The following is a 144,179-nucleotide window of genomic DNA, read 5'->3' on the forward strand; positions in this document are numbered from 1 at the left end:
TTATCCTCTATTTCTATCTCATGTTTGAAACTTTGGTGTGTTATAAGGTTGGGTTGTAAAATAAATATGGTCAACTAAGTGTAATTCCTAAAGTCAGTATTATATTACTAGCTCCTTTAAGAGAACAGGTTTTCCCCTAATTTGGGTTTTCCCTTACTCAAATTTTGAATTTAATCCAACCACCAAGACAATTACTTTCTCCTCTGAAACGAAAGTTCCAGTGGTATTTTCCAGCAGAAAAGATTTTGAAGAAGATGGCCTCCACAACGATCACTCTGATCCACTTTTTGCAATTCTCACCTCCAAGCCAACAGCTCCCTAATCAAACGCTTTCACCTTCCCCCAAAACCTATCCCTCCTCCTGGTTAATGGTTAATGGTTTTGCCACTTACCCATTCACAAAGCTACAATCTTAAACTCAGCAACCGTTAAATTACTAAGGCAAAGCAAGGCATATTATATAGATCAGGATTTTTCAACCTCAGCACTACTAGGTTTGGGGCAGGATGATTCTCTGTTGTGGGGTCTGTCCTGTGCACTGTAGGGTGTTTAGCAGCATCCCTGGCCTCTATTCACTAGATGCCAGTAGCCCCACCTACCACCCCCTTCTAGGCTTCACGATAAAAAGTGTCTCCAGGCATTGCCAAATGCCTGCTGGAGGCAAAATCAACTCCATTTGAGAACCGCTGACATGGATTATCTCTATTCCTCACACTACCCCAAAAGGTAAGTGTTGTACTTTATTCCACATCATCTGGAAGTGGAAACTGGGCCTTTGAGGAATTAAAAGACTTGTCCTCAGTCATGTGGCTACTATGTGGCAGAGCTGGGTTTCAAAGCACTGTAAAAACTGTCTCCCCTTCTCTCTGGGCCTCTGGTGGTCAGATCTTCCTTGCATCTAGTCTTTTATGTACCTATGTTAATCTTTTATTTGGAAAGTCTTCATTTTGCCCCTTGCTTTCTATTTCCCATGCTATTGTTTTAGCTCAGCCCTGTATTTCTTACCTAGATTATAATAACCAGGTTTTTAATTTATCTCCCACATTTTAGTCTCTTCATTTTTCAATCTCCCTCTCACATTGCTAGCAGAGCTAGCTTTCTCAAACAGATATTATTACACAACTGCCCTATTGAAAAACCTTCTGTGCCTTCCACATTGCCTACAGTAGCAGTACTCTCAAAAGGTGGTCCTGGGACCAGCAGCATCAGTATCACCTGGAAACTTGTTAGAAATGCAAATCCTTGGGTCCCACCCCAGACTACTGAATCAGAAACTGGAAAGTTAGGGCCCAGAAGTCTGTTTCAACACACCCTCCAGGTGGTTCTGATGCCTGCTGAAGTTTGAGAACATCTGACCTACTTGATAGAGTTCTAATGCTGTAGAGTGGCCTAGAAACCCTGACTTTTTCCCCTACCAAGTCTGTTGCCACTACCTTCTCCCTTCCTGTCCTACCCCACGCACTGCCCACCCTTCAATTTCATTCTTCCATTAGCTAACAAACATGTGTTTGTCTTTCTGGTCTAAGCACTGATAATAGAAGCAGGACAATCCAGCTCCTAAGTGGCTCGCTGACCAGAGGCAGGGGTGCTCCAGCCATACCACCCCATCTGGAGTTAGGTACACACCTTGTCAATTTTTTCTTTCTTTTTTTTTTTTTTTGGTGAGGAAGATTAGCCCTGAGCTAACATCTGTTGCCAATCCTCCTCTTTTTGCTGAGAAAGATTGGCCCTGGGCTAACATCCGTGCCCATTCTTCCTCTACTCTATATGTGGGACGTCTGCCACAGCATGGCTTGATAAGCTGTGTGTAGGTGCCCGCCTGGGATCTGAACCTGCCAACCCCAGGCCACCAAAGTGGAGGCACAAACTTAACCACTACACCACGGGGCCTGCCCCAACACACCTTGTCATTTTAAGCCACAAGTCTGTGCCATTGAGTCTGCTTCTTCTTCGTGAACTCCTATGTGTTTCATGGCTCATTCTCAAATGTCCTTTTTTCCTTGAATTACTCACAGGGCTAATCCTAGTTTCCCTGAGCATCCGCTAGCCTTACACATCCTCTGTTATTTCACTTATCCGTGGTGGCATTAGAGTTTACCTGTCTCCTAGAATACAGCTTATGTGAGGCAAGAGCCTTCTCTCATCTTTGTATAGCCAGCATTATGACAGTGGTGATCAACTCAGCACACATCAGAATCATCCGGGAGCTTCTGAATATACATGGATGTCAAGACTCACTCCCACGCCTACAGATACAGAATCTTGCAAATCCACATTCACACTATAGTTGAATCATTGCACACCGTCTTGCACAGAGCAGGTATTTAATCAATATTTCTTGAATGTACTTAGCAAGGCTGCCTGGAGGATCTTCTCTGCCTACCCCTTAGCTTGCTTCTCCAGTTTCACTTTTCTTTTGCTTTTAATTTCACTTTCCATTTCCTTTAACTTGAAAGTATTTGCACAACCAAACTGTTCATTTCTGATAAAAGGCAAAATTTTGTTTAGATGATTTTAATTATTGACCTCATCTCTGGCGTCTGAATATATTTTATATATTGTGAATATATTGTTCACAGTATCAAATATCCAGCAGTAACCTCACATTAGGGTCACCTGTTAAACAGTCCGTAAAGTATCTTTCTGGATTCCACTCACCTTGCGGCTACTCGCTCACAAGGTGTCCGTGGCTGATCATAGTTATCTTGATTATCCTCTAAGGTGGTTGGGAGACCTTAAACCGACTCACCTGCAGCCCCACAAGCCGGCTCAACTTCCCGGGCGGGGCGGGCGCTGCTACCTGCGCTAAGGTCAGAGGGCGCCTGAGTGGAACTGAAGGGGGAAGTTCCCCGGGCGGTCTCAGCCTGCCACTGGGAGCGAGAAATCGAAACTCAGCTGTTGAAACCGCTGCCCCTGCTCTTCGGAATCGCATCTCGAGACTCGCTCAGCGTCCCAGCCCGCATCCCTCCTGCAGCGGCGGCGGCCCGGGATCCGGGGCTCTGAACCATGTACACCCGCAGTAGGGTGGTGGGCTCTGGACAGGGCGCCTCCGCCGCCTCCCGCCCGGCCCGGGCCCCCCCGGAGTGGCGCCAGGAGCAGGACTCCTCGCAAGGCCACAGGCAGGGGTTGGAGGCGTCCCCTGAGGGCCCTTCGCGGGAGAGCCGGGAGCACGCGAGCCAGAGCTTGTAAGTATTTCACAACCTGCCTTGGGGGCCGGAGCTCAGGCCCCAGATATTCTCACAGGCTCCTTCTTGATCACTGGAGTTTGAAACCACAGGGGCCCAATGACAGGGTTTTTGAGAGAAAGAAGGCTCCTTTGCCTAAACAAAAGCACACTTACAAATTGAGTTTGCCAGTCTGCGGTCCTTTACTAAATATCTGAGTGCCCATTACTTTCATGACCACCGCTTTCCTGAATCTGGTGACTGGCTACGGAATTGAAAGATATGGGTGTATAGAAACTGCCTGGGCCTCTTCGTAATTTTCTAGGTATCTCCAGAACTCATACTCTAACTGGTGTGAAGATAATGTTTTCCTTCCTGGTTTAAAAAAATTGGTGCCCTAAATGGCATCTTCACATCTACTGCGGGGGAAAGGGAAGGGGAAAGGGAAACGTGGTAAGGCGTAGATGCAAATACTGCCTCTAGGAACAGCTTGCATCCCAGCAAAACTCCCAGATCAGCTAGCCTCTGAGGACCAGAGGGGTGGGACTGAGCGAGTGAGGAGTGAGAGACTGAATGTTTCTTGTTGCTGGAGTTGATAAGTGCACTACACAGAACAGAGAGGCAGCATTTATTCTTGGTCTTTGGTTCAGGGACTGCAGTTAGTATCCCAGAAATATTTATTATGCAAAGTGTCAGTGATCTTCTCTTTCCGCCCTACAGAATGAGCTGCTTTAACTCAACAGTATGGTTTGTACAGACATTACTGCTTTTGAAGTGCTGCCTCTGTGAATTGCAACTGTCCAAATGGTTTTATTTTTGGTTCCCCCGTTTCATCAACTTCTAGTCACATGAAAGACAAATGCTGGTTGCTAAGGAACAATATATAAACTTATGACCAATAAACAGATTTTCTTTCTTCCCTTAACTTTAGAAAGAATTCTTAAGTACCAGATTTTTAATATTATTCAGCTTAGGGTTACCCTTAGATGGAGTGGATGATCTGGGAGATTTCAATTAGAGATTGCTGCATTTCTGTCCTCAGAATAAGAGGTATCTTGGCACAATAGAAGCTCATTAATTTCAAGTAACCTACGTCTCCGTAAGCTGTAGCATTTAATGTAACAGGTCATGGACATATAGTTTCATGTTGATGGTAAACACCATCTACGTGCCTTTTTTTCTATTAGAAAGTATCTACTTAGATATAATCATTTATTTGAAAGCTCATATCATCTCATTAACATTAGCACTTGCATCCATCTGTTTTCTTTTTGATGGTAAATTACCTCAGAATCTTTCTGGACCACACTGCTTAGAAAGGGCTGTTTTCTAATCAATTATCCAGGTCTCCGTACCTGAAGACCTCACTGCATACTATTTTGTGATTTCTAAGATTTGCCAATAGATCATTAGAGAATACATGGGCGAGTTCAGTTGTCTTTCACAGAACTCTTCTTCTTTTTTTTTTCATGTAACCCAGTTGCAATAAGCAGAGTGTTATAAGATACATTCCCTTTTCAGATGTTTAACGTCTAAGATCCTGTTTGGACTACTCTAGATTCTACTTACATCTCCATTAGTCACTCACTCACATCTACTGTTTATTCTCACTTGTCTCCTTTAATGGAAGTGGGAAACCGAGGAACATTTTACTTGAATGGCAAGTAACATCTCAGTAAAATAAACAACCCAAAAAAAAGCCATTAAGAAGATTTTATTATTATTACTTTTTTTGGAGAGAAAGTAGAAGCACTTTCTGTTGGAAAATTTTAAAAAAAGGAAGGATAAAGTTAAGTGCCTAATAGTGAAGCTTCATTTATTCACTCTCAATTTGAGCTTATTTATATGATAAAGTGTTGAAATTTGACTGTTTTGTGTGCATCTTTCCACTTATTCATTAGGGAAGCCCCAGGGCGGGCATAGGAGCATGGGCTTTGATGCCAGGCAGACTGGAGTTCGAGTTCTGATTCTGCCGTTACTTGTGCTCTGAACTTCAGCAAGGCGCTTTGTTGCTTTATGCCTCAGTTTCCTCATTACTTAGAGTGAGATAATACCAACCTCTCAGGGTTATTTTTTTAGTATATGTATGTGCTTGTGTGCGTGCATAAAACAGAACTTCATGACTGGCAGAAAGCAAACATCCAGGAAATGTTGGGTACTGATATCCTTGAATTCATTTAACAAATGTTTCTTGACCAAGTGCTGCCCTGAAGTGGAGTGTTTGTGCCTTGTGAAAACACACTGATCTAAAGCATGCACTTACATATAAATAAAGAGATTTTAAGGCAATCTCTTAAAATGGTTCCTGAAGACCTGTAATAGACTCTAAGGCAAGGCTGAGTTCTTGACTATATTTGGATTTAAGTAATTACAAGTATTTACTAATTCATATTGGCTTTCCCAATTATTTATATATAGGTTGAAGGAGAAAAAAGCTCACACAAACTTAGAATCTAAAGTAATCCTTTACCCTCCTCTTTCAATATTTTGCTTGTTTGTAAACATCTTACACTCACTTACATTGTCTCCAGATAAATATAAGACTAAGGCGTGGGTTTTCCTGGAAGGGATTTTTACCTCACTTTACCCAGTTCTGGGCAATAGGCTGTTGCCTGTGATAGCAATACAGGGTTCACTTCATTCAGATACTTGTCTATAACTGGCAGTAGTCCTTTAGCTTGATGCTGTTTGAAGGAAATAAAAAGATATTCTGAAAATGAACCCATAATATGGAATTTTACTATGCAGTTAACTTTAGCGTAATTTATGTAGAAACTCAGTTTACCTTAACATATTTGTGGCCTGGTTTATACTGTGAGAACTGTAGAGACTTAAAGATGAGCAATAATAATAGCAAGTGCTTAGGTAGTGCTTAATATGTGAAAGTGCATTATGTATATTAACTCTTTCAATCCTCACAACAATCCTATAATAAGAGAGGCTCTCTAGCTCTGGATATTTAATTAAAAATATAGGAACAAATGACTACTACAGTCATGTGCCACATAACAACATTTTGATCAACAATGGACCGCACATACGACGGTGGTCCCATAAGATTAGTACCAGATAGTCTAGATGTGTAGTAGGCTATACCACCTAGGTTTGTGTAAGTATACTCTCTGATGTTCACACAACGACGAAATCACCTAACACTGCATTTCTCAGAACGTATCCCTGTCGTTAAGCAAAGCATGACTTGTACTCAACAAAAGACAAAGCCTTATGAAGCTTATATTCTAATTGATGGAGTAGATATTATCAAATAATTGCATGAATAACTCTTTATATGCTCTATAAGAGAAAGCTAGGGCATGAGCTAGTCTTGGGAGCAGGAAAGGTGTTCCCAAGAGGTGATGTTTGAGCTGCAGTCCACAGGATAATTAGGAGTTGTGTGGGGTTTTTTTTCCCTGACAAATACATCGTTCCAATGCCAACTGACTACACTTCAATTCACTTCTGACACTAACTGCTCAGAGTTAGCACAGACGCCGCAAGTTAAGGGCTCAGTCCCACAAGTCTGCCCCCACTTTAGGAGCAAGCCATGAATGGGATCCCCAGGCTACCCACGTTTCTGCCCAGCTGACTACAAAATTGCGAGTTCCTACAACTTTCCCCACCCCTAGGTTTGATAATTCGCTAGAATGACTCACAGAACTAGTGGGAACCACACTTACAATTGCAGTTTTATTATAAAGAATACAACTCAAGAACAGCCGAATGGAAGAGAGACAGAAGGCAAGATATGGGGGTGTTGCATGGAGCTTCCATACCCTCTGTGGGTGGGTCACCCTCCCAACATCTTGATGTGTTCACCAATCTGGAAGCTCCCCAAACCTTGTTGTTCAAGAATTTTTATTTAGGCTTCATTACCTAGGCATAATTTATTAAATTATTGGCTTTTAGTGATTGAACTCAATCTCCAGGCCCTCTCTCGCCCCCAGAGGTTGGGGGTGGAGTGGATCGGAAGGTTCTAACCCTCTAATCACATGGTGGGTTTTTCTGGTATATAGCTCCATCCTGAGGCTATCTAGAAGCCCCCACCAGGAGTCATCTCATTAGCATATTATCATACTCTTATTACTTGGATTTCCAAGGATTTTAGGAGCTCTGTACCGGGAACCAGAGACAAAAACTAAATGTTTTTATTATACCACAGAAGTTTAAGTAGCCTCTGTGGCAACCAGGGAAGCTTCTATTCATACCTCCTTCGAAAGAACTTACTGTGGGGAGCATAGTCAGCTGCCAGCCTCAGCTGCCACCCTGTTGGATCCATTACACCCTTTGCTCTGAGAGCATACTTATTCTGCACTCTCCCAGCCAGTGTCTGAGCATTCCAGGGTACTAGTGCCAGCCCATTCCTGGCCTGTGAGGGACTCCTTTATTGGGTAACATTTGCCAGATGACTCCCCTTTGACCTATCTGAGATTTTCTCAGAACTGCATGGCAGTCTGAGGATCTTCCTACTCAATCCTCCTTCCCTTTCTCTTTTCATGGGTATCAGACCTGCTCATGTTCTCAAGGCTTTCCCTGCCTACTCCTGCTCACTCACCTTTTGTTATTCACAGACATTCCTCCCAATAAATCTCTTGCCTGTCTAATCCCATCTTGATGTCTGCTTCTCAGAGGATCCAAACTGACACAGCCTTTAAGATACACCACACTTCTGAGCACAACAGCTTAGACACTATGTCTGTTGGAGTGCTGTATATGTGAACTGGGGAAACCCACTCCTTTTTCTTATTTCCTCCCTTGGGGCTCAGGGGACATTCCCTAGTTTCCTTATTCTAACTTTGATACTTTTCCCAGCTTGCTGTACTCTGGGGAAATAACCCTGGTACCTGATACTTTCCCTTCCCTTCATTCTCAAACTCTCAAGGGAGAGTGAAGGGAGAATAAAGGATGGCTTGGTAAGACCACTTATTAATGGCCAATCCCTGATTTTTCTCTTTTCCCGTTAAAGAGCACTATGTTACATTAGTATTAAACATTTTATAAATGTAAGATGGGATATAAGGTGAGATATATGATAACATAGCCGTTAAGTTATAATATTCAATTTTTATAAACATCAATATTTAATAATTGTTATATATTCTGAATCCTGAAGTATAATTTCTTATGTCTAAAACAGACGATCAAAAACATTTTAAGTCATTCTTGACTCACCTCATTTGAATCTGAACTAGCCACATAAAATATTCTTAAATTAAGTGCAAGTTTTTACAAACTATAAGAGCCCATAAGAACTGCTTTCACTATTTTTTCTTCACTGCAATGCCCCAGATTTCTCTTCTGTCTCTTCGTATGACTGTGAGAAAATAAGCTTTTGCCTGTATTTTTTTTTTTAATTTTTTTTTTTAAAGTTTATTTATTTATTTATCCCCCCAAAGCCCCAGTAGATAGTTGTACGTCATAGTTGCACACCCTTCTAGTTGCTGTATGTGGGACTCGGCCTCAGCATGGCTGGAGAAGTGGTGCGTCGGTGCGCGCCTGGGATCCGAACCCAGGCCGCCAGCATCAGAGCGCGTGCACTTAACCGCTAAGCCACGGGGCCGACCCAGTTTTTGCCTGTAGATGTTAAATGACAGGAAAGTATCAGGATATTTCTCCTCCCTGGAGATGGAGAGCTGAATAATGCCAAAGTTCCTTTTAGTGCGATGAAATAATAGTACATGAGAAGAGAAAATCTATGATTGATTCTAATGAGTAATCTTCTTGATGGCTCCATATAGATGGCTATTCATTAGGGGACTATTTAACACTCTCTAGGCGAAAGGCTCATAAGGGTTCAGAAAGTTTGTAAAACAACAGGTAGTGTTTAACTCTTAATGATAATTATATAGCTCAATGAGCTAGGTAGGTATCTCAATGATTACCAGATTCTACTACCAAACTAATTAGTAGTGCTCTGCCTATCTGACTTATTTTTTTTTTGTGAGGAAGATCAGCCCTGAGCTAACATCTGTCGCCAGTCCTCCTCTTTTTGCTGAGGAAGATTGGCCCTGAGCTAACATCTGTGCCCATCTTCCTCTGCTTTATGTGGGACGTCGCCACAGCATGACTTGACAAACGGTGTGTCGGTGCATGCCTGGGATCCAAACCTGTGAACCCCGGGCCGCTGAAGCGGAGCACGTGCACTTAACTACTATGCCACCGGGCTGGCCCCATCTGACTTATTTTTGAAATGAGAAATGTGACAAAGCATTGCAGTACTATGGCAGCACAAAGTAAATTAGTTGTGACCTAGAATAATTAAACTGGGTACCCCAAGAGAGTAAAACCAAAATAACAATCAACACCTCAAACTCTTAATCATGTGCTGGACCTTGCGCTACGCATGTCATATAATTCATTTTTCTCTTCTCAAAAAACACTTTGCCACTTTACAGTTGAAGAAACTGAGAGATTAAATGATTTCCCAAGGTCTCATGGCTGTTTTTAGTCATAGAACCAGCACTCAAACTGTTACCGAACCAAAATGCGTCTGCTTCTTGGTGAGTTGCAATCAGAGCCGGTGCCAGAAGTAGTTGTCACACATTTGCCAAATAAGGAGCCCATGGGGAAATCATTCCACAAAGCCATGGCTCCCCGAGCACGGGACAGCAGGGGCCTTTTATTTTGGATGGGGAAACGAATATTCAAAAGGGAGAGGTGGGTATCACTTGCACAGGCTCTGTTGGAGAACATGCTTCCACGTACATCGCGTGTTATGGTAATAAGGCCTAAGTTCGTCCTGGGGTGGAGATCTTAGCATTAAAAACGGCAAAGGTCATCTCTTGGGCACTTTTAGGCCCGTCTCCGCAGGCGTTGCTCTTGCGGTGGGGTTTGGTTTGGTTCAGGGTGGTTGGTGATTGCATCTCTTAACATAACAAAAAAGAAAAAACAATTTGGAGGAATAGTTAAATGCTTCCGAAACCTCCCTTGAGTTCCTCGGGGCAATTAGTCGGTGACAAAACCTGAGTCTGTCTACCAAAGTCTGAATTCTGAACATGATGTGGAGCAGGAGGAGCGAGTGACAGTGCAGCTAGCTAATTTCCTATCAATTGTCCTATTTTTGTTACCAGACCCATACCCAGGTTCTTTACCCGCCACACACGAGGGGCCAAACAAAACTGGAACGCCAGGCTTATGGCAAGGAAAGTTTTTATTTTGGGTGATGTCAGCCGGGAGATGAGAGCTCTCAAATTTGTCCTGTCTCCCAGAAGGATGGGAGGCAAGGGGTTTTAAAGGTTGTGAGGAATGCAGCTGCTTGTAGGGAGGGGGAGCCTGTGGCCTTGCTGGTCAGCACTTTCCCATCAGCCTGCATTTGGCCTTGTGAGGCTGCTGGCAGGGAGGAGGATGGTGAGATAAGGGAATCGCAGGTGGGTGTCCTTCAACCATCTCTGTGGTGGATGGTGGATTCTGGCCCCAGGAAGCCAAGGAGTTGAGGTCTGAGAAGCTTTAGCTTCTTGATATCAGTGTCCCTGTAACAAACTTCAAGAACTGGTAATTAGCCAAAACTTCAGTGTGAGCCCAGCTTGAGGCCCCCTGGGCTTTTAACAATTTGTAACTTGCATCTGCCTTGTGAAGTTCAGGGATACAAAGGTTTAAAAAATCAATATTTACATATGAATGTAATTTAGAGAAGCAGGGTAAGATGATGAGTGCTTTTGGTTTTAACCTCATATATGCTGGGTTTAATGTAGGGGAACTGATATCAGGGCCGGCATCAATTTCACATCAAGAAGATAGAAATTCTATAGGCTAACGAGCATGGTACTATAGACACAGTAATGTGACATTTATTTAAAGCTTTAAAATGGTTTGGATAGAGAAGTAGTTTGAAAGAGCAAAGTTTCTGTGGGGATCCTCTTTTCTCTGTTGCTTTTCAGAAATGACAGCTTGGTGGGCTTGCATTAGAGCAATTATCTCACTGTCACTGTTTCTGAGCATCCTGAACAACATACTGTCTTCCAGTGATTTTTCAGACTTCTGACCATAGCCTAGAGTAAGCAATTCATTTGACATTCATGACCTAGAACATGTGTGGGTGTGTATGAGTTTATATATAACTGAAAAAAATTTCATGGAACAGTTCTCACTCTTACTATGTGTAATGCACTCTGACACTTTCTATTCTTGTTCATTAAAAAGAAATCCATTAAATTGATTTCATGACCTATTAGTGGGTTACCACCTACAGTGTGAAAATCATAGTTCTATGCGTGGCAGAAGAGATTGTTGGAGTGGATGGCAAGAAAAGACATTTTGGATTGATTAGGTCAAATTTACCTTCCTGTTTATACAGGAGGGTAGAAATTATGGTCCTGTTTAGAATGAATTTCCACCTTTTCTGCACTAGATTCCACTCCTCTGTATGATATGCATTTGCAGTCTGCCAAGTCTCGGGGAGCAATCATTTTTGTTCAAATACAATATTAAAAATGAGTGGGCATTTCTCAAAGTCTTTGACAGCTGAAACAGTGAAACAATAAATCAACAGGCTGATGAAAGCTTGAGAACACATAATACCTATAATAATCAGTAGAAGCATAGCAGAAAAGAGAAAAAAAGAGACTTAGTTCAATTACACAGTAAGGTTACTTACTTCAAAGTCAGCAGAGTGCTGTAAGGTTATACGTATTGTTAAGGTTAATTGCATCTATTCAGAATGTATTTGAATCTGAAACAAAAGCTTAACAGGAAAGAAAAAATCATCAAAGGGAGAAGACTGCATTTGAAGGGTTTGTTCCATATCAGAGAATCAGCCAATGATGATGGTTCCTTTGTTCTGTAATGTTTGTAGTTCCCCGCACCCCCAAATATGAACACTTAAAAGGCAATCCATTAAGGTCCTGTAGAAAAACTGAAGACATTTACCATCATTAAAACTCGAGGGCTAGTATTGCCCAGTGTTTGTTTTACTATGGAACTAATGAGAGCAGAAATCCTGTGCTACTGAATCTTGTAAGAAAATCTGAGTCCCTGCTTTAAGAAATCTAGATTTTAAATATTTTCTCATTTAAAAATCTTTGGAATATTTTTCCGTTATTGTAAAGGTAAAGTCACATCTGCTTGTTACAAAAACTCAAACATTACAAATATAATCTAGAAAGTAAAAGTCCCCTGCAATCCCGATTCTTAGAAATAAGTGCTTCAAACAATTTGATATAAAGACATCTTTATTTTTAATTTTTTTTTTCCCCCGAAAGCCCCAGCAGATGGTTGTATATCATAGTTGCACATCCTTCTAGTTGCTGTATGTGGGACGCGGCCTCAGCATGGCTGGAGAAGTGGTGCGTCAGTGTGCACCCGGGATCCGAACTTGGGCCTCCAGTAGCAGAGCGCGTGCACTTAACCACTAAGCCACGGGGCCGGCCCAAGACATCTTTATTTTTAAAGTGTAGGTTGTGCTCTTTGAGTCTTTATGCCAAGTACAAAGCCTTAGAGCTATTATGCCCTTTGATTTCTACTGCCAATGGAAGGTGACAGGCAGGAGAAGATATGTTCTTTTTCTAATCTCTATTTTAAAATGTGATTGCTCTCTGTCATATAGACAGATACTTTTTTTCACGTTGGTTTATTATTTAGTTGTACAAGGAAACAACATTTGTTTTAACAATGGAATCTTGGGTAATATCTCCTGTGTAGTACTCTTTCCAAAAATGTTTAACCTGAATATCCAATCATGAGGAAATCATCATTTCCTCAAATCCAGATTGTGAGGCATTCTATAAATTCTATAATACAGTTTACCCAGTGTATTAGTCCGGATTCTCCAGAGAAACAGAACCAACAGATTTTATTTATTTATTTATTTTTTTAAAGATTTTATTTATTTATTTATTTTCCCCCCAAAGCCCCAGTGGATAGTTGTATGTCATAGCCGCACATCCTTCCAGTTGCTGTACGTGGGACGCGGCCTCAGCATGACCGGAGAAGCAGCGTGTTGGTGCGCGCCCGGGATCCGAACCCCGGGCCGCCAGCAGCGGAGCGCGAGCACTTAACCACTAAGCCACGGGGCCGGCCCATTATAGATTTTATATATATATAGAGAGAGATTTATTATAAGGTATTGGCTCACATGATTATGGACTCAGAGAAGTCCCATGGTCTGTCATCTGCAAGCTGGAGACCCAGGAAAGCCAGTGTATAGTTTGAAGTCTTGAAAGCTAGAGAGCCCGTGGTTTAGATTCCACTCTGAGTCTGAAGGCCTGAGAACCAGGAGCGCTGAGGGCAGGAGAAGATTGATGTCTAAGCTCAACAGTCAGGCAGAGAGTGGTTTCAACCTTCCTCTGCGTTTTTGTTCTATTGAGGCCCTCAGTGGATTGGATGATGCTTACCCACATTAGGGAGGGCCATCTGCTTTACTCATTCCATTGATTCAAGTGCTGTTGTCTTCCAGAAACACCTTCACAGACACACCCAGACATAATGTTTAACCAGATATCTGTGCTTCCCATAGCCCAGTCAAGTTGACACATAAAACTAACCATCACACCTGGATTTTTCAAAAGTGTCAGTCATGAAAGGAAGAAAAAAGTCAATGAAACTGTCCTAGAACAGGAGTCTACAGAGACATAGCAGACAACAGGAGTGTATAATCCATGACTGGATCCAGGGTGAGGTGGGGGATAGGGAAGAATATTAAAAGAACGGGAACAGTTTGGAAATTTGAATATAGACTGAATATTATATTAATATTAATTTCCTTGAGTGTGATAGTTATTATGTTTAATTTCCTTGGGTGTGACAGTTATTATGTTTAAGTAAGAGAATGTCTTTGTTCCTGGGAAATAACATGTTGAAGTATTTAGGGGTGATGTGTCATGACTTTGCTGCTTACTTTCATCTCGTTCAGGTAAAATAAAGGAAAGGAGAGAGAGAAAAAGCAAATATGGCAAAACATTAACAACTGGTAAATATAGGTAAATAATATATGGGTTTTCATTCTACGAATATTTTAATTTTGCTTGTAGGCTTAAAATTGAAGATAAAAAGTTGGTAAAAAGTAATTTTAGATAATATCCTAAAGTTCATTGTGCCTCTCCCTTTTTTCCTTTATTCTTTTGGAATCTGCAGAAGTTAAAAGGAGGTTTGTCATGAAGCTGTATACTTAAGATTTGTGCAGTTTACTCTAGATATATTATACTTCATAAATAATTTAAGGGAAAAACTAGGGCTCAGAACCATGCTGTCTTTTATAGGAGAAGACTATTTACTAAGCTTTGATGAGATATTTATCAATACCACTTTGTTTCATGCGGTGGTCCTTATTACTCCTGGGACACAGGATAAAGAAAAAACCAGGATATAGGTGTTAGAGGGAAATGTCAGAACCAGGGATATAAAAAGACAATCAGAAAAACTAAATTACATATATAGTGGAAGAAATACAGCAAAAGGATTCAGTCACAGCATGAAAAAGGAGCTGTACTGGTGATTCAGGGCTAGTTCTATTACACATAGTAAAATAAGTGTCATATTATATATATGTTATATATAATTATGATAATTATAATTACACATAATAAAATAGATATCCCCAAATAGATGTCTTGAGCATTGATGGCTTTGTTTGTTTCTCTCCTGTAAAATAAGTCCGAAGGTGGGTAGTCTAGGGCTGATATAGTACAAATAATAGGCAACATAATAGAACATTTACTTCCTAGCATTGTTCTAAGTGCTTATCTATACTCTAAGAGGTAGATGTTGTTATCCTCATTTTATAGGTGAAAAAATAGAAAAACTAAGTAATTTCCTTGAAGTTGTAGTTAGGAAGTAACAGAACTAGGGTTCAAAGCTAAGCAGTTTGGCAAAAGATTACCACTAATGTGGTGGTTTTATAGTCACAGGGCACCAGATTGCTTCTTTCTGCTCTGCCATTTCTTTTTTTTTTTTATATAATTTTATTTATTTATTTATTTCCCCCAAAGCCCCAGTAGATAGTTGTATTTCATAGCTGCACATCCTTCTAGTTGCTGTATGTGGGATGTGGCCTCAGCATGGCCAGAGAAGCGGTGCGTCGGTGCGCGCCCGGGATCCGAACCCGGGCCGCCAGTAGCGGAGTGCGCGCACTTAACCGCTAAGCCACCTCTGCCATTTCTGATGCGTGTCTTCCATATTCAAGTTGCCTAATTGACCAAGATAGCTGCTTGAGCACTAGCTACCACTTCAGCCTTCCAGGAAAAAGGCAACAGAAAAGCTTTTCCTGTCTGTCTCCATCTAAAGGAGCTTTCCTAGAAATCCTTCTCAGTGACTTCCACTCATATCTCAATTTCCCAAACTTAATTACGTGGTCATACCTAGCTATAAAGAAGGTTGGGGACTATAGTCTTTTAATCGGGCACACTGTCAACCTGAATAATATAGGAATGCTATTCATAAGGAGGAGGTGAGAATGAATAACTAGATAGGACCAACATCTCCTCTAGTTTAAGAGTTGAGAAAAGTCAAGTGTAAGGGCAGAAATTAATCATATGATCAAACTGTCTTTGGGATTTTGGAAATGCAAATGGGATATCTAAGGAAGAAAAATTTACATGTCGTCCACATTGCTGTTCCAAGTATTGATTTTAGAGGACTATTAGTGTTTCTTCTGGATAGTGTTCTGTGCAAAGCTTTATTTTTTATACTTTATACATCCTGCAGGATTGTTTATAATAGTGAACAATTGAAACAACTATATGCTTGAGTTGGTTATATTCTGATGTGTCCATGTCATGAAATACTATGTAGCCATTTAATAATAAGCTTGTTATATGGATAATTGGGAAAACCACTTACAAGTGAAAGCAGGATATAAAATCGAACTTAAGATATCATTGCAACTGTGTAATAATATGTACAGAATACAGATTGGATTGCAGTTCACTCAAATAAAACTGTAGTTGAGATCTCTGAGGGTTGGGATTATGAGTGACTTTTAAATGTTTTAAAAATAATTTTCTGAATTTTCTTTTATAAGCATATATTTTTTCATAATCAGAAATAAAAGATGAATTTCATTTTTAAATTCTATTCATATTTAAATTCATTTTAAAATTTAATTTGATTAAAAAATTCTATGCAGAGATTTAGATATAAATCCCTTATGTCTTGCATTTCTGGTTTTATCCTTTAAGTTATAGATAACTCTGAGGAGCAATGCTTAAGACATGTGGACATAATCAGATATTAATCTATTAATAATAATAATAAAATATATAGCCCATTTGATAAATAAGTGGTTTTTGTGCAAATGCCAATTTTGGTGTCTGTAAGCCATTCTTAAAAAGATTGTTAATCCTAAATATTCTCTTGTTGGAAAAGACAGTCCTGCTTGGGCCTCTAGCACTCTTATATGTCTTGCTGGGTGTGCCAAGACTACACACCTAACCACCCTTTAACCTGGACTATTTCTCAGGGTTGTTATGTAGCTGGGAACATTGAGAGATGAGGTACACTCTCTCCAGGACAAAGACCAGGCTTTCTTACTACCTGCTATAAAAATGGTGGATTCCCCAAGCTCAGTGTTCCTCGGCTGTGACGCAAACACACTGTGTGTGCAGCATCCATCATTTTGCCACCATAAGACTTGGGGCCAGAGAGAACAGACATAAATATGCTGATGCTTAGCTGCTTAGCTGTGTCATAAGTAATAAAGTTCTTTGTCTCTGACTCAAGAGTCTCATATCTTTTGCCAGCATCCATGAAACAGTAACTGGTAACTGTTAGGCTAAGGTTAGCTTGCAAGTAGGGTCAAATTAAATGCCAGACCTGACATCTCTATGTTCTGAAAATATGAATTTCTTATAGTTATTTTACTGAGGAAGCAATTTTATTCGTTTTGTAAGTATACCTACCAGTTGGTCCCCATTTCTACTCCCATCGTTGGTTTTTGGCCTCTTAAAGATGGTGAGTCTCGAGCCAGCGCTGATGGCCTAGTAGTTAAAGTTTGGCACTCTTACCACTTCGGCAGCTTGGGCTCATTTCCCAGTCGTGGAACCACACTGTCTGTCTGTCAGTTGCCATGCTGTGGTGGCAGCTCACAAAGAAGAACTAGAAGGAGTTACAACTAGAATAGACAACCGTGCACTGGGGCTTTGGGAAGGAAAAAAAAAAAAAGGCAGAAGATTGGCAACAGATGTTAGCTCAGGGCAAATCTTTCCCTGCAAAAAAAGAGAAAAAAAATGAATTAATCTTAAAAAAAAAAAAACCAAGATGGTGGGTCTCTATAGTATTGTATTTTGCATGTATTCTTTGTATCTTTAGAGTGAATCCTTCTTGCTTTCTTTTTTCATAGCTTTATGTGTGTGTGTTTTTTATGTGAAGAAGTATGACATTGCTCAGGTCTACCCTCTATGGTTGTGCAGTTGGTAACTGCACAAACTTGCTTGGCTAAGGTGGTAATTTGGAGCTGAAATATACACCAAACCATGTGCCCTGGAAGAAGAGGCACTTTTTCTAATTTGCATAAATTTACCATGTCTCACTAGGTCATGGCCCTGCATGGAGATCCTGGGATGGATGGATGTGTGTGTGTGTACCTCTTTTACTTTCCATAAAGGCATCCTATGAACAAAAGCCTTGATGACCTGATCTCTTATTTATCTTTTCCTTCTGGGTCTGTTCAGCCCTGTAGGTAACTGTTCAGCCCTCTACCGGAAGCTGTGAATTACAGAACTAATCAGCTTTACGTCAGTCTCTTGGTGTGAAGACGATGTCTTGGGCTCTGCAGGTTCCGAGCCCAAAGAGAATTTAGGAGCCCTTCCGCACCAGAGATGTGAAGTGCTGGGTCAGGGTTGGTGTAACAGGCTTAGGGGTCAAGGAGGATTTACTCAGCCTGACCTTGTCATTTTTTGTCTTTCTTGGGAATATGGTCTGTTTATAAAAGAACTTTTAGAAACCTAAATGCCTCAAAAGTTTTGACTCATGTTGGCTAAAAACAATAAGCTTTGGATTTCTACATTGAAGATCGTATAACAAAAACCAACGTGGAAAGCCATATCTAGACAATAAATCTCTATCCAGTGCCTTTGATTAACCAAAAATCCTTTTTTTCAATCCCACCCAAGGGTAACATTTTCTTGAACATGAAAACCTCAAACCAATTTTTTGTAGGACAGTAGACTTGATGTGTCTACTGTTCTTCTTGAAATGTTTGTAATTTAATCTTCTACCTCTTTCTGAATTTTTGCTCTTGACTATGTTTCTTTTTCAGTCAAACTAGTGTTGTTCCTAATTAGAAATTTAAATTACATCAGCTGCAGTTTGTACACACTAGGGGATATATTCATGTAATACTTTTAGCTAGCCAAGATATTTTTCATAACTTCGATATAACGTTTTTTCAGAGTGCTTATTGATGAGACCTTATAAAAATTGTGCAAGAATATACACAAGAGAAGCAGTTGTGTAGCTCAGGAGAGAGCTCACAAGGAAAATATTTCTTAAATATATTTTTATTTTCTTTATTTTTTTGAGGGGGTGCAGAAAAACATTTTTCTCTTTCTCTTGTGCGATTCTTTCATATGTTCTCTCTTAGTCTGTCTCACTGATATGTGCTGTTGGAAGGTGAAAATAATCTTACACATCGAGATATTTCATTAAATTTCAATGAGGTAATTAAGGAAACTCATTTTCCAAGATATACATTTATTTCAGTAGCTTGAATGTTGCTTAATGAGGAAATGACCAGAATACTAAATAAAGGTAGGTTGGGCTCGTCTAGATCAGCAGCTTTGCGAGTCAGACTGTTGAAAGGGAAGACATGGAGGTTAAAACAGCAGAGGCCCTTGCTGTGGGTGGAAACAAATTGGCTGAAAACATGAATAAGTTATACTTGTTATTCATGTCAAGGAAAAGCTAAGAGAGAAGGGACGAATGTTTGTATCTACCAAGGCAGTATGCTCTGCCACATGATATTAAAAAATGAAAAACAGGTCCTTAGACTTAAGCTCCTTTTCCTATAGCAAGTAAGAGGAATAGAAGCTCAATTACTTGGCAATGCTTTCTTCATTTAGCATTTTCAGCCAATAAAATATTGGCTGAATGGTTACTCAGGAATTCTCTAACATAAAACTTTTATTACTGGGACCACTGTCGTTCAGCCTGGGCTTATGTTTAAATGCTTTCAATTAAAAGCCTCTGATTTCAAGTCTAGATAATTCTTTCCCTGGTTTCATGGTCCTGTACTGTGTCTAGGTACCCGTAGGCTACACACATTGACCATAAATCGACCACAGTCCTATTCCTAAGACTAAAGATTTTAGTAAGATGTTGTCATGGGCCGGCCCTGTGGCTTAGCGGTTAAGTGCTTGAGCTCCGCTGCTGGCGTCCCGGGTTCGGATCCCTGGCCTGCACTGACGCACCGCTTTTCTGGCCATGCTGAGGCCGTGTCCCACATACAGCAACTAGAAGGATGTGCAGCTATGACATACAACTATCTACTGGGGCTTTGGGGGAAAAATAAATAAATAATTAAATTAAAAAAAAAAAAAGATGTTGTCAGACTTAAATTTAATCAGGTTAGATACTGTAGAATAAAATCCTTTACAAACTGGTTTTTCTTTCCAAACCTTTTCCAAAATTTTCATAAGAGAGACCCGTGGAACTTGGAAAATTCTCTATGAAGCTGCCCTTAGCAAAGTCCTCGTGAAGAAGCACTTTTTGCCATTTCAGATCCTATCCTTTAAGCCTCAAAATGCTATTCTTCTTCTCTGAAGTGTTCTACCCCTCTAGGGTCCCTGTGACTCTCCTCCACCTTGGATCTCTGACTACTTACATCATCCCACTTGGACATTTGTTTGGACATCCATATGGTGTGCTTTGGTGGTTTCATCAATTGTTCCTAACTAAAATATAAGCTCCTTTAAAGTGTCTGTTTTTTGGTATCTCCCCTCATTCTTCATAAGCCCCTAAGACAAGTCCATAGTAGGTGCTCAGTTAAGTAGGTTATTTTGTTTGGAAATCTATCAAGAGACTAAAGTTAAGGACAGTCATATTTTATGCTTTCTACACTGAGCTGAAAAGTTAGCTGCAGACATCCACTGGTCTACGTCAAAAGTCCTGGGTTTGAGTCCCAGCATCGTTGCTTAATTAACCATGTGATCTTTGGCACGTGATTTACCCTCTGTGTCTTTATCAATGATTTATTAATCCCTAAATTTCATTTTAGTCCAGATGTTTTAAGACAGCTTGATTCATCTATAGCAGTGGTTCTCAAAGTGTGGTCCCCAGATCAAGAAGGTTAGCATCGCTTGGGAACTTGTTAAAAATGCAAGTTATCAAACTACACCCCAGACTTACTGCATCAGAAACTCTGCACTTTAACAAACCTTCCACGTGATTCTGATGCCTGCTAAAGTTTGAGAACTACTGATCTGCAGTGTAGTCAAATCTCTGGTATGGTGAGAAGCTCGGTCTCACAGTGTTAGTGGACATTAAAGATTGTACAGTCATTTCATGGTTGGCATTTAAATCTAGTATCTCAGTGTTTCATCTTTAAGGCTGTCCAGAATGGCTCACTATTGCATCATATTTAAATTTGCAGGTGCTACCCACAGAATTGCAGCTCTCAACCTCCTATAAAGTACTGGCAATTGAGGAATGAAAAATCTTTCTTAGGGTGAACAAAGAAAATGCAATGGACAGCGGATTAATTTTCAGCGGCAGCCTCCTAATTTTGTATTCATCGTGTTGTACGCATGCTAGGCTACACCAGCAACATCTGCTGATGTACATTAGGTAATTGGGCATCCAGCAGTCCCATTTGCATGCAAAGGTGGTTGCACACCTCCCATTCACAAGTCTAAAATTAAAGCCCAGTTTGAAGCTGGCTGAAGGCTCGCTGCTAGGAAAATAACGAGATAAGGAAGAAATGGCTTCTGTTAATCAGCACTTTTGGCCTCTACTGTTCAATCTTTGCTAATTTGTCCTTTGAAATTGTGCATTCCATGTTGAAGAGAGAAACTTATAAGAGTATCTGGGTTTTTTTTAAAAAAACCTACATTTATAAGCTGATTGTGTTTATCCATAGCATTTCCCCTGAAACTGTGCCCCCATGTATGCTGAGGTCTGTTGCTTTTGCTCTATGAAGTATTCATGCTCTTGTAGGACCACATGCATCATGTCAAAGAAGAGCCACCCCCAGCACAGACTCACAGACTGTGTCTGTGGCATCATTTCCTTTCAACTTAGCCCACATTCATCAACAGCTACTTTGTGCCAGGCACTGTGCCAGAGGTGGGTATATGCAGATCAAGCACAGTTTCTGCCCTCAAAATCTCACAATATTTTAATAGCTTCTTGGTATCTGTGTTGAAGATTTTTGCTTATGTGAAGTTTTCCCTGGTCCCTCGTGAATTGAGAAGACTCCTTGCTTCTCTGAGCTCCTGATTATGCTCAACCCGTGTCCCCAGGAGAATGAGGGACCCAGTGGATCCATGCCTGGAAAAGTCAAAGCCCGAAAGCACAAGACTGTGGTCAATTGGCTACTCAGATGGGTCATCAAGAGGAGGTTGATGCATTGCAAATGGCTTGGATTCCCCGTTAGTGGGAACAAAGAATGCATGAGTGTTTACTGTACTCTCAACGTGGGTCACACGGAAGAGAATGCCAATTTAAAGCCTTTTCAAAAGGACTTTCCCACGAGCGCCACCTAGAGGAACAATGGCTCCCTACAAAGACAGTCAGCCAAGAGCCAACTGTGAAGCTGTCGCTTGTCACTCTTCATTAACTGCTTTCTGTTTCCATATTTGGCCATGTGCATTTATTTTACTTTGACAATTAGATTGTAAGCTCCTGGAACAGACCTGGGTCTTAAGATTATCTTCCACAGTACCTATTTGATGGTGATGATCATAAACACAGTATATTAGCAGGAAGAATGTCTGATGGTTTATAGGCATTAGTAGTTTCTCGTGATAATAAGCAATTTTTTTCTCTTCATTCTAGGAGAGGTGCATACACTGTGATATCACCAAATGAAAACCGAAGAAATCAGATACGAAGGAGTACGTATATTTATTCATTTAACACTTAGAATGCTTCTCATTTTCTTATAGAATACAGTTGGTCTGCTTTGGTCTGCAGTATTTTTATTTTCTGATATGTGTAGACTCATTAGATCTTATCAAGTTTTTTTCTTTTTTAACTTTAGCAGTTTTAATTATACCTTTTAAAATTATTGAATTGTTAATGCTTTTCAATTTGTTTCTTTGTGTTAATAGCAGAACTCATAGCATGATTGTAAATCTCAGATTTCTGTTGGGCTTAAACAATTTCACACCTATTGCCAATAGAACTATCTGGTTCCTGTAAAGTTAGGTTCACTGAATATATTTTTACAAGACTATGAATTCTTTTGAAATAGACAAGTTATATACGAAATAGATCATGGAAGAATTTGTTCCTTTCTTGATCTGTCCTATCACTTTTTTTTGTTAGGAAGATCAGCCCTGTGCTAACATCTGCCAATCCTCCTCTTTTTATGCTGAGGAAGACTGGCCCTGGGCTAACATCCATGCCCATCTTCCTCCACTTTATATGGGATGCCGCCACAGCATGGCTTGCCAAGTGGTGCGTCGGTGCGCGCCCAGGATCCGAACCGGTGAGCCCCGGGCCGCCGCAGCGGAGTGCGTGCACTTAACCGCTTGCGCCACCGGGCTGGCCCCTGTCCTATACCTTCTTAATGGAATTTTTCTTTAGCCTCTGTGCTCCTGTAGTTTTGTAACTATCAGAGTCTACCCTCAGCTGTTTTTGTGTACTTCAGCTTCCTTTTCTAGATTATACCCTCTTTGAGGGCAGGGACCACATCTTGCTCATTTTTGTGCTCCTTGCACCTAGTGGGTAGATAATACGTTTGATTGAAGTTGTACGGTAAAATAAATGCTGCCATTTAAAGTTACAACATTATACTTTAGAGTTGGAAGGAGAACTAAAGTTCATTTAGTTCACAAAGAAGTTATGAGGCTTGTTTCCGAAGTCAAGCTGTGAGGCTAGCACTGAGATTCTCTGCTCTCCTTTATTAGATCACTGGTAGGAAATTTAATTTTGTGACTAATGATGGACATGAGGCAGGAAAGCACCTCTGTAAAGGGTCTCCACCAGACAGGTAGCCCCCTGGGTGGTATAACTGGGTCAGTGCAGAATAAGACAGTCACAGCTATGTGGACAGAGTGACTATGGACACTGCTGGCAGTTGACCAAGAGAATCTCAAAGATTCTGGCATCTTACAAGCTTTTGATTTAAATACTTAACAGGAATTTAAGCCTCAGTGTGGTATGGATTTTTGAGATGTTTCAGAAGGTTTTTTTTTTCTCTAATAATTAAAAAATATTATAAGTGGACATTTTGAATAATGTCTGATGGGAGGATAAGGGCATGCAGCGTCAGAACAGAACTAGTGTCTCTCTGGCGCCCCCTGCTGTCACTCAGAGTGTATATTTGGGGAATGAACACGCCTCCATAGGGAGCTAGCTCTGCCTAGTGGTCCCAAGTGCTGGGAACCAGAGCCGGGGCTGCCCCACTCTTGGCACAGAGCCTTCACTCCCTGTAGTTGCAGTAAAAGCTTGGGGAACATTTACAATAAAGTGAATATGGGCATTAGAATTCTCTGGGGATATATGTTTACCTGTGTGAAAAGTTCTTATTAACATGAATATTCTTGTTTTGCACACATTCTGTATAGGAAACTTCTAAAATTAATTTGATATAGAGTTTTAAGAATGCCAGAATGGGAGGTAAAACTAACCTCCTTTATGTTAGTAGAAGTTCAGTTAGAAGTTAGTTAGTAGTTAGTAGTAGTAGAAGAAGTTAGTAGAAGTTAGTAGAAGTTGTTTTTTAAATTTGAAACTTCTCTGCAGATTCTTGGTGAGAAAGTGACTCAGGGGTGGGTCCAGGGTGACCCCAAGGGGTTAGGACTTAATGGTGTCTTCCTTTCCTAGATACCTTGTCCACTCATGCTCGCATGTAGTTAATTGCCCTCTTATGGTGGTTTCTTATGCTTTCAAGGGACCAATTTCCTTTGCACATTCTAATAATTGATGGTTTGAAATTTCTCACCTGGCTTAGTTGCTAAGCAAGAGCTGGACAACCTGGAGAAGTGGAAGGAGCAACACAGAGCTAAGCCAGTTAACCTGGAGCCAAGGCGGCTAGGTAAGCCAGCAAACCAGCTGTCTGAATGGGGGAGGACAGGGCCACCCATGGATCCTGTTAGCACCTTGCACATGCCTGTCTTTGAATGTACAGTATAGGCGATTGGGTTGCTGTGCTGCTTGGAATGGAATTCATTTAAAGTCAAGACACTTAAATATACAGTTGTAGTGTTGTTTCTGATTTTCTGCAAGTCACAAATGTATGATGCCACAGTTATGTGGGAATAAAGTGATGGCTTAATTGCCGAATAATTTAGAGCCTCTTAGGTGATCAGCTCTGAAGAAAACTTTCCTGGGGTGCTGCATGTGCCCTGTCATAGCACTCATCAGGATGGGAGTACATGCTGTCACAAGCATATTAATCATGGCAGCTCAATGCTAATGGGAAAACAATGAATGAAGAGTCAATTCCAAAACTAAGACGAGAGTGAGCTGGGGACCCAGTGGTGGGTTTAAAGAGAAACATCACCTGTGTTTTCATTCTACCGATAGAGACCTCTGGGCTTCTGGAGCATCTGCTGCCAGTGTGATGAATTGTCTGGGCTGCCTTTGCCCCAGATTTGAATCATTTAACAGGGATGCCACCTAAAGGGAATCATGCACGGCCTTTCTTCTCTTTTCTCTTCCAGCAGTAGCTGAGAACTTAAAGGGCTGGATACACAGTTCCTATAGATTTAGTTAATGCAAATGTGTTAGAGTCAGAGACACTTACTGTCACTAAAACAATTGTTTTAAAGAAGTATTTTTTCCAGGATATAGGTAAAAATAAGCTAATTTGGAAATCGTTTAATGAGAGAAAGTAATAGTATTATCACCATCATCCCGCTGTATTTCATGATAGGAGTTAATCTCAAGTGTCACCTTTATGGGGAATAAGCCACATTTGAGGAGTACAACCAGGAAACAGCTTTGTCCTTCCTAACCGGCCTCCTCAAACCAGCTACAAGACTAGTTTTTTCCATGCTCTTTGGATGAAATTAGATCTTATTGGTTTTTCTCAAATCATAAAGTTGTCCAGCTAATTCTAGGCATAAATCAGTGTCATTGCAGTAATTAATGTTCAGTCCTAGGTACTCGTCAAAACTCTCTTACTAATGGAGATGAAAGCATCTTCCCTGCTCTAGCCCAGGCCTATTTTGGGTAGAAAGCTAGCAAAGGAAATGGGCATAGCTGAATTTTTCTCTGTTGTCTCCTCTGTCCCCAGAGGACATAAGAGAGGTAAGGGTCTATGGTGCACTGCCCCTGGTTTCTTCAAGTCTTTGTGTATGCTACTGTGCATTCTCCCCTCTGGGGTTTGTTGAGTTCTTCAGAGTCCCTTCTTGCCTGCCATCCATCTTTCACCTGGATTTCCCTGGTAGAGATGACATACTTTCCTGCTAGTAGTGCTTGGCTTCCCTGTTGGCTCTTGGCAGGTAGACTATCTTTAGGGCTCCATGTTCCTCTAGGTGGCCCGCGTGGGCAAGTCCTTTTAAGATGGCTTTAGACCGGCATTCTCCTTCATGACAACCCATATTGGGAGTATAGAACACACTTGTGCATCCTTTCTTGCCACGAACTCTGGGAATACAGGCCATTTGCCATGCAGCCACCTCTTCTTGATGACCCATCTGAGTAGCCAACTGATGGTAGCCATGTGCCTTGAGACTCTGACTTTTCTAGGCAAAGTCCTACTCTACTAGATCCTTTGGTCTCCTGGGGACACAGATTGAGCTCTCAATGATTTTCATTAAACCTTTCTTGCTCTTCTTGATTTGATGATACCTCCTACTCCAAACACCCACACAGGGGAGATGGAATTCACAAAGACATCTTTCCTCTCATTTCTACCTCTCTTTGACCTATCAACCTCTCATAGGCTGAAGGCAGTTGCTAGTTAAGGTTCCCCAAATTGGTTTTCAGTTACCCCTTGCAGTTCCTGCAAGGTACCTGAGCCAGGTACCTCACTTTGGAATTTGGAGCACTTGGTGCCTCTTGTCTTGGGGCCTAAGCCAAAATTATGAGCAGGAGTCTCATTGCAACTTTCTGTTATATTACAAATCTAGGAAAGGTCAAGATATGTGTGTGGGAAGAGACTGGGGGAGGGGTGGTGGTTAGAAAAGAAAATTCTAGGGGCTGGCCCTGTGGCGTAGTGGTTAAGTGCATGCGCTCTGCTGCTGGTGGCCCGGGTTTGGATCCTGGGTGCGCACCGAGGCACCGCTTGTCAGGCCATCCTGTGGCGGCCTCCCACATAAAGTGGAGGAAGATAGGCACAGATGTTAGCCCAGGGCCAGTCTTCCTCAGCAAAAAGAGGAGGATTGGCATGATGTTAGCTCAGGGCTGATCTTCCTCACACACACAAAAAATAAAATAAAAAAGAAAAGAAAATTCTAGAATGTATTAAACTTTGAGATGAGTTTTGAACAAAACTTGCAAATGCTTAGACATCTGACTTTCTCTATTTCTTCTGTCTCCACTCCTCCCCTATTCCTCTCCCCTGTAAAATATTAGAATGGTTCTAGGAGACATTGAAAGTGGCTGTAGCATTAGATAAAACCTTCAGTAGCCCTCACTATTTCTTTCCCATTTCACCATCCTCCACAATGGAGACTGAAGGACCCAAACCAAACAGGCCTTATATATCTTTTGGGACTTAGAAAAGAAGTCTCTAAGGTGTCTTTATCAGTTCAATTATAAAAACTACAGTGAATGCAAATTGTTTTAATGCATCTTCTGTGAGAGTGAATCTTTCAGAGAACTGGCACTTTTAGTGATCAGAGCACCAGAGAATTATTTCTAAGGAATCTTTATAATACATACACCAAGCTTGCATAAACACTGAGAAATCCTTGATCAGCAATTCTTAGATGATTGTCAAACTTGGAAGGATTTCTGACCTCAAATTGTTTTAGTTTAAGAGAAAGCAGGCAAATAACCTAACATCCATATTTTTCTCTTGACTACCTAAAGAAGGAACAATAAATAGTATAGATTGACAATCAATTTCCAACTGGAATATTCCCATTGTACTTTTAAAAACTGGGTTATAAAAACTGCATACTTGTCTAGTGGCAAGACCCCCAAGGGTTTCCTGAGCTTTGTTACTTGATTATAGGGCAATAGAGTCAGAAGAAGGAAACATCATTGATTCTTGGAATGGAAACATCATTGATTGTCGTCTTTATTAGGTTAAGGAATGGTCATACTCAAGCAGCAGGAATATTCTAGAACTTCCAAGACAGGCACTATTTCTTATTATTTAGCATGGGCCTTCAGGTATGATTTTAATCTAAGTGAAAACTCTAATACCTACACGACTGAAAAACCTTAGTAGCATTGTCCTCTTCTTTTAGGAATACGGCCTTGGCTTTCTGTCCAGCTCTGTTTCCCCTTGAAGCAATTACCATTCTTTAATGTCTTATTAAGAAAACTGGTTGTGTCTTTATTTCCAGGGGTATGAAAATGTTAAAGAAACTCATGGTGTGGACTTATCATGTATTAATTAGTCTTTGATGGCTGACATTTCAGCTTAATATTCATGTTTCACCTTCATGACTTTTTTTCCCTTAGGTGGAAGCCAATCAGAGGCTGAAGTCAGACAGAAACAACAACTCCAACTGATACAATCTAAATACCAGCAAAAGGTCAGAATCCAACTCTTTTAGTTTAATTTTGGCAAGGAATTTGAGTACTAGCACTTTCAGCTAACTGAAATAACACAGTGACTTTACCAAAAGCAAGAAACCTTGAAACCAATTGCAATAGGAAACTCTCAAAATCAAAGAAATCAGAAAGTGAGAAGTGAAGAGATAAATATCTATAATTCTTATCCAAGCCATATGTCGGTCATCAAGACCCTTGATTAAGGGATTTTTTTTTTTCTAGTTTAAGTTAACCTCTACTATGTTTTGAATGTTTTGGTTCCAAGAACACAGATTTGTTTACCCCGTGCCAGTTGTGAAAATAGTACAAAAAAAGATTTAAGATACTAGTGATTTTTTTTTTTTTTTTTTTTTTACAATGAACTCTATGAGTTTTGTAATCAGAAAAAATTATCTGCCCTTTTTCCTCCACAACCCGGTGTGGGGGCTGTGGGAAGACAGAGACAGAGACCAAGAAGAAACACAGAAATTTTGTAGGCAGGAGATGGAGCCTGACCATTCTCTGTGATCTCAGTAGCCTGAAGTACCAACCTGTAATCATGGCGAGGTATAGCACAAACAATACTGTAATTTGCCTTTCATCATAATTTTGTGTTCCGGAGGTTCAGACTGAAAAATAGTAACTGGTTTCTGTTGTCTATAATCTCAATACAATTTAGCTAAAAAGAGAAGAATCTGTAAGAATCAAGAAGGAAGCTGAAGAAGCTGCCATCCAAAAAATGAAGGCAATTCAGAGAGAGAAGGTAAGATGGTGGAGACGATGATTCACTAACATTTACTGAGGGCTTACTATGTGCCAGGTTCTCTTCCAGACAGTGTCCATATATTAACTCACTGAATCTTCACAACAACCCTATTAAGTATATATTATTCTTATTACCCAGTTTGCAAATGAGGAAACTGATACAGAGAAGGTGGATAACTTGCCCAAGGGCTCACAGCGGTAAATAGAAGAAGTAGGATTTGAATCCAGGCTGACTGGCCTCAGAGCTCGAGTTCTTAGTCACCACACTGTCTCTTCTCCCAGGCGAGTAATCAAAGTAGTCGCTGTATATTTGGCCAGAAGGCAAAGCAATTAGTAACCACAGCCATCAGGGATACACCGCCATATTTATATCCAAATATTGAATTTTCCAAGGTGAGTGTGAAATAGGTGAACATACTTCTCTTACTGATAAAAGAAAAAACATGCATTTGCATTTCATTGTTAGTGATATGATCTATTTTAATCCTCAAAGTGATGTTTTTAGTTTTGATACTCGTTCTGGGGCTTGGGGAAAGAAATCTCTTGAAAATGCTCATCTGCTAGAGAAGAAGGAAGGATACAGTGTTGTTCTACCCCTGTCTCCCTCTCCGTCCTCCCATTCCCCACAAAGTCCTAAGCTGTAATAGGTTTTAAGTGTTGGAGGTTTGGGGCAAGGGGTTGACTCATGATACTGACTACCGAGTATGACACCTACTGCATGTGTAAGTCATGGAAATGCATTCCTATTCCTGCTGTCTGTATCTCTCTCTCCCTCATTCCTTTTCTTTTAAAGATTGAGTATTGGTCAAAATTTAAACCTAGTTACCAAGCAATAGATCTTTTTTCCAGTTAGAGTTAATGAAGTCAAAAGCTGATGGCTTAGGGAACACCCAAGAGTATGAGTCTTTTTGTTCCCCTGAAGAGCTCTCTGCCTGGCTGGGGAGCAGACTAAGTCTTTCTTGGAAGGTGTCCTGTTGTGTTGTGTGAGCTTGGGCAGACCCCTCCCCATCTCTGCACTATTCCTATAAAATGATTCTACAAGCCCCACCTCCTCTTCTCCCAAGGCCAGGAGCATCTAAAGAGGTAGAGGTGCTGCATCTGTAGAGATGTAGGCTCTGGGGGTGGCAGTAAGACTGCTTTTATACATGAGGAACTGTAATGAAATGCTGGAGGTATTAAAAAAAGAGTATAGGAACTTTGTTTACAAAGTTTGCTTACAAACGGATTCAGCAGTCCGTTTCCAATTGATCAGCTATTACACCTTCATTGAAAAGATTTTTTATTACAGTAAGTGCTTTTTAACCTGTCTTTCTCTCTTTCTGCTTCTCTATTCCCCACTCTTCTATTTTTCTTCTCACTCCCCACCATCCTCATTTTCTCCTTCAAACACTTTAGTTTTATGTTGGTAGAGGAGGTGTCCCCTTTACGTACGTAGCATGTAGTCTGTCTGCATTTCAGGTGGAACTAAGAAAATCATCAAATCGCCACCAAGAACTGAATTAAGAGGCTTACAGATCCTGAAGAATTATTGCATTGCAATCTCTTATCCTAAAAGTCATTTATTAGTTGTCACTTAATATCCATAAATTGGCTGGCTTGTGGGTCATTTATAGCTCATTTCTTCATGGGTCAAATAACATGTACTTTTCAGAAATGTTAGTGGCTGAAATGGTTTTCTTTAACATTGAGTAAAAGCGTTTTCCCCTTTCCAAGTTATACCATAACACTAGAAGTATAGCAGTCATTAACTACAAAAATCTTAATTGGGTTGGCTTTTCTAATGTGATAACTGTAATGATTATTGGTATAATTTGCCTGAAAGTGAGAGATTGGGGGAGAGAGTTGATATGTAGATTCTTCCCATTCAAAATGTGGGTCTTGAACCAGCAGCATTGGCTTCACTTGTTAGAAATGCAGAATCTGGAGCCCCGCCTTAGACCTTCTGAACCAGAATCTGTGTTTTAACAAGCCCCCCAGGTGATTTTTTTGCACATAAAAGTTTGGGGAACCTGAATGTAAATTACGTTCAAGAGAAGGAGCAGTCCACCCTGGTCCTTCCACAGGCTTGATATCGCTGGCTAATTGGCCTGCACTGCCACCGTGACCTAGCTATTTCTGTTGTATATAAATCTGTGGCTTTTCATGCTAAATGTAAGCCTATGTAGTCGCTTGTGTCAGATAAAAGAAAAATGGACATTAGCCATCTAGAAATGGCATACTTCATGTTGCCAGTGTGAAAATGGCCAAGGAAAGCAGTAATGGCTGTGCTTATGGAGCACTTACTCTTTAAAATGCACAGCAAACACACACAGGGATGCCAGCTTGCAAAATACTGCTCTCCTCCCCAGGCAGATGGCTGCTGTCCAGGAACTCTGAGCCAAGTAGGATCCAAGCAGCCTATTGCCACCCAAGAGCCTCTAGCTTGGCCTCTGGTCTTAACCCCCTTGCCCTCCAGTTTTCCCTCTCCTGGGAGGGGTCACCAGGGAACACTGAGTCTCATTCTGATTGGTCACCTGTGATCTGTGTAATATTGAGTGCGGGGAGAGTAAACTGTATTCCCCGCTAGCACATGGGAGTGTTCTTTGATCCTTAATAAGCACAAGGGTGTGAAAGGCAGCCACCTCTAGCATCTGGTCGTGTCAGTGGTGTCCAGGAAGGGTTAATCCTATGGGTATAGGGAAAATTCAGAGAAAGTACTGGGATGCTTCACTCAGACTTGCATTCCCTATACTAGAATATGTTGATGCGATATATTCTTCCAGGGGTGTACTGGAGCCTCCTCTTACAGCCCCATAAGAGTGGCTTGTTCAATTTTCAGGATTTTTGTGAGCTAGTTGACTTCATGTTGGTAACCTGAAACCAGTCAATGTGGGAGTATTTTCACCATGGAAATCAGTAAATGCTGCAAATCAGCCTCCCCTCCTCCTCCTGGCTGGAGCTGGTTGTTAAGTTTATCAGCACACCGCTGTTTAGCCCTAAATGAACGAGGTCCTCTCTCACCCACTCTTACCACCTACAATTCAAAGCCAAGCCTCAGAGAGCTAAGAGGGCAAAGATTTTGTGAAGTTTCTGGCATATTGTGTGTCTGATACTTATTGATTTTTTTTTTTTTTTTTTTGTGAGGAGATCAGCCCTGTGCTAACATCTGCCAATCCTCCTCTTTTTTTGCTGAGGAAGGCTGGCCCTGGGCTAACATCCATGCCCATCTTCCTTCACTTTATATGGGACGTTGCCACAGCATGGCCTGCCAAGCAGTGCATTGGTACATGCCCGGGATCCGAACTGGCGCATCCTGGGCTGCCGCAGCGGAGCGCGCACACTTAACCGCTTGTGCCACCAGGCTGGCCCCTGATACTTATTGATTTAAAAATAGATTATAATTCATGTAGCAGGCAGAATAATGCCTCGCCCTCTTCTCCCACCTTCTAGTCCCCAGAATCGAGGAATATGTTTTGTTACAGGGCAGAGGGAATTACATTTGCAAGTGGAATTAAGATTGCTAATCAATTTACCTTCAAATTGGGAGAGTTTCTTGCGTTATCCAGGTGGCCCAGTGTAATCACAAAGGTCCTTCAGTTGAAAGAGGGAGGCAGAAGATTGAGAGCATGAGGAGATGGTAGAAGAGAAAGATTCAGCCTTCCATTGCTGGCTTTGAAGATGGAGGAAGGGGCCATTAGCCAAGGAATGTGGGAGGCTCTAGAAGCTAAAAAGACAAGGAAACAGAAGGAGCCTCCCTGGAGCCTCCAGAAGGAAAGCAGCCCAGCTGACCCCTTGATTTTTAACCCAGTGAAACCCATTTTGGACTTCTGACCTCCAGAACTGTAAGATTATTAATAAATTTTTGTTATTTTAAGCCACTAAGTTTGTGGTAATTTGTTACAGCAATAGGAAATTAATACAACTCGTGTGGTTTTATAATGATATAACAATTTCCCTTCCTGGAAATCTATAAAGCAGAGAAAATATCTCTAAAATATTAGACCATCAGAGTGAAAGAAAGTCATTAAAAAAAAAAAAAAAAGGCAGCATACCAGATGCAAGTACTTTCTTTGCCACTGGATCTTGTAGCATAAGTAGACAAGTTTTCATAAATCCTCACAGCAAGACTTTTGCCCAAATTTAGTGCCTTAGGAGTAACCCTCCACCATCCTTTTCCATCATAATCACATTGATGAATTAAGTCATAATTTTATATTTCCAGGCTTTCATAATACCCACAAACTTAAAAAATGAAAATCTTCCAATTCCATGTCAAAGACCCTCCGTATCTCCTGGATTCATCTTATTCTGCCTGTGATCTACTTAGGTTTGAAATAATATTATACAGTGCTATATAGTTTACAAATGTTTTAATTCTCCCAACTCTTGGGGTATCATAACCTCAGAAAGGGCAGGAAACCAGCTAGAGATCTGAGTGGCATCCAAAGACTTTCCTTGCTCTTTCCACTAAACCATAAAGTCATGAAGCTGATAGAGTTATCTGGAGCCCTGGAGGTCACTCTGTTTTGTGTAGATGCTGAGAAGCATCTTTAGTTAGTTTTAATGCTATATTGCAAAGCAGGAACTAACCAGTAGAAAATAAGCTATGCATGTTAGGCGCAGAGATGCATACCTACATATTTTTAAGGAATCACATTTGTTACTTATTTCTGGGAAATAGGTAGTAGCAAGGGCTAACGATTTAAGAACAATTTTAGGGGTAAAACTCAACATTGAGGAAATTATTTCTTTTTTCTTTTTTTTGAAAAATTGCCCCTCAAGGCAGCATTCTCTATAATTTTATTTATTTTTATTTTTCCCCCGCAAAGCCCCAGTAGATAGCTGTATGTCATAGTTGCACATCCTTCTAGTTGCTGTATGTGGGACGCGGCCTCAGCATGGCCGGAGAAGTGGTGCGTCGGTGCGCACCCGGGATCCGAACCCGGGCCGCCAGCAGTGGAGCGCACACGCTTAACCACTAAGCCACGGGGCTGGCCGGAGGAAATTATTTCAATATTGTTTTTATAAACTAGGAAAAATTTCCATTTCTGAAAACTTTCGAGGAACACCAGTATTTCTCAGAAATATCCTACATCATGCATTTGTTTGTGGATGAATTGCTGTGGTCATTAAGCCTCCAGTTGTTGAAATGCAGTAGGATCCCGTTAATTAATCCCATAATGTTGGGATGTGAATGAGATCTCTGAAATGCAGATGTAGTAGTGAGAGTGTAGGCTGTTAGCTTCTCTATGTTTCACTCTCCTTGCCTGTAAAATGAGTGTAATAATAATATAATGATGGGACTGGTAGGCTTAAAGGATTCAATACGTGCAAAGCCCTTAGTATAATGCCTAGCACTTAGTAAGCACTCATATAATAAGGGTGCCCTAAGCTAATGAATTATAAATGTAAGGAAACACATTAACACTCTTTCATTTGACTCTGTTATATCAACCTCTTGTGTGGAAGGCAGAGAGAGGATTATTCTTATTTTATACATTGAGGGATTGGTTCAATTATTTCATTTCCACTAAACCCACATGAATGAAATTGCTGGAGAAAAAAGACACACATGGCTTTTTTTTTTGCCACACCAGATTTCTGGGCTTCCTCTGCAGTGGGTCTTCAACAATGCCCAATGCCTGGCATTTTCCTTTGCAGTCGAGGCCCATCTCTAGTTACCAAGATCTTTCCTCCCTTCACATTCTTCCTATCCTCGTCTTTCATTCTCAGCATATGATCTCATCTCTCACCTTCTAGGAAAGAAAGGCCATTAGGCCCTAAGTATCTTTATTTTTCTGTTTCCTTACTCTTCCTTTGTGGTTCCTACCCCCATCCCATCACAGGAGGAATAAGAAAGTGCTTTTCCTTGTTGCTACGATGGATTCTTCCACCTGTGTTCACCATCTCTTCTTCCCCTCATCTCCTCAGGAACCTTCTGCTCCATCAGTTGTCTCCTTTTCTCCTGTTACTTTCTTATTTTTTTTTTCCCCTCTCTGGATATAATCATACTCAAATCTCTCATCTTAAAAACAAAGTGCCTCTCTCTATTCTGGTTTGCTTTCAAGTCCTCCATCCCAAACATCATGGCTCAACTCCTTGAAGCCTCTACCACATTTGGTGTCCACATGCTGGTCTGTGGACTGACTCTTTAGCATTCACCTGAACCAAAGAACCTGTTTTAAAGAATGTTCCCCAGGTTATGCTGAGCTCAGCTGGCTTAGGAACATACCTTCTTTGAGTCCTTACCTTTACTTGTTCCTTGGTGGGCTGAGTTTGACTTCTGCCTCTAGTGCTTCACTGATAGTGATCTAGCTAAGATTCCCAATGGGGCTCTTAATTGGAAAACCCAATGGAGACTCTTTAATTCCTAATTTATTTAAACTATTTGTAATGTTATAACTCTTAAGTACTCTGTCCTTCAAGTTCCACCCCTCTGGATTTCCTCTGGATCCTTTTCCTCCACTTGATTTTTCTACTAATGATGTTCCCTCAAGTCCCATCCATTGGTCTTCTCTAATATCCCTATGTCTATGCCATCCTATCCTTAAGTAAAAGCCCTCATGTTTCCACATTTAAGGGTTTAGTTATTGCTTGTGCTGGTGATTTCTAAAGTCCATATCCCATATCTCCAGGCCAGACCATATTCCTGAATCCCAGAACCATATACAGTCGTGTGCTGCCTAATGATGTTTCAGTCAATCATGGACTGCATATATGATGGTGGTCCCATGAGATTAGTACTGTATAGCTTAGGTGGGTAATAGGTTGTACTGTCTAGATTTGTGTGAGTGTACTCTATGATGTTCGCACAATGACGAAATCCCTAACGACGTGTTTCTCAGAATGTATCTCCGTCGTTAAACAGGACTATTTTACCGTATGCTTTATTTCTCTAGATGTTCCAGAAGTATATCTCAAATGCAGTAAGTTCACAACTGAACTCATATATTCTTTCTGATGCTCTTAAATGATAGTCATCTTGTATTCTTCTCTCTTTTCTTACTCATCTTATATAGATACAGTCATACCTCCTGTTGTTTTTTTCCTCCTATTATTTCTGTCTCCTACATTTTTCCTGATTTGTCTTTTCCTCTCTGTCCTTTGGGACTCATAATTTATGGGCTGGATTACTGGGAGACCACTCCATTGGTTTTTGTGTTTGTGGTCCTTTCTGCAGTTTACCCTCCATGTTGCTCTGAGAGTGAGATGCTTGCTATTCTGCTTAAAATAATATTATGGCTCATCATTGCCTTTAATGAAGTCCACACTCCTTTACTTGGCATATAAATTCCTTTATAATCGCCTCTTTCTACTTCCTCAACCTTGTCTTTCACCCATCTCACTACAAACAGCTTTCAGTTTGTCCATGAGCTTCTTGGGGTTCCTTGAACTGGCATATTCTCTTGTGCCTTTGTATGATGAATATATTGTAAGTTATGGGAATGCCCTTTGCCCCGCTAAGGCCACTACTAACCCATTATTACCTTTGTGCAAATTAGAAATGATTCTCCATCCGGGCAGTCAGTTCGGTGGGTGCTCAGATTGGTGATAGATGGTACCTTTATAGAAATAGAAAAAGATACCTCCATTGCACTGAAGCCCCCCATGCTGGGATGCAAGGCTTGGCGAACCAAAAGCTGGCTCTATTTTAGCCTTTCCAACCCCGTCTTTCAGCCCCCTTGGGCAGTGAGCAACCAGAACAATGGAGTGCAGTAGCCCTAGCTCCCATCACCTTCTGGAAAACTCTTGCTTGTTTAAGTTTGGTCTCTACCTAGAATTTCTACCTCTCCTTAGATCCATAGTTCTCATCCTTTTATCTTATCATCAGCCTTCTGGGGAATCTGAAGAAAGCTCTGAGCCCACTCTCCATAAAAACGAGCATACACACAGCTCATCTATGAACCCGAGATTAGAAACCACATTCTGAGTATTATTCAACCTCTGAGCAACTGTGCCTAGGTTGGGGTCTGCAACTTAGTAGGCATTGAACGAATGTTTACGGAACTGTTGAGATCATTTCCTGACTACCCACTTCTGTGCATTTTCTATGTGTTCATATTACATTATTTGCAAACCTCTACCTCTAACATATTTTACATAGTACCATCATTGCTTTCTTGTCTGTTTCCAGCTAGCCTCAAAAATTTTCCAGAGTAGGCACTGCTCTGTTCATAGCTCTATTCTCAGCATCTAACATAGTAGCAAGCATATCATAGACATTTGATAGATGTTTGTTGAATAAATGAGATTTAGTGATGTTAAATGATTTATGGTCACTCAGTCAGTGTTGGTGGCCCTAAAGCTGATTCCATATTTTTTTCTTCTGATTCTTAGATATTTTACATGCTGCATTTGTATATATATATGTGTAAGTACGTTTGGGTGAATCCTTAGCTCGCTGTTAAATGGAAAGAAATAAACAGTCTGACTATATCCATATATTTGGATTAATATACTAAAACACATACCTACACTGGTGGGTATTGAATACAATTTCTCAAGTACTCCTATATTTTGAAAAATACTTCTCTATCAACTTCTGAGGGATAAACAGGCCTTTGTTGGATAGAATTTAGCTACTGTGTAACTGTTTCTGTGAGTTAGGTTCAATGATTATCTATTAGTGAAGAGATTAAAACCAGTCTAATTTCTGACCTTGTTAAAGGAACACAGCCTTGGTCTCTAGATGCTTGTGTGGTGTTCTCACTATTCTCAAAGTAGCATTCTTAATACTAGTTTAATCAATACTTATTGCTTGCTTGCTGTCTTTTATCCTTTTTGTTTTTAATCCTCAGAGAGGTTGGGAGCTCATGACAACTGACCAGTTTGGTCTCATGAGTCAGGATTTTTTTCTAGATTGGGATCATGTTTATTTGGTTTTACAGTTCTCTATTAGTTTGCTTCCTAGACCTGTGTTTCATTAATAATCCAATTGCTTTGTCTTGTAGTTGATTCCCTTTGATTGTAGTAAATTTCCTTTGTTTTTTCTGAAACTGAAGTCATCCATTTTACCTTTCAAAATGGAACTAGTAAGTAGTTCTGTGTGAATGAAGACTTTCATGGATATGAACAATATGAATAATTTTTTCTCCTCTTTGAAAGATGGAGCCAAACTCATCTCAGGGTTTGGAAGTGATGATTTCTATTATTCCTTATTCACAGGTCTTCCTGGTAGGCAAATCCAGTTCTTTTTATTAAAGCAGACCCAGCTACTTGCTGTCTCCTTTGGATTCATTTAAAACTTCAAGTCTCTCCTGTGTTGTAGAGCTTGTTTCAACTCCCCATTAAATTTGTTGTCTAGGAATTTTTCTTGTTTTTCATAGGCAAGTTTAAAAAAAAAATGACAGTTGTGTCATAGTGAAAAAAAAGCAAGTGTTCCTGGGTTATTGAAGCTGGATTAAAATATGCCAGAGCCATGGTGACAGTAATATCAAATATGAAGTTCTTTGTTTCTAGACTCTCCAGACAACTAATTAAAAAAAAGAGAGAGAACTCTTTTCTGTTCAAGTGGATGGCTTTCTTATGACATTTGCTGTTCAGTCTCTCAGCGGCTTTAACTATCTGATTCCAAGTCAGAGGGAGTTGGGATGGCTTATTGAAAATCTTTTCCTGAATGCTTTAGTGGAATGTGAGCGTATATATAAATTTTGTATGAACTATTTAACCATTTATTATAATTTTAATTTAACATACTTGGTGTGGAAATTTCATGTTTCCCTTAGAACATTGTGAAAACATTGCTTAAAATATAAACGTTGTTGTCTTTTGAACTAGAGAATAAAAATGTGAAATACTGATTCTGTGATTGTACCAATCAAATTGGGAGAGGGAAGCCATGGAAAGATCTTGGGCTTCTGGCTTTCAGTGTAGTGCCCAGGGTTGTGAGAGGGACACCATCTTGGAAGTCCTGGTAGGTACCCTATTGAACTATTGAGGCCACTTGAGCCTAAGGATTTTGGACCTTAGGTAACTTTAACATCATGATTCTGCTTAAAGCTTTCCTAATAGATTACATTTTGTTATTTATAATTTCAGAGCAATAAACTAGAGGAGAAAAAAAGACTTCAAGAAAACCTCAGAAGAGAAGCATTTAGAGAGCATCAGCAATAGTAAGTTTATGTTTTCAGAACTTTGTACATTTATTGGCTTATTGTTCACTCTGTGCGTTCTAGGTGACGGTAACTTTTCAAAACATCTGGTATTGAATTATTGACTGTTATATTAATTATGTAATTGAACTCTGTCATTATGTAAGTGAGGTTCTAAGGTTGGAGATATCTATACTCACCAAAGTATTCTTTAGTCGTCAATTGATTAGAAATAATACTAATAAATTTGAGGAATCCCCCATCATAAATAACGTGGAGAGCTTGATTCTTTGGTGATTCAGAGTACTTCTGATTATGTTAACTTCCCAAACACCAATATAAGGACGAGGGCATTGGAAAAGAAGTACCCAAGCAGAATATAAACTAGGGATTTATCTAATGTCTAATGGACTGTGGGATATTACACACTTGTATTTTTATAGACAAGAATTGAGAAATTATTTAGCAATTATTAGCAAAACTCTCAACTGTGGTCATGTACTAAGATACTTTTTCCAGTATGATTTGTGAATAACAGCAGCTGATAGGTATAGGGCAACTGTTATGTCCTTTATAGTATAGATAATCTACTCTGTTATACTGGCTTTAAAGATAAGCTTGTGTCCTAGCTCTAAGTAGCTGGGTTACCTGTGCACTGCTTAAAACAACAGATAAAACCAAAGAACCATATTTCTGGCCTTAGGTTAATTCCAAATGTGGTAGAATTAAAACCAAGCAGATCTGGATTCAGAATCCTAGCTCCATTCCCCACCTGTGACCTTGGACAAACTACTAAACCTCTTTGAACCCCCAGTTTTTTTTTTTTTTAATGTGGATGATAATATCTCTCCCATAGGCCATTTGTAAGGATTAAATAAAATATCTTATATATGTGGCATAAAAGTGACTGAATTTTATGGGGACTTGAAATGAAACTTCCTGCAAAGATCCTTGTTGAATGGAATCATGCAACTTTTATTTTGCAGAGACCTAATAGAGATTTCTGGTCCCACCAGAACTAGTAATTAACCTCTCACTTTCATATGGATTGTTCTCTGATTGCCTCCTCTTCTCTTTTCCCATTGTTGTACCTCATTTGCAGAATTTAATGTTATTTTGATGTTTGGCATATGTGACACCCGAAAGCATGTTCCTCCTCTAGGTACAGCATCCTCTGTTTTTCTTCTTCCACTGAAATTATCCTGCCTCTATCATAAGCAGCTCCGTCTTGCTTTAAGACTCAGAAGTATGAATGGAAAAGAAGTTTCTCAGCGCTTCTCTTTGGCCCTTAGCAAGTTAGGTACTTGGCCTCTGCTACCCAAGCCCGGAAATGGGTGGGAGATGGAATGGGGTTGGGTGGAAGTGCTAATGAGTGACATTATCTTCTTTAAGTTAAAATAGGCATTACTCTCATTTTAGTCATAGAATCCATAGCCTCTCTTTCCCCATTCTTCTTTTTTTTTTTTAAAGATTTTTATTTTATTTATTTTTTTCCCCCCAAAGCCCCAGTAGATAGTTGTATGTCATAGCTGCACATCCTTCTAGTTGCTGTATGTGGGACGCAGCCTCAGCATGGCCGGAGAAGCGGTGCGTCGGTGCGCGCCCGGGATCCAAACCCTGGGCTGCCAGCAGCGGAGCGCACGCACTTAACCGCTAAGCCACCGGGCTGGCCCTCCCCATTCTTCTTCAAAGGCAGGCATGGGAGTGAGGGAGCTGGTGGGGAGCTAAAGAGCAGGAGACACTGGCTGCCTTAAAGAGAGATGACAGGAAGAAGGCAATAGATTAAGATTGTTAAAGTATTATTGCCTTCCCCTTCATGTGTAGAGAATGGATGAGAGTTTACTTCTAGGCCAACCAGAGAAGTTGAAGGAGATAGGGGATGCATGGCGACATTAGTAGTCTAGAATCACAATAGGAACAAATGTGGCACCCTAGCTTTACACTGGAAAAGGAAAGACTTGCTTACCAATGAGAGGTCTTAGGTACAGGACTGGGAAGTTGAAGGAGTCCATTCTCTGGAGAGTTTTAAACATGATAAGGTGAAGAATGAGTGATTTTTAGAGTTTTAAGGGATGTGGGAGCTTGTGTCATCAAACCTCCTTTTTTTCATAGTCTTCCAGCTTCTTGAGTTTGTGTTTTACTAAATACTAGAGATCAATCACCCTTTTTCTGTAAGAAAAAAAAGAATTTTACCCTCAGCCACCTCTTACACTATCACTGGAGCTGAATTCAATTACATGCACATTTCACTCTTGCTCTTTCTTCTGCTTATCGTGAAAGTCACTTAACCAGGAAAAAGAGAAGTTGGCTAAAAATGAGAAGTATCTCAAATTGATTTTTAAAGCCTATTGAGAAACACAAGAAGTAGTATATGTGTGAGTTTTTTTTTAAAGAATATTTTATTTTGAACTACTTTTAAAGTTAAAAGGCCAGTAGCAATAGCTCATGAAATGAATGACCATTATATAGCTTGAAATATTAAAGAGACTTAGAAAAGATGGATCATCTGTATAACAAGCCTTTTTCATATCTTCTTAGAATTAGTTTATGGTGGAAAAATTGTCTAGGAGAGCTGTTAGAATTTTAACAGCACAAAGATTTCACCGGACCAACCAGGCTGTTCCCCATCTTCCCCCACCCCCAAATTAGATTCTCCTAAAGCTGTCAAACTAAGGAACACAAAATAGAAACACAAGTAAGAAATTCTTTCTAACTAGTCAATACCTCATGTCCTTGCTAGTTTCAGCATGCTGTGATGTGTGGTTCAAATAGCCAACCAGGAATGGTGTGTTTTTTTCTGTAGAGAAGGGCAATCTTGGACTTGAGCAGACTGTAAATCCAAGTTGCTGGAGAAGAAGCTCATGATAGCATCCTGGGGCACCACCGTGAGAATCTTAATGTGCTCTTTCTTAACACCTTGTCCCTGACTTCGTTCATTTGCTTCTGATTATTTTTAGTGTTGTCAATTATTTAGCTAACAGGCAGAAAACTAGGCTTTTATTGACATCCAAAGGGGACTCTCCTGTGTGTAATAATGAAGGCAGTTTATTGAATGCCTGTGAGGTTGCTTTCTAATTGTACGCATTAATCTGCTCCTGCAAGCTGGCTGAAAATACACAAGCAGATTGCACATGCAGATGGAGCACACAGGATGGTTTTTATGAAAAGACCTCTGGAATGTACTCCTGCAGTACTGTCTTTTCCTTAAAAATCGAATGACTGTGACTATTTCAATTGGCGGCTGAGAGCAGATCAGATTAATGGTGCATTAAGTCTGCTGCTCTGGCTGGGGACAGACTCAAATTTCACAATTTAGAGTGAGTTCTAGGATTCTTGAGCATGGAAGCAAAGGGTAGAAAGAGGCATCTAACTTTGACATATTTTTCACCATTATTTTTACTCCTTTGTAATTTTTTACTACTTATAAAAGTCAAATATGATATTTTTTAGGATGGCCTTTCCTATTAGTCAATATTATTGGTAGATTGAGGATTTGAAGTAGTAGTTAATAAACCTTTGGTTATGTGTGTTCTATAATCAAACAGAGGATGTTGTGATTAAGGTTATTTAAAACACTGGGCAAAATCTCAGCATTTTAAAATTTAAATGATAATTTTGAGGCTTATTGTTGTCTTTCTAATGGTGTGGTTCTTAGATACATATAGAGACATGTTTGAGCCTGTATAACTAATGGTGGGGGCTAGGTAGGGTATGCGTGGGGCAATCAGATCCATTTTGTATGAAGGTATTAGGAAAAACAATGTTTTTTTAAGGATGTACTGGAGAGATAACAATGGGATATATTTTAAACATTTAAAATTTTAATTCATATCTAATAACCATCTAATGCAATAGATTATACATTTGTATAGTTTTTAAAAAATACAAACTACTTGGCTCTTTTAAATGAAATAAACAAAGTAATAAGCTGCTGTATTATTGAGAACCTGTGGAGCGTCAGGGGTATTAGGCATATAATATACTTTTTTTTTTTTTTTGAGGAAGACCAGCCCTGAGCTAACATTCGTTGCCTATCCTCCTCTTTTTTGCTGAGGAAGACTGGCCCTGGGCTACTATCTGTGCCCATCTTCCTCTACGTTATATGGGACGCCACTACAGCATGGCTTGACAAGCAGTGCGTCGGTGCACACCTGGGATCCGAACCTGCAAACCCCGGGCTGCTGAAGCAGAGCACATGCACTTAACTGCTGCGCCACCAGGCTGGCCCCATAATATACATTTTTTTCATTTAATTTTCAGATTAACGCTATTAGCGATATATCATCCTCATTTAACAAGTTGAGGGGTGCATAATTTAAACTGCCCAAAGTCACAGAGACAGTAAGCCATGCAGCCAAATCTTGGTCTTGAGATTTGAGGAGTTAGGGAAAATAGGTAGTTTAGAGGCATGGGGTACTTTGCAGGTCAGGAATATCTGGCTAGGGTGCAGGTGATAAGCACTGTAACGACATGGGGTACCAGTGCAGAAGACTATAGGGTAGGTCAGCTCAGAGAGGAAGACTTGGGCAAAATTGACTTCTGTTTCTTCCAACTGAGATCTAAATTTTGCCTAGAGTAGGCAAAAGAAAAACTGAAGAAGTATGTCTGCTCTCTCTGATTTTCATCATATATGAATGACATCTTCTTCCTAGGCCCAACACTGGGTTAGTACCACAATTAAACTTACTGTAGGGTAGATGCTTTTGTGACCTTTCCTGGCTGTACTCTACTCCTAGGTACAGTTTCCAGTATTGTTTCTAGGGGAGAAGGGGCTCAGTTCTTAAAACCCCAGTTGGAAAAGCTCTTGGAACCAAGCCCATTCCAAAACAGGACCTTCCTATCCCCAAACTGCTGAGTATCACCCGGAGCTCAGCCTATCGATTGTAATGTTGGGAAGTTTTCTTCATTTCTGCCGTTGGAACCATGCGTCTCTTTTATTTCCATTTGAATAATAGTGTGATTAGTTCTTAGGAGGCACATCTTCATCTGTTTTAGTTTCTTAGAGCTGAGGATTCAGGCAGGTCTGCTGAATATGCACACTTAGGCCCCAAGTTTGCCTTCTAACATGCTCACAAAACTTCTAATGCCCTTCATGGGAGCTTCCAAAAGACACTTAAGGGCTGAGTTGATCCCTTATCCATATGGTAGGCTTAAATCCAACCTCACATTTTATAATCTGAGTAAGGTGAATCAAAAGTCATCCTAGTCATAACTTTCTATCTTATGCTAATGAAGTGAACTTGTAGATACAAAATCCCATATCTGTTTTGTTCAGACTAAGACTGAACAGTTTATGAGAAATCTGGTCTGAGACAATCCCTGCCTACTGAATGTTCAATCATGTTGATGGTTAAGACCATATCAAAATTTCCACCTATTATCAATTCTCCCTGCAGCCGTCCTAGAATATGTTAACTCATTTTCATCCCACTACTAACACCTTCGTATAGGTATTTATCACATGACTTTCATTATGGCTTCTGTCTCCTTGTCATCTCCTGGACTACATATTACATTCTGTAATATAGATTATGCATTTGTCAAATTTTCCTTTTATTTAGGAAATAAAAACAAAAATTAACAGATCAAGTGAACCCAAAACTTCATAAGGAGTAAAGGATTTGAATAATGATGTAGCATGATTATGTAGACATAGTTATAAAATGTTGTACTTGGTATATGAAAATACATATTCTTTATAAATACTAACTTGACTACCACAAAATTGGTCATTAATTTTTGGACTAAGGCCTCCAAAACTCTCAGTAAATTCCAAAAAACTCCAAACTCCTAGAAAGCCACTGTCTTTGAGAAAAATATAATAAAATTAGGAATTAAGCAATAAGAGATTTTAAAGTCTATCTACTTAAAAAATTTAAAAAATTACCTTTTTAAATGACTATTGGGGAAAAATTGAAACTAAAATTGAAATTACAAATTACTTTGGGGTAAAAGAATAAAAATTTTAAAGTATCCCATGTTAAAATCTATGGAATGTGGCTACAAAATTATTTAGAAAATGTAGAGTCTTAAAGGGCATTTAGGAAAAAAGGAAATAAAAGGACTAAGTGTTTTAGTAAGTAAGATAAGATTATAATCATAAAATAAATACAAATAAATAGGAAGGAATAAATAAAGAAAAAAATTAAAAAAATAATGAAGTAGAAAAGAAAAATTTATGTGTATAAATTAAACCAAAAGTTAGATTTTTTTTTTTAAATTCTAGTAAAATAGACAAACTTCTGACTTGTCTGAGTAAAGAATAAAGAAGAAATCCAAAGACAAGAAAGGAAGTATAACCAAAGTTCTGGAAGAGAAAAATACTATGTCCTACTTCTACCTATTAAATTAGGATGTCTGTATAAAAAATTATTTCCTAGGAAAATATATGCTACTAGACATGAAACTTGAATGGAATGAAAAATGTAAATGGAAAAGAAAATAGAGTTTGGTCTTAAAGACACTAGGCCTAGTCGTGTTTTTTCAGTGAGTTCTGCTAAATGTTCAAGGAAAGTGATATGTTTTGTTTGAAAAAGGAAAAAGAAGTTAACTTTCCCAGGAAAATCTGGAACAAGATGACAAGAGTGCTTGCTATTACTGACACTGATTTTTAGGTAGCCAATTAGAGACAGTTTCTATTTCTAACAAAGAAATAAATGACTAAATATCAGAAAGGAAGAGATAAGTGCCTCTGTCTGTCTAAAACATCCCAAGGGAATGAACTAAAAAATTATCAGAACCATTACAAATAGTTCAACTAACAACTAATATGAATGAATCTAAAATCAATATGCAAACATTTGTCTTTCCTATACACTATCAAGAGCTCATCAGAAAATATAATAGAAAGAAAAGTCCCATGTATAGTAACTGTCATACTGTAAAACGGGGGGGGGGGTGTAAGTTTAATAAGTCAACTTATATAAAAAAATACCTAAAAGAATATGAAAATAAATTAGACTGCTATTTAGTAAAAAAGGAAAAAAAATCAATATTGTAAAGATAATTCCCTTCTTACAAATATATAGATTAAACAGGACCCTTTGTGAAATTTGATAAGCCAATTTTAGAGAAAATTATTAAAAAAAAAATAGGCAAATTTGAACATGAAAAATTGAAGGTACATGGGAGAGACTTGTACTGGATATCATATATACAATGTAAAGTTTGATAGTAACAACAAAATGTTATTGTCATTGTAATAAATAGGTATGTTGAATGATATAGTGTCTACAAATAGACTCATGAGTATGAGTATTTAGGTCTTTAGTTATTGAAAAAAGTATACTTCAAATTAGTGTCAAAAGGACAACTTGACAAATTGTATTGAGTCAACACAATTAGAATGTGATGAAGAATGTTTTTATAATTTTGAGGGTAGAAAGTCCTTTCTAAGCCTTGTATATAAAACTCAGAAGCCATTAGGAAAAATACAGATTTGTCTACAGAAAAAATTTGATAGATGACACAGTGAACAATGTTGCAAGTAAGTGATAGCCTAGGGAACAGTATTGGCCTCAGAAGTAATGGACAAAGGCTTAATTTCACAAAGAACTCTTACAAATTAATAAGAAAAAGACAACTCTAGAAAAATTGACAAAGGACTTGAATAAGCAGTTGAAAGAGAAGAAATATAAATCAATAAAAATATTCAGTCTCGCTAATGATCAGAGAAACACAAATAAAAATTTTATTTATTACACTGGCAAAAATATAAATGTATTGATAATATCTATTGTTAGGAAAGGTGCTTTCAGTTATTAATTCAACAATGAGGACCTGATATGTGTCAGGTACTACACTAGGTTACTAGGTTCTTGGTATATATTGTGAATAGAGCAAATATGGCTCTGTGGCCAAATGTGGGAATTCAGATAATAAACAAAATGACAAAAAGAATTTTATAGAATAACAGACTGTCATAATTCCCATGAGGGAAAATAGTGGTAGAGATATAGTGATCTCTACCAGTGGTCAACAATAATGGGTCTGGGAGGGGAGAATCTCCTTAGCATGATAGGGAAGACTTGACTCTCTGAGAACATGGCATTTGAATTGTAGACAGAAGGATGAGATGGAACCAACCATGTTGAGAACTGGGGAAGAGAGTGCTAGGCTGTGGGACCCCCACGCTGAGAAGAAGTGGGTATATTTGGGTTGAAGTGAAAAGAGGAGATCACGAAGTTGACAAGATAGGCAGGAGCCAGAGAGATCATACAGGCATGGCACAGAGTCTGGGTTTTATTTAAGCCACAAGGGAGAAACTTCAGAAGCTTCTTATTTTTCTTTTTAAAGAAATGACTACTCTGCTTGCTGTGTTGAGGATAGATTTGAGGAGGCAAGAATGGAAATGAAGAAGCTGGTAAAAACATTACTGCAACAGTTGAGGTAGGAGTTGGCTCAGATTAGGGTAATGTCAATGCAGAGAAGAGTACATATGTGTTGTATAGAAAATCAATAAGACTTGTTGATGTTGGAGATGAGGAAGAAGGAAGAATCAAGGATGACTCCCAAGTTTCTGTATTGGATGTATAGTGGTGCCATGTGCTGAGATGGAGGGACTATTAGGAGAGGACCAAGGTTTGGGAAGAAAAATATCAAAAGTTTAATTTTAAACATGCTAAGTTTGAGATGCCTGGGAGATACCAAATGGGCAGCTGTACATGTGAATTTGGTGCTTGGATGAGAAGGTAGGTGGAAGATAACAATTTAGAAATTGTTAGTATATAAATATAAAGCCATGAAAATGAATAAAATCACTTAAGAAGAAATTGTGGATTTAAGAAGAGTGCCCAGGACCAAACCCAGAGGAGTTCTATCAATTAGAGTTTAGGTAGATATGAAAAAGCAGCTGAGAGGTAGGGTAAATGAAGAGTGAGGTGTCGTGGAAATCAAGACAGGTGTGTTTCCAAAGGAGAGAGGAATCATTTCTCCATGACTGCTTAAAGGTCAAATGAGAGGAGGACCAGTGGCTATGGCTATAAGGAAGTCATTTGTGATCTTGACAGGAATAATTTGCTTATGATGGTGGGGATGGCCTGACTGGAATGGATTTGGGAGTAAAGGCAGATATGGAAATAGAGATGGCATTTATCAACAACTCTTTTGAGTAATTTGAGAAGGTGAGCAGTGAAATGAGGAAGTAACTGGATGAGGCTGTGGAATCAAGGGAGAGTTTTCTTAAATTTATCATGCCTGTATACTGATAGAAATTATCCAGTAGAGGAGAGAGAGGCTGATGGACAGAAAGGGGGTGACAGAAGAAATAAAGTCCTTGAAAAAATAAATGTGGATACGTTCCTGAGCATATATAATCAATAGATTAGGTAATAATTAAAAAGAGAGTTCTTCCCCTATTATAATTGGGAAGGACTTTTTAATTTTTTTAAGGAGGATGGGTGCAGATATAGGGAGACTTGAAGACTTGGTGTTGGGGAAGATGAAAGACTTTCCTTATGATTTCTCTATTCTCACTTAAGTATGAGGAGATTGTCAGCTGAGGGTAAGGTATGGAGTGGGTTAAATAAGAGATTGAGAAGAATTCTTAAGTGAAATGGAGTAGAATTACTAGGTGAAGCTGGAGTTCATAAATATCATGTGAAGCCAATCTACCCCACTACTCCTCCACCTCCCTCATACCTACCATCCCAAAACACCTGATTTGTTATTTTTCTGTAAGTTTGATTCAGTTGCTCTGATGCAGACCCACAGACGGCAGACAGTTAACTTTATCTGGGTTTAGGTTTTTTCAGGCAAATACGATGGAGGGAGAGAGAGGAAGGGAGTATTGAAGGCATTTAAAAAAGAAAGATTGTAAGAATGGACTATGGGATCTAAGCTGTAGAATAAATAAAGATAGGTGGGAGTTGATGGTAAGAAAGAGGAGGAAACATTGGTTTGGAAATCACAAAGAGACTGGAAAATTGTTGTAATGAAGGTGTTTGTGCAAAGAACATGGAATGATAGAAAGTTCTGTCCAAGAGTGGGATTTGTTATTTGATATTTTGGAGGGCAGATATTTGTTCATGACAACAAAGTCTAAGGTATGACTCTAGAAGTGTGGCTGAGGCAGAATGAAGAGCTATTGGAGATGAGGAAGTCAATAAACAGAGCCTGGGGGCTGGAAGCTGGGGAGGCGATGTAGGACATCCATGATGATGACAGTAGTCAAGATAGAGAGGAAGGCTGATTGTAAACGAATGAGAGATGATTGACCAGAAGGCTGGAGGATAACAGTAGCAAAGAGGGGAAGAGGATGGTATATACTGATGTTGTGAATGCTACAGGAATAGACTTTTTTTTTTTTATCGGAAGTGATGAGGGGACAAGTAATGGTCTGGACGTAGCGTGGGGAGCAAAGAGGATGCCTGTTCCACCCCTCGGCACTGAGGAATATGTGGTGTGAGAAGTAAGATAGCTCCATTTAGGGAACTCAGGGAAGCACTGTCCTTAAGAGATATAGTCTTGGTTTCAGATAATGCAGAGAGGTGAGAGATTGTTTTTTTCCTCTCCCTTTTGAAATAATTATCGTCTTAGAAAAATGTTGCAAAAATAGTATAGAGTTTTCCAGTAAACTCTTCACCTAGCTTCCCCTAATGTTAATATCTTATATAACCATAGTATGATTATCAAAACCAGGAAATTAATATTAATACACTACAAACTACAGACTTTATTAGCACTTCAGCCATTTCTCTCCAATGTCCTTTTTCTATTTCAGGATGCAAGTCAGGACTGCATAATGCATTTTAGTGGTCATGACTCCTTAGTCCCCTTTAATCTGTCACACTACCTCACTTTTTCCTTATCTTTCATGATCTTGATACTTTCAGTGGGTACTGGTTAGTTACTTTGTAGAATGTCCCTCAGTTTAGGTTTGTCTGATATTTTCTCATGATTAGACTGAGGTTATAATTTTCAGTAAGAATACTAAGAAGTGATGCTGAGGGTACACGATGTTGATATCCTTATTACTGGTGATGTTAACTTTGATCATTTGGTTAAGGTGGTTGCCATGTAAAGTTACTGTTTTTTTCCCTTTATAATTGGGGGAGATACTTTAAGACTATTCTAATATCCTGTTATGCTCAAACTTTTCCCCACTCATTTTAGCATCCATAAGGTCTTGCCTGCAACAATTTTTACCTTGGTGTTTGCCTAATAGTGATTTTGTGTTTGAGGAAGATTTTCTGAAATGAGGTTAAAGCTCTAGAATTGTTGGCTCTTCAGATATCTAGAGTTTGCTGCCAGTGTGGAAGAATTTGGAAGGGCAGATGAGGTGTGTGGGCTACAGAGTGGGGGATGTACAGAGTGGTATGGGACTGAGAGACTGAGTGATGATGGGTGAGTGGGGCACTTGGAGGTGACTGAGATAAATAGAAATGTGTGAGGCAGTATGGGATTAGTACTTAGAGGATGTAGACTGTGATTCTGAAGTGCCACTTTCATATTGTTAACTTTTGGAGAGAATATAAATTTGTATTGAGCAGCTTGGCACTATCAAGCATGGTTTAAACATGCATATATATTTATAAATATACATGCAAGAAAATAATTCTACTTGTAGATATATATCCTAGAAAAATACTCATACATGTGCACAAAGATGTGTATAGTGGAATATTCACTGTAAAAAATATAAGTATCCATGAGTAGGAGTGGTTAAATGTGTTTTATCTGCATTATAGAATGCTATCCAGCTGCCCAAGGAATAAGATAGCTATAGAAATATGGAGAAATCTCAAGAATATTGTTAAATGAAAAAAGCAATTTTCAAAACAAAATATTGTGGTATCCCACTTATGAAAAAAATCTCTGTTAGGGTATGAAAGGCTATGGTAAAAAAAAAAAACCAAAACATAATCTAAGTAGCTTAAAGAGCAAGAAGTTTATATTTTTCTTCTGGAATGGTCCAAGAATAGTGTTTGAGTCAGCAGACTAGCTCTCCTCCCCAGGCATTAAGTGACTCAAACCAAGTGTGGCTCTACCATCTTTAGCAAGTGACTTCCAAATTCACTTTAGGTGCCACCATCAGACAGAAGGAGGAAAGAGCATTAAGAATCACATGTGGGGCCGGCGCCGTGGCTTAGTGGTTAAGTGCGCGCGCTCTGCTACTGGCGGCCCAAGTTCGGATCCCGGGTGCGCACCGACGCACCGCTTCTCTGGCCATGCTGAGGCCGCGTCCCACATACAGCAACTAGAAGGATGTGCAGCTATGACATACAACTATCTACTGGGGCTTTGGGGGGAAAAAAAGGAGGAGGATTGGCAATAGATGTTAGATCAGAGCCGCTCTTCCTCAGCAAAGAGAGGAGGATTAGCATGGATGTTAGCTCAGGGCTGATCTTCCACACACACACACACACACACACACACACACACACACAAATAAATAAATAATAAAAAAGAATCACGTGTGGAGTTATTGATGTGTGTTGCTTCAGGCCTGGTTCATACTTTGGCTTACACTCCATTAGCCAGGACTTTGATATGTGGCACATATAATTGCAAGGGAGGCTGGGAAATGTAGTCTAGCTGTGTGTCCAGGAAGTTGAGAAACACATTTTGGAGAACAGCTGGCAGTTTCTGCCTTACCTTAGTTATCCCTGCCCCCAATTCAAAGTAAACCACTGTTCATAATCCTAAATAGATATTCACCAGTTAATAGAAGACAGTCTGGAATAATACATACCTGACAAGTCATGGTGTTTGCCTCTTGGGAAAGGAGTAAGGTTGAGAGGATTGTTAAGCAGGATTTTTACTTTTTATTCTTTATACTTTTATTTCTATTTTCTGACTGAATTATATTCATGTATTACTTTTGTAATTAAAAAATTAAACCATTATGGGCCAGCCCCGTGGCTTAGCGGTTAAGTGCACGCGCTCCGCTACTGGTGGCCCGGGTTCGGATCCCGGGCGCGCACCCAGGCACTGCTTCTCCGGCCATGCTGAGGCCGCGTCCCACATATAGCAACTAGAAGGATGTGCAACTATGACATACAACTATCTCCTGGGGCTTGGGGGGAAAAATAAATTAAAAAAAAAATTTAAACCATTAAAGATGAGTTAAACAAGGGGAAAGAATTTCTTAAAGTGCTTGGGATAGTTTGATTAAGTGCAAAACTTAGCTCTCCCGATGTTACTACCTCACATTCATGTTTTGTTTCAGACTTCTCATTCTTGTGATCTTTTAAGTGGAATTTGTATATCTATCTCAGTACATTTTCTCTCACCGTGTTACATAAATAGGCTCCGTGAGTGCTTATAGGTGTATGAATGTCTTTTGTTCACACCCCCTTATATGAAAATGACTTAGGCAAAATAATATGTTTAGTTTGTTCTGTGACCCATATTGCTAAGCACAAAGCAGAGACTGAGGAAATATTTATTGCCTGCATGAATGTATGCGTGAATGTAAGAATAATTACTTGCTCACTCAAACCTCTTCGTAGCGAAGTTCAGGTTTGTGAAGCTATTGTGAAACACAGGAAGAATGTATTGTTAGATAGTACTTATACAGAAGCTTCCTAAGATGCACTGAGGTTTTGTTTCCAAATGTGTTATATAACATGAATTATTCATAAGTCAGAATCATGTGGACCTATGATAATTATGCATATTACATATCCATCTGCACTACTGTAGTAGTTCTCAACATCATCAGGGGTGCTTTTAAGAAACAGATTCCTGGATCCCACACCAGATATGCTGAATTAGAAAGTCCAAGTCTTGAGTCTAGTCATTTCTAAGAAGCACCACAGATGATTCTCATGGTGCCAGCCCCACACAGGTCTTCCGACTGGCAATTTGGAAATTGTTTTATGGAACGCAGAATGGCCTCTGCCAAGCCTTTCCATAGTAAACCCCACCACAGTGTGTGTGCTTTTTTTCTCTTTTCATTTGAGAAACATTTCAAACTCACATAAAATATGTATAAACCATTAAGGTCACACTGTTAAGATTTTTGGTCACATCTGGTTCATTTTTAAAAAGAAATTAAAGTCACAGGGACAGACAAAGTGTTATCTTTTTACTCACATCCCTTCTCCCTCCACTTTCCCTAGCAGTAACCACTGTCCTGGTGTGTAACACTTGTCAATGCCCTTCAGCCAAAGACAGCTGGGGACACACCTGTAGTTGAGCAAGTTGGGTTTATTACTAGTTGCAGCAAAGGAAAACACACACCATGGGAAACAGTGGGGTCTTTCGTAGGAGAGTGTTAGAACCGATTAGGATTTGGACTTTGGTTGGGTCATTTGGGAGGGGTCTAAGGAAGCAGGAGATTGCTCTGGTCAGAATGTGGGGACAATTCTATGATTGGGTATCTCAATAGATCTTACCTATAGGGAGGACAGACCAGAATGAGTATGAAGCTATAATTGGTAAAGCAATAGCTGTCATTCATTTAATGAGATGGGGATGTTTGGTAATTTGTGGGTGCCTTTATGTGAAGTGGGTGTTCTGCGGGACAATTTATGTCCAACAGCAGAACAATATAGCTTAGCTGTTAAGTGTCGGATTAATTCATAATAACATCAAGGTCTAGATGTGAGTGTCAGAGCAGTTCCTGGATGTCATGGGCTGCTTCTTTCTCATCATGCACAGTTTTCTAATTTTAGTGCATATATGTGAATCCACACAAAGTACAGACTGCTGTTTTGTGTCTTTTAGATATATTTATCACTGTGTCATACTTCTTACCACTTGTTTTTTTCCACTGGATACTGTTTTTTGAGATTTAACTATATTGATTCTTGAGATAGATCTAGTTCATTCCCTTCTTCCCTTCCATCCTCCCTTCCTTGTTCTTTTCTTTCCTCTTCCTCTTCTCTTTCTCCCTCTATCTTCCTTCTCTCTCCACTTCTAGGACTCTTAAAATGGTGCTGGATTAAACGTCCCTGTTCAGGTCTCTTTAGATACCTACGCAAGAGTTTCTCTAGAGTAGGCACCCAGACATTATGCACATATTCAACTCTACAAACTATTGTCAAATTACTCTCTGAAGTGGTAACACCAATGTGCCCTCCCATCAGCAGTTTATAAGAGGGTCACTTTTGCAAGTCACCCTCCCCAGCTTATGGCAAGGTTATCATACTTAATTTTTTTGCCAGTCTGACAGGTGTGAAATGGTATCTTGTTTTAATTTGCATGTCCCCAATTATTAGTGAGATTGAGCATCTTTTCTCATGGATATTGCTCATGAGGAGCAGTCAAGTGTAGTAGCTAAAAGCGTGGACTCTGCAGCCAGGCTGCCAGGGTCTGATCCTGGTTTTGACATTTGCTAGCTTTATGATCTTGAGCAACTAACTTCAATAAGTTGCAGTTTATAATAGTACCCTCACAGTGTTGTCCTGAAGTTAATATATGTAATGTATCTGGTTACAACAGGGCTTGATGCATAATAAGCACTATATAAGTTATTGTTGTTTTTCTTATTCTTTTTATTATTGTTATTAATTGGGTTTCTTCCTCTGTGAAATGCTTGTTTCTCCCTTTTGTGCAATTTTCTACTGGGCTGTCTTTTTCTAATTGATTTATTAGAGTTATTTATATATTTTTCACACTAATCCTTTTATTGTTTTTTCATTGGTTATAACTATTTTCTGTGGGTTGTCTTTTCATCTTATTTGTAGTGTCTCACCATTGCTTTTCATATATCAACACAAATATATAGTTATAAAATACCAAAATAATACACTTGAGTGTTTCATGTAAATATGAAATACGATATACCCTCTGTCTCCTAGATGTGCACAAACCAGCACAGCAGCTATTTCGGAACCCCCTCTTCAATACTAGAATCCAACCTTGCTTGCTTTTTCTTTCTTTTTGTGAATATCAAGGATATATAATGAAGAAATATACAAGCCTGAACAGGTAGAAACAAAATCAAAATCATCTGGTCACAATCAAGTGGTCTTTGGGGCCACATTTGACCTGAAGAGGTTTTTTTTTTTTTTTTTGCTAGAACAGTGTTGGCCCACAGTGTTTCAAATACTTTTGAATTAGTTGCCAAGCTATTTCACATTAAAAATGTTCAGCATTTTGGTATACCTATAAAAACTAGGACATCTGGCAGCGCTGGCCTGTGTCCCCATGGAGAGCGATTTCCTGGAGCTGAGTGGCAGCTGACCCCTTTACACAGAAGATCACTCTCTAGTTTGTCAAAATCCTCACTCCTCTCACTGGTCTCTTCTGCATCTATTTGAGCGGCAGTTGTCATTTATCCGTGGGTCCAAGCTCCTGTTGCCCTCACTCTAGGCCCACTTCAGTCATCTACATGACCTGCCTGGACCCGGCAGTCATTTGAGTTTGTATGTTAGCTAACAGGAGGTGAGAGAAGGTAAAACTGCCCCATTCACTCCCACCAGACAAAAAGTACCAGGGAGAGGTTTGTAACTGGTAGTTTTTCCGTGAGGGTACCTTCCTAATTATGACTGTTTAGCTTTAAAATCAGTAGCAGAACATCTTTGTTAGAGTGTTCTTCTGTGCCTCGTCGTGGTTCAGAGTTGGCAGATGTGGGTAACCAGGTAGAGAGAGGGGCTTTAGCACCTTGTAGCCCTGGGGTGTGATGAGTGGTAGGTGCCTGACTCACAAGCTCCTGCAGGTCTAAGTTAACCTTTGCTTAACTGATTCTTTCTTGAACATTAAAATCCCTAGTTGTCTTTTCTAACTATCAAAATAAAAAAGAAAGCCTTGGGGCTGGTGTGGTGGCGTAGTGGTTGGGCTTGTGTGCTCGGCTTCGGAGGCCTGGGGTTCACAGGTTGGGATCCCAGGAGCAGACTGATGCACCACTTGTGAAGCCGTGGTGTGGCGGCGTCCCATATAAAGTAGAGGAAGGTGGGCACAGATGTCAGCCCAGGGCCAGTCTTCCTCAGCAAAAAGAGGAGGATTGGCAATGGATGTTAGCTCAGGGCTAATCTTCCTCACACACCCACAAAAAAAGCCTTATAGGAATTATCTTTTGCAATTCTGGGCTATTCAAATGAACCTTCAGACACGTATTTCACTCTCTGTAGCCTTTCCTATATTTTTTGTCCTTTCAAAAAGGTCAAATTTTGTTTTATTGATGAATCTCCATTAACAGATTTCAAATATTCCAACATATCACAATATAACAAGCCGCATCCCTTTCCTTCTCTGACTTGCTCATAATGAAGTTTCTCTTCCCAAACCCCTACCCATACTCAACCTAGACAAGATCCTAGTGGTACTGGGATAAATGAGTACTAGTTTTTATACTCTGGCCTGGGTCGCTCCTAGACAGGAAGATGCCTCAAGGGTGAATAGGCTCTTCCCCTTTCCCACCTTCTATTCCCGACTAAGGTTCTGAAATAGCTAAGATGCCTAGCTGTATCCTTGAGAATTCTTTTTTCTACTCTTGCTCAAATCTTCTTGGCCCCTTCTTATGTACTTTTGGAATCGATCACTTAAATTGAGAAATGGTTCTTTTGTATATATTACTTTATGTTGTATTATTAAGGTAGGCTAATTGCTGTAATAAACAAACCTCAAAAATATATAGTAGCTTGAGCACTATGTTTTTTTTTTTCTCATTTAAGACCTGGGTGAACAGGTTTGAGAGGAGGCCTCCTCCATTCAGATATTCAGGCACCAAAGGCCCATGGAGGTTCTACCACCTTCAATACATGAATTCCAAGTTTGCGGTGGGGATCGTCTCTAGTCCAGCCAACCAGAAGAAGAAAAATGTATGGAGGCATGAGTATGGGAAGTTTATATTAGTTAGTCCTGGAAGTGGTGTGCATCACTTCCTCCCGCATTCCATTGGTCAAGACTCAGCCACAAGGCCGATCTTAGCTGCAGGGAAGGCTAGGAAATGTAGTCAAGTTGTGTGACTAGAAGAGGAGAACATATATTTTGATGGACATTTAGCAGTCTCTGCTACAATTGAGCTATGTCGAGGTTAGGTTATCCTGAAGAGAACTTTTAGGATAAGCTGTAGGAATTGCCCTAAGAATAAGCTGGAAGGACCCTTGAAGATCATGAGTTGGACATAAGTAAACTAAATCTTCAAATCAGTCTGTTATTGGTAGTCCATCATCAGTTGTTCTGTGGAGAACAAAAGAGGGAGTCCTGTATTCATGCTTGGGTCAGAATGATAAAGTGGAAGAGGGTCGTCCCCCTCTAATAGGTGGCAGAGTCACAATGGTCACCAAGAGCAAGAAACCCCAAGGAGAAGGTGACTCATAGTGCTCGGGTCCAGGGTTCTTGGTCTTGTTGGACTTCCGCATCAGGAACTTCTCCTCCTTTTGCCTCGCAAGGAGGTTCTAAATTTTATTTTTATTAAATATGACCATAATTTTACCTACGGATCCTAATTCAATTCAGCTAATATATGGGAATTATATTATATACTAGGCACTGTAGTAATAGTAGAAAAATACCAGTTAGCCTGGTAACGTGGAACTTGTCTTGTTGGTATAGTTATTCACTTGGGAGTAATCCACATTCTCCACAGGCTCCTCCTCGTGTTCCTGTGACAGTCCTGTGGCCCTGTCATTATGATTTAATCTTGTGGCACATGTGGGGCAGTGATAATTGGCACAAGGGCCGTGGCTGGTGGTTAACTACCCAGCCAGCTTTGTGCTTGGCATTGGCTGGTGAGAAGCAATGTAGAGAACACAACACAGGGCTGCCAGTTGACTTGGTGTGAAGTTCCTTCCTGGCTTATCATGGTGTTTCTTTTTCACTGCTTTCTCCTGTGGACTGCACTCAGCTAAGGATGTTCAGAAATCTCATCCAAACTTCTGGCAACTTTCTTCTTTCTACACTTTTGACTGATGACTTCATAAAGCTCCAGACAGTGGGGCAGCTTCCAGACTCTGCAACTTCATTAGTCTCCTTGTCTATTCTGGGTGAGATAAGCAATCCTAGACAAATGGAAAAGCTGCTTGTCTCAATCACCGAAGCCTTATGTTTCTCAGGGTTATGTACGTCGCTTAACTTTTAGCTCTTCTTTCCCAGCTTAAGCTTCTGGCCTTGTTCAAATGCCATGTTCTACTTAAGTAATTATTTGAAGTGATGTTGGCATCTCTGTTTAATTTCTAATTCCTTGTTTTGATTTTCCCCCCACTGGATAGTGTTTATTTTTACCAGACCATTTGTATTTCCTTTGATGCCCATGTCCTAAGTGCTTGATGAATTGGATCTTTGCATTAGGCCTAAAATATTAAGAGGAAGCAGAGAGATAACAGGAGGAAGGAGGCAGATGGGGAGCAGGCTGCAAGGGTCTGGTGCAATATAAATCAGGCCTCGAGGAGGTATTTGGTTGTGAATGTGGAGGAAGGGGGTAAAAATCCCACAAATTACATGAGGAAAGGATAAAGAGAGAGAAATTAATCAGTGATAGGCAAAATGGAGCAGTCATTGAAGTAAACTAGGAAACACTTCCTGTGTTCTGTGCTTGACATAGATGAGAGGAGGAATTGGGGTGATGGTTCGGATTTTTAAGGGAAAAACAAAGAACTTATTAAAACTGAGGACATTCCTAGGTCCATCTTCGACAATCTTTCAGTGCCAAAAAGAGATGTCAGAAATGCAGACCAGAACTAGCAGCACTTCTTACCTTCCATGGAAGGTACAAATCAAATGCAAATGGGTGTGTGTGTGTGTGTGCGTGTGCGTGTGCGTGTGCGTGCGTGTGCCCGCGCGCACGCGTGCATCTGTGTCTGTGTTTGGAGGGAGAGGGTCCATTTCTTCTTTCAGGATCCAATAGGGGTCCATGATCCATAAATGGTTTAAGGGTTACTGGATTAGAGGGTCTGTGTGTCCTGAGAGTAGTCAAGGCTATGACGGAAATGAGATATGACTAGGAGAAAGCCTCTAGAGAGCCAGCCCTGATGGCCTAGTGGTTAACGTTCAGCGTGCTCTGCTTCGGCGGCCCAGGTTCGGTTCCCAGGCTCGGAACCACACCACTCGTCTGTCAGTAGCCATGCTGTGGCAACAGCTCACATAGAAGAACTAAAGGGACCTACAACTAGAATACACAACTATGTACTGGGGCTTTAGGAAGGGAAAAAAAAAAAAAAGAGGAAGATTGGCAACAGATGTTAGCTCAGCGCAAATCTTTCCCAGGAAAAAGAAAAACAAAAAAGAAAGCCCCTAGAGGTTAAAGAGCCTGATGTAAAACCAGTGTGGAATGAAGATGCTGTAAGGGATTAACGTTCCACAGCTCTATGGTGAAGACTGAGTGTCAAGCTTTAAATGTTCAGATAGGAAATTAGGGCCCCACACTGTGGAATCTGTGAGAGCATTTATCTCCACATCAAAGTACGTGAAGTAGAAAAAATAAAATCATGGGTTCACATTCCACAAACCTAGTTTTATATTTTTTAAACTAACGTTCTCTAAGAGTGCAGTCTTGCAATAGCATTTTGGATTGATTTTTCTACTCTACCTTGTTCTCAAACTAACCTTTTTTTCTACCTAGGACACTTTCAGTCATCACCCAATAAAAAGTCTAGGCTAGTATCCAAAGGCACAGTAAATAATGATATTTCTATTTTTATGAAGGCACTAACACCTATTTGTGTTCCTGCTAGCAAAACTGCTGAGTTCTTGAGCAGACTGGACACAGAGTTGCCCCACAGACGTACCTGTCAAATTGCTCTTCGTGACCCACAGCCTTCAACTTGGGTAAGTGGAATGCCACGCAGAGTGCCGTGTGGCATTTTTAAAGAGGTGCTTGGTAAATGAAGATTAAGGGCATAGAGTGACCTGTACACCATAGAATATTGAAACTAAAGGCAGATGGCCTGATCTGATACTTGGACCTCAACTTGTTCCCAGCTATATAACAGTGCTGGTACTTGTTACCTCATTATGGGCACCTGGACTAAACATCAGCCTCTGAAAAGCCTTTGGTCTCACCCAGTTATCCATCCATCTATCCATCCTTCAGATTTTTAAGTTTACATAAAGTCTACCGAGTCCATACAATTTCTGCCTGGAAGGACCTTAGTCAAGTGAAGGAGAAAACCATAGTTATAAAGCAAAGTGGTGAGTGTAGAGCATATAACAATTAAAAAGCTGAAGCTTAAAAAATGAGTCTGTAAAGTGAAGAGAGTCATTCCAGGTTTCAGAAGTTAATCAAGACACAGAAGCAAGAATTGAGGTATAATGGCAAGAAAAAGCATGGCTTGTATTAGGGAAGAAGAGTTTTGTCTAGCTGCAGTCTAGAGGAGTGAGCTAGCAGGCTGAGAAGCAGGCAGGAGCCATGAGGAGATTTCTCAATAGTGGCAATTTGAGTGGGGTAGTTCATTGTGTGGGCCATCTTGGATACTGTAGGATGATCAGCATTCCTGACCCCTAGGCACAAAGTGCTGGTAGCATTCCCCAGACATTGAGACATCCAGAAATGCCCCACACAGGAAGCTGTGGTGCTCCTGGTAGAACACCACTGTGGAAATTTGCAAGCCACATTGGAGAACTTGAACCTCATTCTGTAAGTACTGAAGGTACTGAAAAGTTTTAAACAGGGACTGTTCAAGGTCAGATTTGTGTTTTAGCTGGATCACACTGGTAACCATGTGAAGGATAGATCTAAAGGAACAGAGAGGCAGAGCCGCTTCTGTATTAGTCTGGGTGAGGAATGATGAAGACTTGAATTAGAGTGGTGAGTAAGAGGATGGAGGTGACAGTATAGGTCAGAGAACTTTAAGGTGAGTGAAATTGGCAGGGCTTGATTATTGACTGGCTAATGGGGACAAGAAAATAAGTGTAATTAAGGATGACTCCAGGAAAGGGTTGTAGTTGAAAGAAAACATGGGTTTAAGTTTTAAAGTCTTAGTTTTTCCAAGGTCTTGGTAGGTAAGTGATAAGATAAGTTGTCAGAGAAATCTGATCATCGTCTCCCATCCTCCTTTTCTCTTTAGTGACCATATTTTAAAAAATCAGGAAGACATTATGAAACTCCTTGGAAAAGGTCATTATGATCTTACCTACAAACCTTTAAGTGTTCCTTTTTTTTTTTTTTTCCCTGCTTTTAATGTGGTGTTCCAAAGTCTAAATTTACCAATGTGGACTCCATAAGTCACATCAAATTCATCATCTCTCTCCTGTCATTGCAGGGCTCTGGAGGAAAGAGTTGAGAAGCTGTAGGTAGTAGAGCTAAATCCTGTGTAGGGCACAGTCCTTGACCTCTGTCCAGATACCCCGTGGCCATGAGGAAGAGGAGGGAAAACGGGAGTTGGATAGCTTTACCAACTGGGTGTTTGGCTGCAGGATGGCCTTGATTTCTGTTTGAGGGCTTCCTGAATCCTGTGGTTTGAAACACCTGGCAGAACTGTGTGTGCTTGCTCTATTGATTTTGGCTCATTTCTTCAATTTAACAGTTTAAAATTCATCTTGAATTTTAATATTGTCATCCAAAGCATTAGTAATGTCTCCCAGAGCTGCATTTTCTGTGGATTGATTAGTGCATTAGTCACACGATCCTCAGAGTTATTAATAGAAGACACAGAGCAGGATTGGACCCAGGATGGTTCCCTCTGTACTACATTCAATAGCTGTCCCCATTTTGACACCAAACTATTAATAATTTGTTGGTGTTCAATATATTTAACTGACTTTTTACCCATATTATACTCTTCTCATTCTGTCTAATCCATATGCATAGAATTCTTCTGAGAACGCTTTGCAGAACCATTTCTAATGCTTTAGGAAAATCAAATATGTACGTACATTGAGCTTTTGTGAAGTTAAGACACCTGCGGTTTGCCTTAACTATGGTCAACGTGCAGAATGTGAACACTGTGTGATACTTATCCATAAGGGGTGTGATGAGTTGTTTTTTTTAAGAAATTTTAATTTTACTGCAAAATGCAACTTGCCTGAGAAAACAGTTCTTCTTACATTTATTTAAATGTGGGTCTGTCATGGGCAGATGGGAATTTAATAAACACTGTATGATTTTGCCAATGAAAAAGACTAGAAGAAAATTCCTTTAGGTGTTACACAGGAAAACTTCAGACCAAAATAACTTACAGTGTTCACTTACACATGGGTTGATATAGTTCTCTATACTCTGTGTGTGTGTGTGTGTGTGTGTGTGTGTGTGTATAGGCAGAAGTACCAGCATCATCATACCTTCCTCAGTCATTTTCATTGAATATTTCCAGTTGCACACTAAGTGGTTTCCAGTCTCTGGTTTCTGCCCCATGCCTCTTCCTCTTCTACAAAGAATAATAATTTTTAAAAATCTCATCCTGTTGTTCCACTACCCTGTGGATCCCTATATCTTTTTTTTTTTGGTGAGAAAGATTAGCCCTGAGCTAACATCTGTTGCCAATCCTCCTCTTTTTGCTGAGAAAGATTAGCCCTGAGCTAATACCCATGCCCATCTTCCTCTACTTTATATGGGATGCTGCCACAGCATGGCTTGACAAGCAGTGCCTAGGTCTGTGTCTGGGATCTGAACCTGTGAACCCTGGGCCGCCAAAGCAGAGCATGCAAACTTAACTACTATGCCACCGGACTGACCCCTGGCTCCCTGTATCTTCAAGGATAAACTCAATGCCTTCACTTAAGCATAGATCGTTTCTACTCTCTGCTTACCCCCCCACCCCCCAGTTCACCTCTCTACAGTCCTAGAGTCCGGGTCTTTGCTGCTCAAATTATGGTCCATGGATCAGCAGTACGAGCATCACCTGGGAGCTTATAGTAATGTAGACAAATCTCAGGCCCCACTTCAGACTGAGTCAGGACCTGCATTTTCACATGGTCCCTGGGTGATTTGTGTGCACATTAGTGTTTGAGGAGTGCTGCCCTGCAGCTCATGCCTTTCTGGCCATATCCTCTCACTTCCGCTGCTCTGAACACTTAGTGCAGTTTGGTTATTTTAATTTTATCCATGTGTCACATGTTCTTTAAAAAGTGAACACTTAAAGACATATGTCCCTTGCACCCCTTCAGTTCAACCTCTACTCCAATACTTTAAACTCCTTGTATTAATTTCCCATTGCTTATGAAATAAATAAGTCCTGGGGATGTAATGTACAGCATGGTGACTATCGTTAATAATACTGTATGGCATATTTGAAAGTTGCTAAGAGACTAGATCTTAAAAGTTCTCATCACAAGAAAAAAAATTTTTGTATCTATATATGGTGATGGATGTTAATAGACTTATTATGGTGATCATTTTGCAGTATATAAAAATATCAAATCATTGCATTGTATATCTGAAACTAATATAATGTTGTATATCAGTTATACCTTGATAAAAAAAATTTCACATTGTTGCTGTCACAAATTACTGCAAACTCAGAGTCTTAAAACAATACAAATTTATCCTCTTACAGTTTTGGAGGTCACAACTCAGAAATGAGTATAAAGGGGCTAAAATTGGGTGTCAGCAGGGCTGGAGGCTCTAGGTGGGAGTCTGTTCCTTGCCTCTGCCAGCTTCTCTTGGCTGCCAGCGTTCTTTGGCAAGTGGCTGCATCACTCTAATCTCTACTACCTCCCGACTCTTTGACTTTGCCTTCCTCTTATAAGGACGCTTGTGATTACATTGGACCCACCTGGGGCATTCAGATTATCTTTCCATCTCAAGATCCTTAATTTCTGCAAAGTCCCTTTTGCCATATTTACAGCTTTCAGGGATTAGGACATGGACATCTTTGGTGGGCCAGTGTTCAGCCCACCACACTCCCCTAGCTGTTTCTTTTGTGATTTGGCTCTCCACATCTGGTAATGTGTATATTGCTATCTCTTGATTAATCAGTTTTAGATCTTATTAATTTCTTCTCCCCGTTCTCCTAATATAATTATTCAGTATTTCAGGCTTTCCCTTAATATGACTATGTAAATGTTTTCTTATTGCCAAGCCAGTTGGTATACTCTATATTTTCTTTCTTTTTCAATTTTAAAAAATTTTTATTTTATTTTTGCATTTTCTTAGTTTTCTTTGAGCATTTGACTGCCTTCCTTCAGGTTTTGTGACTGTTCTACAAAATTCCTCTTGATGCAAATTTCCACACCATTTTCCATCTTGTAGCTGTCAGATAACTTGTCAATTCCTTGTTTCTTTCCTTCCTGGAAATGGCCCTCCTATATCCCTCTTACCTCCTGCCTTGACCTGGTCTGATTGTTCTTTAGGCCTCCTACACAGCTGTTGTCCTGAGACTTTCCTTTCGGAGAAAGGTTCTCAACCTCGTCTGCACATTGGAATCAGCCGGGGGGGCTTTAAAATTCACTGCTGTCTGTGTCTCACCCCTGGAGATCTGGCTGTATTGTGGCCTGGGCTTCAGGGTTTTTAAAGCTCCCCAGGTAATTCTAGTGTGCAGCCGAGGATGAGAACTACTGCTTTAAAGTCATCTGGGGAATTGCTTTGATTGCTTTCCTGTATTGGGTCCCCTGATTTCTGGGTCTCATTTCTTTTTGCTTTATTTAGTAGCTCTCAAGAGAAGATGCGTGTCAAGTCCTTGCATATCTGAAACTATCTTTATTCAGCCCTCATTCTTAACTTGCAATTTTCTGTTAAGTGTTCTAAATTGCAAATAATTTTCCTCCAGAATTTTGAAGGCATTGCACTTCTAACTTTGAGTATTGGTTTGAAGACATCTGAATTTCAGTCCTTTTATGAGGGCTTTTCCCTGGAGATATTTTAATATCTTCTCTTTTTTTTCTGGTATTCTGTAATTTCATAATGATGTGTCTTAGCCTAAGGGTCATTTTTATTCATTTTCAGTCTGGAAGCTCATCTCTAGTTCTAGATGATTTTCTTGTGTTATTTCTTTGATTTATTTCCCTTCATTTTCTCTATGGAATTCTTATTATTCAGATCCTAGGCCTTCTAGATTTATCTTCTAATATTTTAGTAAAAAATATTTTTCTCCCTAATTTATCTTTGACTACTTTTTTTTCCTACTTCCTGGCATATTGAATTAGAAGAAACCCCAGTCCCTTCCTTCCTTCCTGTCTGTCTCCTTTACTTTCATACTACTACCACACTCACAGCACGTCTGACACCAGATAAGTGGGTTTTTTCCCCACCTGAAGAAATTCTGCAACATCAGCTGGGTGTCCTACAATTTAACTCAATTCTGACACTATCTACCTGGAGGTAGTGTCAGTTCCCACAGGTTAAGGGCTCAGTCCCATGAGACTGCCTCCCACTTCAGATGCCAGTTGCAAGGAGTATGTCCCCAGATTACCCACAAGTTCTGTCTGACATGGCTACAAATTGGAGGTTCTCTGACCCCCTCCTTGGGTTTGATTAATTTGCTAGAGTGGCTCACAGAACTCAGGGGAACACTTGCTTACATTTACCAGTTTATTAAAGGATATGATGAAGGATACGGATGAACAGCCAGATGAAAAGAATACATAGGGCAAGGTCTGGAAGGGTCCTGAGCTCAGGAGCTTCTGTCCCCATGGAGTAGGGGTTCAGCCACTCTCCCAGTATATAGATGTGTTTACTTACCTGGAAGTTCCCCGAACCCCTGTACTTTTGGGATTTTTATAGAGGCTTCCTCACGTAGGCATGATCAATTATTAACTCAATTTTCAGCTCCTCTCCCCTCTCTGGAGGATGGGGGAAGGGCTGGGACTGAAAATTCCAAACTTCTAATCTTGGCTTGGTCTTTTTGGTGACCAGCCCCCATCCAGGAGCCCACCCAGAGTCACCTCATTAGAACAAAATGTGCTCCTGGTGCTCTTATCACTTAGGAATTTACAAGGGTTTCAGGAGCTCCATGTCAGGAACTGGGGGCAGATATATATATATATCTACATATACATATGTGTGTATATATGTATATGTACACACACACATATATACGTACATATATATACACACACACATACGTATACACACATATATAATTTTTTTTTCTATTATTTCACATATTTTCTTGACTTTAGCTTCGAAACATTTTACTGGTTTGTCTTTCTGTGGGGGAAAGGGAGATATTTTTAATTTCTAAGACCTCCTTTATTCTCTGTTGCTTTTTAAAAATAGCAACCTGTTCTTCTTTCATGGATAAAATATCACCTTCACCTCTCAGAGGAAACAGTGCAGGCAGCAGAAGAAAACTTCAAAGAGGGGACCCTGAGGCCCACTGCTCAGTATGCAGGATTTTACACAATCTTTTCATTCTCAACCTGGGATTTGACCACTGCTGCCTTCTGTGCTAGGAGTGCCTGGTTTAGTTTATCCTGAGAATACACTTTTGGTTTCCTGTCAGGGTTGAAAGATTAGCACCTGAATTTTCAGGGTGGGAGCGGGCATAGACACCTTCCTGTCACCCATCTGTCTTCCCCAATAGCTAGTGCATCCATTTCCTGGGCCCTCGTGTTGCTCTGTGGAGAAAATTGGCTCCTTGTAGGTGTCCTCTCTTTGCTTACCAGAAAATCTTTAGGTTTGCTCTTTTCCTCTCTTACTCACTTACCATTTCCTCATCTACTTTGTCTTCATAGATTTTCATCTGAGAATATAGATTTCTCTTAGTTTTTGAAGGTAGTTTGTGTTTGTTTCATTTTCTCCTCTGTTTAGGGTGATTTTTGAGAGAAGAATGGAGCAGAAACATCTTCACTCCACCATCCTGAAATGGGAACTTAATGCTTGTCGTGGGTTGAGTTGTGACCCCCAAAATTCATATGTTGACGTCCTAACCTCCCGTACTTCAGAATACAACCGTATTTGGAGATAAGGTCTTTCAAGTCAATAATCAAGCTAAAATGAGATCATTAGAATGGGCTCTAATCCAATAGGAAAGGTGTCCTTGTAAAAAGGGGACATTTGGACATAGAGACACATACAGGGAAGATGATGTGAATTGACATAGGGAGAAGTCAGCCATCTACAAGCCAGGGAGAGAAGCTTAGATCCTTCCCTCACAGGCCTCAGAAGGATGCAGCCTTGCAGACACCTTGATTTTGGACTTCTGGCCCCCAGAACTGTGAGATGATAAATGTCTGTTGTTTAAACCACCCAGTCTGTGGTACTTTGTCATGGCAGCCCCAGCAAAGTAATACAATGCTGGTTTTCATTTGTTCACACAATGCCTTTCCCCCTAGTTAGTCTGATTCCTACTCACTCTTTAAAACACAAGCTAATGTCACCCACTTTGAGAAGGTGTCCTTGATCCAGTTTAATTAAATGTCCTTCTTTTGAGCTTCTCCTATCACAATACCTATCATTCGGTACTAAAATCGTTAATCTTCTTCTCTGACTTCCATGCTAGGCTATAAGCACTTGAGATCTGGGATCATGTCTTACCACAGTGCTTGCGCATAGGAGGCTTAAATATTGTTTATTGAATGAATATATAGTAAGCGTAGCTTTTGGGGGAGGATAAGTAAAAATGTGTATTTTAGTTGAATAACAAATTTAGCACTAATAGTATATTAAATTAGTACTTAACAATAGAAAAATTGTGTGAATACAATGATTTATAAATTTCAGGGATTTAGAACTAAGAAAAGTAGTGATCAAAAGGTTTTCTCCCCCTATTATTTTTGAACAGAAACTTCCTGTCCTGCCCAGGGATCACAGCTGGGTAAGCAAGCACTGGTATTGCAAGTAACTTGGAACTCTTCATAGTTAAGATGCCATATGACTTCCCAGTTTCTGTCGCCTTTTAAATTTTGTGTGTCTAATAATCATTTTTTTTTCTGAGTCAAAAACTAGGATCCATATTCTGATTTAAGAAAAACAAAGTGGTTAAGTTTAAAAGGAAGGTATACAAATAGAATTTAGACTCATTGCTCAAGTCATCATGTCTGCTTTGACTAAATAGTCTACTCCTCCTTTTAATCTATTGAATAGAGGATGGGGCCCCTGTCATCCTTCCCTTCTTTCAGGTCTTATGTGGAATATTCATGATGAAGACTAGCCTTCACTAATATAAAAAGAAGGGGTCACTGGAGAACCACTGCCCACCTTCTGTGTCTTATCACAGTCCCCTCGTATTTAGGATATAGATAAGAGAAAGTCATTGGATGAGTTGCCTGTCTAATGTAGCAGGGTTTCAATATACAAAGGCTTTCTGAACACATCTGGAGCTCCGCTTTTCTAATTAGTAGTGTTATAGATGATACAATTCCAAAAGCCTCTCTCCCTCTCTGACAAGTGCTGCTTGTTATTTGATGGAATATGGGTTTTATAGTGACAGAAATGGGGGAATGAATTAAGAAGTGCTTGAGAAAAATTATAGCAGGGGAAAAGCAGGGGCCAGCCTACATAAGCTTTCTAGATTATTAGTCCAAAGAACTAGGCCTGAAATATGTAGCCTACTGCCATGGTGCTGCTGGTAGTTTTATGGGAACAATGGAATTTCCTGCACATTAGCTTATCAGGCTGGCCTCTCTGCCTTACAGAGGCTGGGCTACAAATCAGGGTGAGGGAGAGAAAGTGTATGACAAATGAACAGACAGAAAACTTGAAATCTCGTAAATTCTGGAATACGTGGTCACTCTGCCAGTGTGTTGGACTCTTACATGGTGGGTCAGTGGGACTGAAGGACATCCTGTTGGGTGTGCTGCCTCTCCTAGGGCTTCCCGCTTGAGGTCCTAATTCGGCTGGAAATGATGATTCCTGTGCTCCTGAACAGGCTTTGTTTTCCCTCTCAGAAACAGAAACAAGCTTCAGGTACAGATTAGGTGCAAAGACTTAGAAAGAAATGCATCTCTGGAATTATATGTTATCCATCACCGGTTGACAGGCTATTTAATAGGATACCATTAATGAACAGTGGACATGTCAATGCTTCTAAAGTCAGTCTTTACTTGTCTCTGATATTGACTAATTAGTTGGAATATTCTTGAAAAATATATTTAACTTTCCTCTATTTCAGATCTTTCTCACTAGAAAGAATAAACCTGTTGATTATCTCTGAAGGGATATTTTTAAAGTTTAATTAAACAAACATTTAGATCATCATTTAAAATGTGCTGGATGATTGTGCTTATACTAGTCTTCTTATATATCCCAAGGGACATCTTCAGACATATGCATAAATCACTCAATAAGCAAGTGTGTGTGGAGAGCTTACTGAATGCTTAGTACTGAGGTTGAGTTATTAGAACCAGTCCCATGGTAGGCATACACTATATTGTGGTGACGCTTTTTCCTATGACTTTTTTTCCTATACCTTTACAGGCCAGAAGCCGGGCTTATAAGGAGTCTCTAAAGGAAGAAGAAAATAAAAAGTTCCAAAAGATGAAGGAGGAACAACATCAGAAGGTATTCACAAGACCCTATTAGTCATTGCGAATTATTTGCTTGTGGTACTAGATAATTTTGAAGGGTTTCTGAATAGAAATATTTATGTACATGAAAATCCTGAAAAAATGACACAAGCGTTAAAGATAAAAGGTGAGATGTGGGTGTGTTTTAAGAATATGGCGGGGTGGTGGCTCCTTCTGGTCAAAACTCACATGGTACGTAGCCTTATAGGGGTCTATAGTGGGTCTGCCATAGTTGGTGCCAGCAGTTCATGGAGAAGGTGATAGAACACTTGAGAACTTCTGAATTACAAAATAAAACATAACCAATCACTGCCACTTTTAAACCAAAGATATAAAACAAAGTTATGAAACTGGCTTAAATATTCACCTAAAAATAGACATATAATGAAATATAAAAGTACACTACAGATTGATACAAATATGTGAGGCATTTCAAGTGTTTTAAGCAACAGAAATCAGTGAAATGAATACAGAGCCTCCTAAAGTGCTGATGGGGTAGTCCTTATTAGAATATGAAATTTCTGGTATGGTGACTGAAAACATTCAGTGTTGTGACTTGATGGTCATTCTTGCCTGTGACACGTAGGCTCAAATTGGGCCAGAAACTCCTCAGCCTGGGATGAGAATGATGCAGATCAGTGATTAGCTCCAAGGTGCCATTTCATTCCAGAGCCTTTAAAAAAGCAAAATAAATTATCCAGCTAGTTGGAGGCCATTATCTGCCTCATCATTCTTATTTTCCAACTTTTCTTCTCGCCATATTGGTGGTTACAACCTGTCATCTCTTATCTCTCAAATCTATTTTTTCAATTATACAATTAACTTGAATTCCGAGTCCCATTTTGATTTCCTTGATTTTGTTTAGTTTGTTTTTTTTTCCGTCTATCTTTGCTGCACAAAGTAATTTATTATAGCAATTTTGTGTAAAAATCACATTGTGAAATGGACTATATGTACTAATTGTTGTTGCTATAATTTGACGTTTTGAGTGCTCCCTCGTCCTAGCAGTGGTCAACCCCTTGCTCATTCCTAGTTTCACCCAGCGTATGGTATAAATGACTGTGTCACTCAACTGTTTTGTACATAGTAGGTAGTAATTAAATCATTGAAAGAAGTAATGTAAGTTGTAAATTTAGTTAAGCTATTACATAAGCAATGAAGAAATCATGAAACATTTTTAACCAGTGGAGTTTTTTTTAAAAAAACAAATATCCTTTTCTTTTGACAAAGGCTTCATGAGATTGAAATCCACAATTAAGTAAGAAATTTTGTAGTAAGATCCTAGTAATTAGCAAGTAGAAGCTAAATCTGGTGTACACTCTGTTGTATTTTCAATAATGTCCATCAAATGACATGAAAGTGATAATCTGTTTCTGTGATCTTGTAACTTAATACCAAGTCCTGTTTAGATACAGAGGAGAATGTGTAAGTCAGCGTAGATATGATTTATTTTAAAATAACTTCCAGTGAATTTTAAATAGTGTTTTATAAAGTTTGGTGTATATATTTGGAATGTGAAAACCATTAAAAGTAGAACATTTCACAAAGAGAATGCTCAACGATTAAAAAATCAGATCTGGGATTTAATTTTCAGGTTGAGCAGTTATTTTAAACAGTGAAACTTAAGCTTTTTATTTCTTAATCTTGTTTTTCTTCTGGAGTGAGACAAGTGTTGATACATACATATTTTCTGGTTATTGATTGAACATATTTTTATTATATAATCTTTTGCATAAATTATTTCCCTTTACTTACTGTAGCTTTCAGTAAAATGAATAACTTTAGCGTACAGATAATTCCGTGCTTAGGGATTTCAATAACAGTAGAATACATAAGAAAACTTACCATGTATTCTACCTTGTTTTTGCTTCTCTCCCTTTTTGTTCAATCTCTTGTTGGAAAATGTCCACTGAAGGCTGTCCCTAATTGGTAGAGTCTGTCATTCCTTATCACTTCAAAGATTTAGTTTAAGAAAACAAGAAGGATCATGTTTATGGTAAGGAGATACAGAAAAAAATACATTTATATCATTGCATCTGTTTATGTGTTTGTTCATTCTATTCATTCAACAAATATGTTGAATACCTACCGTGGAGTAATTCATAAGTAGATCATCTAGGTTAAATTGAGGTGACAGCACATTTGTTTTGCTCCGTGTGTCTCTGACTTCCACATTCATCCATTATTCTGGTCTCTGGGGACAGTAGGTTCTTTCTAAGGTTAACTCTCAATATTTTATGTTTGATTCAGTTCTCTTTTCTTCAAAAAATTTATTTATAATTCCCTTTTTCCCCTATACCTTCAATATGTTCTTTTCCATTAACTACTTCTTTTGTCAACAAATATGCTCTCTCTCACTCTTTTGCCATTTTAAAATAAACCAAATAACCCCTTCCTTGATTCTGCTATCTGAGATATCACCTTTTCTGCTTCTAGCGAATTACCTTTGTCTTTTTTTTTTAATCTTACTGTAATTACATCTTTATTACGCACTTCATCCTAATTCTTTATGTTCTAGTTTATATTCACAAATGCTGTTAATGAAACTGCTCTCTCAAGGTAAAATCCCTTCTGAACATTCAATTCAGGGATCTTTTTGCAATCCCTGTCTCCTTGTAACTATGTAACATTAACACCACTTTAAAGCTTTCCTTTTATGGCTTTTTCTTTTTTTTTTTTTTTTTACTGTATTATTTTGGTTGATCTATCTCAGAGTAATCTATCCCAGTATTCCTTCATTCATTCACTCATTCGTTCATCCATTCATTCATTCTATCAACAAACATATACTGAGTTCCTGTTACATGCTGAACCTTGTGGGAGATGATAGAGCTTCAATTAAGAACAGGATAGACAGGACCCCTGCCCTTCTGAAGTTTACTTTTTAATGGAGGAGATAGGCAATTAAAAGGAGACAAAGAAATAAAGCATTGCACTTTTTGTTTTACAGTGATTAATCACTTTGTAGTAATTAATGCTGCAAAAGAAATAAATTGTGTGTTGTGATAACTTCAGAATGTTGTATCCAGTATTGTTGATTGCCTACTTCTCTCCTAAAACCCTGTTTTTTAGTTCAGGTGTCCATCCTAATTAGCATGGCCTGTGTTTCAGAGAAGGCAGACACACACCCCAGTCCCAGCGATCCAATCCCAAATGGTCTAACTCTTCATGGGAGTTCCATTTTCCTTGACGTGATTGGTTCAACCATGGACACGGGAAGTAGTTCCAACCAATGGGACTTATGGGAAGCCTGCCTGTCAGTACAGATTTTTATCAATATGACGAATACGACTCTTCTTATTTAATGATGTTTCAGCTTGATTTTTTTGTTTTTTAATTTTTACGTATTTATTTTTTCCCTCAAAGCCACAGTAGATAGTTGTATGTCATAGCTGCACATCCTTCTAGTTGCTGTATGTGGGACGCGGCCTCAGCATGGCCGGAGAAGCGGTGCGTCGGTGCGAGCCCGGGATCCAAACCCCGGGCTGCCAGCAGCGGAGCGCACGCACTTAACCGCTAAGCCATGGGGCCGGCCCTCAGCTTGATTTCTTATCTATTTTGTCTGATTCTAATATTTTCTTGCCAGCTTTTTTGTTAAAGTTTATGTGGCAATTTCTTTTTCCATCACCTAATTTTAACCTCTCTATGTCACTTGGCTTAAATTAGGTTTCTAGTAACAAAAATGACTGATTTTTCTTTTACCCAGTTTCATAGTCTCTTTTAATGGGTAAATTTAATATATTCCCACTTACTGTGATTACTAGTATATTTGCACATATTCTTGTTACATAATTTACTTTTTAACTATGTTTTCTATTCTTTATTTTCTTGCCTCTTTGAATTTTCTCTGTTCCATTTATTTACTTTTCTTCTCTTCTCCCCTTCCTGTCATAAGATATTTCAGCATTTTTGTTTTTAATCTTGTTTGGCCTTTGGTTGGCCCATTTAATCTCAAAATATGTGTCTCACTTCAGTTTAGGGAAATTTCTATTTTCCTTTTATATTTCTTCCCCTATATTGTCTCTTCTCTTCATTTCTGGGATGTGTATCAAATAGATTTTGGAAATTTGACATCTGTTCTCTATATCTCTTGTTTTTCTTATACTTCTTCTCTCTTTGGCCTTTTTCATTACACCCTGGGAGAAACCTTTAGCTAGATAATCCTGCTCGCTAAATTATTTCATAAGTTTCCATTCTGTTTATTTGGCACATGTATTGAATTTGTTTAATTACCAAAATTGCTGACTGACTTTTTCGTAGCAATATTCTATTTTATAAGTGATGTATTCTTTCTGATCTCTTCGCTGATGGTAATTATACAAACATTAAGGTTTTCTATTTACTGTTTTAACAGTATTTTTTTCTTTCCATATTAAGTTTTATCTCCCATGGTTTTCTTTCTCGAATGTTTGGTGATTCTTGGTTATTTTCTCATGTTTCTTTGGGCATGCTACCAAGTGAACTATGCAGGAGCTTTTCTTCTGGGTGTGGGTAGCCTCTTGTTCTCCTATAGTCAGTAGGTACCTGGGACACTGTCCTGTTTCTTTGAGCCCAAACACCCCTCCTCCATATACTATTTACCCAGTGGGCCATGTCAATGCCTAGGCTGCCTATTGTGTAATATAAGTGGGGGAGGGGAAAGAGCCCACTGCCAGGCTGCTCTCAGTGCAGTTCTCCAGCTCATCATCTTCAAGACCACCCTAGTATTCCCTCTTGAAGCTCCTTCAGAAGCATTGCTAACTCTGCTCCAGTTTATCCTGCACATTTGTTTCTCTGTATAATTTATTCTATCTCCTTTCTACCTTTCAGGAATTTTAAAAAATTTCTGATAGGGTGAGTGCACTTACTGACTTTGTGCGGTTATCGATTTTATATAGTCATTTAGAAAGTAAAAACAAACCAAAAAATAAGAAAATACTTAAATTACTGGGTGACAGAAAATTATTATAGAATACATAAAAAATTATGGTGAAGGCACTTTTTAGGGAATGCATGCAAAGCTGTACTCTGAGACGTTATACTCAGAGAAAGAAAAATCATAACTTTTAAATCCAATCAGTACTAAAAAAAGAAATAAACATCCAATCCAAGAATTTGGAGCAAGAACAATAAATGATACTGAAGGAAGTAATTAAGATAAGAACAGAAATTAATAATAAAACTTCAATAAACAGCTGTTATAAAAATCCAACAGGTTGTTCTTTGATAAGGTCAACAAAATGAACAAATTTCTGATAAGTCTAATCAAGAAGAGATTAGTAAAAACATAAATATACAACATTAGAAATGAGGGGCTAGAACCATAGATTTAGAAAAGATTAAGTTTATATTACTATAGATAATACTATGCTAATAAATCGAATATGTGGATTAAGTGAATGATTTTATAGGAAAATGTAAAACTCTAAAGTGACTCAAAGAATTAAAATACATAAAGACAAATGAAAATGCAAGTGATATCTTTTTTTTTTTAATTTTATTTATTTATTTCCCCAAAGCCCCAGTAGATAGTCATATGTCATAGTTGCACATCCTTCTAGTTGCTGCATGTGGGACGCGGCCTCAGCATGGCCGGAGAAGCAGTGCGTCAGTGCGCGCCTGGGATCTGAACCCAGGCTGCCAGCAGCAGAGCGCGCGCACTTAACCGCTAAGCCGTGGGGCCGGCCCTGCAAGTGATTTCTAAAGTGATTTCTGAGAGTTACTTTCCCCAACAAGCTAAACTTGGATCATTTTTTAGGCAAAATCATTCGAATTTTCAAGAAACAGATTTCTTTCCTATGCTTTACAAATTGTTTCAGAGCAAAGAAAAAGATGAAATAATTTAAAACTAATGTTCTTTAACTGTTATCCCCATGATGTCAGAACCTGATAAAGGGAGTGTGTGCATGCACACACACACACACATACACACAGAAACTTAAAGAGATTAACATCTGAAAGAAAATTCTAGTTAATGGGATTTTTCTCTCAATAATTTACTGAGGCAAAGTAAAGCTTATGTTAGGAATGTAAAGATGACTAGTTATATATTATAGCTTTTTATATCTTATCACTGCAATAGGATAGATAGGTCATGAAAAAAAGCATTTGACCACTTCTTTATCTGCAGAAAAAGGCATTAATAAATTTTAACCTCTACTACTATTAATTTAAAAAAGAAACTAGAGTGAACTAGAAATAAAAAAATTTTCATAACGTACGTATAGTCTTACAAACCAATAACTAACATTATACTGAGTGGTGTAACATTAGAACAGTGAACAACATAAGGATGTCGGCAACCCTTACCACTAACAGGTATTGTTCTGGAAATTCTAACCTAATGCTTCTCAAAGTGATTTGATGGAAATTGCCCCCCAGAGTTTTTTTTTAACTAAAAACTCTTAATATAGCACGGAACAAGGTTCGGGAATTGTTTTAGCCAACTTGGTAAGACGAAAATAAAAATAAAAAAGGAGCTTTTCTAGTTATTGGAAATAAGTTATTATTTATGGATGAGAACAATTTGCCTGTATAACCCAACAGAATCAACTGAAAAATGATTAGAACAGATGGAGTTAAATAAGAGAGAGTTGGTTATAAAATATATATGAGAATCAACAACTTTCTCAAATATCAGCAAAAATTAATTAAAAAATGTAATGGGATAAAAAGATCTTATCAAGCAACTCTGGAAAAAAAAAAAAAAAGCTCAATCCCTAAAAAAAAAAAAAACCCCAAAACTTTCCTGTGATCCATGTGTCAATTTGAATAAAGCAGAGATGGATGATGCTCCTGAGTGGTAAAATTCAATATTGTAATAACTACAGTTCTATCCAAGTTAATTTGTGAGGTTAGTGCAATCCCAATAAAAATTTCAGTGGAATTTGAGGTAGCTTGAAAAACTCTTTCTACATTTCAACTGGGAGAATAATCACAAGATTAAATAAGAAGCTTTACAAAAATATGGATAATTTGTGTGTTATTAAAAAATCCTTCCAACTCCCTTGTCCTGCTGCTGATGGGAGGTGAACTGAAGGGCTCTTTGACAATATCAAATTCTAAAGAGTTTCCCAAATGTGAAAATATTAGATCTAAAAGGTATACATCTATTCTGAGGAAATAATCAGAGATGCACACAAGATATATGTACAAGGTTGTTTTTTTTTAAAATGATATTAATGGAAAGTTTGAAACAGTTTGTTCAGTGATAGAGGATTTGAAGATTTTGAAGTCTGGCATATCATACATCAATTACTACCATGTTTTAATGACATAGGAATATGTTTACCTGTATGAAAAATAATAAAGATTATAAAATAGGATGTGGGTGAGTTTTGAAACCTACCCTCCTCTTCTTGGACTTCATGCAAATGACTTCATCTCTCTCAGCCTCATCTGTTATGTATAATAGTGATGTTTTTTACCTCATGACATTGTTTCTAGGATTAAATGAGACAAAGCATGTGGAGAGTTTACCCTAATGCCTGACACATGGTGAGCCTGCAAATGTGACCTGAGATGACAAGGACTTATAACCTATGTGTATAAGTCAAGAAATGAGGGAAATATACTGACGTGTTAAAGGAACTAATCTCTGAGGGGAGAGTTTTTTATGAGTGATCATTATGTTTCCCTTTATAGTTTCTGTACTTCCTATGTTTTCCATGGTGAATAAATGACTTTCATGAGAAAAAATATTTTTTAAAAGTTAGAAGAAAGTTGATAGGAAATATTTCTGGGTGGAGATAGAGAGCCATGTGATTCAATGATTATTGTAGCTGAAAGTCCATTTCTTTTGATATAAAAATGGTAGAACTAACAATAACTAGTAAAAGGGGAGTATACATGATTAACGCTATTTTTTTGACTCCTCTACTTTACCCATTAGTATTTACTTCCTTTGATTTGGTTGGTCTCCTCTTAATTTTTTGAGGTAGTTTCACTTTTTCTCATAGTCAAGGCCATCTTTGTCCTTCTGGGCAAAGATATTACTGTGGGGAACCACAGAACCGGACTTCTCTAAATTGTTTCCCCTCCTCCCACAGCTCTTCTCCTATATTAAAAAACATTCAGGGGGGTGACCCGTGGCATAGTTGTTAAGTTTGCGCACTCCTCTTCAGCGGCCAGGGGTTTGCGGGTTCGGATCCCAGGCAGAGACCTATACACCGCTCATCAAGCCATGCTCTGGTGGCGTCCCACATACACAATAGAGGAAGATTGGTGCAGATGTTAACTCAGCAACAATCTTCCTCAAGCAAAAACAGAGGAAGATTGGCAACAGATATTAGCTCAGGGCCAAATCTTCCTCACCAAAAACAAAAAAACCATTCACAGGAAGGGATTCTTTAACTTCTGTGGCATCAACGCTCCTGCTTCTGCTATTCTTTGCCTCGAGTTGAGAGAATACCCTCCCCTGGGAGAAGTTTGTCCTGCCTGGGTGATGTCACTCTAATGTTTACATAAAGCAGTCAAGCTGAACCATGTTGGAACATGCCTCCTTGGGATTCAGACATTATTTTAAAATGACCCAATTCTAGTCTTGAATTACTGAACTACAGCCTTGCCTTGGAGCGTGCCTTTCGTTCTAGCCTCATCAGGTTTCTCAAGTGTCCGGCTTTGCACACACCTGTCTGTCGTATAGTTGACCCTTTGGTAAATTGGAGCACAGAAAAGTGATTTCTACAACCTCTAGCAGGAAATGACGACCCCTTTACTTCTTGCTGTTAGCTTGGCCCACAGCAGAAATCCTTGGTGTCTGCCCATAGCTCCACAGCCCGTCCCCTGGCGAGAGCAGCCCTGGGAGGGGGGCACAGGCTGTAGTACCATTTGCAGTGTCGTCCTTATGTACCATACACCACTTGGCCAATGGCTCCAGGAAGTTCTCTTGGCATCTCCAAGTGATATTTTCTTTGTCATATTACTTAGATACCCTCTTTGTATGGAGCTCTGTCTGAATGCAGGGAGTTGTGTAGAGCAGTGAGAAGACATGCTCCCTTTCCTCTGGGAGCCTTCATGGATGCACTTAAAATGTCGAACCCCACCCAAGAACGTTTGCTCCTTGTTTCTCTTGTTTGCATCCCTTCCTTCGTATTCCCATGTCGTGTTGCTTGAACTTGTGTGCAGCAATGCATTTTTTTCTGCTTTGTGTCATGGTTGTTTCTGGGTCTGTTACCCTCATTATACTGTGATTTCCCTCAGGGTGGAGCTGTGTCTTCTTTGTACCTATACCTTCAGCATGAATCCAGGTGTCTGGAAAAGGTTGGTGCTTAACAAATATATATTGAGTGGGACAGGACTTGACAGTGTCTCAGATGCTGTGTGTCATGTCCCCCCTGCTTAGAGTGTTTTGATTTTCTTCATGTCCAAAGCTGAGTCCTTGGGACAAGAACGACTTATTTTGTAGCCGTCCAATTAAGTATTGCATTTCTGTGTGAGAACCCAGTAAATGAACCAAGAATATGCTTATAAGGCATGCAGACGCATCCGCAGTGGCTGTCAGTTCAGCAGAACAAATTAATTAGTTGAAATGATCCTTCGCAGTACCCAAGGAAAACCAGCCTTTCCCTAGTAAATATGCTTTGCTAGTTACAGAATAATAATCCTGAGTGCGGCAATGCCAGATCCTTCCCTTCTGCCATCTGGAGCGATGTTCTTGCATGGTGATGCCTCATCAGCTCCCCGTCCCCACTTCCCTCCTGCTCTGTTTCCTCCTCTCCGCTGTCCTGGCCTCTGTAATAGGATGATACATATTATTCTCCTCCCATCCTGTTTTCTTCCTCCCTAACAGTTCTTGGCTTCCTAATGTAGTATTTTGCTCTTTTACATCTTTAAGTATTAAAAACTATATATTTATTGGGATTTTTAAATAAAGGAACTGGAAATGGTGTCCCACATAGATAAACCTCTGTTGACGGTATGAGGAAGTAATATATACACATGCTTCAAAAACACTGTATATGATGTTAAAGCCTCCTTCTTCTGTCCATCTACACTCCATGATTCTCTCCCCAGTGATAATTACAGTGAACATTTTAGTGTTTTTCCATAAAAACGTTTTAAATGATATACGCCAGCATATTAAAGTTGAGATGGATATATGTGTATTTTTTCTATCTATCTATGGAACATTCCCAGGAGAACTGCTCTGAACCTGTCTTTTATCACTTAATGTATTTTAGAGATATCTTAGGTGCTTCCCCCTCCCCCGTCTACCTTATTCCTGATAACTGTTGGGTAGGATTCCATTGTGTGGATGGTCTACCTTATTGGGCCAGTTCCTTATTAATGGGCATTAAGACTTTCTTTTGAACTTCTAGTGTTTCAGTAATACAACTGTGACTATCCTTATACTTATATCTTTGAACATTTCTGTAAAGGATGTGTACATTTTACACGTTGATGGTTGTTGCTAAACTGTCCTCCAAAAACTAAATTAGTTTTCTCTAATTTAGGCATTCCACTGAAGTGCTTCAATGTACCTGATTCTCTATTCAACTTTTCTAGTTTTTGCCAGTGTGATGGGAGAAAAATTTTATTTCATTGTTCTGATTTCTGTTTCTTTGATTATGTGTGAAGATGATGACTATTTCAAACTTAAAGGCAATCTGCGAACTTCTTCTTCCTATCCTTGGACCTTTTTCTGTTAGTCATTGTTTCCTTATTGGTTTATATGAGGTCTTTAGCCACCTTCTCAGGCCTTCCTTGTGCCTCGATCTAAAAGAGTAACTGAGCCATTGAACCTCACATCAACATGTTTAATCTTCTGCGTAGGATTACGAGCAGATGTTTTTCTTTCTTGTCTATGGGTTTCCTTTTTTCTAGAATATAAACTCTTAAGGAGCGAGTATCTCGTCTGTCTTGTTCATTATGGTATTCTTATCACCTAGATCAAAGCCTGACTCATAATAAGCACTCAGATATTGTTGAGTAAATGAATGAAAGAATAATTGAATTAGCTTATGTGTGTCATAAAAATTTAAGGATTTTTTGGTTTTTTTAGTTTGTTTATGGCATTTTTTCCCAATGGAAGCTTTGAATTTCTATTTAGCCAAATAATCAATTTTCCTCTGATTTTGGGACCTTCCTCATTCCAAGTTTATAAATAAATGTACCATGCCTCCTTTGAAAACTTCTGTGGTTCCACCTTTTAGGTTCAAATGTTAGACCTCTATAATACTTATTTTGATATAAAAAATAAAGGATCTAGTTTTAATCTTTCTCACAGTAGTTGGCTAGTCCATTATCATTCATTGAACTCTGTTTCCTGTGCGGATTTAGCACAACTTTATGGTAAGCCTTGTTTCCATGGATTAGGTCTTTTCCTGGACTCAATTGAATTGTTTTAGTTACTATAGTTTCATGATATGTCTTAATAGTTGGTGAAGTTGGTTCTCCCTCATTTCTTGTCTTTTTTTTTTCATGGCTATGATTGCATATTTATTTTTTTCCAGATAAACTTCAGGATCATTTTGGCAAGGCTGAAAAAATTATCTTAAAAATTATTTTAAAGAAATATGTAATAATAGGCATATATATACATAATATATGTTTTATAGTTTTGAAAATCTTTATCTCGTGGCCAGAACTGATGAAATTTAGTTTGTTCAGAATTCATGTTATTAAACTGAGGATGGGCTAGATATCAGAAGTTGCTCCTTGAAGAAACTGGTTGATGTATATGAGAAGAATTAGCATCCTATGACAAGAGGGATTTAGGTTTGAGCTTCAGTTAGATATCTTCTGCTAGAACTTTGAGTGTAAATGGGTCCTATAGTTCTGGACGTGGCTGTTTATACTTGAGTATGATGAACTACAGACAAGTTAAACTTCCTTAATCTTAACTGCCTATTTTGGATGCATCTTGTAGAAGATCATATACAAGAAAATCTAAGCTCTAGTCTTTATTTTGCTGCTCGTGAGTCATGTAGCTCTTGACAAGTTACTTAAACTAAGTCTCTGATTCTGTTTCTTCATCTGTAAAACAAGCACAATAATGCTCATTCATTCACTCATTCATTCATCAAATAATACTTTATTTAACTGTCTGTCTTTGAAAATTGTTATGAGGATCAAGTAACAGAATTCTGGTAAAATTTTTGTTTAAAAATGTTGAGGTCTTCTGGTTAAACATTGCATTTTCAAAACATTTCGTTTGTCTTCAGTCCCTCTTTCCCCAAATCCCACTAAAAGACAATAAAGGAAAAAATTTTTTTAAAAAGGCATAAACCAGTAAGAACAAAAGAACAGGCCAGGAGACTGCAGCAAAGAAAAGATATCAGCAAAATTTTGGAAAGTGGAAAGTAGCGTGGGAAAATCCAGAACTCACTTGCAAGAAGCAGTAAGATGCCAAGTTGAAGCAGTCCCAATGCAAGTCTGGAATTGGAGGCACTGGTACCTCTAAAGGCTAGGGTTGAGAAGAGGAGGATGAATTGGGAGCCTAAGTGACGAGGTGTAAGAACCCTAGAGCCCGTCTCCCACCACATTGACAGGTAAAAAAAAAGTTGTAAGGATGAGGAATGAGGATGGTGATGTACTGGAAAGAGGGGAGTTGGGATTGGGATGGAGGTAGTAATAGAGGCATAAATCTTTTTCCGTAGTAGGAAGCCAAAAGATAATACAGATTTTTAAAAAATGAAGAAATGGATTATGCATGCTGTTAAGGAGATAATTAACAGATGAAACCACACATAGGAGTTGAAAGTGATTGGCGGGATAAGGGAGAGGACTGGAGCTTCTTCTATTGGTAGTACTAATAAGTAGTACTGTTACTTAGTAGACTTTGAAAACTACGTACATATAGTGACAAAAAATGAAATAAAAGACTTCATGCTATTGTAGAAAAGTGGGTCTCTGGCACAAGGCTTGGCGTCTAGGTGCTTAGTAACTGCTTGTTGAATGGATATCGTTCAATTATTTAGGAAACTCTCTAATTTTTCTTTTGTTGGTGTTAGATAGGAGTTAGAATTAAATAATGTACTTTAGAGATTTATGAGTAATGTATTTGGAATATCACAGTATAAGAAAGTAGTCCTATTTTGGAGACTATGGAATGTTGGAAGGCCTTAGATAGTTAAAAAAATGTGTGTATATATATACATATATATATATCAATCTGAACTTTGAATTTTTTAATACTTTTCATCAAGGGAGTCTTGGGGTTAAAAAAATGCATGTGTTGGTATGTGTTTATCAAGACTTGACAGTATTTTCTCTATCAAAAAGTCTCTGTCTCAGACACTAACTTATTGTGGGCCTGATAGTTCTCTTCCCACTGCTTTTCTCTCTTTGAAATGGGGTTAAAACTCAGTCTGCCTGAAGGTAGGCCGTTGAGTATTAGAGAAATCCTGGCACCTAGTTCTTTGGTTTAATACTGTAAACAGAGTAACTGAGCGTGGAAGCTGAGTTGCCTCTTCCAAGATGGTAATCAGAATGTCAGAAGCTAGAGATTTAGTTGTAGGAACATGATCTGTTTGAAGCAAAGTATCCCCTCCAGGGAGTCCAAAGTCTTGCTAGTATTAGAAGTAACTAGATGATAATAGGTGAGTGATTATTCTCCAGGATGGAGGATGTTGTACTAACAGAATTGCACTACAGAATTGAGTCCAATATTTATTTTTAAGTTGTTACAAATTTATTGGGAAAGAAATGCTAGAGAAATACCAAGAAATGTTATTGTGTGACATTCCTTGAGGAACTAATTTGATTTGTTTTTCTTTGTTAAGACACAGGTGAGTTTGACTCGCGTTGTGTTTTCCTCGGTGTGTGTTGTACCTACTGGTCTAATATCTTCACCATGCACATTGGCTTTTTAATCTCCCAATTTTACACTCACAGACCTATTGTTTGACTAAGGCACAATTATTTTTGCTACCTAGTTATATAAGACAGTAATTTCACATGGAAATGGTACTTAAATAAAAGTTTCAGAAATGACATATTGTGCTGGCTAAGGTTAAATATGTGATCGATTTCGGTGTCTTCTGTACAACCATGTTATTGAAAACTATATTTTGTTCCTAGAGTGAATTACTGGAATTTAAGCGACAGCAACAGGAAGAAGAAAGAACCCAGACCTCCCAGACTGAACACAGGAGGTATAAATGGCTAATTAAATAAACATTCTTGGGTAAAACAATTACTTATAAAGCTTTCACAATGTTTTAGGAAAACACTGTAGCAATAGTAAATATGGTTTTGGAATCTATATTAACTTTCCAATCTTTATATTATTGGGTTGTAGTGTGTGTGTGAGGGATGCCAGCTGCTACATATTGGATATTGTGTGTGTATGCATATATGTATGCATATTTACACCCACACGGTATCCAATTTTTCTGGATAGATGGCATAAATTTAAGCCAGAAAACTGAAGCATGCTCTCCAGCTCTCTGTTTATTCACGTTATATTTAATTTGGCTCCCATGGGACGAAGCATCTTAATCTTTTGAGATGATCATTTACCATTTATAGCCTACTTTAGAATAATTAAACTAGTATAGGTGCTGAGATACCCATAGTTGAATACAAAAGCTCTGACACAAACTACTATTAAACTTGTGTTACATTGACTAACACATTAGGGAAAAAAAAAACAAACCTTAAAATAGAATCATTAAGTAATTTTTAATAGTGTAAGTACTCTCTTATTCCTAATTTCAGACATTAAGACTACTCAGTAAAATATCATGTTGATGTTGGGACAGTGCTAATAACCACTATATTGTCTGTCACTATTATGCTAGAATTTTCCTGAGGGGCATTTGGGTTATCTGAGTTTACTGCAGTGTGCTTGAGTGTCTCAGGAGAAGAATTTAATGTAAAGGCTTTCATGATTTAAAGGAGCAAATTCTTCTTTTGAAACTGACTGGCTTCTTTTATATGTTTAACCTCTCCATTCTCACTGGCGTGTATTTTTAAATCATGGTGGTTTCATTGTGTAAATGAGACTTTTAAAAGCATTAATGGAAGTTCCCAATTCTGCTGGAACCACTAACTGTGGATGGATGCCCACATTGTTTTGACTGGATTGTGCTGCTTCCATAGTCCAGTCAAAATAGTTTTAAAATGTTGTGTGAATTTATGTGTTGTTCTCTGATTATAAGGAAACATCAAACCTCTGATACACTGGTTAGGCTATTTTGTTTGGTAAAAGGGGACTGTTACTGCTACCTATTTTTTATAAAGTAGCCCATAAATAGTCCTTTGTTATTGGTTTTTCTCCTTAAAAGTCTTTCTGTTAAAAAATCTGATATTGTATTTATATAACACTGGTTGTTGGTAGTAGCCAGTCATTTTTCTGGGTTTCTGAGGATTGTATCATAGGCTTTAAGCACCTTAAAGATCGTGATATGTCACATTAATAGGCCCCATTGCTGAGAAATTAATCTTCAACAGGCACCCAATAAAAACACAAGTTATTTGATTAGAGGTGGAAAGGATTACTTTTTTATTATAGGAACCTTGACCCTCATTCTTTAAGTTTATTTGCATACTGCTGAATACCTAAATATTGGTGGGGCTGTCTATTTTCTACACTTTATTTTCTCTTTCTATTGATTCTAGTTAAATGTAGATTCAAATGTAATCCAGAGAGAAATCTCTCTGGATAATAAATTCAGTAATCAGTATTGAAATAACTGATCAAGTCTTCAAACACATATTTTTTGTTCTCAATCAGTTTTAGAAGAGAGCTTATGTTTGTATTGTTCTTTGGAGTTTGCAGTGAGCTTTGCCATGTTATTGTGAAAATACTCATTCAGTAGCCTCTTAATGAAAAAAATAGCTGTGCCCAAGAACATGAGCTGTGCAGTGTGTGTGAGATTCCTCACAAGCTTTTCAATGAACCCTATAATGATTGAGCTTGAGTGCACCTGCACCTGACCCACTGTAACTTTTTGAGTAAGAGAAAAAATTAGACACTCCAGAGAGAAATAAAAAAGAGCAAGGAGGGTCATGGGAGTCAAGGACTTGAGAGGATCTGGGCCACCAGCTGAAAACTGGAATGAACTGAATTGATTTATTGAAACTTGAACCATCTTTGAATAGTAGTTTTTATCCAAATTAATCCTTAGAAGAAAATCCAGAGCACTAATTTGACACGAATAAAATGTATGTATTTTCTAAAACTAGTAAACAAAAATATAAACTGGAACTTTTGTTTTTCCTGTTTGAATTCATAATAGGAATTGAGAAAAACAATTTCTTTACCGCTCCTGATCTCTGGTTGACCCATATTGCAGCAGACATTGGCCACTTGAGAACAATCCTCAAGTATCAAGGAGAGCTCAACCGCTCTGCTGTGTCCTTTTAGTAACTGATGCTCAAAAGTGAATTGCATCAGCCCGTGGGTTCATGACAAGCCATCAGTCTTTGCAGTGTTGAGTGAACTGAGAGCAGCTGACTGTGAGCTGTTTTGCTGTCTACACTCACCACATTGTGGTTTCATGATGCAGCTGCAGTCTCAGAAGCAGGCAGAGGTGGGCACCATGCACCTGGACAATTCATTCATTCACCTTTTAGATATCAGGGTACACGCTATGGAGGCTTTGTTCCAGGCACTGAGGATAGGGCTAAACAAGGAAGAGAAGGTCCTTGACCACACAGAAATTACAGTCTGGAGGAAAGAAATAGAAATCAACAATTTAACAGCAAAATTATTTCAGACAATGATATGTACTATGAGGACCACATCACGAGGTGATGTTAAGGGAGTGATTGGAAGCGATAGGTCCTCAATGAAGAGGTGACATCAAAGAACAGGAGCCAATCACGTAGAGATCAGGGGCTAAAACATATTCTTGGATGAGACATCCAAGGGACATTATCAGGCATAAGAGCAAATGCAAAGGTCCTGAAGTGAGAGTGAGCTTGGGCTTTTTGAGTCCCAAATGATTGATTATAGATGGGGAGGAGGAGAATAGTACAAAATGAGGGAGGAAAGGTAGGCAGGAGCCATAAAATACAAGATTTTGTAAGCCCGTGATTTTATTCTAAGACTGATGGGAAGTCATGGGAGGGTTTTAAGCAAAAGGAAGGCATGATTCCCTTTTATAATTTAGTAAGGTGGTTGTGTGGAGAACGGATTCGAGAGGGCAGAAGTGAAAGCAGAAGCAGGATGAGAGATGATAGTGATTTGGACTAGAATGGTGGCCATTGAAAGAAATGGGTGAATTCAGGATGTGTTTAGTGGGTAGAGCCAACAAGACTTCTTGCAGTTTGGATGTGGGGTGGGATGGGAGATGTTGAAGGAAAGCTCATCTTTGTTACTGACAAAAAGACTGGAAAAAAACAGCGCCCGGCACATGGGCAGTCCAGAATACCATGGTTGTGTTGTTTAAGGGGGATCAGATTCAGCTTTCTCTTCCTTAATATTCAAGTCTCCAGCTCAGTAAGATACTGTTCAATCTGCAAGCTGAGAGGTCTAGAAAAGGTGACTTAAACATGGAGCTCTGCAGTGAACCAGGATGCCCAGAATATGGCACTTGGGTAGCTTTTATGGTGAGAGGAAAAAAACTGATAACTGAGATGTGACCACTGCCTGACGGACTTGCAGTTGTTGAGAGAACAGCAACCCAATAAGCCAGAGGTCAAATTGGGTCAACATGCAGTTGGCATTTTAGCTAGCACTGAGCAAGCACAGACAGGCAAACAACCCCAGCCTTGGACTTTGCTACCTAGCAGTCATTTTTCCTTCAAGTTCTCAAATCTCCCATGTCATTGACTCACAGCCACCCGCCATGAGCACATTCTGCTCATCTTCACGACTGAAAAGGAGGCTAACGTGGCTGGGTCCCACCTACCCTTCCTTCCACAAACATGTATTGAGTGGCTGCTAAATGCCAGGCATTGTGTTTCTGCCGAGATGCTTATAGTCTTAATGACACTCTTTCTCAGTAATCTGTTGACATCATAGGGTACCTATTATAATGCTGTTTCTCCAGCGTCTACCTCCCTGATTCTACTCAGCCATACCTGGGCAACTCAGAGCATGGTATTGCCTTTAATGTATTTTTTTTTTTAATTTAAAAATTCTAATGTGTGACACACAGAAAAGTTTATGAAACAGACATTTAGAATGCTTAATTATAGGCACATGTGTGTGGTGATGGATTATAATTAGTATTTGGGTGGTGAACATGAGAACATGATGTAATCCATGCAGAAATAGAAGTATAATGATGTACACCTGAAATTTATACAATGTTATAAACCAATGTTACGACAATAAACAACAACAACAACAGCAAAAGAATGCTTAATTATAAAGTGAACACTCAGGTAGCCAGCTCCAAAAACAGAATATAACCATCATCCTACAGGTTACCCCATCCTGACCCTTATGAGAATCACTTTCTTACCTTTCTTTACAGTTTTACCTCCTATTGTTAAACTTAATTTCTGAAATTCATTGCTTCAAGTATGACTGAACATCAGAGAAAGATGTACCCATTTCTTCTTTTGAAAGCTTGGGCTTCCCTCTTCTGATATTTCTCTTTTTCCTGTACTCTATTCTCATTTTCCTTCTGCTTTTCACTTATGGGATTTACTTTAGTTAGCAAGACTGGCAACGGCGTACAGGGTATATGGGAGAGACATCTGTCTTATTTTTGGTTTCTCTTCATGTTTTAGTTCTTGTTGAAGCTTCCATCTTTCCTCAGCCTCTGGGGTTCACGCCTGGCATGGCTGTTAGGTGACAGTTGCTTGGGTGACCAAGGTTCTCACAGAACTGGTAGAAGGTGGGTGAGTGAAACTCTGAAGTTAAGAACTTGTGCCCCCTTCAACCTGAGCCACCACTGGCACCAGCTCCAGCAAAGGGCTGTTAACAGCATGTCATATGGTAAATGTGAAAAGAAGTTTCTGTAGATTTCTTCTAAGCTGAAGGGGGTAAGCAATCCCCACAGTCAGTTCATATGGCACATTCGGTTCTCAAAAATCTCTCAGCTCTGCAGCAAGCTTTTCACTTACCCACATTTTTCATTGTTTTAAAGGGTAAATAATGCTTTTCTGGACCGACTCCAAGCCAGAAGTCAACCAGGTGGCCTCGAGCATTTTGGAGGCTATTGGAATATGAATAGTGGTAACAGCTGGGTGAGTTTTTGTTTTCTCAAAAAAAATCTTTCCAAGTTGAAGAATAAAAACAATGAGAATTTTAAAAATATGTAGTGGCCTTCTCCTTAGGTGTTATTTCTTTTGGTGTGCTGTTCAGCTGTGTGATGGGCAGTCAACCAGGGTGATTACTGTAAATTCCACAGTAGCTTCTGAGAGAGGAAGAAAGTCTTGATTTCAGCTCCGGCCAATCACAGTAAAAAATGACACATGCCGTTTGTTTGTTCTCGGTGTGATTGCCTGGACTGTAATGCTTTTTATCACCCTGGCCCAGACCTACAACAAAAACAAATGAACATTTCTTTTTCAGGAAGATTTTAAGTGAAATATGGTTATAAAAACAGTAAACATTCTCTAGTAATATATTCTTTCAGTGAAACTAGAACATCAAAGAAACCACTATTTAATTTTTCATGGCAAAATGATTTTTAACAAAAACCCTACAGCAGAAGGTACTTTTTGGAAGTGAAATGTCCTTACAGGTTTCTGTGAAGAAAGCCTTGCAACTGTGTTGTAATATGTGTGTAAGGTGTTTTGTGTGCACAATATATTATTGAATCAGCAACAAAGCTTTGGAATGTATATGATTGTGGGGTTTGCAACGTGTAAAGAATCAAAGCTAGCTACAGCAGATTTTGCAATTTAATTGAAGCCCAAGTGCATTTATACATATTCAAAAAAAATGGAGTGGATAGCAACGTTTAAACTGGTAAAATACAACAAAATAATCGAGTGCTTGCTGACCTGAAAACCCTAGAGAAGATCACCCTTCAATAAATACTTGATGAACAAAAGATCATTTTTGAGAAGACAATCTGTTAGAAATCTTGTATGCATGTTTCCTTGAAAGGCATGTAGGGCCGGCCCTGTGGCTTAGCGGTTAAGTGCGCGTGCTCCACTACTGGCGGCCCGGGTTTGGATCCCGGGTGTGTACCGACGCACCGCTTCTCCGGCCATGCTGAGGCCGCGTCCCACGTACAGCAACTAGAAGAGTGTGCAACTATGACATACAACTATCTACTGGGGCTTTGAGGGGAAAAAAAAAAAAAGGATTGGCAATAGATGTTAGCTCAGAGCTGATCTTCCTCAGCAAAAAGAGGAGGATTAGCATGGATGTTAGCTCAGAGCTGATCTTCCTCACAAAAAAAAAAAAAAGAAAGGCATGTAGTAGTTAAAATTGATGGATAGATTTCACAAATGTGAATATATTGAAGATAATTGAGTGTAGGCAAACTTCAGAGAATGCATACTGGACGTGTCTGTCCATAATGTATGCTCGTGTGTATTGCTGTGGCATTCAGAATAGGGACAACGTGGAAGAGAAAAGAATCAAAGCATAGTATCTTTGCATCTTGTGTTACAATTGACAAATTAGTGCCTTATTCACAAGAATATGTGAGTAGGTGTCATGTGGAAAATGGGACATTGTGAGTTTAAGACATTATCCAAGTTCATACAATTTATAACTAGTGAAGTGTGATTGAAACTCAGATTTTGGACAGGACTTGGAATCTTGCTGCACATTTTCTCCTCTACTTAACAACTCCCCCAGTTTAGAGACTACCTAGAAAAATACGTGGGAGAGATGATGGGAGAGAGTAACTGAATACTGCGTGGGCTGCTGCTAAGGGAATGAGGATTGGAGAATCTGGCTCACCATTGACTATTGGTGGCCTTATGTAAGGGAGCTATAAATCTCTGCTTAGATTCCTCACAGTAAAGAGAGAGGACCATCTTTTTCGCATGATGTGATGTGAGGATGATTGACGTTTCCTGAGTTAGACAGGCATATCCAAGGCCATTGTGGTTATTGCTTTTCCTGTGCTTGAGAGAAGCAGTGATAGAAAGGTGAGAACTTCCTCAGGCTCCACGTCCACTTCTGCTTACCTACAAACATCCCTCTATGCCTGCTTTTTCTCCTGGATCAGATTCTATCTCCTCCACCAATTGGGGGACTTTGTTCTAACAGTACTCCTCGCTCTCTCCTGAATTGTCAGATGTTCCATCTCAACTATAAAATTCCCATCAGCATAAAATATAAATAAATGTAAATTATAGTGATACCTCTTTCCCTCTTGCTACTGTCCTGTTTCTTTTTTCCCCCTTTGGAGCAAAACTTCAAGAGGTGTCTATCCTAGCTGTCTCTAATTTCTTTCTTTTCATTCCTATTAAACCCGCTCTAATCAGAATTTAGACTTTATCAGTTCAACTATAATGCTGTTGTCATGGTCACTAACAATGTCCACATTGCAGAATCCAGTGTTATTTCTCAGTCTTCATCCTTTGACCTGTCAGCATCATTTCTCATTGTGACTCACTCCCTCCTCTTTGAAACTGTTTGTTTACTTGGCTTCTGGAACACTATACTCTCTTGGGTGTTCACCTATCTCAGTGGTCACTTCTTTTCGTTCTCCTTTGAATCTCCTGCATCTTCCTCTCCTCTCAACTTTGGAGTGCCTCAGGGGGATCCACCTTGGACCACCTTCTTAACTTTATGTCCACTTAATACCTTCATGGCCTCATTTGTTCTCACGAAATTAAATACCGTTTATATGCTTATTACTCTCAAATTTCTATTTCCAGCCTAGACCTCTTCCTTCAGTCTTGCATATCCATTTATCTACCCAACATCTCTACTTGCATGTCTAATAGACATTTCAGCCTTAACAACCTTTGATCCCCTCCACCCCAATGCTCTATCTGTACTTTTTCCTGTTTACATAATGGTACAACTCATCTTTCACATCCCAGCTGATTCATCATCAAATCTTGACTCTTCCTTCAAAATACATCCAATCCAACAATTTCTCACTGCCTTCACCACTATTACCCTGCTTCCAACCTCTATCAGTGTTCATCTAGATTCTTGAAGTAGTCTGCTAGATGGTTTCCTTGCTTCCACACTTACCCACCTGGAGTGTATTCTCAATATGAGAGTGATCCCTTTGAAACAGAGGTCAGATTCTGTCACTCCTCTGCTCAAAACCCTCCAATGGCTGCCATAACTTTCCAAATCACTCGGAGTAAAAGCCCAAGTCCTTACAGTAGCCTACGAGGGAGCTACATGGTCTAGACCCCACTTTACCCCTCTGGAGCTCTCCTACTACTGCACTTCGTCCTCATTCCTCCTAGCCACACTAGCTTTCTTGCTGTACTTTGAAAACTTGAGGAACTGGCTGGTCTTACCTAACAGTCTTTGTCCTGGCTGCTTCCTCTACACTTTTCTTCGAAATATCCGTATGATTTGTTCTCCTTCAAATATTTTCTTGAATTCTACTTCAATGGGGTTTCCTTGGCCATCTATTTAATGCTGTGATCTGTGTCCTTACCCCTGGCTCTTGCCATCCCTTTTCCAGCTCCACTTTTTTCGCCATAGCACTCTGCAACTTCTAACATAATTTTCTAACATAGTTTACTTATATGTTTTGTTGACTGTTTCCTCTTAGTCTCTCCCTGCGGCAATGTATGTTCCACATTCCATCAGAACAGGGCCCTTTGGTTGTTTTGTTCACTGATATATCCCAAGCATAAAATAGTGACTGGAACTTACTGCACGCACGGGAAACAGGTGGCTGTGATGGAGAGTCACAAAAACAACCAAGGGATTTAGAACCAAATGATTTGATATACTAAAGTGATTAGATACTGAATTTAAAATAGCTGTGTATAAAACATTTGATGGAATAACATTGGATTTGAAACAATGAGCAAAAATGAGACAAAGACAACCAAGAGGACTTGAAAAAAGAACAAAACAGAACTTCTAGGAATAAAAAACATAATCTTTGAAATTAAAGCACTCAATGAATTCATCATAATAAAAGGAATACAAATTAAGAACCAAACCAAAATACCATTTTTCATCTATTACTTGGCGAAAAAGCAAAAGATTGACAAATTCTCTATTGGCAAGGCTGTGGGGAAACAGGTTCTTTCACACATTTTTGGTGGGAATTCAAAATGATACAAACACTGTCTACGTTAATTTGTTACTGTCTTCCCACAAAATAAAAACCAGGCCTAGAAATGTTACAAGAAAGTTCTACTAAATCTTCAAGGAACAGATTATTCTAAATGTCTAGCAAGTTTTTCGGATAAATGGAAAGGAGGAAGTATTCCCTAAAAAGATTAAGCTGGTGAATGTAACTTGGAATCAAAATCAGACAAAGATTATACAGGAAAAAAAAATGATACACCAGTCTCACTCATAAACGTAGCTTCAAAAAAATCACAAAATTTTGACAGATTCAATAATGAATTTTTGAAAAGCATAGCATATCCTTATCAAATTTAATTTATCCCAGAATGCAAGCTTTGCTTATCACAAATGAACAAACAAAACAAAAAAACTACTGAGATAATTCACCTCATAAATTATAGGAAAAACACTATATGATCATCTCAATAGATACAGAGAAAGCATTTGATCAATTTCAATACTCATTTGTTGTAAAAACTTCTAGCAAACTAGGAATAACAAGGAAATTTCTTTAGCTAATAAAGGGATCAAAAATTTATAATAAAAATATATTAAAAGCATTTCCTTTAAATCAGCATTTCCTTTAAGGATTGAGAAGGATAAAAAAGTTTGTAAATCACAGATACAGTTATCTACCTGGAAAATACAAAAGAATTTATATCCAAATTATTGGAATAAATAAGGGCCCAGCAATGTTGGTAGATATATCAGTATATAAAAACTACCTTTGTTTCTGCACATTGAGAATAAACAAAAAAATCTAATAAGTTCCAATCAAAGATGGACATAACCTTTTAAAACTATATAGCATTTTATAGACAAACATTAACGAATAAATAAATGGAAAGTTATACCTTGTTAATGGATAGGAATGAGCTCTCCAATAATCTATAGATTTAATTAAGTTCTAATCAAAGCAAAGAAGCAAGAATAGCCAGTTCACTCCTAAAGATAAAGAAGTATATATGGAGACTTAATTAAATATTTAATATGATATGGAATTGGCGCAGGCAGACCCAACCACTTCTGGAATTTTGATGTATGGCAGAGGGCAGAGCACATCACTGGGGGGAGATGGACTCTTCAACAAACGCTGTTGGGTCAGTTGAGTACCCACGTGAAATTAGGTCCCTTCCTAACACCATTCTTAAAATATCAATTCCAGGTGGATTAAAACTTATAAATAGAAAGAATTTTTAAATTTTAGAAGAAAATAGACTATTTATAAAATTGAACTAGGGAGGATTTCAGAAGACCCAAAGTATAAACCGAAGAGAAATGATACATATGCATTAAAATAAAATAGCTGTTCATCAAAGGACACCATACAAAAGTAAGAAAGAAGCCATAAACTAAACTTTTATCCTGGACATGTTTTGTAAATAACAAGTGGACAAAATGTCAGTATACAGAATATGTTAAGAATGTGTCATTTATTCAGAAGTTGATAGATGATGATTGAGCTCCCCAAGGAATGAGAGAGGAGAGCTATGCCCCAACTCACAGAGTGGGCTTGGAGGAAATATTGGAACCAGTGAAAAGCTCAAGACAGAGAAGGAAAGGTGGGAGGCAGAAAATATGATAAAACTATGAATAAAGCTAAGGAAAGAAAAAGTTGTTTCTTGAAATGTCAGACACATAAGCGGTAGGCCTCTGATAAGTGTTTATGTTGTGTAGACAAATTAGACTGATCTTTAGTTTTAAACCTTTTTTTAATTTAAATCACATTCTTCTCGTATTGCTTAATATATTTTTATTTGATAATTTAACATTGATTTTATATTTTAAAAATGCATTTTGGTTTTCTAGAGTCCTCCATTAGTTTTCATGATGTACCTAGAGTGTGATGTTTAAAGAACCACTCCAAATGATCTTTTCTCTGATACCAGTAGGTGAGACCCTTTGGGATCCTGTGGAAACTCTAAATCCGGTGTCCTCAAGGGCAGTAAAGCATCCGCTGTGACCTATTAGGCGACCTGAGATTTTAGTTTCCCCCAGTGTTAGAACAGCAATAGTTTGAATCCCAAATGTAGATTGGCCCAGCATTGCATTGTGGGAGGCTTGATGGAGATTTCTTGACCCTTTGCACATGGTTAGGGGGAGGGGACTCATGTAGTCTATCTCCCTTCCTCTAGGTCCCTTTAGAAGTCACCTTCCTGCTGCAGAATACAGTGCAACTCTACTCCATACATTTCCATTTAAATTGCTCTGTTCCACGCTGTGTTCGTCCCGTCCTTGCTGTAATGATGGAGATGGGGGACAATATTTGTGAACACTGTTATTTGTGACCCATGTTAGCCTATCTCTAAGAACACAGCTGAGGAGCCATCATTCAACAAGCCGTTACAGTGTCGACAGAGACTATTTTGCGAATCAAATGCAATGGGACTTGAAAATTAAATCATTTCACTGGGTCTTTAAATTGTTAAAAAATAGTCACTTAAGTCCGACGTAGATAAGAGTGTTCTTTGAAGGGACTTCATTTTGGACAATAAAGGCTTTGAATTTTGTTTTGCTGCTTGTAGTAATTCTTGTTTTCTTTTTCTTCCAGGATATGTGAGAAATATTTACTTACATCTGACCTTCATCAACTGGCCTTGAAAAGCCTCATGAGATACTTTCCTTTAATGCCGTTTGGTTCATCCTCACCGTTTTTACCTGGACTTCAGCTGCCCGTCCGTGCAGCTGAGCAGCCAGGCGTGACCGGCTTCTCTCTGTCATTATTTGTATGTGTTTGCAGGAGCTGGTTCTGAGCTCGCGTTTAATCTCTACTGCCAGTGAAATGTTACCTTATTTTTCTAATTGGTTTTGCCTCTTATTGGAAGTATAATTACAGCAATGTTAGTAAGATAGAAAAGGAGGGACTCATTTGATGATTTCAGGTTAACAAGAGCTATGGGTGTGGCATGCTTGTCTCTGTAAGCAGCTAATTCTTATCTAATTCTCAGATCAGGTTTGGGGAAGCTTTGGCATCTTTTTAGATTTTAATCCCTATTTTCTTAATCCAAGGTACGAACGCCAGCAAAAGAAAAGAATAAATCTTTTATACTCTTTGAAACAAATTTTTAAATAAATTTGATCTATTTCTGTATAAATGGTTTGTTTTTATTCTTAATGAAAAGCTCTTGAGTTTTTTTTCTCTTAAGGGGTCTCATTTTTCTATTTTCCTTTACAGTCCATATAGATCAAATGTAGTGCTATAATCACTACTGGGTCTGACTTTGGTCTTGATTTGCTTACTAATACTGTTCCTCTGGTTTTTCAGAGTGGCACACTTAATTTCCTGAAAGGCCATTGTTTCTGTAAAAATCAACTAGACACAAATGTACACTCCACATGTGGTTTTTTTAGGTGCTTTAGAAACTTAGCTCTATGCAACCTATTTCCTATTGTTAATTCAGTAGGCTTTCCTATTCTAGTTTTATGACCTTTACCAGTTTATAGACCCTAGAGAGCAAGAATATTGGTTTTCCATGCTGTACGCTCCAGCCCGCGCCGCCCCCCCCGCCACCGCCATGTTATAATGTTATATAGGAGAAGCATTGCATTTAGACTTAGAATGAAGTTTGGAAGAGCAAATATTTTTTGCAGCTGGACAACTAATAACACTTTGCAGCGTTAAGAGATCTCCTGTGTTACCAGTCACTCTGTCGAAATTAACTTTCCAAATGTGTATTCGGGGAAACATTAGGGCTTCAGGTTCTTGGGCCAAGACCGAGGGGCTCACAATAGGGTGGCAAGGGTGTAGTATAGAAAAGGCTGCACTGGGTGGGGAATGGTGGTGGCTGAGAACAGATGGTGCTCAGCTAGTTTCTCTGGAGTAAATAATGCAGATACTTTTGGTTTTTCTCTCTCCCGCCAGCTGAAGCTGCGTTAGTGCTGTTGACACTAATATAAAATGTTTGGTCCATTTGAAATCTTTGTCATTGCCTAATATGGGGAAAACTAAATCCCTCAGCCTGGCTTGGAAACACCGCCAAACTGATTGTAAATGCGTGAACGTCACAGGCATTTTGCTGCTGTGGTATGCAGCCAGTTCAGCCCTACACCTGCCAGCCTGGCTACCTCACAGTCCCCATTTGTGTTCCAGTTTTTGTGTCTAGGCTTGTCATTCCTCACTTGCTGCTATTTTCCGGTGTGTAACTAGGAGTCGATGTAGGGGAGAGGGATGCTTTCTTACGTTGGGGGCTCTCAGGAAAGTTGGCTTCCATTTCTATTCCACTGCCTGCTGTATCCTGCATTCCCAAACAAAGATTATGTTCAGGTATCTGGTCTCATGAAAAAAAGAAACAAACAAAAAACATTGTGCAGATATAGAATTGTGACTTCATGGCCAAAACCATCTAGAATATGTATGGAGTTGTAAACATCTTCCTTGAACAATTCTCTACGTAGGTGGAAGTAACTAGAAAAGAAGCGCGAGTTGCTGTGTAAGGGAGCCTACCATTTTGCTTTTCACATTTAATCTGCCCTGTTGAATCAATTGGAATAAAATTTGACTTGTGAGTAACCCTGGATAGGAATCCCAAGGTTCCAAGCACCATTTCTATGCTTTTAAAGTGCTTTCTTTTTCTGAAAAAGAGAATAAAAATGAGACAGATTGTTACAAAAGTAATAGGTATTTGTTATAGGAACTTGAGACATATAGATGAGTAATAAAAAGGAAAAACTAGTGATTTTTCAGGTTTTATTTGTAGATAATCACAGTTAATATTTTGGCATGCATCCTTCCAGATACTTTTCTATCTGTATGTGTATCAAAATCCCTGCAGTAAAAATCCTTATGGACACTTGTCTAGTGATTGGATGAGGACAAACACCTTGAATTAGAACTGGTGGTTTCAGGGAATCCATGTTTAGAGGGCTTTCATATAGGTAGTCAAATTACTTTCCCAAAAGGTGGCACAAATATTTATTACCACTGGAAGTATGACCTGTACCCTCCCTAATACTATTAGCAGTTTTTAAATCTTTGCTTATGTGCTGAGTGAAAAATATCATTTGGAGAGCCTAGCCCTTCTTTTTTCCATAGCTTTACTGGTTATTCTTTATTATCTTGTGTGTGTGTGTGTATAGTTGATTTGTAAAAGATCTCTCTATGTTAAGATATTATCTTGCAAATATTCTTATTTTTATGTATCTTTTAATTTACTATTTAATTTAGTATTGAGTTTTAAATATTTGTGTATTTGGATCAATGTTTCCTTTGTGGTTTTTTTCTTGGTATTATGTTGATAGATTTTAAAACATGCAAAGCAGCAACCCACCCAGTGACCGATCATAAGAAAATGAAGGACTTCTACTGTTGGGCGTAGTTATGAGGAGTATGAGGCAGGAGATCTTATTCCATTCATAGCAGAGACGTGAGCACCTATATTTGTTTTATGCATTTTTACACTAGAGAAATATTTCCCATGGTTCCTAAACACTTTGTTTAGGTTGAAAAAAAGTTGGATTCTTTCTTTAGATTGATTTTGTTAAACATTATTAAAAAATTCTATAAGCTGATTTTTAACTTGAGGATTTGGTTGCCTTTCAGAAAGTATCTTTAGGAAATTACGTTGTATTAATAGTAAATGTAGACATATTTCCTCCAAACTAAAACAATTGACATTTATAAAAATGAAAACTTCAAGTTAAAATTCAGTTTTGATAACTCTAGCTGAAAATTTGTAATTGACTTTAGGAAACACATAATCATAGAAACAGTGCCTACATGCTTAATTTTAACTTCCAGGATATTAAACAGATGGGCTATGACTAGCTGGACCTTTTCCTATGAAAGGGTGTGCTTGGAAATGCGGCTGCTGGAGGAGGTAACAGCCGTTGTGTTAGAACTGTTAATAGGGGGAAGAAAATAGAAGAAGGCTGTGAGTTTTTTGTGTTTAACTCTATGAACTAGTGCATATAGTAGCTAGCTCTGTGCCAATGTGCATGAAATAAGATTGGAGTGATGTATAATTCATTTACATCAGGAAGAAAAAAATATGCCTTCCAAGTTACTGTAAGGATTACAGAGAGAATAAGTAAATGTTAGGCATTTCTTCCAGGAAGAGGCTCTGTGTTGGAACCCTTTTCTTTTTGAATAGTTCATTGTTTAACAGTGGAATTTAATAAGGATCATAGGAAGAGGATTTTTTTCTCACAGAATTATATGCTCGGAAGTGACGGGTTTTTTAAGGCATATAAGGGCAAATGGAGGAAAATTTTCATTACGTTTATTGCCATGTCGTCATGCCATCTGCTGAGGCAGAGGATACAGAGAGACCTGTGCAGCAACACTCCCGTCCCTAGTAAGCTGATTATTACAGCCCCCTGGCTTTGCTGCTCAGAGCTGCATGCGTGTGCTCGGAGCCTACCTTCTCTCCTTCCCCGAGGGGCACTGCTACAGCTGAGCTGTAGGATTTCTTCAGTCCTCAGAGGGCAAACATTTCATTCTCTACAAAATGGTACATGAGTGATCAATACTGGATTATGAGCTGGTTAGAAATTTTAATTTTTATATATATATTTTTTTTTTTTGTGAGGAGATCAGCCCTGAGCTAACATCCGCCAATCCTCCTCCTTTTTTTGCTGAGGAAGCCGGCCCTGGGCTAACATCGGTGCCTATCTTCCTCCACTTTATATGGGACGCCGCCACAGCATGGCTTACCAAGCAGTGCGTCGGTGCGCGCCCGGGATCCGAACCAGCGAACCCCGGGCCGCCGCAGCGGAACGCGCGCACTTAACCGCTTGCGCCACCGGGCCGGCCCCTAATTTTTATATTTTATAAACCATAATTGTGCTAAAATGGAGCAGAAATTGTGCTTTAGTAATGAGACAGAAACGGATAAGAGAAGAATATTTGAAATTGGACATTATGAATTAGGAAAAATCAGAAATCAAAATTTAAATGCAATATTTATATTCTAGTCTGCTTTGAATATGGCACTATGGAGACACAAAGATGAGTGGTATAGTTCCTGCCCTCAGGGAACGGAGAGATCAGATAGACACAGTTATGTGACCACAGTAAATCCCCACATGTCGGTGGACTGGTAATACTTGTTTCTTGCTTATGCTACACTTCAAGCACAGGTCATCAGGAGGCTCTGCTCGTCTTTGTCACTCAAGGACCCAGGCTGATGAAGGTTCTATTTCCTCTTGCGTTTCCCCTGCGGGAAGGGGAGGCAATGGTGGCAGTATGTTGTACTGGGCAATTAAATGCTCTCTCTAGGAAGTGGTGCTGCTATTTCTGTTCATATTTCTTTGGCCAGAAAAATCACATGGTTATCCCTAACTTTAAGGGGATGGGAAATAAAATTCGACAATGTTCCTAGAAAGAGGAAGAGAACTGGAACATTTGTAAATAGTCCTAATGACTACCCGAAGAAATGCACCATAAGGTTGAAGAAGCAAGACACAGGCACATGAGAGCTTAAGATAAAAGATACATATAAATGCAAAACAATAGCAGAAACCCAGTTCACATAAAAATTTACTAAGGGACTACTATATGCCAGGTGCTGTGCTAGGTATGGAGACTATGAAGATGTACAAACCAGCCATGAAAGAACTCTAAGTTGAGATCTTAGAGTCCACACAGACACACACAGAGATAACCCGGGCAAAACATGAGATAGAAACTACGCAAACCAATGAGGCAAGAGATGTAAGGCACAGATGGATAATAGAGGGCTTTGTGCGCTATATCAAGCAGCTTGGGCTTTTGAAGAGTTATGAGCAGAGACTGGACCTGATTAGATTTTTGTTTTAAATAAATCATGAGTGATCTAATGGAAGACAGTTTTGAGGGAGGCAAGACCAGAGGCAGAGCAACCAGTTAGAGGTGATTGTATCAGTCCAACTGACCCACTATGAGAGTCCTAAGCTAGAGTGTTGAGTCAAGATAGGGAGAACAGACTGGCCATGTGGAATTCTTAGGATGTAAAAAATCAGGACTTAGTAAGCACAGTGACTGAATGTAGATTGAGAGTGACAAGTCAGAGATGAGTTTCATATTTCTAGCCTGGGTGAATGTGTTGGTGATGATATGACCACAAGGACAAAATCTGTGGTATTTCAGAGGAAGGGGAGCCCTGGTGTCAATAAAGAGTTTTAAAGACTATAGATTTAAACTCAGTGAGCTCAGGGACTTTGTCTTGTTCAGTGCTGTATTCCCAGTGCCTTCAACGGTGCCTAGCTCATAATAGTGATTCAATGAATATTTGGTAAATGAATGGATTTGATGGAGGAGTAAGATTTTCATAGATGAAGAGAAATAAATATGGTGGTGTTTGTTGGGAGATTGGATGCAGGGACATTTAGTGCAAGCAAACCACAGCAAGGCGGGAGAGGGAGGGAGGAGGAAGGGGGAGAGAGAGAGAGACAGATGTTAGGAGACTAATATGATTACTGCTCAGTGTGAAAGGGACTGGAAGATAAAATTTAGGAGAGGAGGAACACCCTGGAAGAGAGCTTTTCTTGATGTTTTGGGATTTCTTACTACTAATTGACCAACCCCGGGTGTGGCAGTCAAGGATGGAAAGATTCTTGGGATAAGGATATCAGACTAAGCTGGTCAGTGTGAATAACTCCAGACCCTGCCAGTGGCAACAGCTGGCACAAACCAAAGGGCTGGCTTTGCCCATTTGTGGTATAAAAAGGATGCTGGCGATGCCTGTCCTTTAATGCCTACAGATCATTAGCAGCAGCGTCTTGGAAAAGAAAGGAAAACCAATGGACTGCTGGTAGATGTGAGAGTCTAGCTCTGCCATCCACTAATGTTGAAACTTTGGACAACTCTCTTACCTCCATGTCCACCTCACAGAATAGTTTTTGGACAAACTGGGTGAAGTAAATACTTTTAAAAGGTAAATGAGAGTACGAGGTAAGAGAATGGCAAGGTAAGAGCTAAATTAGTATTAAAAGATACTTTCTCAACTCTTGCTCTTCAATATTAAAAATGTTTGCTCTTCCTTCTCCCTCCTTTATCACCATTTTATTTAATTAAATTAATTAATTTTTTTTTGGTGAGGAAGCCTAGCCCTCAGCTAACATCTGTTGCCAATCTTCCTCTTTTTACTGGAGGAAGATTGCCCCTGAGCTAACATCTGTGCCCATCTTCCTCTACTTTGTATGTGGGATGCTCCCAGAGCATGGCTTGATGAGTGGTGTGTAGGTCCACGCCCGGGATCTGAACCCGCGAACCCTGGGCCACTGAAGCAGATCGCGTGAACTTAACTGCTAGGCCACCAGGCCAGCCCCCTTTATCACCATTTTACAGAACACCTCTGACTACAGAACGCCATTGACTCTTGCAGAACTCAACAGTCTTCCTTCTCTCTCATCTGTGCCTAACGTATGGGCAGGGCTTATCAATTCTACTTCCACAAATCTCTAGCAATTGTCCCTTTTCTTTTAATTTACTGCCATCTACTTTATTTGGTTCCTCAGTATGTTTTAAAGAGATCATCGTCAGAAAGAACTACCTGGTCCTCCTTCCTCCTATACCTCACTTCCACGGTGTTATGGAAGTGATGGGAATCTTGTGAGGAAGTGACCGTGTCATTTTAGGATTTCTGCTAGCCAAGCAGAGAGAAGGCTTGGAATGATAAGACAGATAGATACTCAACACTTGGAGAAGGCAGATTTTTATGAATTCAAGAAAAGATGGTTATTTTTCCTGAAGAGGGGATTCGAAGGGATTGGTAAGATTTCAAAATTGCAATTCTGTCTTTGCAATCATACATGTTCCTGCTGAAGACATCTTAGAGCATCTTAGAGCCAATGTGGCTGCACACTCTCTCTGAGAAACTCAGATTTAAAAAGGGCTTTGCCAAAAAGTGGAAAGAGAGGCCTGTTGCCGAAGATTATGTGAAAGAGAAGCAAAGACCAGTAACAGAGATCAGAAGGACCAAACGCCAGAGTGACATGAGGCTTATGAGGAAAAAAGGTTAAGAATAATGGAGGGCTTTTAAGTTCAGAGCAGGAACAAGGAAGGAAGAGACTTGTTACTTCAGGTAGTTGTGTGATGTTGATGGATGGCGTGAAGAAAGCAGAACTCCTTTCTTCCTGTTTATTCCTGTCTTCTCTGTCAAGCAGGGCTATCTTTGGACTGAATAGGGTAGAATGAACATTGTTAAGAGAAAAATTGAAGGCCAAGATGGGTGAAGAGATTCTGCGAGAGCATGCAGCAGCTGTAAATGAGCCCAAGTTTCTGGCTCTGAATGAATGACAGTGCAGGGCTCTGAGAAAATGTGCGAATGAGTTTATCTACCTAAGCAGGGAGAGCTTTAATGGTGGAGGAAGAGAGAAAAGCAGGCTGACTGGAGATAAGGAAATTCCAAGACCTGAGAACTGTAGAATCCGGATTGGGAAAGAGCCCTAGATATCTAGTTCAACCCTTATCTGATACGTAATTACATGTACATGTAGAGATGTTTTATGGATATTCAAGGACTCTTGATAGGTTCAGCTTATCTGTCTAGTATTTGATCCTCTTCCTTAATGCCATAATAAGCCCTTAATGTGGATGTTGCTTTACACTTGTCAAGTCATCCATTCCTTTCTCCCTTTCTTTTCTCTTTCCACAAACACTTGTTGAGTGCACACTATGTTGATATTGTATAGGAAGGTAAATATGATGTAGTTCTTGCCCTTAGGGTCCTTATAGTCAATTACAGGGAACCATATGAATTTAGGTATTTGTTTATCCAACAAATATTGACTGGCCCACTCTTCCAGGTACTGGAGATATGGCATTAAATGAAACAAAAGCCTTACCCTCATGAAGTTTATCTTAGAGGAGAGATAGACAACTAGCAATAAACATAGTATCTAAGTAAATTATATGGCATGCTCAGTGGTATAAATGCCTTAAGAGATGTGTCAACAGATGGGTATTGTGTAACGTAAGGCTCTATGGGGACAGTGGGTGCACAAAGGAAAGAGAAGAAAATTCTCCTGGGGTGCTTGAAGACTTGATGATTGAGCTGCATCTTGAAAGATGAATGGTTTTGAAAATAGCTGGTTGCTTTGTGGGGGGTGGGAGGAGGGAGGAATGGAGCTGGTATTCCAGGAAGTGGAAGATATTTGATCCAAAGAGTGTACATGGAAACAGCAGAGTGCATTGGGGGAAGTCTGAGTAATGAACATCATCTCATTTGATAGCAATAGCCAGAGGTAGGGATTTGTTTTTTCTTCTACGTCTTCCTTTTTTTTTTCTTCTCCTTCCTTCTCCTCCTCCTCCCCACCTCTGTCTTCCTGTTCTTCCTTCTTCTTGTAATGTTGAATAACACTATTGACTCCTCTTGAATTTACCATCAGCTAAAATTTTTCACCTTTTCCACACATGTTATTCCTGAGCCATATCACTCTAATCCATATTTGTGGGAATACTTTTTATTGCCAATAATCTTTTATGAGTTTATGGTTGTGTGTGTGTTTTGTGTTTTGAGGAAGATTTGAAGTAACTGAAATAATTAGGCTGGAGAAGAGAAAACTCCAGAAACAATGACAGTGTCTCCTATATTTGAAGGTCCATCATAGAGGAGAGAGCTCAATTTTTCTTCTTTGTGGCTATTACTAGTGGATGGGACTTCAGGGACGAACGTTTCAACTCCATGCCAAGAAAAGCTTCTAGAAGTTGATTTGAGAATTGGCCAGGTACATTTCTCAAAGTGTGGTTTGGATTTCCAGGAATGTCTTGGAGAGAGGGGGAGGTCTTGGGAAAAATACAGACTGCTGGGCCCCATCCTGGACTTTGTGAGGAGGGGCAGGCATCTGCGTTATTAGGCTCCCAAAGAAATTCTCATGTATACTGAAAACTTTAGGGAAGAGGGTTAATCATCTTTTCTTTGAGAGCCCTGCCAACCTTGGGAGACTTTGATCCTAGAAGACCCTAGAAAAGGGAACCAGAGAACATTCTTTTTCTTTTAAGTGTGAGGAGCCCAATGACCCTATAATTAGGGTGACCACAGAATTTATCATTCAAATCAGGACACTTCTGAGGGTGAAAGGAGGTACTAAGAATAGCTGTATATTTTTTGAAATATATATTTAAAAATATGACTGACAAATTAGTTTTATTATATTGATGGACCCATAAAAGTTATATCAAGAACTATTTCAAAAATAAATTTTTTCATGAAATGTAAAAGATATATCTATGTACATCAAAGTAAACTTTTAAAACTACTTCATATTGAAAAGTAAACATTAAAAAATAATCAGAATAATTGTTCACCCCCTTTAATCGGTTTCTTAAAACGTATTTATTTCAAATACCATGCCACTGTATTTTTCTGAAGAATGTGGGGTTTTTCCCCGCTGTGGTCTTGCTATGTTAAATTTTTAAATAAAATTACTTGAAATTTTCTTCCAAGTTGCATTTTATGGCTAACAAATTTGAAATGACCCTTCCATTGACCTTTTCTGTAGATCACATTATGTTGGAGAAGATACTGTCTCTAGCATACTTAATAGGATCAGAAGAAATTCTACGTGGAGGATACTCTCAATTCTAATGTATTTTCAAGGGTACTTTTTGCCTCCATTCAGTACCTTTCTTCAAAAAGTATTTTTACAAGGCAAAGTTTGTAAAATTAGTTATCTCTATTTGGCCAAGTTTATATTTTGCAAAATTTAGTTCTTCTCAATTTTACTCTAATCTGGTACAATGAGAGATGGGAACTCTATAAAAAGAAAGTTCTTTCTACAAATTGAGAGATTCCAAAGTGCAATTATAGAATTTTAAAATTAAATCTTGCACATCATTTGAGCTGTCATTATTTAATTTCTTCAGCCCGTTGCTTTTGTGGGGATAAATTTTAGTGTCTTGCTGTTTTTAAGCCTTGTTACCAATAATCCCAATTTGGTATAAGAGTGGAAAACTAAAGTGTTTTGACTTTCCATTCACTGAAAATGTTGTTAAAAAATTTCCAGAACTGATTTGGAAAAATATGGCTCAAATTTAGAAGGCTCATTTATAAAGAGGTCAGTACCATTCTAGGACACTTAGATTGATTTACAAATTATTTCTTCAAAGGCTCCAATATTTCTAAAATCCTACTTATGGCATCCAGCAAGGAGAGAAAACACATACTGCCTTGTATTCAAAATCAGATTTTTCACAAAAAATGTGTAGTTCAGTTATTCTATGTATATATTATAATATTTATAAATTCTTATAGCTACTGCTATTATTTTGACAACTTTTTTGAGTGTGAGTATGAATTACATTGCGCCACACTTAATTCCAAGCACATTTCTACATCATAAGTTTCTTTAGAAAAAAGGCGGTTTTACCATGGTACTGTGCTCCCTCAAAATTTGTGTTTATATTACTATGCAAGAATAACTTTATCTTTAGTTTGAGCTTTTTTTAAAACTGAATTTACAGTAGCACTGATTCATTTAATTGAGTTTATAATGGTATTTCACTTTAGTAATGTCACAAGTTTTACCTTCAACAGAATGAAATTCCAAATGCTTTACTTTGGTACCACGAATTGAGTTTAAAAAATGGAATCATTATTGAAAATAACTATTTTCCAATTTGGGGCATCTGATTACACTTACATAAAAGTGGCATCATTGAATTATTTGAAACATTTTTCTGCCAGTGGAGCCAGCACATTAACAGCTATCTTCACTTTTTGTATGTGCACAAGAAAAATAGAAGAAAATTAGTTAATTTAATTAATATTTAGCACAGAATTAATTAAGAGGAGCAGTTATTTGATCTAAATGAAAAGTCTTTGCTGCTGACTTCCCACAGCTTATGTGTTGGTCATTGTCTTCAGGCGCAGTCTGGGGAGTTGACACTGTTACTTTAGCGGACGTGTATCTTCTGGCTTTCATGTGATCAGAGATATCATATGGCTCCCATGGTAGATGGTAAGTGTTGATAGATGTTTTGGAATTGATAGGTTTGTCATCAACTTGCTCATGAATAGAGTATTTGATTTTTCATTAAACAGTCCCTTTCCATTTTTAAGCCCATTAATGCCAAAATATTTGTTGCCAATTTTGTGTTACCAAATAATAACATAATTTAATAGTTGTAGATTTATATAGCATACCATTAATGTGAAAACCACTGTAGTAAGAGCATTTAGATTCCTTTCTATATGCTATGTGGCAGGACCACTCAGCCTCTGTTTCCCATAAATATTTTACATACACCTAGACTAAAATTTCCCTTGTTTTCCACTGACTGCACTGAATGGTGGCCGGCTGACTTCAGGTGTCTCTCAAATGAAGACAAGGGTCACTCCCTAACTGGCTGATGTACCAAGGGGCCAGCAGAGGCAGCAGCACCAAGTCTTCTCTCACCGTTAGGCCAGATGCGAAAGAACTGTTCCTATCTCCTAGCATCCTAGCACATTTTCTTTATTAAATGAGCATCTCAGAGCTGTCCTGGAAAGGGAGGCGTTATGTTGTGCTGTAGGTTGATGTATCCAGAAGCAGAAGCTAAGAGGAAATTTGGAGTCCAAGATGTTTATTTGGGACCAACACCCGTGTAAGGAAGAGGGAAGAGCAGGATTGAGCAGAGGAAGATGTCCAACTGTGCTGCAGGCTTGACAAAACCTTGGCTAACTTGGCTGAGAGTTCCAGAGCGAGCCTGGCCCATTAGAGGTGTCCTGCATTGGGCCCAAGTGGCTGAACCTTTACACCTCGACCTCACCCAGTCACCGGGTATGGGCTGTCCTGGAAGGGGCATGGCATTTGGTGGGGTCACTCTCTGCAGCTGAGGCAGACCCTGAAGAAGCTGACAGCTAGAGGCTGTCTTGTTCACTGTAGTGTCTACAGCTGGGCAGAAAGTCCTTCTTTGAAGAGGCATCTGGTCATCACATTGTCCACCACATGTTGTGTCTAGATAAGACTAGGAAAAGTGAGATAGCTTATCTCTGGGTATCCTCTGATCTAACCAGAATGAGAACTCAGTTCACCGCACATGTGTCTTGTATACTACTGGACAAATCTATGGTAGAAAGTAAAAGCACCAGATGGTGATTGTCAGAGGCGGTAGCCTGCTAAGATGGAGATTAGTGTGCAGGAGTTTGTTAGGGAGTGCTCTTGGGATCACTAGCTCTGAAAGGGGAAAGAGAGGAAGGGGATTGGGCAGAAGGAGAAACTGGCCCGTGAGGCAGCCTCAACACAGGCCAACCTCATGGGGATCTCTGAAGCTCGGCGAAGGGGACAGACCTTTATACCTCCACATAAACCAGTCATTGGACGTGAGTGCTCTGGGAAGAAGGCATGGCCATGGTTGAGATGATGCTTTCCATCTGAAGCAATTCCGATGAGGACTGACAACTGGGGCTTTCTGCCGGAAGCCCTCCTGGCAGCTGGGGGAATAGTCGTTCAGTCCTGACGGGGGTTCTGGGAGGCATGTCTCAGCATCGCACTGGAAGTCCACAGAGCCCATCCTGGCTAACTTTAATGCAACTAATAATAATAACACTTCGTTTAAAAAATTCTGAACAAATGAAAGAGGTAAGACCTGAGACAACAGGTATAAACTAAGACTGTCCCTAAGCAAATCAGGAGAAAGTCACCCTATCTACAGTGGTGTTCAAGGCATGATTTCTAGGGAGAAAGAACAACTTACATTTTACAGTCTTGAAGGTAAGCTGCTCATCCAGAAATCTTTTGAGCTGACTTACTTGAATTTTCACTTGGGTTTCACTCAAAAGCAAAAGGATTTAAGTAGATTATTTAATCCATTTTGTTTATAGTGTAGTATAGCAGTGCTTTTTATTTTGCCGTGTTTTCTTCCATTTTGAGCAATCCCCATTTAATCATTGTGTCTGCTGCCCTTTCCTGATCGCTCAGCAGACCCCACTGCCACCCAGGGTTGTCTGGCGGCAGGTTCCAGGTGCCCCCTGCCTGATTATTTAGCCCCACTCTGCACGTGGCCTCATTCTCCCTTAGGCTGGGAGTAGAGGATTTTTCACAACAGTCGTAAAACGCAGAAACCCATCCCCATCAATCCTTGCAAAGAGCCCAGGGAGCCCAAGCTGTTCCAAATGAGAGGCTTCTGCCAGCAGAGCATGGGGAGAGCAATTCTGGCGACCAGAGAGAGGCTGGTGCATTTTGTTTCATTATGAACTCAAACCGGGATCAGGAAGAGGTTAAAATACCTTTATTCAGCTCTCAATCATTGTCATGACTGGCACACAGTGCTATAGAACTGTGAGGGAGGAAGACATAGCAGAGGTGCTCTGGACTGGACATCAGGAGGCCTGGGTTCCAGCCCCTGACATTCTGGTTCTCCGTGGACCGGGTCTTATTCATCTTATTCCCACTGCCTACAGGAAAGTGTCTGGTTCACAGTGGGTGCTCAGAAGTGTGTGCTTTTGTTTTTAGGGTTTTTTTTCCCCCCTGGATATAACTTGTATAAAGAAAGAATAAAATAGATGTGGAAAAAAGCTAAGGAACTATAAAGGTTTTTCACCCCATACTGCACATTCCTCTACCCCCCCTACCCCCCCACCCCCAGAGCACAATACACTTTTCCTGACATTGTATCTTGCAACCCAGTGAAAAGTTATTTCCCAACATCATTCATCTATCCTAGGGAATATTCTATTTGGACTTGTTTGGACATGTGCTCACTCTTGGACCAAACTTTATGTCCAGGAGAATAGAGTCCTGTGATTAGATCTAAATACTGACTTTTCTCCATTCTGTACTTCTTGTTATCCTGTTAGATGCATGTTCAACCTTTTCTTCTATTCTTCATGTTTCTTAATCCCTCCTACATATTTTATATTTCTTTGTATTTGATCATGCTGCATTTTGTGTAATTTTCTCAAATGTATTTGGAGTTTACTAATTTTCTCTTGAGCTAGTCCTCATCTGCTATAACTTATTCATTGAGTGTTTAAATTTTAATGCATAATTTTTTTAAATAAAATAGTTTATTGAAATGTAGACTTGTCCCTAATACTTTTTATTGTGGTAAAAAAAACACATAACATGAAATCTACCCTCTTAGCAAATTTTTACGTGTACAGTATTGTTAACTATAGGCACAATGTTGTACAGCACATCTCTCGAACTTTTCATCTTGCATAACTGAAACTCTTCTGCCCATCAAACAGTAACTCCCCATTTCTCCCTCCCCCCAGCCACTGGCAGCCACCATTTTACTTTCTGCTTCTATAAGTTTGACTACTTTAGATATCTCATCTAAGTGGAATCATGCAATATTTGTCCTTCTGTGACTGGCTTATTTCACTTAGCCTTATGTCCTTAAGGTTCAAACATGTTGTAGCGTATGACACGATTTCCATCTTTTAAAAGACTGAAAAATACCATTGTATGTGTTTACCACATTTTATTTATCCATTCATCCGTTAATAGAGACTTAGGTTGTTTCCTCCTCCTGGCTATTGTGAATAATACTGCAACGAACATGGCAGTGCAGATATCTCTTTGACATCCTGATTTCAATTTTGGGGGGTAAATACTCTGAAGTAGGATTGCCGGATCATATGGTAGTTCTATTTTTAATTTTTTGAAGAACCTCTGTACAGTTTTCCACAGTGGCTGCCCCATTTTACATTCTCTCCAAAGGTACACAAGGGTTTCAATTTCTCCATATTCTCGTCAATGCTTGTTATTTTCTGTTGTTTTGTTTTTTTGAGAATGGCCATCCTAGCAGGGGTGGGGTGATATCTCATTGTGGTTTCGATTTGCATTTCTCTGATGATTAGTGATATTGAGAATCTTTTCATATATCTGTTGGCCATTTGTACATCTTCTTTGGAGAAATGTCTATTCAAGTCCTTTGCCCATTTTTAAATTGGGTTATTTGTTATTTTGTTATTGAGTTGTAGGAATTCCTTGTATATTTTGGATATTAACCCCTTATCAGATAGATAGTTTATAAATATTTTCTCCCATCCTGTGAATTGCCTTTTTACTCTGTTGGTAGTTTTCTTTGCTGTGCAGAAGCTTTTTAGTTTCATGTAGTCCCACTTGTCTATTTTTCCTTTTGTTGCCAAATCCAAGAAATCATTGCCAAGACCAATGTTATGAAGCTTTTCCCTATGTTTTCTTCTAGGAGTATTATAGTTTCAGGTCTTACATTTAAGTCTTTAATCCATTTTGAGTTGATTTTTGAGTATGGTGTAGGATAAGAGTCCAATTTCATTCTTTTGCACGTGGACGTCCAGTTTTCCCAGCACCATTTGTTAAAGGGACTGTCTTTTCCCCATTGTGTAGTCTTGGCTCCCTTGTCAAAGATCATTTGACCATATATGCATGGGTTTATTTCTGGTCTCTCTGTTCTGTTTCATTGGTCTATATGTCTGTCTTTATGCCAGTACCATACTGTTTTGTTTACTGTAGCTTTGTAATACGTTTGGAAGTCAGAAAGAGTGAGGCCTCCAGCTTGTTCTTCTTTCTCAAGATTGTTTTGGAATAACCAATTTTTTTAATGTTTAAAAGTAATATGTATATAGTTTTTGTTTTCCATTTTTTTCCCTCTTTTTTTTCCCTGGTGCCCAGCTCTTTCCTTTAGTTTTTATTCTTATTTTATAATCTCAGATTGTTTTATCAACTACTCTAGAACTTGTGGTATTAAATCTACTGTTGGTTGTGTCTATTGATTCTCCTTCAGGTGATTTCATTTCTTGTGTGGTTTGTAATTTTTTACTGTAAGCTTCTGTTAAACTGAGGTTGTTTTTTCTATGTAAGTCATGTACTCCCTTGTGACTCAATTTTGTATATGATTGCTTGGGTTTCAGGGGTTTGCTAGTACTAGAGCAGTTTTTATAATCTGTTAGATTGAGTTTATTATTCTCCTTGGGCACTGTAACTTCTTTTTTTTTTTTTTTTTGAGGAAGATCAGCCCTGAAATAACATCGGTGCTAATCCTCCTCTTTTTGCTGAGGAAGACCGGCCCTGAGCTAACATCTATTGCCAATCCTCCTCCTTTTTTTTTTTTCCCCCCAAAGCCTCAGTAGATAGTTGTATGTCATAGTTGCACATCCTTCTAGTTGCTGTATGTGGGATGCAGCCTCAGCATGGCCAGACAAGTGGTGTGTTGGTGCACACCCAGGATCCGAATCTGGGCCACCGGTAGCGGAGCACACGCACTTAACCGCTAAGCCACAGGGCTGGACCCTGTAACTTCTGATATCATATCTGCTGTGGGGTTTCAATTTTGTGGAAAATTTTGCTTGTTTTCTGTTCAGATTCCCAACAATCTGCAAGCTTTCCATTCCCTTCCTTGAGCTGATGGGTGGAGTTTTTCTGGTCCTCTTTATCCAGACAGGGAAGTCCTTTCAAGAACCTCACTCTATGTAGGATTTGTATTTTCAGCTTCCTGCCTCACACTGCCTCAACGCCATATCTCCTTTTCCTACATGCAGGGTCAAACTCCTGCCCTTAGCATCCAGGGCTGCTATTCATTCCCATACTCCTTTGGGCTTTCCTCTCATCACTTGCTAGAATTACCATTCTGGTTTTGAGTTCTTTTTTGCGTTCTGGTTTCTCGAGGTTTTCCTCCCTCTTTTCTCTTGCTCTCTCCTTCTTTCTTCCTCTCTCCCTCCCTTCCCTGAATTGACTATGCATTTTATATTATTGCTCTATGCTTTTACCCAGCATTCCTATGTGTTTTCAATAGGATCAATAGTATCTATGTGTGGTGGTGATGGTAGTGGAAGGATGCAAATGAATTCAGTTTATGTTGCCCAAGGATCTTGAGTGATCTTCGAAAAATGAAATAGATCTTGTCACTCCTCAGGTTAAAGTCTACCCATGATTTGCTCTTGCACTTAGATAAATAAACTCCAAGGTCCTTATTTTGGCTTAAAATATCCTATGAGTTGACTCCTCTCTCCCTTTGCAACCAGAGCCCTGTGCTATTCTCTCCCTTATTCAATCCAGCCTTCTTTCTTGCCTTAGAGTCTTTGTTCTAGCTTTTCCTTCTGGTGCAATGGCTGGGCCTTGGATCTTTGCATGTACTACTCATCTAGACATCCAGATGACAGAATTGTCACCTTCACAAAAAGGCTTTTCCTGACCACCCTAGCAAAAGTAGAACTCTACGTTTTCTCTCATACTACCTTGTTTCATAGTCTGCATGACATTCATCATTATGTTAATTAATATTTTTAGTTTACATTTTTACTTGTGTATTGTTTATTTTGGAGGCCAGTCTGACAGGGATTGCTGATGGAGAAGAAAAGAAATAGTCAAGGACAAATCCTAGATCTGGGGCTTGAGCAAGTAAGCAGATGCCTGTGAGAGAAATAGGTATGGGATGGAAATCAAGAAATCTGTTTTTAAAATGCTTCGTTTGAGCTCCTTATTCTTCATCCCAATGGATAAATCTAGTGGAAAGTTGGATATAAAAGTCTGGAACTCAAATAGAAGTCAGGGATAGGATGTAAGTTTGAGCATTATCAGCAAATAGATAATATTTAAAGCCATGTAACTAGATGGTGGTACCTGGGAGAAGAGTGAAGTGTCATTAGAAAAGAGAAGGTAATACAGCCACCAAGGTGGCGTGGTCAGAGCTGCAAGGTAATGCCACTGAACAAATATAGTACGCAAAATGAGGGAGGGCCCTTTCATGAAGAAATTAAGCAGCATGATCAAAACTTTATTTAATTAGCTTAACTCTTGCTCCTGTCAGTCAGAAGTTTGCTGCATGGAACCTCCAGTGATGGCCATTGTGGATTTTCAGAGGAGGAGAAATAAACTTTCTTGACTCTCTCTCCAACATGACTTGACCTTTCCACACTAATGTACACCAGGATTTCATGAATATTGATTCTTTCCTCCTTTCCCATAGGGATCAGTGAGGGGTTCTGACAGAGATGACACATGGGTGTTGTCCAATCCAAACAATTATTAAAGAAATCTCTAGGAAGCTTCATCTTGGCAGTATCCCCGAAGACTACTGAGAATGGTCCAGAAGAGAATTTTCTTCCCTCCTTGTTTTGTGGAGACTAAATTATACAATTGAGCAACTTATTTGTATTTCAGAGGAGAAGGGCAATATTGCTAAATTTCCTCAGACAATTTTGTCCAGGGTTGGAATTATGTTCTGATGTTTTGAGATATGTGATAAAGTTGAAAAATAGTCAACTCTGGTCCTGGTAATAGAAAGAACAGGCTTTCTGTCTGCTCTGACTTCCTTGAGCTACAGATCACCATCTCGCTTTTAAATCTTACTTACTTACTGCTCTCATTGTCTTCTAGACTTATTTAGGCTATAAAAGATTTGCCTTAGAGATACGGATTGTTTATGCAGATGGTGTGGCTGCAATTGTGTAATATATCTATGCTTTTGCTTTATGATTTCAGTCAAAACAAAATTAAAGGCTCGTAATCACACTTGTTCAGGAAGCAATGAGGAATATTTTAAAGTTCACATTTTCGTTTATTTTTGTCAAGAACAGGACTGAAGTTTCAAATGAGACACATTTTCTATAACGCATATGGTGCCCCGTTCTGAAATAGCTATTGTCTTTGTCATTCTGATTTGCTGGGCAGACAGTTGGAAATTAAACAATAAAAAATAAGTTTTTCTACATGACAGTTCATTTTTGAATAACCAGCCACCAAAATTCCTAGGCGTTGGGATTAGTATATTCATCTCCACAGGTGTCCAGAAATGAAATGAAATGAAATGTCACCTAAAGCAGTAGACACACTTCATTGCTATTATGCCCCAACTTTTCCTCCAGTAAATTATTTTATTAAAATTTAATGAAAATCCAAAACCTGCACAACGGTTGTTCAAGCTGCTTTAATGGGCATTAGCATGGAGCACACCCCTAACAATTCTTCAGTGCATATTTCATTATACATAAGATAATTGTTCAAAGAATATTATACTCTTCTTTCCCCATCTTTTTGGCTGTGTGTTGAATCAATTAAATTGCAACTTATAAATTTCTGTTTAAAATCTCTGAGAAAATAGTTTTTGTTTCTATTTATAGATACAGTATGTACTTCCTGAAAATGTTTTCTCTCTCACTGAATCATTCTCTCCTATCTCATCTAGTTGTTCATTTAGCAAATATTTGTTTATGTGCTGTTACTGTGTTCATTCTTAAGGTGACAATTGTGAGCAAGATAATCAAGGTCTCTAAGCCCTTATGGAGTTTATAATTTAGCCAAATGGATAACCATAAAAACTACAGCAACAACAACAGCTTCTCATACTTATTAAATATTTACTATTTGCCAGATACTGTTCTAGGGGAGGTCATGTATTAAATCATTTAATCATCACAATAATATGTGGGAAGGTCGTATGAGATAGATTTCATTATTGTCTGCATTGTATGGAAAACAAAACAGAGGCACAGAGAAGTTTTAAGTAACTTGCGCAAGGTCACACAGCTAGGAAGTAGCACTAACAATATAAGATGATGAGTGTTATGATATGGAAAGTTCAAGATATTGTGAAAGCATGATGTAGAGGCTCCTGATCTGGTGTATTAGTCTGCTCAGGCTGCCATAACAAAATACCGTAGACTGGGTGGCTTAAACAACAGACACTTATTTTCTCACAGTTCTGGAGGCTGGAAAGTCCAAGATCAATGTTCAAAAGGGTTCAGTTTCTGGTGAGGGCTTCCTTCCTGGCTTGCAGATGGCCGCTCTCTCATTTTGTCCTCACATAGTAGGGGGGAGAGAGAGAGAGCAACTCTCTGGTGTCTCTTCTTATAAGGACACTAATCTTATCATGTGGGCCCCCTCCTCATGACCTCATCTAAACCTACTTACCTCCCAAAGGCCCCATCTCCAAATATCATCACCTTGGAGGTTGGGCTTCAATATTTGAATTTGGGGGGACATAATTCAGTCCATAGCACCTGGTTTTAGAAGTTTTTTAGGTCAAGGATTACAGACTCTTTTTCAGGTCAGAAATAATACTTGTCAGCTCTGAATGAGACTATTTTAAAAACATGTATCTCTGCTAGATCCCAACAGTATCATAATGGATTATTATGAGACCATTAGCTTTTTAAGCCCTTTAAGCCTTGGTTTTCCCACCTACAAGTTGGGAGGAGAGTTGTGTTGCTGTCATGCTTATGTGTATACAGCCTTTCTATGTGTGAATGGTGTGTATTTCTATAAGCGAATGTATATGTGAATGGTGAGGTGTGTATGTGTGAGTCAGCAATCTTTTTTGGCACTTTCATACGCACAGCACTTTTTAAAGTAAAGTACTTTTAAAAGCACTTTGCAAAGTAGAAGTATATTATCTTATCTGATCATCACTGGTGAGGTGTCATTTTTATTCTCATTTTTACATGTCGAGAAATTGAGTCCAAGAGCTCAGGTTTGTTTTCCAAGGTCATGCAGTTGGTGTGTGGCCAAGCTGAGGTAAGGCATAAACCTCAGACCTCTGATTTCTGAGTTAGTGCTTTTCCTCTGCCCCATGGCTGCCAGGTGCTGGTACGCATTCTGCCTGATACTCGGGCTCTGAAAAAAGAGATTCATTCTCTGTCGTATGCTCGGCTGACGTTTCATTTTGTTTCCTTGCTATCCACGACTACACCACAGTGGTGAGTGTTTCAGCGCATTTTTAAGTATTTATTTCCCGTCAGCCCCATCCCACACCCTACCACACACCCATTTCTATTTGCCTCCCTTCAGCTCCCCACATGCTCCTCCTGACAGCTCCTGGTTTGTTCTTGCTCAGTTTACGTGCATTGTTCTACTGCAGCTACCAGGGCTCCAGTGCTAGGAAAACAGCTGAGTTTCAGAAATGTGAGCAGATTTTGCTATTTTTTTTTAGGTTAAAAACAATCTTCTTTATACATGTAGAAATACTTGAATTTATGTCATCTTATATAAATCCATACATTGGGTCATATCATAACACTTTTTTTTTTTTTTTGTGAGGAAGATCAGCCCTGAGCTAACATCCATGCTAATCCTCCTCTTTTTGCTGAGGAAGACCAGCTCTGAGCTAACATCTATTGCCAATCCTCCTCCTTTTTTTTTTCCCCCCCCAAAGTCCCAGTAGATAGTTGTATGTCATAGCTGCACGTCCTTCTAGTTGCTGTATGTGGGACGCAGCCTCAGCATGGCCGGAGAAGTGGTGCATCGGTGCGCGCCCGGGATCCGAACCGGGGCCGCCAGCAGTGGAGCACGCACTTAAACGCTAAGCCACGGGGCCGGCCCCTCATAACACATTTTTTAAGTGAAATATTTTTTTTTATTTGCCCTTACCTACTCTTTCCCCACCCACATCAGTCTCTTCCCCCAGCTAGTCCATGGTTATAATCAGTATGTACCCTTTCAAATAATTCTCAGTGTTCATAAAGTCATATGTAAACATTCGTATGTGTGTATGTATATATGTGCATATATGTGTGTATGTTTTACAAAAATGGGTTCATATTACTATTGTTATATGTACTGTACTTCGTCTTGCTCTTTTCACTCAATGAGAAATCATGGAAATTGATTTCTCCAGGTCAACTGGAAGAGCTCTAATCTGTTATTTTTATTCTTATTATTTTTGAAAAAATGGAAAATTTAAGATAGCCACAAAGATGGAGAAAATAAAATGATAAATCCCTATTATCCGTCACCTGGTTTCAACTATTGGCATTTTGTCAATCTAATTTCATCTATTCCAACTGACTTTTTAAGTTTTTATTTTTTGCTGAAATATTTGTAAGCAAACTCCAGACTCTGTGTTTTTATCCAGTGAACACTTCAGTATGTATCACTAACAGACAGAGATTAAAAAAAACATAACTATAATGCTGTTATCACTTAAAATTTATAATAGTTCTTTAAAATCATCTAATATCCAGTTCATGTTGAAATCCCCCCGATTGCCTCAACAATGTCTTTTTTATGGTTGGTTTGTTTGAATGAGGATTCAAATGCCAAACATTGCATTTTCCTGGTATGTCTTATAAGTTTCTTTCAAATATACAACAGTTCTCCCCCCCCCCCTTAATGCCTGTGTTTATTGAAGAAACCAGGTTATTTTCCTTGTAGAATTTCCCACCTTCTGGATTTGGCTTATTGTATCCTTGTGGTGTCATTTAACACGTTCTTCTACACTGTTTCCTTTAGGTTCTTAGTTGAATATAGAGGATTGACTAGATTCCAGTTCAATTCTTTTAGTAAGAATAGCCGATGCTCTGTATTTCCTGTTGCATCATATTGGGAGGAATAGGATGTTGGTTGGCCCACTTTTAGTGATTCTGAAATTGATCAGTGGGTTCAAGTGTGGTCAATATCGTCTCTCCAATATGAACTTCCCCATCAACCTTGAGCTAATGGTTTTAGCATTTGGTATTGAACATTACCTACATCCATTATTTCACTCAGAGATGACAAACAATGATTTTCTAAATCCGTTAATCTTTCTGCATTTATTAGCTGGAATTCTTCTATGAAGAACTCTCTCTTATCAATCATTGGTAACCCTGAAAAGCAGTTTGTATAGGAAAGGCAGAATAAGGGCTTGATTTTTTCCTTTTATTTGTCAGTTTTCTGAATAATGAGTTGGTGCTTTAACAACTTTCGATGAAGATCAATTACAATTTTGGACCCATAGATTTTTCTATCCATGTTTTAATTTATTGGAGTTATTATTTGATGCCCAAATGGTCCCATCCTTGGCCAATGGAAACGCCTCGGATTTTCTGCTTTTGTCTTCTTTTGACAAAACCCCAGTAGTTCATAATGTTTTCCTTGCTTTCTGGCACAATAAGATATACTAAACTTACCCAGTAAATTTTCTACACCAGACCTAGTTTGAGTCATTTTCCAAGGAGGAATGGTCCCTTTTAGTGGGAAACGGTATTTAGAGACTATAATCTTGGTTCTAGAAGTTAAGTATCTTTGTAATGGCTCTGTGGTACTCCATGGCGTACCATGATATATTTAACCATTCCCCATTGCTGGCATTCACTTTGTCTCCAGTTTTGCTAGATCTTGCCTTTCCACTGCAAAGCCATATAGAATATACGAGAAAAATTTTCAAGAAGCTTGGTAGCCCTTGTATCGTTAGCAGAAAATGTAAGACTGAAAACTAATACTTAGGATAGTTGGAATTCTTAACAGAAATTCTGGTAACCCAATTGTACTCAGGCATTATGTGAGGACTAAAGGAAAATAATCCTCTTCAAGTTGGTAGAGAACTTCTCCTCTCGTGCCTGGAGCTGATCTTTAACAAGATGAGAAGCTGCTCCTTCTCTCCTTTCTTCTCTTAGTTGGAGAAGTATTTTCCTTCCTTCTCTTGGGGAACTTAGTGAAAAAATATTTTCTCTTTGCTTTCTCTAGCTATGCTTCTGGCAAAGGATGCACACTGGCTCTCCAAGTCATACAGCAGTCTGGACCTCTCGTCAGCTCTATACAACTTTGGATGGAGGTGCAGCTGTGTGCCATATTGGCAGAACATTTTATTCTCACAGAGGACATTCTGGCCTTCTTGATTGTATATTTTATTTCTTTGCCAATCATCAGACAGTGTGCAATGGAGGAAACAAAATTTATTGAGAGCTTTCGGCTCTGTGACTAGCAATAACCATTCCTGGCCCGTTACAAAGTTCCCCAGACGCACCAAGCTATATAACCCTGATATTCTAGTTCATTGTAAATTCACAACACTATACTAACTCTGCCAACAGGCCCCTTTTTCAGTATCTACATAAAAAAGAAAGCTCCTGGTAACACTCTTAAAAAGTTTTTGATAATGCTTATGGACTTTACAAAAAAACTTTTATTGTACTATAACATACATTACAGAAAAGTACGTATAAATATACAGCTTGATGAATTTATACAAATTAAACACATTCATATCACTAGCATTTGGATCAATAGATAGTACATTATAAACACTCCAGAAGCCTCTTATGCTCCTTTCAGTATCCCCCCTTCTATCTCCAAGGACAACAATTATCTTGCTCCCTAAAAGCATAGATTAATTTTGCCTGACTTTGTACTTACATAAATGGAATTGTATGGTATATACTCTTTTGCTTCTGGCTTATTTTTCTCCACATATGTGAGATTCAATCATATGAATATGTGTAACTGTGGATTGTTCATTCTAATTGTTGTGTAGGATTCTGTTGTCTGTGTCTACCACAATTTATCTATCCATTCTCTGTTGATAAGCATTTGGGTAGTTTCCAGTTTGGGACTATTAGAAATAATGTTACTATCAATGTTCTAGTACATGCCTTTGCTGAACATACTTATACATTTCTGTTGAGTATAAAACTAGACGAGGGATTCAGGGTCATAGTGTATGTAGTATGTTCTACTTTATTAGATAATGCCAAATAATTTTCCAAAGTGGTTGTGCCAAATCAAACACCCACCAGCAGTGTGTCAGACCTCACCAACACTTGATATTTTTCATTTTTTTCATTTATATGTATATGCTTTTGAGTTGAAAGGAGATTCCCATAGTAGAGAAGACTTTCCAATACCAGAGTCTAGGTTCTGCCTGAAATGTAGCAATATATATGGGGTAGATTAGACTGGGCCTCTGACAACATCTTAATTTATTTCATTGATGATACAGAATGGGGCAGATGAATACATACAGCTTTGCATATCATCAAGGAGAAGAAGCCTATGGGGTTAGTGAGTTCAGAGCAGTCAACTGTTTCCTCCTGCTGTTTATTATTGGGTAAATTTTCTGACAAAAATGAAGACAGTAAAAGAGAAGTATCACTCGCAATTCCATAACTGTAGCACACGAATAATTTTTGAGTTCCCTTATCCACAAACATATCGCAATCATAATCTAGACATGATTTCATATTGTGCTTTTTTGAACTGAATGTTATGTTTCAGACATTGTTTCAATATTTTCTTATTATATATTTAAGTTGCTTCCAAAGTTTTAGTATTCTAGAGAAATCTGTAGAAAATATCTTCAGCAGCTTTCCTTTTCTTTTTTTTTTTTTTAAATTAATCCTTTAGGCTAAATTCCTAAGAGTAGGATTACTGAGTAGAAAATTATCAATTTTTGGCTCTTGATTTATCATGTGTCTTTCTTTCTAAAAGGCTTTTCACAATGTATACTAGTGGAATCCAACCTTCTTGGAAACCACAAGAGCTTAGTTTTACTTACAACAACAAATACTTTGTTAGGTTCATGAACAAATAAAATAGCATATTGTAAAAGTAAAGTCCTTGCATTTGGAAGATTTGAAAGTTCTTTCTTAGCTCTGTTCAATAGCGAAATCTGGAAGCAGCTCAAATTGCCACCAGTAGGTCAATAGATAAACAAATTGTGGCACATCCAAAGACTAGAATACTATTTAGCAATTAAAAAGGAAGGAATCATTGACACATGTGACAACATGGATGAATCGCAAAATACTTATGAGTAAAAGAAGCCAGACAAAGAAGAGTACATACTGTTTGATTTCATTATATAAAACTCTATAAAATGCAAACTAATCACAGAGACAGAAAGCAGATCAGTGGTTACCTGGGGATGTGAAGTGGGGGTGGAGAGGGACAAGAAGGAAGGATTACAAAGAAATGCATGGAAATTTTGGGGGATGATGGATAGTTTCATGGGTATATACATATGTCAAAACTTATCAAATTGAACACTGTAAATATGTGCAGTTTATTGCATATCAATTATATCTCAATTAAGCTGTTTCAAAAATAAAATTTTTTGCTCAGTATTTTCAACTCTTTGAAGATCAAAAGCAAATGAGGAGCATGAATTGCTATTAATTCAATATTATTATGTAGTCTAGTGGATTTAAGGGACATAAAAAATCCATTATGCTATGTAATAAGAATAGCAATTCATGCCCCTCACTTTGTCTCCCCCCAAAAAGACATGTTCAAGTCCTAACCCCCAGTACCTACGAATGTGATCTTATTTGGAAACAGAGACTTTGCAAATGTAATCAAGTTAAGATGAGATCATACTGCATTAGGGCGGGCCCCAAATCTAATGACTGGTGTCCTTATAAGTGGAGAGGATGCACAGACACAAAGAGAGAACGCCATGTGTAGATGGAGGCAGAAATCGGAGTGATGGAGCTTCAAGACAAGGAAGACCAAGGATTGTTGGGAGCCACCGGAAGCTAGGATGAAGTAAGGAGAGATTCTTCCCTCCTTGAGCTTTCAGAGGGTGCATGGCCCTGCTGACATCTTGATTTCAGATTTCTAGCCTCTAGAACTGTGAGAGGATAAATTGCTGTTTTGAAATTACCAGAAGTGGTAATTTGTTACATCAGCCCTTATAAATTAATACATATAGCAATATGCTTTTATTAGCTAGTTTACTCTAATCTTTTAACAAGTTCATGATAATATGAGGGGAAAAATACCAGGTATCTGTACTATAGAATCAGATATCTGATTATTAGGCCCTGTGATGAAACTTTGTATTTAAAAAAAATGAATCCCCCTTTTTTCTCTCCTTGTGTCTTTCTGCTGTCCTGAAGCCAAATGTGTTACCATCGTGTCTTTATATTAATATATGAACACAGTGGTTATCAAAGTGTTGCCCGTGGATCCGTGGTGATCCCCAAGACACTTCCAGGGGGTCTGTGAGGTCAAAACAATTCTCAGTTTTGCTGTTTGCACTGTGTTGACATTTGCAGTGGTAGCCAAAAGCAATCGTAGGTAGAACTTCTGATGCCTTAGCACAAATCAAGGCAGTACCGCCAAGTGCACTAGTGGACATTTTATTCTTCATCTGCATGTACAGGAGAAGATGAAAACAAAAAGGGTTTCACTTAAGAATGACTTGATGAAGCAGCAGAATTATTAATTTTATTAAATCCCGACCCTCGAGTACATGTCTTTTTAACATTCTATATGATGATATGGGGAGTACAAACAAAGTCCTTCTGTTACATACAAAAGTACAAATAAAAGCACTTGTGTGGTTAAGTTGTGAGCTGAACTAGCAGCTTCTCCCAGGAACACCATTTTTATTTGACAGACAGGCTCAGGTTATTCAGATTATTCAGACTTGGGTATTTGGTAGACATACCCCTCCACGACCAGAGCGTCTACTTCCGAGATAACGATCTTAGAGATTCTGTTTTCTTTACTGAGAATAACATTTTCTGTAAAAGCTTAAACACAGGTAAGGCATACAGTAGGAGGGGTGGGCTTAGAAACCAGATCCCCTTACTTCCAGCCCACCTTCCCATTCCACTAAAAAGGCAGGTGGCTTTCCGTATTTCACACGTCCTCTCCTTGAGACAGAGTTAATGCTGCAAAAGAAAGAAATGCCAGGTGGAAAAAACTGACAAGTCAGATATTACACAGCCACTTAATTTTTATTTTCTAATTTTCATAATCTGAGCAACCAAGTAGAATACATAAAGAAGACACTAAAATGTGGTGTAATAAAATTCATTTGACCAGGAATATGGGCTTCCATGTTTTTGTCTCCAGCTCAGCTTTTTTTCATTTTTAATGTCAACTATTTTCTGAGTCCAGCACCCACTTTGACAAAAGTTACATTTAATTGCAAATTGAGACATGGTGCATAGCTGCTATGATTAAGGAATTCAGAATCTTATCCAATATAAGACCTTGAGGGCAGAAAGAAATGCTGAGGGAAAAGCATTTCAACATTGCCATGTACAGATGAATGCCTGAAATAAATATTAACTGTTATTTCTGCAAATGCTCCCACTGTTTTATATACTTCATTTCCCCCATTTGTGAGTCTACAACTTCTTCCGGCAACATTATGGGTTTCTACTCATGATGAGTCTTCTCAGCGTGGGCTGGGTCAGTGTTTGTAGCTCAACTGGCTGGTGCCAGAGTAGAGAGCTCGTCTGATTTGATTCCACCCCAGGCACTGAAGGATTTTCAAGATTTTCCTTTTAATATTTGGCTTTACTTGATAATCCTAGAGCATGCTGGGAAATCTCAGCAAGAGGAAAAATTTAGTAACCACAGGGAGGCCTGCTTGGAGGGTTGTGGGTAAGTATGAAAGCTTATGAGTGTGACTACTAACGACTCTTGAATGTTCTGCTTTTCACAAGATTTTCCTTCAACAAAACGTGGGTAGGCTTGTGGAGACAGAGGGCTTTTAGAAAACTCAGCCATCCCCAGAAAGACAAATGCATGATTGAGTCATTTCCTGTGAGAGAAGGTACTATTCAGTAAGGTATGTGGAACCATATGGTTCAGCTTGCAATTTAGAATTTCAAAAGCAGGCGTTGGGAAAATGTTGCGTGGGGTTTTAGCCTCAAGTTTTTATCATCATTTTTCTTTCTTATTTGTTGAGTGCTGACGTTGCTCTTGGCATATGCAAGATAGAAGACATGCTATCTGCCTCTGATCAACACTGGAGAAAGTCCTCAATTCAGAAATAGACTTTCAGTCCAGAAAGTTACTAAATCCCAAAGGCTTGAATGATTTTTACTGTGCAAACCAATTTCTCATATGTTTATTTTTTATTCTGTTCTTTCCTTTTTTTTTTTTTTGTTTATATGTTGTCACTGAGACTCTCTGTCTCGGAAATTTTTAACCATAGGCCAGATTCTCATTTGATCTGGGTGCTCCAGATGTGAGCTGGCCCCAAGAAGGCAGTAGTGGAGATGGAGCCTCTGCACTGTGCACTGGGGGAGGGCAGATTTCACTGACTGGGTGACAAGGCTCTGAGGGAGTTTGTTCTTAAAACTAGCTTTTATGAACATGCAGCAGATGTGTGAGGTATCTGATAGTGGCTAATCATGACACAGAGGGAATCTAGCCAAAGGTGGTCTGTGTGCAGCACGTCCCGTGAAAGTATAAGGAGCCTGGCCTCATGACCCTGTACATATAGGGCTAACAGAACATGATGACTAGGATGACTCTGTGGTCCTCTATGTGCTGGAAATAACTTCACTTTAATTTAATTGAATTCAGTTCACTTTATTAGGTTTCTACTAAGAAAAATGCATGAGGCTTGACTGTAATTAATTCTTGCAATTTACATACTATTATCCTCATTTTAAATTGTAGGAAACTGAGGATTAGAGTAAGTGGCCTATCCAAGTTCATGCAACTGAGTCTTCTTGCCACATGTCTTCATTTTGATGAGAGAGATGACTTTCCTTTCTGTAACAGAAATTCAATCTCATGCCCTGATTAGTGAGTCTGTGACTTTTTTTTTTTTTTTACTTTATTTTTCTAGAGCACTTTTAGGTTCACAGCAAAAATTGACAAGCAGGTACAGAGATGTCCTATATATACCCTCCCTCCATTCCCTTATAGCCTTTCCTATTGTCAACATTCTTCTCCAGAGTGGTTCATTTGCTACAATTGATGAACCTACATTGACAGGTCATTATCACTCAAAATCCATAGTTTACATTAGGGTTCACTCCTGGTTTTGTACATTAAATGTATAATGATATGTACCCCTCATTACAGTATCATATTTTCACTGCCCTAAAAGTCCTTTATGCTCTGCCTATTCATCTCTCCCCATTGCCCTCCCCCTGCACCCCTGACAATCACTGTTCTTTTTACTGTCTCCATAGTTTTGCCTTTTCCAGAATATCATGTAGTTGGAATCACACAGTATGTAGCCTTTTCAGATTGGCTACATTCATTTACTACTGTGCATTTAAGGCTTCTCCGTGTCTTTTCATGGTTTGATAGATCATTTCTTTTTATCGCTGAATAGTATCCCATCATGAGGATGCACCACGGTTTATTTATCCATTTGCCTATTGAAGAACATCTTGATTGCTTCCAAGTTTTGGCAACTATGAATGAAGCTGGTGTAAACATCCATGTGCAGGATTTTAAGTTTTCAACTCCTTTAGGTAAATACCAAGGAGCGTGATTACTGGATCTTATGGTAAGAGTTGTTTAGTTTTGTAAGAAATTGCCAAACTGTCTTCTAAGGTGGCTGGATCATTTTGCATTACCACTAGGAATAAATGAGAGTTCCTACTGCTCCATATCCTCCCCAGCATTTGAGTTGTCAATGCTTCAGATTTTGGCCATTCTAATAGGTGTATAGTAGTATCTCGTTTTGTTTTAATTTGCATTTCTCTGATGACGTATCATGTGAAGCATCTTTTATGCTTATTTGAGATCTGTATATCTTCTTTGGTGAGGTGTTTATTAAGATCTGTGGCTCATTTTTTAGTTGGGTTGTTTTCTTATTGTTGAGTTTTAAGAGTTCTTTGTATATTTTGGATAACAGTCCCTTATCAGATGTGTCTTTTGCAAATGTTTTCTCCTAGTCTGTGGCTTGTCTTCTCGTTCTCTTGACATTGTCTTTTGCAGAGCAGAAGTTTTTAATTTTAATAAAATCTAGCTTATCAATTCTTTCTTGCATGGATCATACCTTTGGTATTGTATTTAAAAAGTCATAATTATACCCAAGGTAATCTAGGGTTTCTCCTATGTTTTCTTCTAGTAGTTTTATAGTTTTGCATTTTACATTTAGGTCTGTGATCCACATTGAGTTAATTGTTGTGAAAGGTGTAAAGTCTGTATCTAGATTTATTCTATTTGCATATAGATGTCCAGTTGTTCCAATAACATTTGTTGAAGGTTCCATTGTACTCTTGGGTCTGAAATCTATAGGCAGGCCTGGCATGGTGAAAACTCCAGAGAATATATATGTTCAATGTTGAAGAAGAATTCCTCCTTCTCCAGAAAACTTCAGTTTCTGCTCTTAAGGCTTCAACTGATTGAGAGAGGCTCATCCATATTATTGAGGGTAATCTCCTTAAAGTCAACCAATTGTAGATGTTAATTACACCTAAAAAATAACTTCACAGCAACATCTTGACTAGTATTTGACCAAACAACTGGGCACCAAAGCCTAGCCAAGTTGACACATAAAATTTAACCATCAAACCTGGTTTCCTTATTGTAGCAGAGATAACGATTAACTTGGTGGGCCACCTGTGCAGGATTTTTCTAGACTTCTATCTTGGAGTTTCAGCCTAGAACCTGCTTTCACAACCCTTCTAACAAATTTGTAAGGATCTAATCTCTTTTTTGCTTAAAATAGAGTGGTTTCAGTTATTTGCACTGAAACTCATTGCTATTTTAGTGAAGTCTTTATATCAAAACATGACCAGGAGAGTATGAGAAAGAGGCTTTGTAGGCTAATTATCCTCATGAGCATAGAGACAAAAGTAGTAACTAAAATATTAGCAATTGAATTCAGGAATCCATCAAAAAGATATTGTATGATCAAGTTGGGTTTATACCAGAAAAGCAAAGTTCAGTATTAGAAAAACAGTTAATTTAGTTTACCACATTAACCAATTAAGGAAGAAAAACTTTGTTTTTCTCAATAAATATATAAAAGGCTTTTGATAAAATGTTATTGGGGAACTCGAAATAGAAATGAATTTCCATAACCTGATAAAGCATATCTAAAATACCAAAACATCAGACATGAATCAACAGCAAATTCAACGTTAAACACAAAACCTTTCTTTTAAAAACAGCAGCTAGACAAGGATACCCACTATTACCTCTTAAGTGCAATATTGCAGTAAAAATTTCAGAAAGAGCACTCACAAGGAAAAAGAAAGAAAAATCATAAAGATTAGAAAAGCAGGAACAAAATTATTGTTACTTGCAGATGAAATTATCATAGAAAAACCCATAAAGTGTGGAGACTAATATAATTTGTAAGAGAGTTCAGCAAGGTTGCTGGATAAAGCTCAAAATACAAAAGTCAACTTCATTTCTAAACACCAGCAACAGACCTTTAAAAATTCAATTAACATAATGTATATGAATAAGAAAAGTAAATAAATAAAGACCAATAAGGAGAAAACTATAACAATTTTATTAAAAGACCCTAAAGAAGACTGAAATAAATGGAACTACATACCATGTTTTAGTATAGGAAGGCTCAATACTGTAAAGATGTTGGTTCTCACCAAACTGATCTACATTTTTTCTGAGCGCGACGAACTTAACCACTATGCCATGGGGCCAGCCCCTGATCTACATTTTTAAAGTAATTCCAATCAAAATCCCAACACGATTTTAATGGAGCTTTCCAAGTGTATTTAAAAATTTATGAGAAAGAACAAGAACTAAAAATAGCCCAGATGCTCAGGTGCTCCTGAAGAAGCACATGGTGGAGGGAAGGGGGAAGACCAGGACCCGGTTACTTACAAGAATTAAAAACTATGGTAATTACGTCAGTAGATATTGGCATATAGATAGATAAGTAATCAATGAAACAGATACAACAGATAGCTCAGAAACAGACGCACATGTGGAAATCTGATACTTGGCAGAAATGGCAGAGTAGATCGGTAGGGAAAGAATAGATATGGAAAATAGGAAATTGGATCCCTATTTCACAGCATATACAAAATCATTTCTAAATGTAATAAGAATTTAAATATAATAGGCAGAACTTCCAAAATTTTCTTAAAAAATGTAGAATAGATTTATACCTTTAGTTGAAAAATATTTCTTGAACAAAATGTGAAAGGAAGAAACTGATTTTGGAATTAACTGTTTATTGAATATTTGGTAGAACTTGCATGTAAAACTGTCTGGTATTGGGGTTTCCTTTATGAAAAATGTTTAAATGGATTCAATTTCTTTAATGAGTATAAGCATATTCAAGTTTTCTTTTTTTTCTTAAGTTCTGATAATTTAATGTCCTCAGGGAATTTGTCAGTTTTTCCTAAATTTTCAAATTTATTGGCAAAAACTATTTGTAATCTTAAAAAAAAATCTTGTTAGTCTCTGGCGAATCTGTAATTATGACCCATTTTTATTCCTAATAATATGTGTTTTCTATTTTTTCTTGATCAGTCTTGCTGAAGTTGGTCAAATTTACTACTCAATTAAAAAAATAATTGTTTAGTTGATTGTCTCTATTAACATCTTCATTTCCTATTTCATTACCATTCTATCTTATCTTTATTATTTCATTTTCTTTATTTCTTTGTTTTTAGTAGATTAATTTTTCTTTTTCTAATTTCTTAGGTTAGATTCTTAGTTTATTTATATTCAGCCTTTCTTGTTAACTAATAAAAGCATTTATGGCTACATGTGTTACTTCAAGTACCTTTTTAAACTGCATTTCTCAAATTTTGCTACATAGTGTTTTTGTTATTGTTTTAAATTTTTAGTATGATTTCTCCATTGAGCCATGAATTTAGAAGTGTGTTTTTTTACCATGCACAAAGCATTTTTTTAATGGAGATATAATTGACATGTAACATTATGTAAGTCTAAGGTGTACAACTTTTAAAAATTTTTTTGTTTTTTTTGTTTTTGAGGTAACATGGGTTTGTAACATTAAAGTGTCAGGTATACAACATTATAATTTGACATCTGTATACACTACATTGTGTTCACCACCAAAAGTCTAGTTTCCATCCGTCATGATACTATTGACCCCCTTTACCCATTTCACCCACCCCAAGCCCCTTTCCCTCTGCTAACCACCAATCTGTTGTCTGTGTCTATGAGTTTGTTTTTGTTTTGTTTTGCTTGTTTGTTTGTTTTTATATTCCACATGTGAGTGAAATCATACGGTATTTGTTCTTTTCCATCTGACTTATTTCACTTAGCATAATACCCTCAAGGTCCATCCATGTTGTTGCAAATGGCAAGATTTCATTTTTTTTATGGCCGAGTAGTGTTCCGTTGTATGTGTGTGTATATATATATATACACTTATATATATATACACACATACAACGGAACACTACTCGGCCATTAAAAAAAAAAAAAATATATATATATATATATATACCCCACATCTTCTTTATCCATTCCTCTGTTGATGGACGCTTAGGTTGTTTCCAAGTCTTGGCTATTGTGAATAATGCTGCAATGAACATAGGGATGCGTATATCTTTTCAAATTAGTGTTTTGTATTCTTTGGATAAATACCCAGAAGTGGAATAACTGGATTATAACAGTTCTATAGAAGTGTATTTTTAACCTTCTAAATACATGGGCTTTAAAAACTCTTTCTATAATTTCTAATTTGATATTATTGATATCAGAGAATGCAGATATGATAGAATTCTTTGAAATTTTTTGACTTATGTTGTCAGTTTCTATAGATAGTACATGTACACTTGCATAGAATGTTTATTCTCTAGCTATGTTCTATAAATGTATATTAATATAGGGATTATTTTAATTGTGTTCTTCAAGTATTCTGTATACTTACTGATGTTTTGCTTGCTTGATTTCTAAACTGCTGAGAGAGGTGAGTTAAAATCTTCCACTATGGTGGTTGATTTGCCAATTTCTCCTTTTCATTCTATAACTTTTTGTTGTATATATTTCAAGGTATTTTATTGTGTTCATACAAATTTAGAATTTTTACATCTGTCTGGAGAATTAACTTTTTATTAATATGTAGAAGCCCTCTCCATTAATATCATGATTTTTTCCCTTTACAGCTTATTTTTTGACTGATATTATTTTAACTAAATCATATTTCTTTTGGTTGGTACATGCTTAATGTGTAACTTTTCTATACCTTTAATGATTCTATGGATTTTTTTACATGTTCTTTTGTAAATTTTGTTTTAGATGTGACTATTTTTTAAAAAACATATTTTGATATTCTTTGTCTTTTAGTTGGCAATTAAGTCCATTTACGTGTATTTGGATCCATTTCTTCCATTCTCTTTTGTTACTTTTATTTGACCAGACTCCTTTTGTGCAGTAAGAACTTTGAGCTTTTCCCCTTAAGGTAACTGGAAATTATCAACGTGTTTATTGAACACAGTTGAATACGTATACACAGATACACAGATATACCATAGGATGTAGGTTATTTTTATCTTCATTTTACATGTGAGGAAACTGAGCCAGGCTGGTAAATTGTCTGGTTTTAGGTCACATAGCTATTACATGGCAAAGACTGGTTTTGAACCAAGATCTTCTGAAATTGGACTCCAAGTCCATTATCCTTTCATGCTACCACCTTGTCTTTAGGATAGAGAAGTTCTGTCAGCTATGGTAGAGCTGAAGGTAACAGAAAATATCAAAGGAGGAAGGGGATATCCAGGAGGAGCCAGTAAAGTGTGTGAGATCAGAACTTTTATTGCCTTTAAAAGGAGGTTGGATAGAGTTTCGAAAGTGAATAACTTTTTGCTTTGTTCTTGTTTCTTTGATGGGATTTACTCATCAGAAAGTGATGATGTTTGCAATATAAGTGGCATTTAAACTTAGAGTCATTTTTTTTTGTTAGTCATGGTATTTCACCCATGATGAAATGAAAGTTTCATAAAAACATAATTTGAAACAGAAGTGAATGGTGATTTTGTCAATTTTCCTGATAAGTAGAGAGATACAAAGAATATTGTTGAACAAGTCTGATGATGAAAAGACCTAAGCCCAAGTCCATTTCAATGATTCACAAAAGAGATCAAAGTGTAGAATTCCTCTCTGTTAAAGTACTCTGTTTTTTGTGTAATGATTCACTTGCAAGAACTTCTTGAGAAGTGTCTTAGGTTCACTGAAGCTAGTTTTGGTAATAAGTTTAGAATTTGAAGGGAAGCAATGGTTTGGTTAAATGAAACTTTGATCATTAATTGTCTAAAATTATAGAGATTGTGTCATTAAGGGGTAGGGAGGGAATTGCAACTATTTTTTGGGATTGAAGAATCCGTAAATGCAAACAGCCTGATTTTGTTTATGGATTCTATGAAATTTCAAGAGAATAATTTCTTCTGCCTTAGATCACAGCAGCAGCTTTCTAGAGCCAGTGCCATGTCCCCTTGTCCAAACTGTAACTCATTCATAATGATGTGGCACTTCTGATAAGAACCCTATGTAGCTTGAACATACCATGAGAATCACATTGAAGCTGATTCAGAATCCTAATTTTGCAGGTCTAGATGACTAACATTTTTGATAGAGTAAGCTGCAAAATCCATTTTCAAATGAAATATATTTATTTTAAAAGTAAAATGCTTTTTAAATTAGCAAAATCTGCAATTCTTGGTGTTAGTTAAAATTTGTCTGGGCATCAACAAAGCCCAAATTTCACTTTGATTCACCAGTCATCTAAGTTACCGAAACAGGATGCTGATGGTTGATGTTCCTTTTCTTCTGTTGTAGGATCACTTCTACTTTGTATTAATATGGAAAAAGCGGATACTCGGTGAGATATACCAACAGTTAAAAGATATTGCAGTAGGCTTTTAACTGGTTTCCTCCCTTCTGTTCTTTTTCTGTACAATTTATACACATATTGCCATTGGAATAATTTTTTTAAGCCAGTTGAATGTTATGGATAAAGTGCTAACTCTATAGCTTGGATTAAAAGCTATTCCTAGTCCAATCCCAACCTGCCATTCTAATCTCGCCTCCAATCCTTCATCATCACTTCCACACACACACACACACACACACACACACACACACACACACACACACTCTCTTGACTCTCTCTTCTACTGTTATAATCTCAAGACCCAGGTTAAATATCACTTCCTCTTTGAAGCCATACTGAACCTGCCTCCCATAGTCATTCTCTCCTCTGTGCTCCCAAAGCACATTATAAATTCATTGTTTTATGGAATTTACCAATCATATTCTAGTAATTCCCAAACTACAGGACATTGCAATACAGTGAAAGCCCACAAAGAGTAGCCATGTAGGGATTAATTTTCCTCTTCCAGTTTACGACCATTACTTTTCACTTCCCATCTTGCTCCTAATTAGCTCTGGGGTGGAAAAAGACTAGAATTGCTGGCAGTGGGTCTTAGACTTAAGTAAATAATGGAGAAGGTAAAGAGGACGAGGACTAAGAAATAGCAAGGAGAACAGGGATGTTTCTGTGACCCCAGGGTGGTCTACCTCAAGTAGCTCTCTGTACCTAGAGGATGCACAGCAAATAGGAGTATGTAAATCAAAGATAACCAGTATAGAGACACAGTCTGCTGAATCTAGAAAAACCAGGATTAGATTACACATGTGAAAAAAATAATAACCTTCCCCAAATGTTGATATTTCTGTAAAACTCACATTAATCATGTATTCTATTTTAATATAACAGTTAGAAATACAAGTAAATGTTTGTGCTGAGGTATTATAAAAAATAGTTCAGTTTTCACTTTAAATTTGGGGAAAAGTATGGTAATCTCCTAACCAGTTTCAGAAAGATGAGCTCGTCAAGGTTATAGACAAGTCTTGTCATAATAGTCACAGTTGCCATTTATTCAGTGCCTATTAAATCCCAAGCACTGTGAGGGAAGCCTCACAACTATATTTTATTTTTATATATTTTATTTAATCCACACAAAACACTTGTAAGCCTGGTACACTCATTCCCACTTTACAGACATCTGATGCCCCAAAAAGTTGACTAACTTGTTCAATGTCATCCAGTTTGTAAGTAGAGTCTGAATTAGAATTCCAGTCTTCTGTTTCCAAAGCATATACTCTTTCTCTTATACTAGGTAGTCTCACCAAGTAACTACTGAGGAATAATATTGGTGAAGAAATACAGAGCTTCTCAAAAGCTGGACCTGCAAACTAACACATATAACTCAAAAACAAACAGTTCTACTAGTTAAGAGAAATGTCTTTAAGAAATGGCATCCCTAAAAACAAGCTCACCACATACAATGACCACAAACACACTTGACTACACAACACTTGAAATAAATAATACGATGTAGTTATCTCTTGAGGGTTTTCCATCACTGTCCAGCCCAAAATGGAGCCTTCAGACATTAGGTCAAGGGCACCATGTAAAAAGTTGTGGCCTGACACTCCTCTTTGTCCATGGCTCTATCCCATACCTCATTCTTCTCTGCTTCTCTTTTTTTTTAAAAATTTTTTGTTTATTGCAATAACAGTGGTTTATAACATCGTATAAATCTCAGGTATACATCATTATACTTCTATTTCTGCATAGATTACATCATGTACACCACCAAAATACTAATTACAACCCATCACCACACACATGTGCCGAATTATCCCTTTTGCCCCCCCCTTCCCCTCTGGTAACCACCAATCCAATCTCTATGTGTTTGTTTATTGTTGTTATTCTCTACTACTTAATGAAGGAAATCATACGGTATTTGACCTTCTCCCTCTGACTTATTTCACTTTTCATAATACCCTCAATGTCCATCCATTGTCACAAATGGCTGGATTTCATCTTTTCTTACGGCTGAGTAGTATTCCATTGTGTATATATACCACATCTTCTTTATCCATTCATCCCTTGATGGGCACTTAGGTTGCTTCCAAGTCTTGGCTATTGTGAATAACGCTGCAATGAACACAGTGGTGCATGTATCTTTATGCATTGGTGTTTTCAAGTTCTTTGGATAAATACCCAGCAGTGGAATAGCTGGATCGTATGGTAGTTCTATCCTTGATTTTTTGAGGAATCTCCATACTGTTTTCCACAGTGGCTGCACCAGTTTGCACTCCCACCAGCAGTGTATGAGAGTTCCCTTCTCTCCACATCCTCTCCAACAAATGTTGTTTCCTGTCTTGTTAATTATAGCCATTCTGACCGGCATGAGGTGATATCCCATTGTAGTTTTGATTTGCATTTCCCTGACAGTTAATGATTTTGAACATCTTTTCCTGTGTCTGTTGGCCAACTGTATATCTTATTTGGAGAAATGTCTGTTCAGGTCTTTTGCCCATTTTTTAATTGGGTTGGTAGTTTATTTGTTGTTGAGATGCATGAGTTCTTTATAATTTTGGAGATTAAGCCCTTATCAGATGTATGGTTTGCAAATATCTTCTCCCAATTGTTAGGTTGTCTTTTTGTTTTGTTGATGGTTTCCTTTGCTGTGCAGAAGCTTTTTAGTTTGATGTAGTCCCATTTGTTTATTTTTTCTATTGTTTCTCTTACCCGGTCAGACATGGTGCTCGAAAATATGTTGCTAAGACCGATGTCGAAGACCGTACTGCCTATGTTTTCTTCTAGAAGTTTCATAGTTTCAGGTCTTACATTCAAGTCTTTAATCCATTTGGAGTTAATTTTTGTGTATGGTGTAAGGTAAGGGTCTACTTTCATTTTTTCGCATGTGGCTATCCAGTTTTCCCAACACCATTTGTTGAAGAGACTTTCTTTTCTCCATTGTATGTTCTTGGCTCCTTTGTCAAAGATTAGCTGTCCATAGATGTGTGGGTTTATTTCTGGGCTTTCGATTCTATTCTATTGATCTGTGTGTCTGTTTTTGTGCCAGTACCATGCTGTTTTGGTTACTATAGCTTTGTAGTATATTTTGAAATCAGGGAGTGTGATACCTCTAGCTTTGTTCTTTTTTCTCAGGAGTCCATTAGCTATTCGGGGACTTTTGTTGTTCCATATAAATTTTAGGATTCTTTGTTCTATTTCTCTAAAAAATGTTTTTGGAACTTTGATAGGGATTGCATTGAATCTATAGATTGCTTTAGGGAGTATGGACATCTTAACTATGTTAATTCTTCCAATCCAAGAGCGCGGAATATCTTTCCATTTCTTTGTGTCTTCTTCAATTTCTTTCAGCAATGTTTTATAGTTTTCCGTGTACAGCTCTTTCACCTCTTTGGTTAAGTTTATTCCTAGGTATTTTATTCTTTTTGTTGCAATTATAAATGGGATGGTATTCTTAATTTCTCTTTCTGCTACTTCGTTGTTAGTGTACGGAAATGCAACTGATTTTTGTATGTTGATTTTGTATCCTGCAACTTTACCATATTCATTTATTACTTCTAAAAGTTTTCTGGTGGATTCTTTAGGGTTTTCTATATATAAAATCATGTCATCTGCAAATAGTGAGAGTTTCACTTCTTCCTTTCCAATTTGGATCCCTTTTATTTCTTTCTCTTGCCTGATTGCTCTGGCTAGGACTTCCAGTACTATGTTAAATAGGAGTGGTGAGAGTGGGCATCCTTGTCTGGTTCCTGTTCTTAGAGGGGTAGCTTTCCGTTTTTCACTATTGAGGATGATATTAGCTGTGGGTTTGTCATATATGGCCTTTATTATGTTGAGGTACTTTCCTTCTATCCCCATTTTATTCAGAGTTTTTATCATAAATGGATGCTGTATCTTGTCAAATGCTTTCTCTGCATATTGAGATGATCATGTGATTTTTATTCTTCATTTTATTAATGTGGTGTATCACGTTGATTGATTTGCGAATGTTGAACCATCCGTGCATACCTGGAATAAATCCCACTTGATCATGGTGTATAATCTTTTGAACGTATTGTTGTATGCGATTTGCTAGTATTTTGTTGATGATTTTTGCATCGATGTTCATCAGTGATATCGGCCTGTAATTTTCTTTTTTTTCTGTTGTCCTTGTCTGGTTTTGGTATCAGGGTAATGTCGGCTTCATAGAATGAGTTAGGGAGCTTCCTCACCTCCTCAATTTTTTGGAAGAGTTTGAGAAGGATAGGTATTAAGTCTTCTTTGACTGTTTGGTAGAATTCACCAGGGAAGCCATCTGGTCCTGGACTTTTATTTTTGGGGAGGTTTTTGATTACTGTTTCGATCTCCTTACTGGTGCTTGGTCTATTCAAATTCTCTACTTCTTCTTGATCCAGTTTTGGAAGGTTGTATGATTCTAAGAATTTATCCATTTCTTCCAGGTTGTCGAATTGGTTGGCATATAGCTTTTCATAGTATTCTCTTATAATCTTTTGTATTTCTGAGGTGTCTGTTGTAATTTCTCCTCTTTCATTTCTGATTTTACTTATTTGTGCCTTCTCTCTTCTTTTCTTGGTGAGTCTAGCTAAAGGTTTGTCAATTTTGTTTATCTTTTCAAAGAACCAGCTCTTGGTTTTATTAATTTTTTCTATTGTTTTTTTGGTGTCTATTTCATTTATTTCTGCTCTGATTTTTATTATTTCTCTTCTTCTACTGATTTTGGTCTTTGTTTGTTCTTCTTTTTCCAGTTCCTTTAGGTGCATTGTTAGATTGTTTATTTGAGATTTTTTTTGTTTGTTGAGATAGGCCTGTATTGCCATAAACTTCCCTCTTGGGACCGCTTTTGCTGTATCCCATAAATTCTGGCATGTCGTATTTTCATTTTCATTTGTCTCCAGGTATTTTTTGAATTCTTCTTTGATTTCTTCGTTGACCCAGTCGTTGTTCAGTAGCATTTTGTTTAATGTCCACGTATTTGTGGCTTTTCTGATTTTCTTCCTATAGTTGATTTCTAGTTTCATATGGTTGTGGTCAGAAAAGATGCTTGGTATTATTTCAATCTTCTTAAATTTATGGAGACTTGTTTTGTGGCCTAATATGTGATCACTCCTGGAGAATGTTCCATGTGCATTTGAAAAGAATGTGTATTCTTCGGTTTTTGGATGGAATGCTCTGTATATATCTACTAGGTCCATCTGTTCTAGAGTGTCATAAGGCCAATGTTTCCTTATTGATCTTCTGTTTGGATGATCTATCCGTTGGTGTATGTGGAGTGTTAAAGTCCCCTAGTATTATTGTGTTACTGTCTATTTCTGTTTTTATGTCTGTTAATAATTGCTTTATATATTTAGGTGCACCTACATTGGGTGCATAGATATTTACAAGTGTTATATCCTCTTGTTGGATTGTTCCCTTGATCATTATATAATGCCCTTCTTTGTCTCTTTTTACAGTTTTTGTTTTAAAGTCTATTTTGTCTGATATGAGTACTGCTACCCCAGCTTTCTTTTCATTGCCATTTGCGTGGAGTATCTTTTTCCATCCCTTCACTTTCAGTTTGTGAGTGTCTTTAGGTCTGAAGTGTGTCTCTTGTATGCAGCATATATATGAGTCTTGTTTTTTTATCCAGTCAGCCACCCTATGCCTTTTAATTGGAGCATTTAGTCCATTGGCGTTTAAAGTAGCTATTGATAAGTATGCACTTCCTGCCATTTTTTAATTTTTTTTTCTGTGTTTTAGTAGTCCTTATCTGTTCCTTTCTTCTTCTATACAGAATTGATGGTCTCTTTAGTTTGACCTCTGTCTGAAAGCTCTACTCTTTAACTCCCCTCCTCCCTCCTTTTATGTTTTTGATATCATATCTAACCTCTTTTTGTGCATTTGTATCCATTACCCTCTTATCATGGAAATAGATAATTTTTCCTATTTGTGTTCTTCTCTTTTCCCCTTAAATCAGTCCCTTTAACATTTCTTGTAGCACTCATTTCTTGGTGACAAACTCCTTTAATTTTTTGCTTGTCAGGGAAATTTTTGATCTCTCCTTCCATTTTGAATGATAACCTTGCTGAGTAGAGTATTCTGGGTTGTAAATTTTTTCCTTAGCACTTTAAATATATTGTGCCACTCTCTTCTAGCCTTTAAGGTTTCTGCTGAGAAGTCCGCTGATAGCCTTATGGGGTTTCCTTTGTATGTAACTTGACTTTCTCTTGCGGCTTTTAGGATTCTCTCTTTATCTTTAATTCTGGACATTTTGATTATGGTGTGTCCTGGTGTGGGCCTCTTTGGGTTTATCTTGTTTGGGGCTCTCTGTGCTTCCTGTACCCGGATGTCTGTTTCCTTTCTTGGGTTAGGGAAGTTTTCATCTATTATTTCTTGAAATAGATTCTCTGCCCCTTTGTCTTGCTCTTCTCCTTCTGGGACACCTATAACATGGATGTTAGTGCACTTGATGTTGTCCCAGAGGTCCCTTAGACTGTCCTCACTCTTTTTAATTCTTTTCTCTTTTACGTGTTCAGCTTGGGTAATTTCTTCTAGTCTTTCATCCAGCTCACAGATCCGTTCTTCTGTATCCTCTACTCTGCTTTTGAGTCCCTCTAGTGAATTTTTCATTTCCAGTATTGTATTCTTCATTTCTGATTGGTTCTTTTTTATATCTTCCATTTCTTTGTTGACATTCTCACTGAGTTCATCTATTCTTCTCCCCAGATCAGTAAGCATCCTTAACACTCTGTGTTTGAACTCTCTGTTGGGTAGGTTGCTCATTTCTGTTTCACTTAGTTCCTTTTCTGGGGTTTTGTCCTGTTCCCTTACTTGGAATGTATTCCTTTGCCTCCTCATTTTGCCTCTTTCCCTGTGCTTCTGTCTACATATTAGGTAGGTCAGCTACGTCTCCTGCTCTTGGATAGGTGACCTGATGTAAGTGATGGCTTAGGAGGCCTGCCGTGTGCTTCCCTCAGTTCTCAACGTTCCAGGGGTGACCCCTATGTGGGCTACGTGTGTCCTTCTGTTGTGGCCTGTTTGCTTTCCCTGTAGGCGCCCAGGGAGGCCGAGTTATGCTCCTGGCCAGCTGTTGTAATGCTCAGCTGCTTGTAGTTGTTGTGGGCCCTTCAGTCTCTTTATCAGGTGTGGGGAGCCCCAGCACAGTTGGCTGCAAGTTCTAATGCCACATTTGTGTTGCAGTATTACTTTTAAGTGAGTAGGCCCCCAGCGTGGCAGGTTGTTGGGCTCAGGGCCTTACAATTGCTATAAGCCTCCAGGCTTTAGGTCTCTTGTCAGTTCTCTGAGGATTGCAGCTGGGTCGGGCTGGCCTCTGACACAGGAGCACCTAATTGTTTCAAGCTTTGGAAGGTGGGGCAAACCCCCTATGTGGGTGTTTGAGAAGCACAAGTCTTCTGCAGCTGACAAGCCCTGCCGCCCACAGGTCCACACACACAGTCAACACAGTCCTGCCCAGTGTGAGCACCCCGACCTCCTGAAGTGACCTAGTCTCTCCACGGCAGGAGCCCCACACACTCCACCACCACCCCACACTCTCTATCTGCTCCTTGTGCCCACCCTGCCCCACTGAACTCCTTCAGTTGCCAGGCTGCAGAGAATCCAGTCACCAATCTATGCAGGCCCACAAGTTGCCTGAGGGCTTGTTGTTGGGTGAGGCCAGTCTTTAGGGTGGGCTGCCTGCCCTGGCTGAGCTGGATTAAATCGGTGCTCTAGCAGGTGGGGCAGACCCTGGGCTAGCAGGCCTCAGGGAGAACTCCAATGGCGTCTGTGTCAGCACACCCACACCAGGCCACAACAATGGCCGCCGCCAATGGCCCAGTCCCTGGAGAGGTCTCACCTCTCACCGAGATGCACTCAGGGCCTATTAGGTGAGTCTCTTTTCACCAAAGCACTGTGCACCTTTCTTTCTGGTGATTTTAGGTTGCATTCTGAAATGGGTGAGTTTGCGTGGGGCCCTTTAAAGCCAGTTTTAGTTTCTTTGTGAACCAGCTTTTCTGGGGGACTCCCCAGTGTTTTACTAGCAGGCAAAGTCAGATATTCTGCCACTCGTCTCAATTGTGCTGGGTCCACAAAATGCCCACAGCGGGGGCGCTCCCTGGCTCAGGGCCCCGCTCCTCCAGGGAGGCTGCGTACCTGTGGGCTGCTCCCTGTGGCCGTGACGCTGGCGGCTTGTGAAGGTTGTGTTTTTCCTCTCCAGAAGGGAGTCTCTGCCTCTTCTACCCCCATTAGGATTGTCCGTTGTTGCATGAGTTCCTCTTATCCAGTTTTCAGTTCTGTCTCATGGGTAATTTCTCCACGAGTAGTTGTAAATTGGCTGTGTCTGTGGGAGGAGGTGAGTTCAGGGTCTGCTTACGCCGCCATCTTGACTTCTCTCTTCTCTGCTTCTCTTGACTTCCTGTTTTCTGACTGTGTGTCTGGTCATAGCATTCCATGCTGTCTTCCTCATCTTACTCTTTGCCTTACACAGGGTTGTCTCTCTTCTGAGCACAGCCTCAGTGATTCCCTTGATGATGGTCTGGCCTCTATGTTCACAGTGCAGACCCAGATGGCCATGACAGGTACCCCTATGAGGGTGTTTATCCAAAAGTCATTTTGAAGACCACTTCTGTCAAGATTACATAGGGAGGGAGGCTTGTAAAATATCTGAGTTGGCTGAATCAGGACCTCTGGGCCATGAGGCCCTGCATTCTGCTCTTTAACAGGCTTTCTCATTGATTCTTATGTGACCAATGTTTTACAAGTGCCCTAAGTTTGATGTGGTCCCTAGTCATCCCTATCCTTTCTGTCGTCTTCTGCAATGACTCCCTCACATGTGAGAGCTCACTGGCCTGACCTGAAAATGCCATCACTCTGTTCCATTAGTGTGTTTAACTGCGGTTGTTTATATCACTTGGGCCTTTTAGAAAATCATATACTGAGAGTGACTGCCTGCCCTTTGCAATTATGAATGTAATTTTCCCTTTGCTGGACATATAACCTAAGTTTCCCCGAAGTCTCATCTGTTTGTGAGTACAAATAAAAGACACTTAATGTTTATAACCCAAATTTCACTGACTCATGCCCACACCTACGCAATACAAGACCTCAATTCGCTGCGAAATTCTCCACAAGTATTTCTGGGAGGTCCTGGGAGGTGCCTCTCAGGTGCTCTCAATGCTGCTTCTCTGCGCCGTGCTGCTGGTTGATGTGTGCTGCTTTTAGAGTCATTTAGGCTATGCCTTTCCATGAATTCAAGGCTGGTGGCCTCCCTGCAGATGTTGATCTCCACGACCGGAACTAGATGCTCTCTCTCTGTGCTTCCACAGCTGGCAAACCCTCGAGGAGTTGGGAGTGCTGCTGTGTTCACAGGCATCCTGACCGGGATGGGGCCGTTCTGTGCTTGCCATAGAACTGGGGAGGAGGCCGTTTGCCTTGACTCTGTGTTGTATTTTTTTCCACCTAAGCATCTCCCCTGGGTCTCCAAAGTCCTTTTCATTCAATTTCTATGTGCAACAAGTCTCTCCAACATCCCAAACACTAGTCGCTATTTCCAGCCCAATCACCTTCTGGATGCCCACAAATAAACCATATACCCCAAACAAAACCAGCGTGAAAAATCTATCCTTATAGAGCCTTTCACCAGTTCATCACATGTGCTCAGCCATATCTGAATCTCTGAAGCTCATTTTAAACTTAGGCTGGGACTGTTCTCCCCACTACCCAACACACACATCTGTTAAGTTCCAGATTCCAATGATCCCAGTTTCAGAGCTCCTAAGGAGAATCCCTTGGGAAGAGGTTTACGCAAACTTTAGAATGTAGGATAAGCTGTTAGAGTGAAAGAACCCAAACAGCACTGATCCTGAAAAATTATTTTTCCTTTAAAAGAGGATATCTGATATTTAAGTTGTAGAATATGAAAGAAAAGAGAGAAGCAGAGAATTGAACCACATGCGGGATTCAGCATTCTAAATAGAACACTTTGTCCCCTACCTTCCTCCTCCGTTACCATACAGTGCCAGCTGTCACCGAAAGCTGTTTCCAAACCAATTACCATTCCTTTATCAGAAAAGAGGATAAAATTCTAACAAAGGAACAGATGATTGGATGCTATTGGTTCTTCTGACTCTGGAACTGCTTTAGAAAGGAAGTTGCATCTTTGCAGAATTATTATTATCAATCAGCCTTTATTGCTTCAGCTTTCTTTATTGCATTCGAACACACAAAGTAATGAAAACATATAATAAAGAGAATAAAACACGTAATGCATCACTGTGCAGATATTGCAATCATAGCAAATCCAATGTAAATGCCCTACAGGGAATACTTGAGCATTCCAATACATTGCTAACAGTTTGCATGATACTACATCACGTTATTTATCTACTAAACCTGTCATGCTCTGCTAAATATCGTGCCAGCATCAACCCCAAATAGCACTACTCCTTCCTATCCTCCAAACAGAAGGCATATTTCTTTGCTGTCACTGGTTTTAATGTTTGCAAAGAGTAGCTCCAGCTCCTGAATAATTAATGCATAACGATTACTAAGCTATGGGTAGTTTACTATTCTAGGCCCTCTGGTCTTTGCAATGTTGGCTTGCTTTAATATGCACTTCGAATTGGAACCAAGAGGTAGTAAAAGTCATTAAGATGGCACTGAGCTCAGTCAATAAAGATTTACAGAGTTTGGATGCATCCTGGGTTTTTCATTCTTGGCTCTCAAGCCCCATCTGCTGCTCATGTTCTGACTTGGTCTCCCTTTTGCAAATGCTTTTCTGATGGCAGGGTTTCTGCTCTGTTTACACTTACTTAAAAGAGTTGACACTCAAGAGTTCAGGTCAAGTACACACTTCCTCTGTGGTATTTCCAACTCTGGAAGAACACTGGCAATGACTAAATACACTTGGAATATTTCTGCCAAATATACACATGCCAAGCAACTTCATGATCTCATGCAGTGTGGGCACTTAGTAAATATTAAATAATGATAATAATTACAAGGGTGATTCATCCAAAGGACCATAGAAGGGGCTTTTAAAAAGCTGGCTGTGAGGGCTTTAAAGAGAAGGAGCAGGAACTTTCTCATGATGAGAATGGCAGAGTAATAACATGAAGACTCTATTATGTGCTGCTTGTGGTTTCTGCTCAATGACGTAACTACAGATCAACTCAGACTTTAATGATTCCCATGTGTTGTAAGCTGTGCTATCCCAAAGGGCAGAGATGGGTCATTTTAGTGGCCTTGACTGTGAGTTGGAATAATCTAATGCTCCAGGAATATCTAATGAGAAGACAAGGCTATGCAGGGCAAATGCCCCTTGGGTGGGCATCAGGAAGAGAAATAGTTACTTCTAGAAGGCCAATGACTCAAAGTTTCTTCTCCTTGGTGCTTGGTCTAGGGCTGAACACATAATATACAATAGAAAATTGGTCAAGATGTTTGTAGGATGGTGGTAAATAAAAGAATATACTGTAAACACCATGCCATATTAACCAAATAGAGAGCCGCTTATGGCTTGGTTGCTTAATGTTACCTTCTTATAGAATATTATGCCATTTCCCTTCTTTTGAAGTCCCTCAAATGCCCCCATTAAGTGAAAAATTTTTAACATTTTAGAAATAAATATATAATTGCTTTGAGTCTGGTTCTGTAGATTGAGAAATGATGAGTTTGCTTATGGTAGACATATTGTTAATTCTTTGAGGTGGTTTGGAAAAGGTCTTTAACTAAGAGGACCCTGGTGACCTACACATTAGCATAAGTCTAAAAGGTCAAACTTGCTATTTCCTTCTCACTCAGCAAACCAAGCCTTATGTACTGTAATTGGTGCTTTGCCCTCTCCTGCTCTTAAATTGTTGCTAGGCCTGGCCCTGGGTTAAATAGATGGGACCTTGGTCATTGGTAGAGTAAATGGAAGTGAGGCTAAATGTGTGCATCGCTCCATGACTGCGATTGGTTTGCTAATGAATCTTTTGTCAGAGAAGAATGAGGTGGAAGAGAAATATCTGCAGAACGACCCAAGAAGCCCCCACAGTATGTGTATGATTAAACAATAGACTGAATATCAAAATCTCCGAGTACTTTGGAGAAATAGAAGACATTGACTACAAATCAGCATCACTTTCCCTGACAGATTTCCAACAAATAAACCCAACTGAGTCAGGCTCCTCCACAGCTTATGATGTGCCGTGGGTCCATTGGATGCATTCTTCATCTAATGGGTTGGTTGCTGGTTGCCATAATGAAAGGGGTAGGGGTGAGAGGAGTCAAGGAAGTTCAAGAAAGACCATAAAATGCTTTGGTTCAGTCCTAGAGACTCTCCCTATCCCACTGCCCTACCCCTCCAGATGTTAGGGCCCCATCCTCCTTTCCAGGTGTTTGTGGTTACTTGTGTAATCCCAGCCATTGAAGGTGGGGGGAGGTGACCATCCACATTGGGTGGGTTGGATGGAAGCGAGTAAAGGTCGAATGAGTTTCACTCTTGCTTGTCAGTCAGTGGGTAACACCCAGGCTGCTGTGGCCTGAGCAGTGGCTCTGCTGCCATGAAGCTCCCAGGTGGCAGAGCTGGACAGTCTCTCAGTAGTCCTCCATCTCTATCCATGAGATCTCTCTTCTCTGCTTCTCCCCAGCCATGAAATCGTTTCCTGGACTGAGGGACATGAGGGACCAAAGATTCTATTTTTCCAAATTTGTATCATCTTGTACCTGTACTTCAGCTTGTCAAATTTGGTAAAAATATTTGACTCCATTGTTCTCTCTCCTCTGCTTCAGTACTCCTAAAGTGGTGGGTGATTCATGATGCCCCATTTGAGTCAGGGGAGAGACCCTGTGGAACACACGAGGAGATTCTGAGGAGGAGGGAAGTTGATGTGGGAAGGAGATTGAACACAGTTAAAACTTCGGAAATGTTATCCTGCCATACGTATGATTAGATATGTAAATAACTTCCTAAAGTGGATATGACCTTGGGTAAGCAATTTAACCTCTTTGTACCTCCATTTTTTCACTTGTAATGGTTCTAACTATCGCATCTAGTTGCAATACTCCTAAAGTTGTGAGTCTTGAGAAATGTAGTACATATAAAGTACTTCATACGGTACTGGGCATGTCACATAAAGATA

At 38.9% G+C, this 144,179-nt stretch overlaps 1 protein-coding gene across 1 annotated transcript; it reads left to right on the plus strand.

Annotated features, from left to right (window-relative positions):
• Positions 1 to 2,858: 2,858 nt before the first annotated feature.
• Positions 2,859 to 95,096, plus strand: EPSTI1 (epithelial stromal interaction 1). Its single transcript, XM_058548230.1, has 11 exons — positions 2,859 to 3,185; positions 22,083 to 22,141; positions 24,202 to 24,285; positions 27,831 to 27,904; positions 28,582 to 28,665; positions 38,685 to 38,758; positions 59,299 to 59,392; positions 68,859 to 68,942; positions 82,949 to 83,022; positions 87,916 to 88,015; positions 94,564 to 95,096. Exons 1-11 carry the CDS (start codon positions 3,007 to 3,009, stop codon positions 94,570 to 94,572), a joined length of 915 nt encoding a protein of 304 aa, XP_058404213.1. The 5' UTR covers positions 2,859 to 3,006; the 3' UTR covers positions 94,573 to 95,096.
• Positions 95,097 to 144,179: the final 49,083 nt, after the last annotated feature.

This window comes from Diceros bicornis, chromosome 9 (genome assembly GCF_020826845.1).
Source record: "Diceros bicornis minor isolate mBicDic1 chromosome 9, mDicBic1.mat.cur, whole genome shotgun sequence".
Taxonomy (NCBI): domain Eukaryota; kingdom Metazoa; phylum Chordata; class Mammalia; order Perissodactyla; family Rhinocerotidae; genus Diceros; species Diceros bicornis.

Excerpts from the sequence above, each read along its gene's own strand:
- EPSTI1 (XM_058548230.1), top strand. The coding sequence starts at position 3,007 with ATGTACACCCGCAGTAGGGTGGTGGGCTCTGGACAGGGCGCCTCCGCC. Across the intron at positions 28,666-38,684 it reads AGGCAATTCAGAGAGAGAAG|AGCAATAAACTAGAGGAGAA; the intron begins GTAAGATGGTGG and ends TTATAATTTCAG. Across the intron at positions 68,943-82,948 it reads AGGAGGAACAACATCAGAAG|AGTGAATTACTGGAATTTAA; the intron begins GTATTCACAAGA and ends TTTTGTTCCTAG.